The sequence below is a fragment of the Mercurialis annua genome, linkage group LG8 (genome assembly GCF_937616625.2).
Source record: "Mercurialis annua linkage group LG8, ddMerAnnu1.2, whole genome shotgun sequence".
Classification (NCBI taxonomy): domain Eukaryota; kingdom Viridiplantae; phylum Streptophyta; class Magnoliopsida; order Malpighiales; family Euphorbiaceae; genus Mercurialis; species Mercurialis annua.
In genome coordinates this window covers 2,847,395-2,991,573 of record NC_065577.1, presented here as the reverse complement: position 1 = coordinate 2,991,573, position 144,179 = coordinate 2,847,395, and the positions used below count along the sequence as shown (strand labels likewise).

The following is a 144,179-nucleotide window of genomic DNA, read 5'->3' as shown; positions in this document are numbered from 1 at the left end:
CTACAATCGGTTTGTCTATAGTATTAATTAATTTAATTAAATCTAAATAAATTTAATGTATACACAATTAATTTTTAAATAAAAAACATCAAACACATCATGGCGTTTAAACGCTTCCGACCACCCAACAATCACCCAACTTCGACCTCAAAATCGGCCCCAAACCCGACCCGAAACCATAGTTTGTCTTCCATGGAGAATACATGTCAGGTTTCAGATGTGGGGTCAAAATTGGGCGGTTGCGGGGAGGTTGGAAGCGTTTAAATATCGGGATGAGTTTGACGTTTCTTTAATTAAATAATTAATTTTGTATGTATTAAATTTATTTAGATTTAGTTAACTTAATTAAAAGATTATTAGTTTTATTTAGATTATTGTTTTTTCTGAATGAAAAAGAGTATTATTTTATTCTTATACTTAGTTAATTGAAAGGTTACAGACTTGAAGTTAAAAAAATAGAAAAATTGGAGTTCAATTTACGAATTAGAATAAAATAAACTGATTTTTAACGTCATGGCAGGATTAAAAAATGGCTAAAAATAGAGGGTTTGAGACATTAGGCCTTTAAATTATACTCTCTCCATCCCAATATAGTCGTCCATTTTGCCTTTATCACACAGTTTAGGAAAAGCAATTATTGTTTATAAGTTTTATAAAAAAATTCTTATTTTTCTTGTCATACCCCTATTTAATAAAGGTCCACTTGCAATTTACTTTCAAATTACTCTTAGTGGATTTTAAATAGGGGTAGTATAGAAAAATTGGGTGTAAAAGTTAGCTACTTTTTGAAGGTGGACAAGAGTTTTGGAACAAAAAAATTTCTCAAAGTGGACACTCTATTGGAACGGAGGGAGTAATATTTTGTACAAATATACTCACTTTTAAAACTAGTCTAATATTTTTAAATAAATTTTAATGTTCGAATAGTAATTATTCTAAAAAATATTACATGCTCTATATAGGCGCAACAGAGTTTTATGATATGTTTATGTTTGTCTTTTTTCTGGTAAAAACAAGCCTGCAGACTGTATCAGAGAAAAAGCCAACATTGCAGAAGATAAGGGCAAAAAGACTAACGAGGTAGAGAGTCAACCTTTTTCATGAAAAGAGACCAGGTTTCATTCTTTTGCCTTTAAACTATGAAAAGTTGGAAAATTTACCCAAAAATACCATTTTTCTTCAAATATTTTTTTACCTTATTTTTTCTAAAACTTTCTTTTATACCAGATTGGTGAACTTTTATTTACATTTCTACCAATTTTTTTAAAATTTATTATACATCGCCTATTTTTTAATTAGTATTTGTCCATTTTATAAGTTAAAAATACCAGTTTGACCCCTAAACTTACATTGGGTGAAATTTAAAAATTTTCTGTTTTTTGAAAATCTAATTAATGATTATAGTGTTTTTGTTGTAATCAAATGTTTGATTTCCATAGATAGTGAAAATCAACTGAATTTTATCAATTTAAAAAAGATCTAATTACTTAAAAACCACTCACCTTGTAATTTTTTTTCATTTATACCACGACCTAGGAAAATTTTCATTTGTACCCTATTTTTGATTTTTATGTTTCGTTTGTACCCCAAGAGTTTTTTGATAATTTAATTAATTTAAAGATGAAAATATTTAAAACAAGATATATTAATGATTAACATTAACGTTTTATTAGAATATAGGTTAAAAATGAAGGACTAATTTAAACTTTTTTTCAAAATAAAATAGGTCAATTCAACTCATTAGGGTAGAGATGAAACATAAAAATCAAAAATAGGGTACAATTTAAAATTTTCCTAGGTCATGGTATAAATGAAAAAAAATTACAAGGTGGGTGGTTTTTAAGTAATTAAGCCATTTAAAAAATGAGATTTATTATTTTAAATTAAAATTTTATATAAATTAGAATCAATTCAAATTTGGAATACAACAATTCACAGTTAATTGTTACGGCTTATAAATGGTCAATGCATGGTCTTCAAAAATTAGAAAATTATTAATCTGTAATCTGTAATTTAAAATAAATGGACGTATTTTTTAACGTTTTTAATAAATTAACATTGTTATAATTGATAATCAATCTATTTGAATCTGGTGTAAATGCAAATTTTTGTCGTTTAAAATATACTTTATGAGACTAGTACAATTATATAAATCATCCTGGTTTAACATACTTTAAATTTATAAATAAGAAATATTATAAATGTTCCTCAAAAAAATTACATCAATGGAAAATTAACAGAAATATACATAAAAAATAAACCGGAAAGAAACATTAAATTAGAACATTATTAAATTAGAACATTTTTTAATATGAATATCGTTGCTATATATTTCATCTGTTCCTTTTCAATTTAATGACAATTTTAAAAGCATTTCACTTTGCATCTCATTATTTTCAAATTTTTCATCCTATAATATGATTCGTGTCTTATGTGTTACTTTTCATAAATTTGGTGCCATTCTTGACGTGTGAATGGCAAAAACAATATCGTACAAAATGCTTGCCACAAAATGAAAGATTGTGATATATTGTCATATTTTTTAAACATTGTTATAAATAGAAGAAAAAAAAACGAAAAAAGGTGAATATATTTAGTAATAATAGTCCTAGGCATAACAATTTGTTGTTGATTTTTTAAAACTAATAATTGATGTTTATTGAACTGGTCGTTATTTGGGGATCATTTCTTGAATAAACATCAATTATAATCCGGTGCCAAACTATTAGGGGGTCATTTCTTGAATAAACATCAATTATAAATAACGACCAGTTCAATAAACATATTAATAGCAGCAAGCCAAAAATTAATTAAATTTGATTCAATCATTATAATCAAATTGCCGACAAGAAACTTAAGAAAAGGGAGAACATACGAGTGTTAGCCATGGAGATTTCATTGCCTTCATTGGGATCGAGCCACACTTTCCCTTTGCCGCACTTCAGAACGCTGGCGGCGAGCCGTTTTTGGAGCTTCAGTAACACCATTTCTTCTTCTTCGTCGTCGTCTGGTTCGCGGCTGATTGGATAAAGGGTGGCTTATATACCATAGGTTTATCACCAGGGTTTGTGAAAAGGGTTCTGTTTGTTGGGGAAGATTTGGTTAGTGAGAAGATTGAGAAAATTGCGGTGAGAATCTTTAAAAGTTCAACAAGAAATAGTAACATGTAAGGAGATCGTGGTTGCCACAGAATAATGGCTTTATATTTTGACAATTAAATATTCGTATTTGTGCAAAGGAATAATTGTAAATTCAAAATGAATTTTTCGAAACAGTAATATGCTAAATGGATATTTGACACCATGAAATTCATATTAAAAAGGCCTAAGCCCGTATGTAAGCTAATTTTCTCTAAAATAAAATCAGGTGGGCCCAACTCGAACCCAGCCCACGAACAAGACTTGTGTAATAAGTCTTTACTACTCCACTCTTTATTAGGGTCGTGTAAAAACCGAACCGAAATGAAATTTTAAAGATTATTGGGCTTCTTACATAAACTCTTGATTTGGATAAGGACTTTTCAAAAACACTCTAGCACTAAAAAGTTAGCAAATATACCTCCTTTTTAATTGTATGTTTCCAAACTTACTTTCTCTTCTCTACTAACAGAATTAACACCATTAATACAGAGCTTACCATTCCAAACTAACTTTACTTATCTTCTTCTCAATTTCTTTTTCAAAAAGATTAAAATTAGAACAGGTTTATAGAATCAAATAGCATTGAAAAAGATTAATAATGCGAATTTTATCATATATTTGGTAGAAAAAGACTTGATTAGAGGAAGAAAAAAACGATTTCAATTGTCTAATAGAATTGCTTCTGAAGAATTCAGTGTACAACAAAGTTTAGGTGTTTATAATCTTATTTTTTTGTTTATATGGTTTTGTTGAATATTTGATATTAGATCTAATCTTTTTTAATATTCTGGATATTTTTTCAAATTTTTCAAATTTTTTTGATTCGGCTCTAAAATGCTTGATTAATTTGTAGTTTAAGTGAAGAATTAGAAATTACAAAGGCATTAGCTCTAATGACTAATACTCCTTATTGTCAAATAACCCAAACAGTTTATAAAAGCATATTTGATTAAACTGCTACTGTTGTGGACCCGTGACAATTTTATTTAGTGTTGGCTTTTACATAAATATCAGTACATTATATATTAAGATAAAGGTGAGCGTAAATTATGACTTTTTCATAAACATTATATAGCTATTTATTTCATGTAATTTTAATTTGATTCGAATATAGTGAAGTAGCGATCAGTTGGTCAATCAAATGAATTTATAATGTTAGTTGGTAATAAAAATCAATAACAATACAAAAAATTATATTTCATACAAAGAGTAATCAAAGAGCAACCAACAAACAAGCAACAAGCAACCAATAAGCAATAAAACAACAACAACAAGCAGCTAAAGAGCAATAAAAAAACAACCAACCGGCAATAAAAAAATCAATCAACGAGTAACCAAAATTAAAATTGAATCAAATTTTATGCAGACACGTCTCTCTTTTCTCCCTCTTTTTTTTTTAATTTACATCCCGTAAATTATTGCTTTTAAAAAATATTTTAATTTTTATTCTTTGGGTTATTAAAATTTATTTATTTATATAATTGATACGGTAAAAAGTATTAAATGAATATATAGATAATAAATTAAAAAATATAAAGTATAATTGTCTTGCATGATAAATGTGTATATATATAAATGATAAATTATAAAATAGGTATAAAAACTTTTCCAACTATAAATAACACAATAAGGCTTTTTTTTAAACAAAAATTAAATTAACAATTATTTTATAATAAAAAGACAAATGTCAAAAACTGAATGACAATACAAAATAGTGTTTATCTTAAAAAATAAATGTGTAAAGATAAATAATAAATAAATGGTTAAAGTAAAAATTGTTGTTTTGAAAGAAACAGAAAAATTGCCACATGGCTTTCTTCCTCTTACAATTACTATTATATACTTATATCCAATTGAATTAAGAAAAAACTATAAGAAAATAATAAGTTGGATTTATTTGTGCTGATGTAATCTATATTTGTCCAAGGAAATCATTATTCACGTCTTTTTGCAAAATGAAAAGTAAAAGAGAGCACGTTTACTAATGTTTAATTTTAAACAGTATCTTTGAAAAAATATAAAAATAAAGCGTATAATATGTCATTTCCTCAAGATTATTTTGGTTAATATGGTTCGGTTTCTATAAATACAAAAATTTGATATTTGGTTTTTAATTAAGATTTATCTTTTAAAAACCGATTTAACCGAAAAATCGAATAAAAAATTTAAAAAATAATTTTATTGATATATATATATATATATTAATTATACTTAAGATATAGGTTAATAAATTTTTTATAAATGACAAAAAATACTAATAAGCATAAGTAAAATATAATAAGTCTACAAATTTTTGAATTTTAAAATTTTAAAATATAAAAGTTTTGGTTATTAACCGAATTGAACCAATCGAAACTAAAAAATTTCCATTCGGTTTTGTTATTCTTTAAACCTAAAATTTGATTTTGGTATTTCACCAAATTTTGGTTTTCAGTTCGGTTTAAAAAATCAACCGAACCGATTAATTGCACAGCCCTACTCCTTAGTAGCCTTTTCAATCTCTATAGAACCACAGAGTATGAAGGATAAATTCCAATACGTAAAACTAGACAATTGAGCAGACTGTTAACTAAGAATACATATCTACTCAATCCTATAAAAAAAGGGAACTTTCCTAGTGTTTGAGTAAGTGTTCAATGGAATAATTATTAGCTTTCCGGGGATTAATCATGGATTAAAATTCACAAACAATAGTTCTAAACAGTTAAATATCCCAGCTAAATCATTCAAAAACACACATACTTCTAATTAAGCTCTAACAGAAAGCCATGTACTCCATTTCTAAACAAATTTGTCACTCTAGCAAAGACTGAACTTCCCACAACAACAATTTTAAAATCATAATAGCAAATGCAACAGTTTATAAAATAAAATAACTCTTCAAAAAACCCATAATCTTCTAAATCTTCAACTAGCAGTGGATAGACTAAGGCCTCATGCGAACTATCTGAAAAAAATAAACAAAAATAATTATGAAAATAAACAATAAAACAATAAAATAAATGTTTACTAAATAAATAAAAACTAGTTACCTCGGGACACCAAACTTGAGTAAAGAGTGACGGTTGTCCGGGCCTTCGATGCACGAGTCCATAGCCCTTATCTGCCCAGTTCGTACCCGCAGAATTTCTCACTGACCAAAAGTGAGTTACTTCCCCATTGTCTTCAGTTTTTGAACCAATGTCGGTTATCACCACAGCATGATCAGCTCCTAAATGTTTATCTCCTCTTTTTGGACCTGTCCAAATTTCCTGTAAATAACGTCAAAAGTCATAATATTTAATCATGTCAAGTTAAACTCACTACACAAAAATGGCTTATAGTGACACTGATACAGGCCAAATGGGTATGAATTTTTTATGTTAGGTATGAGTTTATATCTGAAGAGAAGCAGCTCATAAATCAATATATATGGTTGTGTAAATGGATTAAACTTGGTTGACAACTTGTATAAGGTTGTTCTAGAGTAGGTTATACTACTAATTAAGCAGCCTACTGATGAAACAATGGTTCAAATGCTTGGATCATCATCACATATACTTGTAAAGTCCAAATTAACTTGACCTTGCTGGCATGGTCAATTACCAAATTCGGGTAAAAAGAAAGAACACATTTAAGCTCATTATACTATTATAAATTTGCCAATGATTTGAAGCATGAGCTTATGCCTTTTGTCATTTATCATTGTATTAGTGTTTTGTTTCTTTTTTATGTTTAAAGATCCAAGACCAACTGATTCCTACTTAAGAGAACTTCTCAAGTGGTTAGTTTACAGTATGTAATATTGCTCATTCATCTAATGCTAAGAGACCCTATGCAATATTGCTCACTCATCTAATGACTGGCAGTACATGGCTATAAATTATGGTTGCTTCAAGATCCAAGTACATGCCACAAAGTAAATCACATTTACACTACTGTTTTTATCTACTTTGGTAATGATGAGGCTTGATTTCTCATGTTTTGACTGTAAGTAAATCTATTTCAGTATCACTAGCCAGTGAGTAAATTTACTAAAGAGTTGAATAAGTGTATTGATGAGAGGGTTTCTAAATCTAAAATGTTTAAAGGAAAGCTAAAATGCCAAAGTTGTTGCTTAAAATATCTGATGCAGAATCAAGAGGTCAGTTCTCCTTTTTCACTGTGCTAATTAATGATCTACACTCTCAACTAAATTCAATGAAGTTAGGATCAAGTAATTTGATCTTTAATTATTCGTCTTCTTTTTTATCTCTTTAGTGCTTCGGGTATTGTCATTACGTGAAATTATATGAATATTTCAACATGTTAATTATGTATTCGGATTATTGAATCAATAAATTATTCTTTTTTATTCATGTACTTATTATTGTTTAGTTTTGTATTTTAAAATGATATTTTTTTTAGAATTAAATTAAAATAATATATGTATTAAATAATGAAATAAATTCTCGGTGACATTTTATAAATTTTATAAAAAAATACTAGTTCTTTCAATATTAATTAGTAGTTATTGTAACATTTTGTAAATATTAAACTTACCCCTTCCTGTAGAGCACCAAAACTCTGATAAGCGGCAAAGATGCCGAGCACGGGTCCTTGACTGAAAAGTCCTTCAATATAATCATCAGAAATTTTGCCTTCTTTTTCAATCGGATCGGCGTCGATGATGAAAAACGGAGGTTGCGGTTGACACTAGTAATTATATGAAAAAGTAAGTTATTATGTTAAAATTTCTATAAAAAATTAAGTAAAGAAACCTTACTTGCTGATAATCATTCGGCAAAATACCCAAGTACTTGCAATGCTCCTCGGTGCATATACCAGTAGTTTGTAGAAATTCATTGACCGGTTTGAACTTTCTCATGGCGAGATCTCCTGGACCGCACAATTTGTTGACGAGGAATTGCGGAGACAACTCCTCCCAATCGTCATCACTGATACAGCTTCTATTGTATTTTGCCTCAAGAAGAGCCGAACCTCCTATTGCCCAGCAAATGTCTAATACCAAAAACAATTAAGAAAAATGTAAATAAAAGTTCACCAAGGCTGACTCTATACAAAACTTCACGGCCAAGTTTTGAATCTTCACCAAGGCTAAATCTACACATTTTCTCACACCAATAGTTAAGGACAAAAATATTACGTTATAAGCTATAAATAATATTTTATAATTTTAATTGCAATACGGTTCTTGTTTATATGAAAACTTTTGAAAAAGTTTCGCTGTTTGTTTTAGGGCAACCATTCAAAACCCTAAATGTCTAGATTTCTAAGTCTTCATTTCTTCAGCTTTCAAAACTGGGATTCATCAGAAAATATGCACAGCTATAATGACTAAGAATTGTAGGGTTTCCATTTCAAAAAAAATAAAAATATAGTAGGGTTTCAGAGTAAAAAATATGCACAACTATAATGACAAAGATTTATAAGGTTTCTACAGAGTAAAAAAGCAACAGCAACATCAATCCATTAGTAGATGTATACATACAATCACATTTCTTCCAAAGTTTTTAAAAATTATTTTTAATTTCTATAAATCTTTTAAACAGTGTTGCTTTGAAATGATGTTGAAGTTAAAAAAAACTCACAAGTTTTCTGATGCCTAATCTTGCTCTGGAAGTATTTTCTCCACGTTCTTGTCACCTTGAACTTCCTTCTTTGTTCCTCCGTTAGTTTAATTTTGATAGGTTCATCTTTCTTCTTGATCTTTTTAGGCGCCATTGTTACTGGTAAGCAGGGGCGGAACTACGTTCAGGCTGCCGTCGGAAGTTCGAAGATTAGAGGAGTGAGCGATGAATGCCGGCTTGAAGTTACAGTAGTTTAGCCATGGCTGCCGAGTGAATAAAGGGCCTCTGAAGAGTGAAAAAGAAAAAGATCTATTTGTAGTCTAAAAGGGCACATTCGGCCCTTCTCTTTTTACTTGTATATTTTTAGCCCCTAACTATTAATGTTAGGAGAGATCAAACGGTTAGAATAGAAAGTCTCAAAATAAAGCAACAAAATCTGTGGCTGAGAATTAATATTAATATTGATGGGTCTTACACAAAACTGAAAAACGCATTGTCTGACCTCTCTTTCTTGTTTTTGGTTATATATTTCTTTCTCTTAATAAAAATAATAACTTTATTGTCTTTGTTATTTCATACTTTTAACTTAAGAATAAAATGGAATTAGTCCAAAATAAAATGTATTCCACTCAATAAAAAATACTTATGAATCACATTCCCTCTTTAAAAATTATCTAACAATTATATTATTGTTTATTAAAATTTAATTACTATTTTTTATAAAAAAAAAAATCTTATAAAGGCACAACATAGCCCTACAAAAAACAAATGTTCTAAAATTGAAAATATAAAATCGAAATATGTGGCAAATTCAAACCATCATTTAGTTGTGAAGTTTGCCACATCATTTAGTATTACCAAAGAGTTGGTGAAAGAAAGTTTCAGTAATAGCTTCTGATTTGGCGTATAAAATTAATTAAGGCTCACTTTGAAAATAATTTTGAATTTGACATTTCAGCTTATTTTAATATTAAAATGTTCACAACATTTTATCATCTCGACTCTAATTTATAAATAAAAAATGTCTCATTTGAGAGAGCATAAATAAACGAAAAGACAAATCATACAAAGATATACCAATTTACACTCGAAAATATGTGCTATTTGTATATAATCTAATTAATCGAATGACTCATAGTGGAATTTTATTGATTTTGGTTGCTTCGGTTTGATTATAACTAACAATTTTTTGAAAAAAAAAAATATGAATTCATCTTAGTGTGAAATTTAGTGTGAAATTTTTGAATTAATCAAAAACGTCTGAATTAATTGAATTATATATACTATTTTTTATAAATTTATAGGACTTAAACATCAATTTGCCTTCTTAATATGTATATAATTAAAAATTAACACCAAAACTAATTTATTTTATTTTTATTTCTTATGAATTAACATCATTAAAACTTAATTAATTAAAATAATCGATCGAAACGAATAATTGTTTTTGTTCAATTGCAATCTAGTTATATACGATTTATTTATGGTTTCCAAAAATTGGAGAAATAATATTGATTTCTATAGTTATTTAATTTAAAACAATTGAACTGAAACTTCATTTTTTTCCCTAAAAATTCGTATCATATTGATCTCTGGCTCGCGGTCAAATCGGTCTGAACTGTGGATTCAGTTTGATTCTCAAAAAAAATAATGATTATGGCTAGAGGTGTAAAGTTGGATAAGTTCATCAGTTTTATCACAAATATAAAACAAATCAATTTTTTGTTTTTTAAAAAATTTAACCTTAACAACTAAATTTTTAATAAAAAAATTTAAAACTATAAAATAAAATCCAAGGTAATTTGTTTAATATTATATATTTTAGCAGATATTGGTTTTAAATTTTCTAAAAGAACTTAAAAAATTCAATTGAAATGAATTATTTAAAAAGTCTAATTATTTTATTATTCAAACACAAAAATCAAACTTTTTAATTTTTAAAATTATATTTTAAATTGAAAAACTTATTAAAATTATGTCCATTTAAAAAAAACTAAAATTTAATTACATTGCAAGTCACATATAATATTTTGTTTTAACTAATTTTAATTTTCATGACCCCTAAGAAGGAACGTTCAGCCACAAAAAGGGCAATACGGGTTGATGAGAAAACTAGGCGTAGGAAAAAATTGTAGTACAACTGATCAGGCACAAGAGGCACTCGAGACTGGAGCCATGCATATATTTGTACCTTGTTAATAAGGACAAAAATTACCCATATATGTGGGTACATATTTATTAGACCCTCAATATATACCATTTCTATAATTTTCATCAATATTACTCATTAATCTTTTTTAATTTTTTTAAATTAGATTGTACAAAAATAAAATTACTAATCAAACCATTTATGATTCATCTTTTAAATAATTTAATACATATCTTGCTAATTGAGACAAAAATAACAAAAATAAATATTTTAAATTCTTAAAAGTCTCATACTTATACGAAAGTACACATGAACCTGTAAATATTTTTGGATATAAAAAATTATCATTATTTTAATACTGAATAATTATACCCTTCTGTCCATCAACGTTATTGATGGAATCTGTCTTCTCAGTGGCCCAAAATTGAAAAACAATGGTTAGACTGCTGAATACGGTGGTTGTCCGATGAGCACTCCAGGACTTAAGTTAGTATTGATTCTGAGAGAATATTAATTGTAATTATGTATTCGTATCTATGTATAGAAATATTTTAAGTCTTTTTATAGTGAACATGGAGCAATATCTTTATTAAGTTCAAATAGTAAAAAGATTTTTACTTACTATGAGCCCAAATAGGAAAAAAATTATATTTAGCATGTGAGTCTATTTATGAGTAAGTCTCTTAAATAAAATTATACTTCTCGAATAGAAATATGATTCCGAATATGTATTATAGTTGAATTATATTCAAATTTTAAATCTTTAAATATCTGTATTGGATTTAATTACTGAATCTTGTGGCATTGAATCTCTTGTTGTTTAGGCGAATTCATATGTATTCTACTCTAAATGGATAAGTCTCATAGTATTCTTTCTTCTTGAACTCGGACTTGGTTCTCTAACTTACCATTCTTCGTCAAGTCCTAAGTTCGCACCAGTGATTGAATCCCACTGGATTCAATTGATGATGCTGCTACTATTATATGGAGTTGGATTTCAATCAATTATAAATTAATTGCTGATGTGGCTATAGAATAAATATTTAAAAATAACCTCAACATTTAAAATATTTACCAATTTTTAATTTATGATTTTTAATACTTTTTTACTCCATTTTTTAATTAACTCTAATTAGTTAAAATTCTTACTAAAATCAATTAAAACTTAATTAAACTAGTATAAATCCAACTAAACTAATCAAAACCCAGTTAAATTAATTAAAATTTAATAAATCTAATTTCACAGCATTCATCATACCACAAGAACACCTTGGAATATATAAACAAGAAGACAATGACCTCAGACTCATTAACTCATCCCACAAAGTTTTCAAATGAGTGTAATACTCAATAATTGTAAGTGAATTTTGTTGAAAAGTGAAAATTTCTTCCTACAAATCTCATATTCTGTAATTGTCACTCTGAGAGATTCTATCTCCCAGTTCATTCCAGATCTCTAGAGCAGTATCCAAACATGAGATACTCTCTGCAATAGTAGGTGTAACAGCACGATGCAACTAGAACATCACCATGGTGTTACACCTTTCCCACATTTTATATGAATCATCATCAGGAGATGGAATCTAAGTTGATCCATCCACAAACTTAAACTTATTCTTTGATAACAAGACATTCTCATTAATCTACACCACTTATGGTAATTTCCACCATTTAACAAAACAGAAACTAATACCGGTGAAGGATTCTCACCTGGATGTAAAAAAAAGACTAGAAAGTGTTTCTTCCTACCTATGAGCCATGATTATTTTTTTGAATCAACAACAAATACAGCAACAATGATTGAAGAAAAGATACAGAGATCTTATAATCAGAAACTTTCAGAGAAAATCAACATCTGATTAACAGATGATATACTGTTTGGCAACTAAGAAAGAGTGAGAAAATCACAAAGAAAAACAGAGCAAAATAACCGCTCTGATACCATGATAAGAAACGAAGTAAAATTTTATTGATTTCAAAAATGAGGTTACAAGCATTCACTTTATATTTATAGTGAATGTAAATTCAGTAGTAAAAGAAAACTACCTAACAACCTCTAAAACTAATAACTGCTATTCTGATAACTAACTCAGCAAAAATAATGCAGTCCTCATGTTGCCAGCTCATGAACTCAGCAGTCATACACAACTCATGTTGCCAGCTAAGCAAGAAGCCACAATCTGCTACATGCTCCTCTTGATTATATCAGCTGCTTCTGTGATCGATGGCTTGAGTTGCAAGATATCTTGTGAAGAGGAGATAACCACATTAAAATTCGTTCCTTTTTAATTATCTTAGATTTATGTACAGTTATTTATGTTGAAAAATAATACATAAGACCATGACTTGCAGCTTCCAAATAAGATATTTGATCATGTAACAGTGAAAATGTTGAGTTAATAGACTAGATTATTAACATATTTCCCAATCTAATAAAAAAACATCCGGATAAAAAAAACTATTAACAAAATCCTACCGAGTCTAGTTGAGTTGAAATAATGTCAAACACGAAACGTTCGAAACATGATTTGAATTCGACCGGATTTAATATTGTGGTTCTTCTCATGTAAATAGACTAGATTATTTCACTTCCAATTAATTTTTTGACTGTGCTTACTTTCTATATTGTTGCAAAATTAGTTCCTTTTAATTATCTTAGATTTATATACAATTATTTATGTTGAAAAATAATACATAAGACCATGACTTGCAGCTTCCAAATAAGGTATTTGATCATGTAACAGTGAAAATGTTGAGTTAAACGTATTAATGCACATATTCTTGAAAATGAAAAATATTATTCTTTACTATATATTAATGTGTGTAACATAGTATAAAAAGTTGAGTTAGAGGCATTTCAATTTTCAAAACACACACACACAAGATTTAGTTATTTAATAAATAGATATTCAAACTTTGTCAATGTTTAAGTTTTGGTGATTTAAGGGTATAAATCCGCAAAATTATATGTAGCGTAGAAAATGACACATTATAATAAATATATGTGAAGTTAAAGTTTTATAAGTTTATTTTTTATTTAGCAATTATAAATATTATTCATCAGTTAGGTAATATCATATTTAGAATTTGATTCATAATTTTATATTTAGATTTTAAATTTTTCGAAGTGATGTGAAAGTTTTATAATAGTTTTAAATTATATTTGGACTGACGTTCATTATCTTTAAGGTACAAACATCGAATCAAATCAAAATTACATAAAAATAGGTCTGCATCACATTTGTTTTTAACATGCCAACTCAACCTATAAAGATATATGAACTTGACCAATTTTATTTGTTTTGATTGAATGACCCAATTTTCTGGATTTCGTCCATGTAGTCGAAGTTGAACTTGATTAGAATTTAAAAACAAACTGTTTTTATTTATTTTGATGAATAAATTATTAAATTGGAGAAATTGCAGCTATTATTAAAAGGTAGAAATATAAGATAGGTAAAATTGATTTTTTTAAAAGGTTTGAAGGCTTAATTTTTAAATATATAAAAGAAAACGTCTCAATATAGGGTAAAAATTATGTTTTTCTTTTAACCAAATAGCAATTGTAGAAAAGATTTTTAACTTTTTATTAATTAAAATTTCAATTAATCATGATTAATTAAATTTTTAATTAAAATTGATTGTGATTAATTAAGGTTAATTAGGTCAAGTTAGTTGTTCTGCTCTCCTTTTCTGTCAAAATGGTGTAGTCTGATTTTTTTATGATTGAAAAAAGCGCTCTTAGTTCAGTTCGGTAAAACGTGGATCTGGAGTGAATTGATCATTTGTTCATACTTTAATAATTGCCCTTTCAGTAGCATTTTTAAAAATAAAAGATCAAACATGACATTTTATTAGACAACAAAGAGAAATATACTAAAAACATTACCTAGAAGGGTATGAATCCATCATTGTAAATAAAGTACTTGATGTAATATTGATGTACATAGACAAAAGGAGAATATGTCATGGTATTCTTGAAATTAAATTGAAAAACATAACCTTTTAAATTAGAAAGAACGGAATTTTACTAAAAGCGACAAAAACAATTTAGACATATCAATGTAACATATATAAAGATGTAATAACTAAAATAACAATAATTTGGAGAGAAAAAAAAACACTAATTTTACATAATTGTTTTAACAAAGAAAACCTATATTTTATAACAAATAAAAAAACTGATTTATTATTTTATTGCAGACATATGAATTTTTTACATCGTACTTTCTATTTTTAATATTAAATTGTTAATTTTGATTTTTTGAATCTTTATTATCTTGATATTTTTCTCATTACCATTTTATTATAATCATAATTTTGTTGTTGTATGAGTCTGAAGTTTATTGTTTTGTTTAATAATTTTTTTTCTAGAATAATAATAAGAACAACTTCATATCATTGTAGCATTTTACCTTTTAGAATTGACACAGACACCCACTTTTTTATAATGATTTAGTCATCTTTAATTATTTTATATCATTTTGTATCACATATGAACTATATTTATTATATTGAATATTCAAAATTTTATGAATTATGTATTATTATCATTAGTACTTCAATTTATCTAGTCAATGTAGTATAAGAACTGTTATTAATTAATAATTAATGAGTTTTATTTCTAAAAAATAATAATTAATGAGTTTTATAATGTAATAAATAAAATAAATAAATTTTATAATCAGTATATATAAATATAATTTTATGAATAAACTTGGAGGGCCAATAACATGACAAGAGAAAGGCATGGTAGGGATAAGTTGGTCATTTTCTCGAAAACGTTAAGAGTGCTATCATAAACAGATGCAGTGCAGAAATTGACAGATACCACAATGCTTAAAATAGCTAAACATATGCGGCGGGCGGTACCATCTCTGATTCTTTTGAAATTATTTTTTTTATTCTGTGTACTATTTTTCTTGTAATTATATTCTTTGTAATTATCTCATCTCTAATGTGCATTTTTAAATATATAATATTTTTTCACAACTTTTATCATATAGCTATGGCAAATGGTTTCCTTAACCATTGAAAAAAAATTAAACTTTTTAATGTATTCAATTATAATTGGTCTAATTACTTTAAAAACTCCCACCTTATAATATTTATTCGTTTATACTCTTACCTGTATCCTTTTTTTTTATTTTTCATTTTCGTCTCTACCCTAAAGAGCTAATTTGACCTCTTTTTATTTGGAAAAATATTTAAAATAATCTTTTATATTTAGATTATATTCTAATTAAACAGTAATATTATTAATTATTTATAATATTTTCATTCTTTAATTAATTTAATTGTCAAAAATTTAAATATTAGGGTAGAGATGAAAACGAAAAATCAAAAAAAAGATACAAATGAACTTTTTCCTACGTGAGGGTATAAACGAAAAAAATTTACAAAGTGGTTTTTTTTTAAGTAATTAAGCCATTATAATTACAGCACAACTAACATAATTAACTTAATCTAGGATTTCTAGGTTATTGATGCATTCAGCCACTTAATTAATAAAAAAATTTAAATTAACCCTCGTTTAATAAAAACTCTAATTTTATGGCTTTTAACTCGCAGAACTGCTCCACGAGTTAGAGTAACTCGCAGAATAGTTCTCCAAGCTGCCTTCATGGCTCCACCTAGCTGGCAGGTGGAGCCACGTTACGATGTGACTCACAGAATTGTTGTGCGAGTCACATTGTCCATGGAATCACCTGATTCCATTTTGCATGGAGTAAGGTGATTCCATGCACAATTTTTTTTTATTAAAAAAATTTCTTTCATGCTTATTGTAATTTATATACGTATAAAATACACATATATTTTTTACGTGTGATTGTTACGTATATTTTTTACGTGTAGTTTTTACGGGCATCTTTTACATATATATATTTTTTATATGTATATTTTACGTGTACTTTTTGCGTGTACTTTTAACATGCACTTTTTACTTGTAGTTTTTACGTGTATTTTTTACGCGGAAAAATAGCTCGACGCCAGGATGATAAAAAAGTTAACACCCCTCAGTACTTTTTATGTGTATTTTTTACGTGCATAATTTACGTGCACTTTTTACGCATATTTTTTACGTATAGTTAGTACAAGTAAAAAGTGCACGTAAAAAGTACACGTAAAAAGTACACGTAGAAATACACATAAAAAGTATACATAAAAAGTATACATAAAAAATATACGTAAAAGGTGCACGTAAAAAATAGACGTAAAAGGTATACGTAAGAGACGCACGTGAAAAATATACATAAAAATATAAACAAAAAATATATGTAAAAAATATTTATAAAGAGTACACGTAAAAATTATATATATATTACCTATATAAATTTAAATAAGCATAAAAAAATGATGCACATGGAATCACCTAATTCCATAAAATGGAAATGTGACTCGCAAAACAGTTATGCGGGTCACATTTGTGACGTGGCTCCACCTGGCAGTTAGGTGGAGCCACATAGGTAACTCGCAGAACAGTCCTGCGTGTTGCTCTACTCGCAGAACAGTCCTGCGAGTTGAAAGGCACAAATCATATTTTTTTGATATATTGATTAAAAAGAGAAATAATTAATTATAAGTTGAAGTCAAATATGTCATTAACCCGGATTCTAAAGCTAAATATTTTTGTAATTCTTTATTTTTGAATGCCAACATAAATAAACGATTTTTTAACAAATTGAGTAAATTATTCGATAGTAAATAATGAGACTTATATAAAAAAGGTCATCGAATAGGGCTATACCAACCATCAAAGGTCACACAAATACCAATTTAAATACATGTACATACAAATTTAAAGGATTATAACAAAAATCTTAGGTCTATAATAATCGAAAATCTATAGTAAGTTGCAAGCATTTAAAATTTGTGAAAATACTCTTTTAATATGTTGGAATATGCCGGAGATGCCGAGAAGCAGGGGCGGATGCATGTACACGATGGTGGGGTCCATGGACCCCGCCCTTTTCAAAATAATTTCTTTTAACTACGTATAAGAGAAATGAGAAAAATAAAATCCTGTCTTAACCAATTGTCAATTGCCCTTAAATTAAAATATGAAGTTAAGCACATGTTAACCAAAAATACAAATTCAACATCTATAATTAATGATAACAGCAATAAACTACAAACTTCAAGTTAAAAGTTAGTAAAATCATTTTTCAAAGTGATATATTGGAATAATTTAAGAAAAAGAGTTCATTAAAATATACTGTACATATTTTATATACTAATCTTTATTAAATTTTAAAACTATATGCATTATACATTTAATTATTTATAATTATTTTTTATAAATATAGTAAATCATGCTGAGATAAAAAAATTTGCTTTTAAATCTAATAATTTGACAATTTCTCACTTATCAAGAAAAAGAGTTCATTAAAATATATATATAAAAAAAACTTTTTCAACAAAATAATAAGAAGTTGACGACTTGAATGTTTTTCCAACTTATTCTAATAATGATAAAAAAAATTAAAACTATATTAAAAAGATTATTTAATAACATACTTTGAAATATATGTATTAAATAGTGCGAATAGCGATGTAATTGTTTAATAATTTCAAAATATAAAAACTCATCAAAAAAATTATAAAAATTTACTTTATTATTATAATTTTATTTTAGTACATATTTGGACCCCACCATACAAAATTTCTGGATCCGCCACTGCCGAGAAGGATACCGAATATGTTAGGACAGTCGCCTGAGACACCAAAAAATGCCGGAAAACGCTAGACACGTCGGAAAACCAAATGAAGAATGATTAGGAACCATAATTATACAGTTATCTTTCAATATATAATTTGTGTTCATGCATTTTGTGAAATTATACAGTTATCCATTTTTAAGCCCTTTGATACGTTATTTATTTCATTATCTTGATGATAATATCTTGATGATAAAGTAGGTTCTGAGAACCAATGGGGGTTGGTTCAAGTGGTAAGCGGTTTGGTATCGTTTAAGTAAGGTCTCGGGTTCGAGTCCTTGTGAATGCAAAAAATTCTCACTGGTAGACTCACCCATCATACCAGATGTGTGACGCGGGTCGGATCCGGATTAGTCAGGACGAAACTTTAGAAATCGGATGGACTTAAAAAAAAAAAGTAGGTTCTGAATGTTTACAAAAATAAACTGATCCTTTTAGGTTGCGAAATTAACTTTTTGACTAAAATAAAAAAACTTTACATATTTGTCTCTCAAAAACACTTTACATATTTGGTCTTTCCTGCTGCATATGTATGATATCTGATTATTTATGAATACATTTGTTTTGTATTTATCAATGTTGCCAAATCCAACTCGGCCTAGCCGGTTTAACCAGAAAACTCAAAAATTCGTATTTCAAATGAAGCAGAATACATATAATTTTTTTTATATATATATTTTTTTTGGTCTGGTTTTTAAAGTTTCGCTCTGACTAATTCAGATCCGACCCGCGTCTCGCACCTGGCATGGTGGGTAAGTCTGCCAGTGGGAATTTTCTGCATTCACAAGGATTCGAATCTGAAACCTTGTTTAAGCGATACCAACACGCTCATTATGATAGACATATATTTTTTCTCAAGAGCGGTCCAAAATAACAAATAAACTCTACAAACCTAATCTGTCAAATTGTATGGGTAATTCATTATATTAGGTCGTAATCCTAAATTGGTGCATGATTTTTTCAATCAACGTTTCAGATGATAGTTATGAAATATATTGATCTAATTACATTGATTCTTCTCCAACACGTTTTTTTTTTATAAAAGTGATGCATATCTAGAAGATTTCCTATAAATAAAATATAACAAAACATATCAATACTAAAATGAGCTATATAAAATTAAGAATATTAAGATGATATAAAAATAATTAAATTTAAGAAGTATATGAATGTTTGATTATTGATATCTTTATTATAAAATTAAACGAGAATTATTAAAAGAAATAATAAATTTAATAGGAATGGCTAATTTTGACATCAGACTTAGAAAAATTAAACGTTTACACACACATATATATATACACTTGGGAGAAAGTCACATTTAAACTTTTAGTATATTTCAGTTTTTTTTCTTTATTTTAATTTAATATAGTTAATCTCAATTTTTTGAAAATGAGTGATTAAGTATAACTTCAGAGAAATAAATGTTTTGAATAGATGTGCATAATCATACTTTTTCATTCACCATAATTTTATAAAATTAAAAATAATCAAATCTTTTAAGAATGTATAATTAACTCAAGAGCAAAATAAGCAAAAGGGGTGAATTCTTATTTTTAAATTACATGTAAATTGACGATGAGACAACGTGATAAACGAAATTGCAAAAATGAAAAAATATACATTATAATAAATCATATTTTATCAATCCTCATATTAAAAATTAGAAAATATGTAATAAAATGGATGTTGCATGTTAAAAGTGTGAGTTCTAGAAATGACTATGCAAAATCGAGATAAACTAAAGAACTACCATATACTTAACTAATAATACATATTTTATCAGATTTCAGGGGGCCTAGTGCCCCCTCTTGGCTCCCTCACGGCTCGCTCCGGGTGCCGTTGACCCGTACAATTTGGTCAACTAGAATAAATTGGATTTTTAAAAAAAAAATTATTTGATTTAGCTTAAGTTTTCATTTCGAGCACAACTGATTACTCATTGCAAACAGTACGACTGAACTAAGTTGATCGCATAAATTATTTCCTATATAATTACATATATAATTACATATATAATTATCACGTATATTAATTTTAAAAAAATCAATATCTGGTTCAATCTCGTCTCTACTATGGTTCAATCTCTAATTTTTCACTCTCTATTACTTGTTCAAAGACTGGTCGGAAACAACATTGGTATTTCATATTTATCATGCATTTTTCATATTTTTATTTTGCAGTCAAAAGATATTGTTTTCTTCTTCTTTTTGAGACAAATGATATTGTTGTCATGCAATAAAAAATTGTCAGATAATGGACAAAAGTATTATTTTTCTCTAAATAGAATGACAGACAATTTTGGGTGTGCACTCGCCAAAATAACCAAATATACGGTGGTCTGATTTCTGCATCACATTTGTTTTTTAACATGAAAAACGCAACCTATAAAAATATATAAGCCTGCTAACTTTAAAATAATGAACCAAAAGGTGTTTAAAATGGATAACTGTATAATTTCACAAATAGTATAAATTAATTTATACACGTTTGACATGTAATTAAATATAAAATTTGGGTTTATGCATCCGGTAAATTTATACACATCTTACGCATAATTATTCATTTTTAAATAATAATAATTAAATATTTTATTTAATTGGACCGGATTAGATTAGTTTTCAAAAATTATAATCCAATGGTAAACTGCATAAAAGAAATGTGAGTAATGATAGAAATGCAGTTTGGTCAGCAATAGATCATCAAGTTAAGGCCACCTGATATTCCTTTTTTTGCAACAGTAAAACTGTCAGATGCCGCAGCTTCCCCAAAATAACCAAATGTACGATTTCTTTGTTTTTTTCTTAATTTTTGTAGTTATCCGACTTCTATCAAAATATTATGTATTTTTTAATTCAAAAAAAAATATTATGCGTTTTTAAAAATATTTGTTGTGTTTTTTTTTTTACAAATTTATCTTATATCTATTGCAAATGTTTTTTTATAGTATAAAAATTTAAAAACAAAAATTATTACTCTTTTATGTATTTAATTATAATTACGACATTATCAAAAAAAATTACGACACAACTAATATTACACACTTAATTTTGATGGTGCATTAAGGTAGACGATGGTATTGGTGATATTTGAAGATGACAAAAAATAAAAGATAGAAATATCTTATATTTTGACACAACTCATTTTTAGTTTCTATATTATTGTATTTTTCTAATTGGGCCTCTCTGTTACAATTTGTATACATTAATTTTTTCCGTCAAAATAAATATTAACATTCTCAAGTTAAACTGAAAAAAAAAAACAATTTAGAGACTTATTTTTGAAATAAAAGTGCAACAGCTTCAACTCTGGATTTCAAGTATTATTTTCAGCAGCTGCTCCAGAAACAGAGATGAAGTTTCTGCAAATCTGGCAATAGAGATTACACTGCGAGCTTCTTTGATAAACTTCAGCAGATCCATTCTACTACGAGTAAATTGTTTACTCTCATTTGGCAATTTATTTTGCCTCCTCGAGTTAAAATCTTTCTATGGACAGCTCTTCATGGTCGGATAACGTCTCTTTTTCTTTTTGCTTTTCGAAATATTAACACTAATGGAATTACTTGTTGTGATTTATAGGGTGTTTTGGAGTATCAGGATCATAATTCTTCATTGCTCTTATGCATTATTGGACTATGCCAAGGACTTTCGACAATTGTTTACTGCAATGATATTATTTGGTTTATCCAGCGCGATATTTTAAGTTATAGTGCTCGATTTGGGATTCGGTAATTTAGGAACTTTGAAAGGTTTGCAATAGAAGAATTTTGCAAAACAAGACTACGGAGAAGGGGAGCGTTGGAAGAGTGGGGAAAGATGTCCAATCCTAATTTTAAAAGAGATATTGCGAGAAAAAGAAAGGAGTTAGCTCGGCTTCAAGCTAGTCAAGAAGGGATGGGTTCTGTTCGTTACTTTTCTGTCCAGGAGGAATTTCACAAGTTGCTTTGGGAGGAAGAATTGTACTGGAAGCAACGTTCGAAAGTTTTTTGGCTTCATAGTGGTGATGCGAATACGAAATTTTTTCACTCTTATGCGTCTGCTAGGAGGAGTTAGAATGAATCTCGAAGTTGAAAGATAGTAATGGGTGTTAGCGTTATAGGAGGGATTGGGAACCACAGGGAGGCAATAGGAGGGACTGGGAAATTATCACCTAAATCTAGACGAACAAAATGAGCGTATCTACCCAAAAGTAGTATCACTATCTCTCTCAGTGGCCGTGAGTCGACATCAGATGAATGTAAAGGCAGAGCTGTACACGTACCATAACCCGGCTGTGAGCTCGTCGCACCATTTATGAAAATGACAGCTATATTGAAGAGAGTGGCAATGGGGAACAAGTCATCCACAACCTGCATCCAGTGTTCGCGCATACATGACTCCCCTTCCAACCTAATACGTGAAATTGCTGCTTGGATCCCATCATTGCAAAGACCGTCATATAGGCCAGGGTTGCCGGCTAGTTCATTTGCAATGCTTCTTCTTATCAAACCCCACTTGTTTTGGTCACCGTATATGTAATCTGCGACTACGCGAAACCCACAGTTTCCGTCGCCATCCACGTCCACATATTTCGTAACGAATGACAAGATGATTCCAGGAAGAAGCTCTGAATTCGGGATAAAATATGCATAAAACATATATTAGCATTATATATTGTTATACAAAATATATTAACTTTATTGCATTATTGTTATAAAAAATATATTTACCCGATGTAGGAGCACTGTAGCCCCGACCTTGTGATGACCTGGCACGGCCACGACCAAGACTGTACTCTCAAACACTCGGGTCCCGCTTGGTGGATGCGCTCCCCTTCGGTCTACCTCTCACCGTGGTTTTTACTTCTGGTTCAAAATAAGCAGATTCTTTGGGATGAAGTCGCTCGTTGATAATATGAGATATGTCGCGCACAATACAAGGATCCTGAGACATCACCTCCTCCACAATCCCGCAAAAGTACCGATGATCCTCTAACTGAAAAACGACATAATCGGCTTGTTCTGATGTTTCAACCCCGTCACCGATAACAAGCGTCTTCCAAAATGAATGAATACTGTCCAGACTAATCGGAACACCTGAAAATATAATATATGACACTTATATTAGCTTTCAATAAGAACATTAATATCAAAATAAAAAGTATTGCATTGTACTTGCATCAATCACTGGTTTCAGCTCACATGCACACAGAATCTGATGTGTTGTTCTCAGCACACAATCACAACGAACGAGAACATCGCACTCAACTCTCTCATACGCCTTAGTTCCTTCGCCACTAAATCAAGACAGTAGTGGGACACTTTGTAGGAGACGTGGTCGTATGGATAACCTCGTCGATGGACGCCTATAGTCTGTCTGGAGCCCTCGAGTGTTTTCCTGCCAATATAGACAACACCCTAAATTAATGATAATGGCAACGTTATTTTTATTAAGAAAATATTAATCATTACAGAAACATACATAATATTAGTTAACTGGGACTTTATAACGCAGTCCACCTTCGTCCAAACTGTGTCTAGAGCACCGGTACTAGAGTTGAGCCACTGCTTTAGCTGAGCATGTGCACTCTCCACTCTACACGTAGTGGTGTTTCCAAAATGTAGGACTTTCTTTTTTCAACATGATACAAACTTCTCTTTGTGCCCCAACCAAGTCTGGTTAAGATATTGTATCACTGTTGGGAACGCTCTAGTTCGCATTTTCACGGTGGTCAAAGCTGCCTCGTATTGTTCCTCTGTTTGAGCCTTAATAAGTTTCTTCCACGGCCCATTCATGAAAGTATCAGATATTGCGGTGTCTCTCCCACACAGTTTGAACACTTTGTCTTCTACATCCTTATTTATGTGCCACGTACAAAGCAGATGAGAAGTATGTGGAAATATCTCTTTCACTGGTTTAAGCAGCCCTAACTCTCGATCAGTAAAAATACAGGTCGGCTGTAGGTGGTCACCAATCAAAAACCGCAACCTCTCCAACACCCATCTGTAACTTCCCTCAGTCTCATCCTTCATAATTGCATATGCAATTAAGAAGTTCTTGTTAGAAGGAGTCATACCGATAATCTCAAAGAAAGGCATGTGGTATTTGTTGGTCTTATACAGGAGTCCATACCGATCACACAGGGGTAAGTTCCGACTAACCGCACGGAGTCAGGATGCAACATGAAAAGGTGGGTCAACACACTTGTGCTCTCCTCGGAAAGCGTCCAGTGTAAATAGTTGTGTGTCAGAGTCAAATGAAAAAACTGACATACCACATCTCTATCCTCAAAGCTCGACTTTCTCAAAGTATCTCTGTAGTTATAAACTTGCCTTTTTGTAGGGTTGTCAGATGGAAATTTTTCTTGAACAGCCGCCAAAATAGCACACGGCTTAACTTGTGCCACACTGATATCCCGCACAATCATTTTGGCCTCAGCACTCAGTCCGCTCATCTGACGGTGTCCCTCAGGATACACAGCTAATGCATGATTGTGCATACATGAAATCCCAGACTTCGCAAGAACAGTCCATGTCCCTTTAATCAATTTCACCACAATCCTGAAAGGCATTGGCAGTCCTTCGTCTTCGTATTCTTCCGTGCAAAAGAATCTGAATCTGTGTGCGACCCTCTGTATCTCTCACCCCGACAACATCTCAAAAGTTTTACTAATCCCCCGCTCTTGTGAGACGAAATAACCAGCTCAAACCCAATCCGTATAGCAATTCCATTTGCCCAATTTATTGCTTCGGTATCACTTTCAAACCCGTTTTCATAAAAAAAACTGTCCACTGTAATCGATACCGTCACTGCCAAAATTTTCTATATGAACCTGCACAACGTAAGTAACTGATATAAATAATTGTAACAATTTTCAGGAAAATAAATTAAATTACACTAGTTAAATAAAATTACAATAAAATAAAATTAAACACATAAATACAAAAATTCGCTAAATACTTAAATTGAATCGAAATTCTAATTAAAAACACTAGCAAATAAAATTTAATTAACTAAACAATTAATCAATTTAATTTAGTCGAATAAAATTATAAATAATAAAATTTATAACAAAACGCATATCCTAAACTTATATTAGAACTAATAGAATTTAATTTAATTAATCTCTAACTAATAAAATTAATTAATTGAAAGATATTTAATTAATTAAATTTATTTATTTATTTAAATTAAATAAAAAAAATTTAAAAAATATTGTCCCTCAGAGACGGAATCGTCCCCGAGGGACAATTGTCCCAGTGGGCCATCGCCCAACAATGTCGATGGCCCATATGGTCCATCGCCATCGTTGGGCGATGGCCCATATGGTCCATCGCCACACGATGGCGCCATCGTTGGTTTGGGCGATGGCCCATTTAAAATTATTAAAAAAAATTAAAAATGAGCGTAAAATAGAAAAATTATCTCGGCAAATCCGGATACGCTAGTTTCAGATGGTGGATATTTGTTTCCCGACGAATCATGAGCGTTATTCGTCATTTTAATCGGGTTATTAAACCTATTTGAAAGAATGTATTTTTTTTATTAAGAATTTTTTTTTTACAATAAGGGTAAAATGATAGTTTTCAGGGAGGTGGGTAGTAATTTTGGACGGCGAATAGTAAACCCCTTTATTTATCACGAGCAGCATTGAGCATCGGTTTACTTCGGTCGGTTTGATTTGGAATTGTTTAAACCGACCAATCGAAATTTGGCAAATTTTCAAATCAAACCGAACTAATAGTTTAGTTTGGAGATAGAAAAACCGAATCGCATCGAACTGAAAATTTTAGTACGGTACGATTAAAATCAAATTTAATTATTTTTTCATTTTTTATATTAAAATTAGTTTAAATATTAAATAATTAGAATCTGATATATTTTCATATATGTTGTATAAAAATTATTAATACGTCAATATATGTATTTTATTTTTAAAATATTTTCTTTTATAGTTCGGTTCATTCAGTGTTTTTGATATTTCGGTTTTTAAATAGCCAAATCAAACTGAACACTGAACAATAAACTTTTCCTAAAATAAAAATCAAACTAACTAATTTTCACCGAATAACTAAACCAAATATCAAAATTTGGTTTGATTCGATTTTTCGGTCTAATTTTGTTCTTGCTCAGCCCTAATCACGGCTGTGGCGGACGGTGACATACAAACAATTACCAAGAGCTGGTGAAAGAAAGTTTAAATAACAGGTCTATTTTGTCCACTCTATTTGGCGGATACAATTAATGAAGGCTAAGCTAACTTTAAAAAAATAAAATCAAATGGCTTATTTTACCTTTTAACTTAAAATTGCCCAATAATATTTTATCATCTCTGCTCGAATTTATAAATAAAACTCTAATCACTTAACGTTTCATTTGAGGGAGTATAAATAAAAAGAGGCAAATCATATGAACAGGAACCAACATACATTTGGAGATAATTCAATGTGGACTTTTATTTCATTTGATTTTTGCTAATTTGGATCGTTATAGCTAATAAATTTTTTAAAAATAAATTCAATTTAGTATCGCTTTCAATGTGAAATTCTTGAATTAATCGAAAACGGCTGAACTAACTGAATTATATGTACATGGTGCAAATCTTGTAATACTTTATGGTACTTCTTGTAAATTTTGCAAGACTTAAACATCAGGTTACCTTCTAGATTTGTATATAATTTAAAACTAATACCAAAATTAATTTATTTTATTTTAATTTTTTAATATCATTAAAATTTAATTAATTAAAACAATCGATCAAACTAAATAATTATTTTCTGTTAACAGAGAATTGTAAACATATTGAAGAAAAAAAGAATTTGATAAAATGAATTGATATCTTATTCATTAGTCAGGTTTCGGTATTTTAAAATGAGCTTAAACTTGAAGGTGGCCATGGGCCGGGTTGAATCGTAAACCGGTCCGGAACCGTGACTAAACCGGCCTGAAATCGGGAGAAGGACGGGTTTGGGCCGCTTCAACATTTCTTGAAACCGGAACCGTCAGCTTCGGTTTCAAACCATCGTTTCCGATTCCGGACCGTATATTTTTTTTAGGTATATGTAATCATTCAAATTAAGTTAAATTTCAAGTATTAACTTGATTTAAAATATTTAAATTTACTTTTTATAAAAAAAAATTAAAATTCTTTGGAACCATCATAACTGTAAGACTTAAAGCTAGGCTTGTGGCTAAGGGTTCCGAACTAGAATCGCCGATTTATGAACCGTGGCCACCTCTACGTAAACTAGCTATCATACAAATAAAGGGTATAAGTTACTCTAACTGACTAATAACTAACTTAATGAATACATAACTACTCTTTATAGTTTCTATTTTTAAAATGGATATAATAAATAATAAATTTTTTAATTTAGACTATAATTTTAAAACAAATTAATTCTGGTGTTTGATTATAAAGTAATTAGGTTTTTTTTTTTTTGAGAATAATGAAAATTTCATTAATAGGGAAATAAAAATACAACTTGATCAAATATTGAACAAATCAATACATTCAAGAAGTACAATAATAGAACATCAGTAAAATAACAGAAAATCATATCTAATTTCTTCAATCGCATTGACGGAGCTCTTTGAATATGCAACTCGGCGATCCGCCCGCTCCACTCGAAGGTTATTTTAAACCAGAAATCGACTCTTTGGTCTTTGAATGAGTCCGATTGAGAGAATATTAGAAATAAGATTTCTACTGATAGTACTTCAGATCTACGCTCCGTAGATAATTCCATCAAGGAAATAGCAGAACTCATAAAGGGTAAGAGGCAGAACTCCACAAAGGAAGACAAAACATCCATAAAGGAAGAAATAAAAATACCAACAGATCTCAGATCTGTGATTATTAACGCAAAATAAACTAAATACGAGATTTGAACAAAAAACGAGAAGGTAGGGAGGTGATTTTGAACCAAAAAATGGCCAAAATCACCTCCCTCTTGTTGCGGCTAGGGTTTCTGAAAAGAAAAAGAGAGTTTAGAGAGATAGAGAGAAAAATGAGTTTTTTTGGTTGTCTATTTTTTTTGGATTGGGATTCCCTCAAGTTCATTTTCAACTTGAGGGGGTCATGTTCAGATCTACACCGTTCATTATAAAATTAACGGTGTAGATCAAAAAGATACAATTTTAATTAAATTAATCTACGCCGTTAATTTTATAATGAACGGTATAGATCTGAACATGACCCCCTCAAGTTGAAAATGAACTTGAGGGAATCCCAATCCATTTTTTTTATATTGTAATTAGGTTTTTTATATAGTTAGTTAAATATATGATAAAATAAATTGTACAATAAAAATAACTTTGATTTTTTAATTTCTTATATCTTTTTAACTTTTTTATATAAAATTCAATTGTTAACATTAAATTTTTGAAAGAAAAAAAAAATTACTACTTTTTTATTTTTGCTAAAACTGAACTTATCCATCTTCACACTCTTAATTATGTTCAGCTTCATATTTGAAATTTTCACTAGCTAATCAACTCATTTTACCATTTTCACACCCCTAGCCATAATCATTATTTCTGTTCTTGAGAATCAAAATGAGCCAGAGATATATCGTACGATTTGATTCGTCCGTGATACTTGATGAGTAAGGTATCTGTCTAGCAGAAGATTCATGGGAACACACAACACTTGATTAACATTCTTTTTTGGGACAACTAATACTTAATTATTTAACGTTTCATGTCAACAAATTTTATCCATTTGATCCTACATTTTTTGGTCTACCTTTTTTTATATTTAATTTTATAAATTTTGCTTTTTTAACTTTTGAAGATTGTTATTTTTATAATATTTTAAATCCTTCTTATCTAGTTGAAACAAACATTTAATTTCAATAAGAAAAAATGCGTGAACAAATCTAATTTTCGGATTAGGATGTTATATATATAGAGCGAGATATTTGGGAGTATAGGTGGCCATGGTTCATAATCTGGCGGTTTAAGAAAAAGTGGAACCGGTCCGAACCGCCTAAGAGATGGTTCTATGACGGTTCCGGTTTAGAACGGTTTAGAAAAAATATTGAAAATAAAATTAAAATTTAATTACTAAAAATATAATTTAACAATAAAATAACTCACAGAGATAGTATTATAAGAAAATAAAGAATTTTTTTAAAGATAAAATATTAACCAAAAGTTTAACTAAAGCAATTATAACATATATTTTATTGCAAATATATATATATATATATATATATATATATATTATATGATAAAGATATAATATATTATATATAATATATATATTTTTATCAATGGGTTCGACTTTTTAATCGCCGGTTCCGACCCGGAATCGCCGGTTCACGGTTCAACAAATTTAAAACCGGGCCGAAACCACCATTTCTACTGTTCCGAGCCGGTTTTAGTCTGGTTCTGAGTTTGACTGGTTTCGGGCCGGAATTGACCGTGCCGGTTGCGGACCGGTTTACGGGCTGACCCGGCCCATGGCCAGCTCTATTTGGGAGTATAATTGTTAGAAAAATAAACATAATGATTAATATTTATTTTTTAGGCTTAATATCTTAAAAAAAAACCCGACCTTTCGTCCCCTTTTCAATCCTACCCTGACGTTGAAAATTTGTCAATTTTATCCTAATTTGCATTTTTTTATTTCAATTGTACCCTAAAGTATATAATTGCCTTTTTTTTATTTAACAAAAGTTCAAAAAAATTCTTTAAAAATGATCAATTTAATATAACAAGTTAATCAAATGCAAAAAAAAGGTCAATTTAGAGAATTTTTTTGAACTTTTGTTAAATAAAAAAAGTTCAATTTTATGCTCCATTATACAATTGAAATGAATAAATGCAAAATAGGGTAAAATTGATTGATTTGCAACGTCAGGGTAGGAGTGAAAAGGGGATAAAAGGTTGGGGTTTTTTAAGACATTAGGCCTATTTTTAAAAAGGACAATGTTTGTATTTTTCACAAAGCATAAAAATTTTGTTAAACCTTTTGCCTTTAACCATAACGCTCTATTTAGCTTAATCTTGGTATATTTGTACCAATAAAGTTAAGCAGGGGCACAACTAGAAAATTTAAAATTGGAGGACAGAAAAAAAAATATCCTAAAAATATAACTAATCATGATAAAAATAAAAATATACATAGAAAAATAGTAATATATATATCAAATTATAATGCATATATGTGCTCAACTAAGTTGTTAATTAAAATATTGGTAAAAAGTTTAATAACTACATTTAAAAAAAGATGAAATACTAATTTTAACTTTTTTAAAAAAATTGTAGGGACGGTCGCCACTTCACCCCAAAGGGCCGGTTCCGCCCTTGAAGCTAAGTACATGTGTTCATATTTTTTTTTTTATGTGATGATATTTATACAGAAACAAAAAGTATGATAGCTTTTTGTACTTTTTTCCAAATTAAAACATAAATTATCTGAAATTTGAAAGAAAAAAAGACAAATCTTCCTAATGAAACTAGTTTAACTTATATAATACACAGATGATAAATATACTATTTTCTTGTTGATTAAGTTATTTATTTGTATTATTAAAATATTTTTCTCCTATAAAATATTGTTGATATGTAGAGAATAAAAGCATGCATAATATCATGTAATTTCTAAATCTAAAAAGTATTATGTAGTACTATAAATTATTAATAAAAGTATATTTGGTTGATATTATTATAAAATCGGTTGTGTAATATTTTGGATTAAAAAAAATAAGTATACATACTAAAATAAAAAAGTAATTACGTAATTTTGCTATTATTTTAGCAAAATTAAATATTTCTCAAAAGCGCCCAAATTAAAAAATACTTTCCAAAAAGAAGCTCAAGTATTTAATAGGTAAAATGTATAAAAAAATCTTTACAGCTTTCATAGAAGTACAAATCAACCCCCTAATTTTTTTGGGGTATAATTAAATCCTCTTTGTTTTCAAATAGAACAAATATCCCCTTTCATCCAACATCATTAAAAATATTCGTTAATGGCTGACATGTCTCTCATAATCATATATGAAAAAAGTTCAAAAATAATTTTAATATTTAAAATACTTACCAAAAATTTATGGGGGTAAGTGTCCCAAAAGTAAATTAAAAGAGTTTATTTGTTTGATTTTAAAATAATAAGGGTTTAATTGTTTAATTTTAAAAATACGGAGATTTAATTGTACCCAGATAAAATAAAAAGGCTGATCTGTATTCTTAAAAAAAATTCGAGAGCTTTTTTATATCTTCTGCCTATTTAATACTATGTTCTATTTCTATCCACCATTCAAATCATTGCAATTGCTGTTAACAATTATAAGCCCAACAAAGTAATACTCAAGATTCCAGAGAAAATTAGGGAATACACTCCAATTTTGAAAATATTTATATAGATTACCTCCCTTATTAAAAGATATAAAAAATACTTCCTCTTTTATTGTTATTTGTGTATTTACTCCCACGTGTCATTTTTAATTATATTTGCGCTGTTTCATTATTATTTTACGCCGTTTTATTTAAAAGTTTTCTTTTATACTCTTAGGGCAGTTATTGCTCATTATTTCCTGTTTCCCTCTTTTCTCTTCTCTTCTATTCTCTCTCGTTCTCGTTCTATTTCACTCTTCGTGTTTTCTGATTATTTGCTCTTCACTGTATCGTTTTTTGATTGTTGTATCTTCCATTGTTACTGCTCTATCATCTGCATTGTTCATCGGTGAGTGATTTCTCTAATTTTTTTTTATTTTTAACGGTTATGCTTTTGTTATATCTTAATTTTTGTTGTGTTAGATGTAGGATTGTGTTTTTTTTATGATTTTATTAGTTTTTTTTATCTTACAATATGAATTGCAAATGATTTTGTATTAAAAATTTGTGAATCTGTTAATGCATGTACAATTATTTGATATTTTGTTAGTTATTATCACTGATTTTGTTTTTTTATACTTTTTATCTCCAGTTTTTATTATACATTATGTCTGATACTGATTTTGATCAAACATTATCGGAATTCTTGATTCAATTGAAGAATCCTGACATTGCTCCTAAAGAAATGGAGGAAGCTTCTGATTCTCCGGTCCGTATGAGTTTGAGGAAAAAGACTATTGGTAGTAAACCTGTTGCTCCTAAAATAGAGAAGAAAGCAATAAAGAAATCAAAATCTGTGCAGAAGTCTGTTGCTGGAAAAAGGAAAGCAAATTTTGTGGTACCTAAAAGAGATATTAAGAGGAAAAGGCTTGGTACTGATAATTTGGATAAGAATGATTCATTTCAGGTATTTTTTTGATTAATTGTACTGATAATCGAATGATAATATGATTATAACATGATGACAAGTTGATGATAACATGATGATAGCGTTATGTTAGTATAAATGTGTATACTGATAATATTATGATAATATGCTTTTTGTGATAATATTGTGCAACTTGTATGTGTTCAGTTGTTTGGTAATATGATGATAATATAAAATATTTGTTTCTGTTGATACTCTTATGATAATAGTATGTCATTTTGAGAGTGTTGTTTTTTTCTGGTAGTTGTATGTGTTCAGTTATTTGATAATATGATGATAATATAAAATATTGCTTTTATGTTGATACTCTTATGATGTTTTTAATAGTTTTTGTATAACTGATGACAATTTTATGACAGTATGATACCATGATGGTAAGTGTACTGATAATCGAATGATAATATGATTATAACATGATGATAAGTTGATGATAACATGATGATAAGTTGATGATAACATGATGATAGCGTTATATTAGTATAAATGTGTATACTGATAATATTATGATAATATGTCATTTTTTGTGATAATGTTGTGCAACTTGTATGTGTTCAGTTGTTTGATAATATGATGATAATATAAAATATTTGTTTTCTGTTGATACTCTTATGATGTTTTTAAATACTCTTTGTATAACTGATGACAATTTTATGACAGTATGATACCATGATGATAATGATGTTTTTTTTATAATAATATTTTTGTATAACTGATAACATGATGAAGATGCTGTAAAGTTTGCAAAGCTTTACATGGTTCAGTGTTTTTTATTGGGTCATCTTGGAACTACTTTGGTTGACGATCGGTTCATTCACTTGCTTGACTGCCCTGATTATGATGATTTTCCATGGGGAAAATATTCATTCCAGTTATTTGTTCAGTCTACTAAGAACAAGCTGTGGACTAAACATAATGCATCAAGTCAATCTGCTTTCTATCGTTTGTATGGTTTTCCGCATGCTATTCAGTTTTGGTTTTATGAAACATTGGTTTCTGTGCCTGAGTATTTGTGTACTTTGAGCAATGCTGCTGTTTATCCTCGATTACTGCGTTGGAGTCCGAAGGATATTAAGAAAATGCAGAACTTTGATTTTCAGGTTTTTGATGATGGAACTGAAAAGGTATTATGATTCTTATTTAACTTTTTTTCTTTTATTGATTTGTGTGTTATTTGTGAGCTAATTATTTTTTTATTTTTTATAGGTCTCAGTGCTTTCAAATATTGTAGCAAATGAGTTTGAGTCAAGTCAACTTATTGTTACTGGACTAAATTATCAAGGTCAAGTTGTGAAGCGAGCAAGAACTTCTGCTTCTGATTCTGAAGATAAAATATTGAAAGTGGCAAGGTCTGCTTGTATTAAATTTGTCCATGAATTGAAAGCACTAATTTTTGATAACAAGGCTGATTATTCTGATGTGGAGTGTGACGTTCGAAAGCGCATTTGTGCTTCTGTGGTTAGTTTTGAAGAAAATCAATTGAGTGATATTTTTGATGACAAATCTGGAAAGGTATGTGTTTTTATAATAACATTACGATAATAGTATATTATGATAACTGTATGATAATGTGAAAATACTGATACTTATATGATATTTTGATGCTCATCTGATAATGTGATGATAATCTGATAATATGATAATTGTATGATAATTGAATGATAATTGTATGATAACATTTTTGCATAAAACTGTTACTGTTTTAATATTACATATTTATTGTTAGCATTGCAATGATACCTCTATGATAATACTTAATTGTACTGTTATTTTTATGCTTTTTCATGAGTTGTGTTTTGCTGTTTTGTTAATGGCTTATATGTTCATGATAATGTTTTTAATTAATGAGAATATGATGATACTTTTATGATAATCTTTTTTATTTATAATGATATAATCATTGTTTAATATAGGCTGATACTGTAGAAGAACTGATATATTCTTCTGACGGTGATTCTGAGGTAAATATTTTTATATATATTTTAATAATATGCATTATTCTAATTATTAATTTGATTAATTTTCATTTTTGCAGACTGTTAATGAGAATAACAGTGGCTCATCGGAGGAAACTGTGAGTGATGATGATGTGAGTCATAAGGTTTTTAAGGAGAGTGCTGCGATTTTAAATAATGAAAATGTTGTACCTGTTTCTGAATCAGTTGGAGGAAAGGTATTTTTTTTATTGTTGTTGATTTCTTTATAATTAACTGTACATTTTACTAATTAATCTTTTTCTGCTATTAGTTTGATGCTGAGGTAAATGTTGAGGAAGTGAAATCCTTGTCCAATGATAATCCTGAAATTGATGATTGTGGTGTAGAAGATGTGGCTGAAGATGTGGGAGAAGCTGTGGCAGAAGTTGATTCTATTGCTGATGATTCAGAGAGGAATTTTGATGTGGATGCTTTTTTTGATAGCAATCCTAGTCAGTGTACTGATAAATTTGATGTAGTTAAGGAGGCTGAGTTACCTGACATAACAGAAGAAATTGAGGATGCTGATTTAGTTCAAAAAAGGGATGTAATTGGGGATGCTGAGAATGTAAATGTAGCTGATGATATTAATCAGGCTGAGAATTTTAATTCTGTTGAGCCGTTGGAGCAGGTCGACAATGTCAATTTCGTTGAGCCGTTGGAGCAGGCTGAGAATGTTACTGCTGTTGAGCTGATGGTGCAGGATAAGAATATTAACGAAGCTCTGGATTCCGTTGCAACTGAGCAGTCTATTAGTACTGATGGTGTTCCAGACAAGGAACAATTGAGTTTAAAAGAAAAGGAATCTGACTTGGAGGTATAAGCATACAAGTTTGTTAATTTTTTGCTCTCTTCCTTTTTTATGATATTGTAATGATACTGTTCTTTTTTTTATTTTTTGAGTTGTATGGCTACTTGTAAGTTAATTACATGATACTGTAATGATAATGTATTATCTTTATACTGTTATGATAATGTAATTTTATTATTTTTTAATTGATACTGTATTGATAATATGGTGTTTATATGAGCTGATTTTTTACATTTATGTGATACTGTTATGATAATGATAATTACATGATAATGTCTTATTTTTTACATTTATATGATACTGTTATGATAATGATAATTATATGATAATATGTTTTGATACTGTTATGATAATGTAATTTTTTTATGCATTGAGTGTGTCATGATAATTATATGATACTATATGATACTATTATGATAATATGAAATATTTTTGATTATTTTTTATGTAACAGAATGTTTGTAGTGCTGCTGGTGAAAAAACTGATATGCACAAACAAATTGAAGTTGAATTTGAGATGCTTGGTGAAGTCTGTAGTGATGAGTTTATGACACCTCCTGTTGAGCAATCAGATTTAGATGTTGCAAAGACAACTTTAGAGAAGAAAGTGGATGATAATTCTGATACTGAGATGGATGGTCTTGCTGCTTGTGAGCTACAAGTATCTTCTATTGTGGCATCTTTGTCTACCTGGATTTCGAATGAGGTATTTATTAAATTTAGGTTTTGTTTATTTTTCAATTATTTATGCAAGATAAGTTAACTGAACCTTCTGTTTTATGAAATAAGGTTCCTAAAAAAACAGTTATAAAAGAAGAGAATGTCATTGCTGAACAAGATATACAAGTTAAAACAGTTACTGCTCCTCCAAGAAGGAGATTGAAAGTAATGTTTTTAAATTTATTTTATTTTTAATTAGATGTAATATTTTTTGATATTGTAATGATAATGCAATGTTTTGTTTTCGTATTGTAACAGCTTCCCACAAGGAAAGCTAGTGAAAATTTGAAAAAGGAGACAACGTTGACAAATGTAAAAAGTTGGGCAATTCCATCTTTTGCTTTACTGGAAAAAGTTCGAAACTTAGACAAACCTGAAAAGGTTAAATCAGTTGGTTTGGTGTTTGTAAATCGCAATCCGTTGCTCCTAGAAAGTGTGTCTGATATGTGTAATCAAGCATGGCTTTCTGAATTTAATGATTGGATTTGTGTTGGCACATACAAGAGGAAAACAGAACAGTAAGCTTTCTGTCATTTTCTTATTTTAATATGTATATTTTTTTTATCTTGTTGTGTATTTAACACAATTTTTTTGAATTTTTGTAGCCATGAAATTTATTATCCAAACTATAAAATTTTAAAACCAGTTATAAGGCTTGGCGGAGAGGAAATTCGTGTGAAAGATTTCTTTTTCAAGCTTCATACACCTGGAGCTTATTTGGATTCAAGTGTAAGTGTATCATTATTTGGATAACAATATGATAATATAGATTGATAACATTATGATAATCACTGGTGATGAAAACAGTGGATAAAATAATGAGATAATGTTTTCTGATAACATTATGATAATCTAATTATAACATTATGATAATATGTGTTTTTATGATCATAAATGTTTTTATGATACTTCTATTATTAATTGGTTTGTTTTATTATTTTATTTTCAGCATATTGACTGCCTGTTTGCATATTTGAGGAAGAAGTGTTTGTTTCTGAACAATGGTTACAGTACATGTGCAAATTTCTTTGACCAGTATGTGCAGAATGGGTATTTAATCTATAAGGAGGTTGGCAGTGTGACTGAAATACCGCAGTTCTCTGAATTGTATAATATCATTGTTGGTGAAGATGGTGTTTATAAGAGGGCTTGGGGAGATGTGAAGAATGTACTGTTCCCAGTTCATCTTAAAGTTGATGGTGAAAATCAGGATCATTGGATTCTTGCTAAGCTCAGTTTTGAATATAGGACTTTTTTTATCTACAACTCTCGCAGGAGTGAGCTCTATGACAAGCATACTTCTATTGCTATGAATGCATATGCAACATTGATCCCATTTCTATTGGATACTGTTGGATTTTATGATCGAAGGGACATCGACTTCAAATCTGTTTATTATATGGGCAAGAAAAAAACTGATCCATTCGTTGTAGCTTATGTTAACAACCTTCCTGTTCAAGAGGATGCGTAAGTCTCTATCTTTTGGTCTTTTTTATATTTTTTTGAAATAGTGATTTAATGAGATAGTTTCATAATTATTATACCACAATGCAGAGATTGTGGCGTTTACGTTGCAGCTTTTGCTGAATACTTGATAGAAGGGAAGGCTATTCCGAGACAAATCAGTTGTAGTGTTGTTCGTGAGCGATATGCAGCAAATCTGTACATTTATGGAAGGTGGAAGATCAAGAGTGGATATATATCAAATGAATGTTAATGTTTTAGTTTTTGGTTTAGGCGTTTCATTTTGTTATTCTGTAAAAAAAAATGGTTGTGTAGATTTTTTTTACTGTTAATGACTTTTATTATGATGTAATGACAATTGTTTGATCAGTTTTATGATAATGAGATGATAAGTTTGTGATACATAAATGATGATAAACTGTTTGTTCATTATCAAATGTTTGGTTTACTGTGACTCATATGATAATTGTATGTTTAATATTTAGATGATTTTTATATATTTTAATGATTAACATATGATAATATTTTATAATATTTGTATATGGTTGATAATAAGATGATAATGTAATGATAATATTATGATAATAACATTCATAAATGATAATAAACTGTTGTCCATTTATCAGATGTTTGGTTTATTGTGACTCATATGATAATTATACGTTACTGTTATCAAATTTATGATTATCTGATTTTATATATTTTAATACTTAGATGATAAACATATGATAATATTTTATCATAATGATATATGGTTGATAATAAGATGATAATGTAATGATAATATTATGATAATAACATTATATTACTCCATCAGATATTGAATGATATTTTTTTATTTATTGAAAAATAGTACTATTGAAAATCTCAAATCACAGTTTTCTATCTGTTTTTTGGAATATTTTTACAAGTTTTACGATTATGTCCATAATATCCACATCTGCTGCACTTGTTTTGATTCTTTTGTTCTTCTGCTCCTTTTATTCTTCTCTTTTTTGGTCTTCCTGGCTTAGTTCTCCCTATAGGAGGTAAGACAATGATATCCTCAACCTCTGCAGTGACTTCCCATGTTTCTTCTTTAGGAACTGGGTATACAGTTTGTGCATATGTAGCAAGCATTGCTTCATTTGTGAAGTACTTTGAGCAATATTCAGTTGGGTCTTGATGTTTGTAGTTTAATACAGCAGCAGCATGTTTACATGGGATCATTTCTTCTTGATATCTGTTGCATGTACAAGATTTTTCCTTGATGTTAACAGTAGAGGTATCACCATTTTCAGTAACAGTGTATATGTCATCATTAGATGGCTCTACCTGATATACATGTGATAATGTCAAAAATATTAAAAGATAATAGCATATGATAATAGAATGATAATAGCATATGATAATAGAATGATAATAAACTGATAATAGCATGATAAGATGAAAATATTTCTAACTGTGATAAGAATGAATCCGTACCTCTATTTTGAGTGAATCTAAATAGTTTTGCCTTAGGACAGCATCATATTTTGAAGACAATTTTGTAAAGGTTCCTTTAGCAATATTTCTGTTCTTGTAGCTCCACCTTTGAACCAAATTTCTCAAGTATTCCATAAGCATCGTAACTGGTAATTCTCGTGCTCTATTTACTGCTGCATTAAATGACTCAGCAGTATTTGAAGTCATTATGTTGTATCTTTTGTTCACAGAATGTGAAACTGCCCACCTTTCAAAACCTGCATCTTTGAGATAAGCTGTAACTCCTGGATTTACGTTGCTCATTTCTGCCATATGAGTATTGAATTCTTCCTTTGTATAAGCTCTTGCTGCTGCTTTGAACAGGTCTTTAATTGTCTTCTGATCCTTTTTAAATCTGCTTTTCACGTTACTTAGTAAATGATATAAGCAAATATCATGTTGAACTTCTCCAGCAAAAACACTTTCTATTGCATTTTTAATACTCATATGTCTGTCTGAAATTATACACATTCCTTCCCTTACACCAAAAACAGTTTTGATTTGTCTAAAAAACCAATTCCAAGATGCATCATTTTCTGAATCTGTTATTGAAAAGGCAAGAGGGAAGATTTTTCCTGTAAAATAAGAAGCAAAATAAAATAATGATATTACGATGATACTGTAATGATATTATAATGATACTGTAATGATAATATGATGATATCGTGATGATAATGATATTAATCATACCTGCTGCATCAAGAGTTGAAGCTGAAAACAGAGAACCTCCAAATGGTCCTTTCAAAAATGTAGCATCAACAACCATAATAGGCATACAGTGACTCCATCCACTTATTGATGCATTAAGTGACATGAATGCATAAAGAAAAGTATGATCCACATTTCTTTGTAAGCTTACAACTGATCCTGGATTTGTTTGCTTCACCATGTGAAGATATCTCGGTAGTAGACCAAATGAATTTTCTGGTTTCCCTCTTAAAAGCTCTAGTGCAATTTCTCGACATTTCCAAGCTTTCCAGTAATCCAATTTAATGCTATAATCATTTCTCATGTCTCTGATTATGTCATTAGGTGTGTAAATTGTCTTGATATCCAACAAGTTTGACTTTATTATTTTTGCTATGGTTTTTGAGCTGACAAACCTCAGGTCTCCCATTCTCATCTCCAAAGAACATGTATGATAATTGTTGAACTTACGTACCCGAAACATTTTTGTATGACCAATTTTCGAGGCATAAAATTTCCAATCACAATGGTCATCTATGCATTTTAATCGGTACTGTCTTGCGCATGATTTTTGGACCTGTAATTATTAATAATATACAGTATCAGTTTTTTGTGAAACTGTTATGATAATAAAATGTCAAAATCAGAATATTTGAAATGTACCTTGAACTGAAAGTGTTCTTTTAGTCCATATAGGCTCATCTCTGATATTAATGTTTCTTTATCTGTGAATATACCTCCTTCTTCTATTTTCTGATTTGCTTGATTGGTTGCAACATGATCTTCATCAAAATCTGTTTCTGGAAGATTTTCTTGAAGTGTGCAGAGAAGATTTGCATATTCAATCATATCCAAATTTGAATAAGACATTTCTGTTTCTTTAGAGTTTTGTTCATCCAGTTGCGTTATATTGTCTTCATGAACAAGAAGTGAATTGTTTGCAGCTTCTGATGATGATGTTTCCAAAAAAGAAGCAGATTTATTCAATATGATGCAGATTGGATATCTTGTGAAGTTAAGTTCACTCTTCTTTAACTGTATATAGAATCTGAGACTTCTTTCATCTGCTATTTTGACTGGAGGATAATCATCACTGATTAGATATTGAATATCTAATTCAGTTTCAGTATCTTGAACTTGCAAACTTTGATATACTAATTCGATAAAACTATTGAATGTGCAGTTCATTTCCAATAAAATTCCTATCATTTTAAAGTCAGTATACTTTCCATCTTCAGTCCATTGCCCATCATGTTGCATTAGTACTTGGATAAATTCCATCCTGAAAATGATAAACAGATGATTATCAGTTGAAATATTATCATATGTGTATCACAATAACATATGATAATCTGATGATACTGTATCATCTGATAATCAGACTGTCAGATACTCATATGATAATCAGACTGTCAGATAGTCATATGATAATCAGACTGTCAGATACTCATATGATAATCAGACTGTCAGATACTCATATGATAATCAGACTGTCAGATTATCATATGATAATCATATGACATTATCATATGACACTCACAGCTTCAATATGACTATCTGATTATCATATGACTATCTGACAGTCTGATTATCATAACAGTATCTGACAGTCTGATAGATAGTCAGATACTCATATGATAACTGTCAGATAATCATATGATAATCATATGACACTCTCAGCTTCAATATGACTATCTGATTATCATATGACTATCTGATAGTCTGATTATCATAACAGTATCTGACAGTCTGATAGATAGTCAGATACTCATATGATAATCAGTTTTTGTCAGATACTCATATGATAATCAGACTGTCAGATAGTCATATGATAATCAGTTTTGTCAGATACTCATATGATAATCAGACTGTCAGATACTCATATGATAATTAGTTTTTTCAAATAGTCATATGATAATCAGACTGTCAGATACTCATATGATAATCAGTTTTTCAGATAGTCATATGATAATCAGTTTTTCAGATAGTCATATGATAATCAGACTGTCAGATACTCATATGATAATCAGACTGTCAGATACTCATATGATAATCAGACTGTCAGATAGTCATATGATAATCAGTTTTGTCAGATACTCTTATGATAATCAGTTTTTGTCAGATAGTCATATGATAATCAGTTTTTGTCAGATAGTCATATGATAATCAGACTGTCAGATACTCATATGATAATCAGACTGTCAGATACTCATATGATAATCAGACTGTCAGATAGTCATATGATAATCATATGACACTCACAGCTTCAATATGACTATCTGATTATCATATGACACTCATAGTATCAATGACTATCACATTATCATATGAGTATCAGATTATATGCATCACAATATCATATAAGTATTTTTTTTTCACATTATCATATGAGTATGAGTATATCAAATTATCACAAGAGTATCATTTGAAAATCACATTGTGTCATAATCAGACTGTCAGATACTCATATGATAATCATATGACATTACATTATCAGACAACATCAATATGAGTATCAGATTATCAGATGAGGATCACATTATCAGATTTGCATCACAATATCATATAAGTATCAGATTGATTTTTCTTATAGGTTAAAATTCAAATATCATCATATTTTTATAATCGTATAATCAAAAGAAGATAATATAAAAAGCAATTTTATTCACGAATATAGTCAATTACCTTCAAGAATCTCCGTTTTTTCAAGAGCGAGCTGTTTTTCGAGCAGATTATGAGGAACGAACTATTTTTCGAGATCTGGAAGTTGTTACAGAGATCTGGATTTAAGAATTTGCAGAATCGGAGAAGATTTTTCCAAAACAGAGAGCTTGAAAACGAGCTGTGAGAAAATAGAGAGAGAAAATAGAGAGAGAAATTTGAGAGAGAAAAGGAAGGAACCTCGTTGTTAGTGAAATTAATGAGCTTATATAGTGGAAGTAAATTTATAATTATAAAAGTGAGGAGAGTAAAAAAATAAAAGGTTTAAATTCGTGATGTATTTTTTGTAAGATTTCCGCGCTGATGTATATTAACATATTATTTTTGTATTTTAGGTAAATATGTATTTTTCTCAAGATTCCAAGAATAAGCCCAATCTAAAACCGAAACAACTTAAACCAGCTACCACACTAAATTTAAACTTGTAACCAAACACTTAGAGACCAAGATCGGTTGGTCCCATCAGTTTTGATGGTCGAACCGAAAAACCAAAAACTAAAAATTGATAAAAATGCAGAACCAAACTCAAACCGAAGATAGTTAAAATGACATTCCAAAAAATAGAAAATTTCATTTTAATTCGATTCGGTTGAAAACCGTTTTTCTAAATATTTATATTATATTTAAATTTATATAATTAAAATAATATTGACTTATATTGTTTATATATGTTATTAGTACATTTTAAATATTATAAAAAAATTATTAGCTTATGTTATCAATTTGGTTGGTTTACTGTTTTTTTATTGTGATATTCTACTTTAAACTAACTTGATTTCTTAATTTTAGTTCTTTGATATTCATTTTGTATTTTATTAGAGAATAATTAATTGTTTAAATGTTTTTCATTAATCTGCATTTGTTATTTTTTAATAATTGTTTGCTTGGTATATGATTCAAAACTAAATATCATCTATATATGGATTTATACTGATTATATATAATAGTTTAAATCAAAAATAAAGGTGGTTAACTTTCCTCTTTTATTTCCATGATACCGGTGGGGCATTCATTCGGTTTGGTCGAAATCAAACTGATAACTTCTTAACTCTTCGATCGAATATTCAATATTGAACCGATTGAATAAAAAGTTTTAATTAAAAGCTGATTCGATCAAATAGAAAAAAAAATCTAAAACCGAACCAACTGAATAGGCTGGTAATTCGGTCAGTTCGATTAAAACCGGAAAATTATGAGATGTAAATCAAAAAAAGTATACATCTGTTGATGATATTGAAAAGTGCCATTTAGAATGTTTAGTTTATATTTTTCTTGGTAAATGATAATTATGAGTCAGATTTAATAGATTTTGACAAAATTATATATATATGTTTTTTTTTTGGTTGTAAATTCATCCAAAACAAATTAATGAAAGAAAATGGATTTTCTTATCAGAAAATTAATTTAAATTCATCTTTCTAACTTTTTGAAATATTCTATCAGAATATAGATGATATTATGGTGACAATAAAATATATTTATTTTATTAAGACCAATTTTGTTGAGATGTCCAAAAATTTAATTTTCTACCTATAAATATATATATATATATATATATATATATATAAAAAGAAGAAAAATATTATTTAATCCATCTATTTTAACCTATCTTATTATAACACGTCAATTTTTCCTTTGCTTAATTTCTATTCAAAGTTTATACTTCAATTTTCATTTGCTCAATTTCTACTCAAAATGTATGTTTCAATTGTTCTTTTTTTAAAATATATTCACTCGTATATGTGAGTTAATTAGTATTAACCATAAGAAAATATTGTACGTATGATTGCAATTAGATTAAAATTCCAATCCTAACTCCTCCAAATCAATTTGCTACCAACTAAGCATAGATTCTGAATTTTAATTTGCAAACGAAACAGAATATTGAAGCAACCAAATCACTTTAATTCTATTTTGATTAACTAATGGAAATGAATATTTACGATCTTCAAACCAAAACGAACTTCAGTCATATATAATTATCTTTTGAATTTTTAAAATAATTTGTACATAAAAAACTTAAACTATTATTTTATTATCTTTTGATAACTAAATTTTATTTCATTTTAATTTGATCATTACACTTTCTTTTTATTTTGACGGAAGTCTACGCTTATGTGGCAAACAGATTTTGCCACATGACAATCATTTTCTAGCCTATTTTTTCTTGAAATCCTACCGCTCATGATAATCATTTTCATTAGAATTGTTTGAGCTACAAAATTATATTGTAAATTTTTTCACAAAATTACGTATAAATGTAATTAGTTTAGGTAAAAATAAATTACTGCAAAAAAAAATCATCTCATATATTTACAGTTACTTTGAAACATAAAATAGAAGCTTCTCCTAAAGGTTCAAAAATTTAGGGTAATCTACACAAATCCCCTAAAATTGACCATGTCTAATGTTTTTACCTCAGGTTTTTCATTTTTGCAGTAATCTCTCAATAAAATCAAAAACATTTCACAAATCCCTCATAATCCAAAATGAACCAAAATCAAAAGAAAATAAGACAATTATAACCTTCAACCAAATCAACATCTGTAACAATTTAACATTACTCAATGGATAACTCAGTTTCATTTTATCGATGTAGCATTCCGGCGAAGCTACAACGGTGGTCCGGTAGAGGGATGGCAGTTCGATGGCGGTCCGGCGGGGTATGGACGATCACTTGTCGTCTTTTTATTCTTGGATCTAAAACCATTCTACCTATTACAACTAGATCTGTATCCACCATCGACTGCTACCGGACTTCGCCGGCTATTCATAGATCACGCAAACGTTCTTCGACCGTTACATCTGTTTTATGGTCTCCGATTACACAATTTCACCAAATATGTAAAGCATCAATCAGTAGGATATTGAAAAAACTTAAGCAATCAAAGATGAGTAAAGGAGGCACGGCGGCCGGAGCAACTGAGGGAAAGAAGAAAGGAGCATCTTTCACAGTGGAAGCTGAAGAATGCTGAGACTTGAGTAAAGGAATTACTGAGAGAAGAGTTTGAAATGGCGGACACAAGACTTGAAGCGGTGGAAGAAAAAAATAGTTACAGTGAAGAGAGGGCTTAAAACGGCAAAGCAAGAGATTGAAACGGCAGAGACAAAGATACAAGAGGTGGTTAAATTTGGAGGATTACCACAAGCTGGTGTTGTGGTTGTAGTGGAAATTGTTGGTATATTGGTTCATATTTCCATTGTTAATTGAATTTAAATACCTGAAGTCAAACATCTTAATTATTTTTTCAATTTGTTTTGCTTTATTTATATTATATATATTATATCTTATTTGGTAATTTGAATTGGTGTTTTATTTATGTAATCAGTCACTATATGCAAATTTCATAAAGTTAATATCACTTTTAAGTTCTAATTATTTATAAATTGTAAGTTTTCTCTTATTGTTTATGATTTTATCTGCCAATTATATTTCACTTAAAAATAGTTATTCAATTCTTACAATAGACTATATCTTTAAAATTCTTCATATATAAAATATCATATGAGATTGTAAAGAGAAGTAAGACATTTTTTTATAAAAAAAATGAATTAAGGTAGTTCAATTAATATAGGTTCATATCAGGTTCACATCAGGTTGATTTTTAGTTCAGTTGATATAGGTTCATATCAGGTTCACATCATGTTGATATAGGTTCATATCAGGTTCACATCGGGTTGATTTTTAGTTCAGTTGATATAGGTTCATATCAGGTTCACATCATGTTGATTTTTAGTTTAATAGACTATCAAATACATTTCACTTTTAAGAGATATTTAATTTGTATATTACACTAAATCTCAAAATTTTATTTATATAAAATATCAGTTAAGATTGTAAAGAGCAGTAAGACAAATTTTTTTAAAAAATTAAATTAAAGTAGTTCATTTGATATAGGTTCACATCAGGTTAACATCAGGTTGCTTTTCGGTTTTATAAACTATCAAATTAAGTACAGTTAAAAGAGATTTTTAATATATATATTACACTAAATGAAATTCTCTCTATATAATATGTCATTTAAGATTATAAAGAGCAGTAAGATAAATTTTATTAAAAATTGAATTAAGGAAGTTCAGTTGATATAGGTTCACATTAGGTTGATTTTTGGTTATATAGACTATCAAGTACATTTCACTTCCAAAAAATATTCAATTTGTATATTAAACTAAATCTCAAAATTCGCTCAATATAAAATGTCAGTTAAGTAAAGAGCACCAAAACAAATTTTATTAAAAAGTGAATTAAGATAGTTCATTTGATATAGGTTCACATCAGGTTCACATAAGGTTGATTTGCGGTTTTATAAACTATCGAATACATTTCACTTAAGGAGATATTCAATTTGTATAATATACTAAATCTCAAAATATCTCAGTATAAAAATGTCAGTTAAGATTGTAGAGAGCAGTAAGACGACAAATTTTATTAAAAATTGAATTAAGATAATTCAGTTGATATAGGTTTACATCAGGTTCACATCAAGTTGATTTTTGATTATATATACACTGTCAAATACTATACTAATTTCATTTTAAATTTACTTTTGATTTAATTTTTACAAAAACTTAAATAGTTTACTTTTAAAAAACCATTAGTTTATTTGTCATTTTATAAATTTATTTTTAATAGTATAAATTATCAATAGATTTATTTTAAAACTATAATCAGCTTATTAAGAATTTACTTTAGTTGGTAAGGTTTTGAATAAACACACAAGTTGAAGTAAAAAAATATGGACAGTAGTCAATAGAAAAGATGACTGAATTTCGACCACAAACTCTAACCAAAATAATATCATTCTAGGCAAAAAGAACCCAAACTGATAAGTTTGTGCTAATTGTAGTTGATTAGCAAAAGGGGGTAAACTAACTTTTAATTAATCCAAAAAAAATTGCTTATGTAAATAGTTCCTTAAAACTTCATATGTTTCTGTATTGATGGCTATAAACACGCAACCGCAAGTACTTTCATCAAGCTTAACTCATATAATCAAATGAATTGTTAAGCTGCTAACTTATCCATTATTAAATTATATAAAATGACAATTAAAAACACATATTAGCAATGAAGTAAATGGATTCTTATAATTTTTCAACGAAGATAACAATAACAGATGCAGAAATTAATCAATTTCATAGAGTGACATCAAAATTCACTATCAACAGCAACACCTTATTTGCTTCCATTTTAATAAAAAAATTTATTTATAATTATCAATTCTACTATCATTTATTAAAACAAGAGAATGAGCAGCACATTGTAGCAAATAGAGAGCAGGTGTGGACAAATCCATAAAGAATGAAAACATAATAGAAATTTAAAACAACAAGGACACGGTTTACATAGCAATTCAGGTCCGGCCACCGACCGTCGGAGCTTTGGAAAGAAGAGATTATCCACCAATTTCTATGATTTTCATAAACTTCAAATCTCTCTACACCAATAAATAAAAAACTTCAATTCAATTAATAATCAACATTAACAAATCAATTACAAATTGAAATCAATTTCAATCTATTATCAATTTCAATTGGAATTTTGAAATCAACCACTTTGTACCGATCTAGATAATATTAACCTGTAATGTTGAAATCGACCACCAGATGCACCACCTCGATCATCGGCAGTCCGATCATTGCCGCTCGAACCCAGTGGCCCAACCACCAACCAACCACACATATACACCAACCCAAACTCTAATCATTAAGCATAGATTATATAAGGACTAGAAACATGAGAAAAGGAACAACCAAACAATAATAGAATCACAACAGCTCGCCGACCAACTATCGCCGACCATGAATGGATGTACAGTGTCGTCCATAGTAGGCTTTCAGAGGAGAAAAAAAGGAATTGATTGTGCGTATTACACAAACAATGGTAATATACAAGTGAGGGATAAAATAGGGATAAAAATATATAAAGGTAGGCATGAAAAGAATATTTTAAAATTGAGGAATTTTTGCAAGAAACAAAAAGTTGAGTCACTAACGTAAACTTTTGAGATTTTGAGGGATATGGTGTAATTTTCTCAAAAATTTACTATGTTATATCCTACACTTATAAAACATTACAATTGTTGTTAAAAAATTTAAGCCCAATAAATTAAGACTCAAGAATAAGCCCAATCTAAAACCCAAACTTATACCTGTAACTAAACACACAGTGCAAAAAAAATACTATAAAGCCAGAAATTCAACATAAACGCTAAAAACGGCCGCCACCGCCGTACGCCATCGGAAGATCAATGTCAGCCAGAAGAGGTATACAGTAGCATCAGCGGGACACAAAGTTGAATCAGTACCGGAATTGCCCCTTGTTACCTCTGATTCTGTAATGATTCATGCCCATGATTTTATATTTTTTAATTTCCTCAAATATTTCATGTTTAAATAATAAATTAAAATTAAAATATTTCAAAGAGAAAATTTATTCCGCTATAATATGTACATTTATAATACTCAAACATGCCAAAGATATAATATTTTTTAATATCCTTAGATATTTCATGTCTAAATAATAAATTAAAATTAAAATATTTTAAAGAGGAAATATTTCATGTTTAAATAATGAATTAAAATATTTTAAAGAGAAAATATTTCATGTTTAAATAATAAATTCAATTAAAATATTTTAAAGAAAAAAATTATTCCTCTCATGACGACAAAATTGTACAAATTACATGATCCAAAATGTAAATTAATATGGATTCATGCAATTATAGTGAAAAATGGTTGACTAAACCAAATTATCAATCTCAATTAAATTTGATTAAATTTCATTAAATTTTCTGATGAATTTGGTAAATTCAGTTTAGTCAATAAAACATACCAATTTGATTTCTGATAAGAGCTCTAACATTTTCGGTTAATTCATTAACAATTTTTTTTATAGCTTTTGGTATTATTTTATATTTTTATCCATTTATCCAAACTAACTAGTAATTTTGTATGTTTAGATTTTTACTTTCAATTAATTCAGTCAAATTTACTTCAGTTAAGAGGAAAGTCTAGTAGGGCCAGTTAAAAATATAATCCATTTTCAGTTAAATTGATCGACTTTTTAACTTAATAAACCGGTTATCCTAATACACCGACTGTAACAATTTAGATAGCAATTCAAAGTGTTCATACTGGACCTATATGTCTAAATTTAACCTCCTTCGATCGATATCTTATTATCCAATGGCAATAAGTTCCGCTGTTATGATTGTCTAAATATTCCGGAAAATGGTATTTTTTTCTCACTTGCTTTATTTTTACCATTTTACTTTCCGAGAAGTAAAGAGGTTGACTTTCCTTTAACTAGGAAAATGACTTCCCTAGCAAAATCTAGATAAGTTCATCTTCCCTAGTTAAATTATTTAAAATACTATTATATTCCTACATTTAATTAGCCAATTTAGTTATTAAGGATAATATTGTCTTTAAATTTTAATTAATTAACAATTAAATTTAACTTACCAGAAAGTTATTAAGTAGACCAAGCAATGCAAATATTAACTTCCTCCATATTAACTTTCCCAGTAATTAACTTCCCGAAAAGCATATTTCCCGAAAATTATATATTTTTGAACCAAGTGAAGCCTTAATTCCTTGCTTTGTAATCTAATCATCGAAAATAATATTAGACCTATATGAAACATTTCAAATAATTTTATTTCACACTAAGCAAACTCATAATAATACTATTAATATTAAGATTTAATTACTTAAAACTCATTTTAAAGCTTTTATTTATTTATATCCCGATATAAGAAAAACCAATTGTATTCTTATTTGGGTTTTTGTATTTCCACTCTACTTTAAAGCGTTAAATTAACTTTTTTTATTTGGAAAGAGTTTAAGATAAAGTTTTTTTTTAATCTATGTTCTAATTAGACGCTAATATTATTAATATAGAAAAAAGCTTTCTTCCTCGCAAATTTCAACAAATTAGAATAATATTATATTTAATTTAAATTAACTATCAATAACTTTTTAAAATTACAAACCACATAACCACACTCTTTCAAAAACAAAATGGATTTAATTTTTTTTAAAAGAACAATTTTCATTTCAGATTTGGAGGAGGAGTTGCTCGCCTCCTTCCATGAAAGGAGAACCTGCTTGCCTCCTTCCATGGATAGAGAACGAAGGCACGCTCGACAACGACGGGTTCGCAAGTCAGAGGAGTACGGTAGACAGTGGTGGATCGGAAATATTTTCTAATTCATTTAATTTGTTTAATAAAAATTTTAAAACCTAATTTATTATTAGGATTTTTTTTGAATGTTTTTAAAGATGAAGAATTTTTTACAGTGTTACAGACCGGACTGGCCGATCGGATCGATTGAACCACGAACCGGTCAGTGGCCCGGTCTGAAAAGGTAAAAAAACCATATTTTTGATTAGACCGGGTTGAACCGGAATGAACAGGTTTCAATTTTTTAAGTTTATTAAACCGATTGTACCGATCATTGAACAGGTTCAACCAATTGAACTGAAAACCGGTGGCCTCACCGATTCGGTTTTTAATACACTGTTTTTCTATATGTTTTTAAATAGATTACAATATGATATTACCATTTTATTTAGTTGCTTTTAATGTTTTCATTAAATTAATTAAATCGTCAATTGTTTTTAATTTGGGATAGAGTCGAAACACAAAAAACCAAATAAGAGTACTTTTGTTTTCCTACGTTAAGATATAAATGAAAAAAAGTTCCTATGTTTAAGCCTAATATCAAGACGAAACATGAACTATTAATCAAAAACCAGAGTTACTCAAGTAATTTAATATTCTTTAGGATTCACATATTGCTTGTTATATTTATGCTTTATCCCAAAAGAACTTAGAGTGGTGCGAAATCAACTAAGGCATCAATTATTTTCCGCTGTATTTCGTTATCATCAATCCATAAGAAACTTTGCCAACACAAAAGATTACGGTCTCCATCTTTTTCTCCTTCATTATCCTCTCTTCCATCCTCCAACTTTCAAGCTTTTGTGCTCTTTTCTTTTAACTGTATTAGAAACGTAACCATTTTAAAAAAGTATGCGGTAGAAAAAGGTCAAAAATATGGATAGAGTGGTAAATAAAATTAAAAATAAAGTACTCTGGAAAGTTTCCTCATAGTAATAAACCAAAAATAAATAATATTATTGAAAAATAAAGTAGGTACTAATAAACCAAAAATAAGTAATAATATTTGAACCTAAAAGTAGCAATCAGCAACTACACGTCCATTTCTATTGGATCACATGTTGTATGCAGCCGTTTAAAATTTAGGGTCAGAGCTTTGCCTCCGCAAGGGACCTACCCGGCTCGAGCGGGGATTAGTCTGAATGTGGAAGGTTTAAAGGTGCCATCTCATAGTTGAGTCCGTTCAGGACACCTCATGTACCCTGTACCAAAAAAAGTATATGTTCGCCGAACCAAATTTTCCACCCCATTCGGTTCGATATTTTAAGAGGAAAAACCAATCGGTTTTCGTTGCAAGGATAACCGTTCAAGAACCTTAAAAACTATAAAAGCAACGCATAATCACAAAATTTTAAGAGGAAATTACACCCTATATCTCATTTTTATAAAAATATACATTAGCGACTCAAAAAAATAAATTATGCAGAAGTCTCTCAATTAGCTTTTAAACTTTTCATTTATACCTCATCATAACTTCAATACCATTTTACCCTTCATTAATGAGCTGTCACACATTATGCATGCCTTTTTCTTCTCTTATACTTAACTTGGGACCCACCAACAACACACCATTTATCAAGCTCTGCCAGTGATGACAAACACACCGGCAATAACTATACCACCGACGCCGGAACTGACAAAGGTCATACCAACAAAGAGTTTTATACATTTCGGAACCCGACCGAGGCTTGACCCGGCTCATTTTGTCATAAGAAGTGGATATCTAACCGGCACGGTGAGCTAAACTAGATCGGATTTGGAAGAGAGATTGAGCTGAAAATGAAGAAAGAAATCATGGATCTAGTTACTGCTAATAGTAGAAGAACAATGAATGAGTTGATAAGAAAAGGTCGGGTCAGATCAAATGTAGTTGGATAAAAAAGTAGTGGTATTACTGCAGTGAAGCAAACTGAGTTCACTACGTTGGGGAGGAATGTCTACAATGAGCTAAACGATGAGGCTCGCGTTGTGAGTTAACTGGCATATTTTGAATTGTGAGTGGGAATATGAGTGTTTGTGGTGATGATAGTGAAAACTCAAGCAATAACCTTCACCTCTAAGGCTCTAATCCAATTGACCAACACAATAGTGACAAAAACAATTATACCTGCAAATATATATTACATTACAAATTGTCTTTTTTAATTTAAAATTTTATTATCAACTTTAAATCAAATTTAAACCAACTCTTAATTATTTAATATTTATAGTTAATTAACAATTTTTTTATCTATTTTTATTTTTATATCATTTTATTATAGTTTAAATAAAAATATTGTAAACTACTTTTAAAAATTAACTTTATATTATATTGAGTTTTTTTTTATTTCTTTACCATGTATGTAAATAACCAGAAATCAACTTTCTATTTCAAATATACATTTATTATTTTATCCAGTATTTAAGTAACCATAAATTAATTTATTGTCAACTTTAAATTCATGCGTGTAAGTAACCATAAATATAACTCATTGTCCACTTTATATTCTAGATTTTAAATTTATTAATTTATTATGTGTTTAAGTAACCATCAATTAAATTATGTCAACTTTAAATTTAAAATTTATATTAATTAGTTTATCATGTTTTTATATAAATAATAATCAACTTATTGTCAACTCTTAACTAAATATTTATTATTCAAAAAAAAACTAAATATTTATTAGTTTATAATCGGTTTATGTAACCATGAATCAACTTTCATTGTCAACTTTCGATTTTAAATATACATATATTAGTTTATTATATGTTTTTATATTCATGAATCAACTTAATGTCAACTCTAGATTTCATACAACTTTAACGTTTTTATTGTCTCTTATTTATATTTCAAATATACAGTTATTATTATCTTATCAATATTTAAATAATCACAAATTAACCTATTGCCAACTTTATTCATGTGTATAAGTAATCATAAATTAACTCATTATCCACTTTATATTCTAGATATACATTTATCAATTTATTATGTGTTTAAGTATTCATAAATCAACTCATTGTCAACTTTAAATTTTAATTTTATATTAATTAGTTTATAATGTTTTTATATAAACATGAATCAACTCATTGTCAACTCTAAACTAAACATTTATTAGTTTATAATCGGTTTATCTAGCCATGAATCAATTCTCATTGTTAATTTTCAATTTTAAAAATATATTTATTAATTTATTATGTGTGTTTATAACCATGAATCAACTTAATGTCAACTATAAACTAAACATTTATTAGTTTATAATCAGTTTATCTAGCCATGAATCAATTTTCATTGTTAATTTTCAATTTTAAAAATATATTTATTAATTTATTATGTGTGTTTATAACCATGAATCAATTTAATGTCAACTCTAGATTTCATACAATTTTAATATTTTTATTGTCTCTTATTTACATTTCAAATATACATTTATTATTTTATCCAGTATTTAAGTAATATTGTCAAATTTAGATTCATGTGTATAAATAACCATAAATCAACTCATGGTCCACTTTATATTCTAGATATACATTTATTAATTTATTATGTGTTTAAATAACCATAAATCAACTCACTAAAATTTATTTTGGTAACTAGGCTTATTTGCATATATCAGATCAATCAATTATCAACTTAAATCACCCAAAGATCAACCTAAAATCAACCAAATATCAACCTAAAATAAACATAAGATCAACCCGAAATTAACCTGAGATCAACTATACATCAAATTTAATTTTATTCTGTCTCAATTTAATTTTAGTTTTATTTCACGTACAATATTGTTTTGTTTTCTATTGTTAAAGTAACCATGAATCAATTCTCATTGTCAATTTTCAATTTTAAAAATACATTTATTAGTTTATTATGTGTTTTTATAACTATGAATCAACTTAATGTCAACTCTAAGTTTCATACAACTTTCTCGTTTTTATTGTCTCTTATGTAGCTGCTATTTAAAACATATAATTGACAATGAGTTAATTTACGGTTACGAAAACACGTAATAAAGTAGTAAATATATATTGTAAGATACAATATTTTGTTGTTCCTTTAAATTATATATATATATATATATATATATATATATATATATATATATATATATATATATATATATATATATATATATATATATATATATATATATATATATATCACGTTTAAATATATTTATCTATACATAAATATAGTTCTTTTGCAAAAAAAAAATCATATTTTTATAGTTTACATAAGATTGACGTTGCGTTCACACTAAATTTATATAAATTTAAATATTACTATAAATAATAAAGAATTTATTTGTATAGTTTGATTTTAGATGTCACTGAACTGAATCCACCTTCTACTTTTAAAAACACTATATATAATCTTAATCAAACAGTACATAATAAAAATAGAATTCAATATCTTAAGTATTTGTATCAATACAAGCATATTGAAGAAGATGTTCAACTTTCTCCATTAAAAGCACTTGAAATACTAATTTCAAGAAACCACAAAAGAATAAGGATAGCATGTTTTTCTAAAAAAATTGAAACCCACATTTGAGGAAGTCAAATCAGTTCCTTTTGGATCACCTGTGTTTAGATAACTGCATTATTGGAAAAAACAATTAGCACAAGTTATTTGCTAAAGTGTCAAATGTGGAACATTATATTTTATGACCACCTAAAGCTTGGCTTGAAGCAAAAAGCTTAAAACAGACAACACATTTATGTCTGCAAATTTTACACTGAAATTGGCTCTCTCTCTTAAAATCATTCAATTCTGAACCATATTTATGATGTCAACACCGCAAGTATCAAAATCAGCATCATTGCTTGGATTATTATCAAGATCCAATCCAATTTTTTTCCTGTAATTTTGGCTTGGATCTAATTTAGTATCCACTCCACTAAAATTAAAATCATCAATTCCCTTGTTTATCTCTATATCACAGAACACAAATCCACATTCAACATCCCCTTAAGTCTCGTGGAATCAACTTCCGGTAAAAACTCTCAGCGGAAAGTTCTAATTAAATCTTCTTTTTCTCAATTCTCATACTATAATCACAATCTGTACAAGAATTAAACATCTCAGCTCTTAGTTTTTTCTTAGCTTATCATCATCGTATTACTCCCAATTCTCATGAAACTCTTATGCCATAGAACAAAAAATTTGAAGAAAGAGCAAATTTGAAGCAACAATTAAACGACGACGACATCAGTTGGCAACGGTCAACGCCGGAAAGTTAACAGCAGTTGTGGACATGGAAACGGCGACGACAATTGTTAGAGACGAAGGCAAGGATAACAACGCCACATGCTTTTGATCTGTTGTTTTCCATTCTTAAAGAAGGGGGGCATAAGGGTCTTAGTTTAATAACAAATTGGTGTATATTGGGTTTTGAGGTATTTATGAAAAAATTTATTTTGCCGTGAGAGATTTTTGCATATTAATATTTTGTGGGGCTAAGTACACAAATCCCCTTAAATCATATTAGGTTTTCATTAGTGCCTCACAAAATACTTTTATGCGAAAATCTCTCAGAAAAAAGTACAACTTTTCATGAATACCCCAAAACTTAAAATGAGCTGGTTTACTAAAAAAATAGGACATGTATACCCCTTTCTTCTCCAACTCACTAGAAAATAAGAAACTGAGAGGAACTGTCGTTATTATCCTTTCAGTCATAGATGACGCTGCCAACGATGCTTCCATGTCCACCGGCGCCGTCAACTTCCCGACGTCGGCGATTGTTGGTGCTATTTAAACCGATGTCGTTACAACACTGTTGCTTCAAATCTCTTTTTTCTTTCAAATCTGGAAAAGTCGACCATGTCTGATGATATGGCTATGGTGGATTTTAATTTAACTGTTAATACTTATTTGCTCTTATTCAGGAACTAATTGCTTCTTGGGAAACTATCACCATCAATCCTCCTTCCTTGGTAAGTTTTACATCACAATTTTACTACGAAAAAAGTGCAAGTCTTATAGATGAAATTGCTATGGTTTTCTTCATCGTTTATTCTTAGAAATTATTCACAATCATTTTTACTGAAGAGCCTATCTTTCAATTTGTACTGTGTGCTTTATTCATTTTGTGTTTCTTTGAATGTCACACTTGTTTCAATTTCATATCAAATGTTAAATTACATATAGAAATCAAAATTTCTTATTGTTTTGTCTTGTTTAATTTTTATTGTACAGATGAAATATTTGAAGATAACGTAGTGCACAAGGTGAAAGGAACGTTCAAAGACAAATTTTAATTTATTTAAATTCAATTAATATTCATTGAGAAATTAGATGCCGGTGATACATTTTGATTTGTCCAAAATTACATGAAGGAAATGAACTTGAAATGAACTTGATGTAAACCATCCTAAAAATAAAATAATTTTAAAATTTATAGTGAGTATTTTTTTTCTCTATTTTACTACACGGTTGACATATTATAGAAAGCGTCATTTTTTAATATGTTTAAACCAAAAAATAAAATTGAAGTACATTTGCTGCAAGTTAAAAATCAACCCGATGTAAACTGAAATTGATAAGATTCAGTTGTTAATTATCAAAAAAAAAGATTCAGTTGTTAGTTTAATTAGTAATTAATTATATTTTTTTTGATATTTTTTAGCATTTCTATATGTATTATTATAATTTTTTATTTTATTTTTAGATCTAACAAGTGGATGTTGTTTCTATTAGTCTTGTAGGTAGATAAGAACACAAATCAACACTGTTGACATGAGAAAGCCAGCATTGGTTTTTTATTTATTTATTATAATCAATGTCAACTAATTCTCTTGAGAATAAAAATAAAGTAGCAGGGGATACCTTCTAAGATTGTAGATGAGATTAAAAGGAAACTATTGCATTCCAAATTTGCCTAAATATAACACTTCAGTGACAAACTTGATCATGGACATGCTTCAAGCTTCTCCATATGACAGACTAGACATCACGCAAGCAAGAGCATTGCTTGATTGGCAATTCATCTGCATGAACTTAGCTTAGTTTTAGATTATTTTGATATTTGATTAATATTAGGTTGATGTTTGGTTGATCTTATAAATATTCAATTCTCACTATTAATTTCTTCTTAAAATATTAAAAAAAATCCAAGTTGAAACATATTCATGTACCCACTCCGTGTCAGTGAGAAACATTTGGCATTCGGTTGATATTCAGTTGGCATTCAGTTTATTTCGGTTGACATTCGGTTGACCTTTAGTTGACATTTGGTTAATTTTCTATTGACATTTGGATGATTTTTAAAATTTAATCAAATTAAAAAACAAGAGTTTCAGCAAATTAAAGCAAACTCGTCAAAACAGTCAAAATCAACGTTTGTCAATATTAAGTAGGGAACATATGGTAATAATAGTTTTTAAATGTGTCGTTGAAGGAAAATGAAAAATCATTTGGTTGATATTTGGTTGATTTTCAGTTTATTTCAGTTGACATTCGGTTGACCTTTAAATGACATTTGGATGTCTTTAAAATTTAGTAAAATTATAAAAGAAGAGTTTCAGGAAATTAAAGCAAACTCGCCAAAACAATCAAAATCAACATTTGTCAATATTAAGGAGGGAAAACATGGTAATAATAGTTTTTAAATGTGTTGTTGAAGAAAAATAAAAAATCATTTGGTTGATATTTGGTTGACATTTGGTTGATATCCGGTTGATTTTTAATTTATTTCAGTTGACATTTAGTTGACATTTGGTTAATTTTCGATTGACATTTGAATGATCTTTATAATTTAGTAAATTATAAAATAAGAGTTTCAACAAATTAAATGAAACTCGCCAAAACAGTCGAAATCAACGTTTGTCAATATTAAGGAGGGAAAACATGGTAATAATAATTTTTAAATGTGTCGTTGAAGAAAAATGAAAAATCATTTGGTTGACAATTGGTTGATATCTGATTGATTTTCAGTTGATTTTCGGTTGATTTTTTGGCTAACGAATAAGTCACTCAATTACCTGAATGTCTAGCAACACATAATAAATTAATAAATGAATATTTGAAATTAAAAGTTGACAACGAGTTTATTTATAATTACAAAAATATATAATAAATTAATAAATGTACATTTAAAAAATTTAAAGTTGACAACGAGTTGATTCATTATCACATACACAATATCAATGTCTATTCTAGAGTTGACAATGAGTTGGTTCATGGTTATAAAAACACATAATAAATTAATAAATGTATATTAAAAATTTAAAATTAATAAAGAGTCGATTTATAATTATATAAACACACCACAAACTAATAAATATATATTTAAAATGTAAAATTTATATTTATATAAATAAACCTATTTAATATTTGATTAGAATAGACAACGGAATATGATTCGAAAAATAAATCATCCTTATACAAATAAAGCATCCAACTTCTTTCAAAAAAATAAATAATAATAAATAAATAAAGCATCCAACTACTAAAATTATCATGACAGCTAGTACAATAATTAACCTTTAATTATCAAAAATCAAATTAATCCGACTTGTCTTCCATAGAAAATGAAGTACCCATCTCAAAAGCACCTACAGGAAACCCAAATCAAATTTATTAGAGTTAAACAAAGACCTTCTGGCATATGGATTTCAGAGACACCACAAAACAAAATCAAAAAGTGACGATGAGGTTGCTTCTTCGATTTGTAGTTCCAAAACTCGAACCAACTTCACCACCATACATCTTCTCACAAATTCTTCCATTTTTATAAAATTAAATACCTTCTTAACCATAAGTTCAGACTTGCTTAATGATTTTTTGCTTCTAATACTGCAAATCTCAGTTTCCAGTCTACTACTTCCTTTGAGACACTACATAATCATTTTTCATTTTTCTATTCCGGCTTACATCTGTAACATCTCCGCTTATGTTTACGTTTGCCGGTTTCCTCCGTCTATTTTTATTATTTTCTCCAACAGTAGAAATTACGTGCTCTGCCTTAAAAATCTTGAAAGTAGATGGACGAAAGGTCGAGCTATTGAAGCATAAACGTTGTCAGAGCATAAATGTCGATCGTCGGAGCATAGGCCGTGGATGGAAACAATTGTCTTCTTCCCCCGGTGGCGGCGCCTCCGTTCTCCTCCGGCGTTGTATACCGTTGCTTACAGAGATCTTGAGATTCAAAGAAAATATCATTCATTTAATAGCCACAGGGTAAAATAGGAATAAATATGTTTTGAGGTATAGATGAAAAGATAAAAAGCCAATTGAGAGATTTTTGTACTATTTTTTCTTTTGAGTTACTGATAGGAGTAAAATTACTCCTATATTTCGAGTCGTTTCTACGCATCTTTAATCGCTTTTATCGTATTATTCATACATTATTTAGTATTTTTATGCTTTATGGTGTGTGTTAGTGTTTCAAGGATTATTTAGTGATTATGGAGCATTTTGAGCAATAAAGAGTATAAATCGTGGATTAGATTGAGGTCGTGAAGCTTGGGAATGAAGAAAGCACATTTGCACACATGAAAATCTGACCCCGGCGCATTCATTGGCAATTTTGGAGCAGATAATGACTTCAAATGACTTTATGTTCTTCATAAGAAATAAAGTAGACATCCTAAGCTTTCCAGCGGTTCAAGAACCGACTCATTTGGAGTTTTCTACATCGAGTTATGAAGTTTTGAAGTTTGTAGTTTCGCAGCTGAAATTGTGTCCCGAACGGAAAAGCCTTGTCCCGTTCGGGACTCAAGAAGGAATCTGATATCAAAGCTTTCGGTCTACAGTTTTTTCGAACGTGAATGGTTTGTTCCGTTCGGGAAAGAAGAAAATTGGGCATGTCACGAACGGAACTACAGTTTTCCCGAACGGGACAAGAGTAAAATACGCATGCTTCAGGATTTGATTTGGAGTGAAATTCTTCCTCAACTCACAATTACAACTCCTATTACAAATTGATTTGCAATACGAATTAGAAGACTCCGGAACTTCTCCTACTATATAAAGACCTTGTACTAGACTCAATTTAAGATGTAGAATAATGTAGAATAATTTAGAATACATTAGTTTTAATTATTTTCTCTTAGAATAGCTTTTAGTTTAGTTTTTTCCAGCAGTTTATAAGTAGTTTATAATTAGTTTCTGCAAGACGATTGTTGAAGATTTCAAGTTTAATCAAGACGATTCTTTCCGAAATTGACAACTCCGGTATTTATTGTTTAATTATGCTTTCTTCTTCATCATCCTTCTTGTTTTGTTTCAGTTTTATTATGAGTAACTAAAACCCTTGTTCAAAGGTTGATATGAACTTATAAATTGGTAATTACTTGGATTGGATGGATTAGTATTAATTCGTGTCTTAATTATTAATCTTATTGCTTGGATTAAATTAGCTACTTAGTTCATGAGTTTGTGTTTAGTTAACTAATTGAGAGATTGTTAATTAAATAGACATAGATAATTAAGAACTTAGAGAAAAACGCCGTGAGAGCGGGTTGGAATTTAGGTAGTCATTGAGTTTGCTTCATAATTATAATTTGATTATTTAATTCAGTTTTAATATCGTGAGAGCGAGTTAATAATTGGTTAGTTAATTAGGTTGTGATTTTATTCGGATCTTTGAGGCTTGAGAGGGCGGGATTCGGTGCTTTAGAATAGCTCGATTCGCGATAAAATCACTAAGAAATCCTATTCCATAATTTTGCTTATTTATTTGGGATTATCAATCCTTGAACTTTTTAATCTTATTGTTTTAAACCCTATTTTATTATTTGTTTTCAGTTTATATTAGTTTAATTAAATTACAAAACCCGATTGATTTTTCTAGCTAGCCGATTAAAGAATATTTGAAATTAGTGATTAAGTCCATTGTCTCTGTGGGATCGATACTTGGTCTTCCAAGTTATATTACTTGCGCGATATCGTACACTTGCGATTATTTGCCAACAAGTTTTTGGCGCCGTTGCCGGGGACAATTGCGTACTTAATAAATTAAGAGTATTATATTCTTGATTGTGTTAGCTTTTATTTTCTGTTTTTTATTTTTATTTTTTTTGTGTTTATTGGATTTTACGTGGGGTGTTCTTGTTTTTGGGTGTGCAGGAAATTTGATATTTGTTGGTTTATCCTCAATTTGTTTTTGGTGTACCTATTTTGGAAAGAGTAATGGCATGGAATCAAAATTATATGCAGTACCAAAATTTTCAGTATAACTGTGAAATTTGTGGGGATTTTGGTCATACTCGAGCTGACTGTCATGTACTCTATCCAGATTGGAATGGACATGCCAACTATATGGGTGATCAATGGCAAGATAGTGAAACTTATGGTTGGAACGATACTTGGGAGAACTTCAATGAAAATTTGAACTTTAATTCAAGTTATCACCCACATCAAAACGAATGGGATTTCAATTCCAACTTTGATAATGAACCACAACAATCACCGGATTTTCAGCAAAATTGGAATGTGGATGAAGGAAGCAAGATTGACGAATTCATTGAGGAGATGAGAACCGGTTTCCAAAATCAAGCCGCGGTCAACCACCGTCTTGAGACGCAAATTTCTCAATTGGCTATTTTGATTCAAAATATAGCTCAAGATGGTCTACCATCTACAACAGAATCAAATCTAAAAGAGCAAGTAAAAGTAATTGAGCTTCGAAGCGGAAAATCACTTGACAGTCCATATGTTACGAAGGTGGTTCAAGTTGACGATGTGCCGATCAATAGTGAGGATGAGATGGCTGAAATTCTATATGTCAATGCTTTAGTTGGACATCATCAAACAAAAGTACATGTAGAGGTCGAAAAAGAACAATGTGAGGATGGTGAACTTGAAATTCCGATTTTCCGCCCAATTACAACATCCATGAGCTTAAATGATAAAAATGGAGAAAAATTTGGTATTACGGTACTCTACGAGGAATTTAATAAAACCTTTGATTTCAAAGATCCATTCTTAGAAGGATTTGATTCCGAGTATGATGGAAATAATACTAAATATATTAATATGCTTCATACTCTTCATGTTCCCTACAATAGAGTACAAGCATATTTTATATATTATGAGCTTTATTTGAAGGAACCAACAAGGAAAAAGAGGGAGAAGATGCTACCACGAAGGCTTCCTCATGTTAGGTTGTATTTTTAGCAACCTTACGCGAAGAGTCAAGCTTTAGACTCTAACTAAAGCGCACTTGGGAGGCAATCCCAAGAGGTATTATTTTTCTTTCATCTTACACTCATGTTTTTCAATTTTTTTTATTTCATTACACTGAGGACATTGCATGAAATAGTGTGAGGATGGGGGAAAAACATATCGTTTAGTTAGGATTTTTATTTATTTATTATTGTTTGTTTATTTATGTTTTCTTAGGTTTAGTTTGTTTTTTTTTTAGTTTGTTTTTCTTGTGTTTTAGTTGTCCTTAGTAGATTGTATTAGGGTGTTTTAGGATAGTCGTAGTTTTTTACAATGCCTTGTATCGCTTTAAATCTTTGTCTTTTAATTATGAAAAAAAGTGTTAGTTGATTTGGTGTTATCATTAAAATTTGTCAATTTTAGATTTTTCTAAATCAATGAATGTATGAACACGATTTCTTAATTCGACAATTGATAAGCGATGCTTGCTTAATGACTTAATAATTCGTTGACATAATCCGATGAAATAAGGGTGAATTCAAAATTTAGACTTGTTCAAATCGTTGAAACATAATTGAATAACTTGATGCGGATTCATGACATGTCGATTGTTCATTTTTATAGTCGTTTTCAACTTTTGGCATAAGTAGCATAATTTTTGTAGGAATTGAGTTTATGGCATAACACTACACACTTTTGAGAGTTTTGAGCTTAATTTTCTTGTTGTGAGTGTTGATTTCATGTTTTATTCCTAGAACTTGCTCGGTGTCCGTTTAAAGTTACACGATTGAGTTTTCAACAATTAGATGATTATGGCAATTAGGTATAACCTTTCTTTTAGACCACTAAATAGACTACCCTTTATCCCCTAGATTACACCAATTTGAGCCTTAAACCTTTTTTATTGTTTTTACCGTATTTTACCCTTTACCGTTCTATGCTTTACCTCTTTTGTTTACCTTATCGACTTATATATTATTTGTTATGACTATGATGAATATAGGTAACTCGAGATTAATGAAAAGAGAAAAGTAAACTACATTGTGCTTAAAAGATTAAGATTACGCCTTGAAAAAGATTGAAAAAAAAAAAGAAAGATAAAAATTTGCAAGCAAAAGCTTCAAAAGAAAAAAAAATTTCTGAGATTGCAAAAAGCAATGAGGAGAGCGTAATTCAAAAAGAAAAGAAAGTTATAAGTTCATATAAACGCAAAAGCGGAGTTAGATCGACCTAGAAGTTAATAGTAGTAATAAATAGTGTATTAAGTTGATAATTAGCCTTTGTTTAACCTTTTGACCTACCCTTTACCTTAGCCACGTTATAACCCCATAAAAGACCATATGATTTTTGTTGATTACCGAATCAAGTAGCGGAGTTCGGGACTATGAGCAAGCTTATGGTGAGTATTCATGTTTTCAATTGTGAGCTTTCTTTGTTATATACCCTACTTGTTGAAATATTGATGCCATTAGCTTAGTTTTTACTAAATTGTGCTATGATTTGCCTAAGTGAGAAATCGATTATTTTCCATGTCCCGCAAGTGATAGTAAAGCTTGAAGTGTGATTCAATTTGACCTTGTACTAATGAGTTAGTAACCGTTGTTATATTGAATTATGTCATAAAATTATTATTATTATTTGATTGCATCATTATTTAGTTGTCGGGTTTAGAAGTTTGTTTTTCATATTGTTCATAGGTTTGGGGATTTCTATTATTGATATATTTTCAAGATTGTGCTAAGTTTTCTAACATGTTTTGTAGAGTAAGATTTATTTCTTGCTTGAGGACAAGCAAAGGGTAAGTGTGAGGATGTTTGATAGGAGTAAAATTACTCCTATATTTCGAGTCGTTTCTACGCATCTTTAATCGCTTTTATCGTATTATTCATACATTATTTAGTATTTTTATGCTTTATGGTGTGTGTTAGTGTTTCAAGGATTATTTAGTGATTATGGAGCATTTTGAGCAATAAAGAGTATAAATCGTGGATTAGATTGAGGTCGTGAAGCTTGGGAATGAAGAAAGCACATTTGCACACATGAAAATCTGACCCCGGCGCATTCATTGGCAATTTTGGAGCAGATAATGACTTCAAATGACTTTATGTTCTTCATAAGAAATAAAGTAGACATCCTAAGCTTTCCAGCGGTTCAAGAACCGACTCATTTGGAGTTTTCTACATCGAGTTATGAAGTTTTGAAGTTTGTAGTTTCGCAGCTGAAATTGTGTCCCGAACGGAAAAGCCTTGTCCCGTTCGGGACTCAAGAAGGAATCTGATATCAAAGCTTTCGGTCTACAGTTTTTTCGAACGTGAATGGTTTGTTCCGTTCGGGAAAGAAGAAAATTGGGCATGTCACGAACGGAACTACAGTTTTCCCGAACGGGACAAGAGTAAAATACGCATGCTTCAGGATTTGATTTGGAGTGAAATTCTTCCTCAACTCACAATTACAACTCCTATTACAAATTGATTTGCAATACGAATTAGAAGACTCCGGAACTTCTCCTACTATATAAAGACCTTGTACTAGACTCAATTTAAGATGTAGAATAATGTAGAATAATTTAGAATACATTAGTTTTAATTATTTTCTCTTAGAATAGCTTTTAGTTTAGTTTTTTCCAGCAGTTTATAAGTAGTTTATAATTAGTTTCTGCAAGACGATTGTTGAAGATTTCAAGTTTAATCAAGACGATTCTTTCCGAAATTGACAACTCCGGTATTTATTGTTTAATTATGCTTTCTTCTTCATCATCCTTCTTGTTTTGTTTCAGTTTTATTATGAGTAACTAAAACCCTTGTTCAAAGGTTGATATGAACTTATAAATTGGTAATTACTTGGATTGGATGGATTAGTATTAATTCGTGTCTTAATTATTAATCTTATTGCTTGGATTAAATTAGCTACTTAGTTCATGAGTTTGTGTTTAGTTAACTAATTGAGAGATTGTTAATTAAATAGACATAGATAATTAAGAACTTAGAGAAAAACGCCGTGAGAGCGGGTTGGAATTTAGGTAGTCATTGAGTTTGCTTCATAATTATAATTTGATTATTTAATTCAGTTTTAATATCGTGAGAGCGAGTTAATAATTGGTTAGTTAATTAGGTTGTGATTTTATTCGGATCTTTGAGGCTTGAGAGGGCGGGATTCGGTGCTTTAGAATAGCTCGATTCGCGATAAAATCACTAAGAAATCCTATTCCATAATTTTGCTTATTTATTTGGGATTATCAATCCTTGAACTTTTTAATCTTATTGTTTTAAACCCTATTTTATTATTTGTTTTCAGTTTATATTAGTTTAATTAAATTACAAAACCCGATTGATTTTTCTAGCTAGCCGATTAAAGAATATTTGAAATTAGTGATTAAGTCCATTGTCTCTGTGGGATCGATACTTGGTCTTCCAAGTTATATTACTTGCGCGATATCGTACACTTGCGATTATTTGCCAACAGTTACTAACGTATATTTTTATAAAAATTGAGACATAGAGTGTAATTTCCTCTATTTTGTGAGGTACAAATGTTAATAAATTGTAATTTTGAGATATTTGTGTACTTAGCCCAAATTTTAATACTCCTTAATGAAGCCCATAAGTTTAGCAAAATAAAATACTTTTTAAGAAAGCCCAAGTAGATAAGGGACTTTCCAAAATGAAGCCCAAAAGTTTACTATGTTCCATCTGCCACTTATAGATCATTACAATTGCCCTTAACAAATATAAGCCCAACAGAATAATACTCAAATATAAGCCGAAAAGCAAACCCAAAACCGAAGTTTAGTTAAAATGACATCCCAAAAAAATAGAAAATTTCAGTTTAATTTGATTCGTTTAAAAAGCATTTTTTCTAAATATTTTTATTATACTTTATTTTAAATAATTAAAATATTTTTGACCTATAGCTACTTTATACATATTATTAGTACATTTTAAATATTATACTATTTCTATTAGCGTATGTATTAAGTATAATTTAAGAATAAAGACTTAAAATGTAAAAACTATACATTAATATTATTATTGTTGAATAATTTTTTTCAATTGGTTATTTTGTTTTTTTTTGGTTGGTTCGGTTTTTAAAAAACTAAAACCGAATTAAAAATCAGATATCAAATCCCTATATTGAATGAAACCAAACCAAACTGTTTTTTTAAAAAACGGAACCAATATTAGAATTTTAATTTGGTTTTCACACATCCCTACACAAAGGACTAGACATATTCATAAATATGTTTGACTTCTTTAAAGGCAAGTTCGGACTCGGTTCAAACATCAACATGTATCCCAAGCCCGGCTCTAATAAATTGTTTTTACAGGTGTGGACGGAATTTGGACAAATCTACATTTAAATTTTTATAATCTTAAAAAGCCTGTACTCGTCTATAAAATTTCAGACTCTTTACAAAATTATATGCATATCGGATTCAAATAAAAAAATATCATTCAAGCCCGGTCCAGACATACGGCCCAATCCATAACCGAAATCGCTTAAGAATAAGCCCAATTCATAACCGAAATAGCTTAAGAATAAGCCCAATTCATAACCGAAATAGCTTAAGAATAAGCCCAATCCATAACCGAAATAGCGTAAACCAGCTACCACACTAAACTTAAACCTGTAACCAAACACTCCGAAAACAAGAACCCTAAATATTACTATATAAACGTCTTATAACATTTCCTCCTTCTCTTAACCAAAACCCTAATCTCTCACACTCAAAATACTCACCGCCGGAGTTTCAATGGCCGCCGCCGCCGTCCGCCCTTTAGTCTCCGTCCAATCACTTCCATCACAAAATGATATGGCCACCGATGCCGCCACCACCGTGCCACTCCCCGACGCAATGAAGGCGTCGATCCGACCCGACATCGTGAGCTTTGTCCACTCACAGATGTCAAACAATAGCCGCCAGCCGTACGCCGTTTCTAAAAAGGCCGGTCACCAGACATCAGCAGAATCATGGGGTACTGGACGCGCCGTCTCGCGTATTCCACGTGTTCCTGGTGGCGGTACTCACCGTGCCGGTCAGGGAGCTTTTGGAAACATGTGTCGCGGAGGTCGCATGTTTGCCCCGACCAAGATCTGGCGCCGCTGGCACCGGAAGATCAACGTCAACCAGAAACGTTACGCCGTGGCGTCTGCTCTCGCCGCCTCCGCTGTGCCGTCCTTGGTTATGGCTAGGGGACATAAAGTGGAGTCAGTTCCCGAACTGCCACTGGTTATCTCAGACTCCGTTGAGGGGATTGAGAAGACATCTGCTGCTATTAAGGTTTTGAAGGAGATCGGTGCTTATCCCGATGTTGAGAAGGCGAAGGACAGCCATTCGATCCGCCCTGGGAAGGGTAAGATGAGAAACAGGCGATATATTTCACGCAAGGGTCCTTTGATTGTCTACGGAAATGAAGGTGCGAAGCTCGTGAAGGCTTTTAGGAACGTTCCTGGTGTTGAAATTGCAAACGTGGAGAGGCTCAATCTGCTGAAACTTGCCCCCGGAGGTCATTTGGGCCGATTTGTGATTTGGACCAAATCGGCTTTTGAGAAGCTGGATTCGATCTATGGGTCTTTTGAGAAGAGTTCGGAAAAGAAAAAGGGGTATCTGTTGCCGAGGTCTAAAATGGTGAACGCTGACTTGGCTAGGATTATCAATTCAGATGAGGTGCAGTCTGTGGTGAAGCCGATTAACAGAGATGTTAAGCGGGCTACATTGAAGAAGAATCCTCTGAAGAATCTGAATGTGATGCTCAAGTTGAACCCATACGCGAAGGCAGCAAGGAGAATGTCGCTTTTGGCTGAGGCTCAGCGTATTAAGTCCAAGAAGGAGAAATTGGACCAGAAAAGAGTGCCGGTTTCCAAGGTATATAAAATTTTATTATCTTTATTTACTTTGACTGTTAATTTATATTTGGAAATGTGAATGATTATGTTTTTTTTTATGTATATATATGTTTCATTTTATTGATCTGTTTCATTAGTGCATCTGTATGCAATGTGGACTATTAAAATTAGGATAATGTTTGTAATTTGTTATTAGACTGTAATTTAGTTAGTAATCTGGAATTGAATGCAATGTTTTGGTTAAGTGTGAAAATTTAGGTACTTTATATCCTTGGTTTTGGTGGTTGTTTAAATGCAGACCCTCTATGTTTCATATTAGCAAATGTTTTGTGGTGGTTGTCTTAACATGATTTAGAGTTGAGTTAATATGGTTTGTTTTCCAATTGCGAATTGTTATTTCGATTGAAGTATATTTACAAGCACATGAAGCATGATTGAAATTAGACTTGGCTTTTAATCTGTCCTAACATTCTTTAGTGTCATCTCATTTAATGGTTCTCAATAATGCTCGGGATCTCTCAGTACGTCTTTCTCTTCTAAAAAGCGAAGCAAAGCGCCATTTGACAATTATCTTACTTGAGTTATAGAGTGACAGTAAATATGTTTGTTTTAATTGAGACTTGTCATTTTGCTTTATTAAGAATAACCCTCGAGGCATGAAATTAAGTAGACCGAGCTTCTAATCTGTTATAACCTCTTTAATCTATCACATTTTATGGTTTTTATTCTGTTTGGAAATTATCTTTTACATGAATTCTTGGCTGTAATATTCATTAGTATTATTGTCCCTAATTCTGCTTTGGTTGTGTAGTGATATGGTTCTGAATAAGATATTAATGCGATCAGATTATTTGGTTTAGTCAATTTGTTTTGTAATATGCTGCTTCTATGGTTTGGTTTATAACATTTTCTTGACTAAATTTGTTGTATCAGGAGGAGGCTACTGCGATCAAGGCCGCTGGAAAGGCGTGGTATAAAACTATGATCTCCGATAGTGATTACACCGAGTTTGAGAACTTCTCAAAGTGGCTTAATGTTAGCCAGTAATTTAGTTTTCTGCAATTTTAGTTTTGGACCAGATTTTGTTTCTCTGTTTTGTTTTGATAGTTACTACTTATTGGTTGTTTTTATATTGAACATGGATGAGAATCGGCCTGAAGGAAAAGAGGAGACTGATTGTGTTTTGAATGTTTTAATTTCCTTCCTGCTCTTTTATCTTGTTTGTTTAGGTAAAACATTTTATCATAAGATGAGTACTCAAGTTAAGTATTTTATTATTATCTTTGGATTACTGTTTTAATAGCTAGTTTAATCTAAACTAATTTCAAAATCGAGTTGGCTAATTTGTTTTTTCAACTGTAATTTAGTAGTCGGATCAGTAACCTAACTGAATCTTATGATCCTAAAACTATGCCTTTTTTGGTTCTTGAAGAAAATACCATGAAACTGCTTCTGCGTGTGATTTATATATTGAGGGTAGTTTAATGAGAAAATTTGCAAAATACCTAAAAAAAAATTAGCATTTGTTAATTTAGTTTTTCTATTTTTATTTGTCTACTTTTGAGTTTTTTATGTTTGCTTTTTTACTCTTCTCTTTTATTTCTATACTCCATATTTACTCTATATAGTTTTTGTTTTTTTTTTCATCAGCATTTTCATCTTTTTTTCTTCATTTTTTTAGTTTATTCTCAAAATAAATTAACAAATCAACAAACTTATTTTAATTTTCAGCTAATAACATTTTAAGAAATAAATTCAGCGATTTTATTATTATGTTTTAAACTTTTATTGCTAGTTTCAAATCTATTTTCGAATTCGCTCGAATTTTTAGTTCGTAATCAAATCGTTTTGAATTCCACTTGGAATTTAAATCCATCGATCATAACTTACTCCAACAATAAAGAAAACTGTAAATTTTTAATTTATATGTTCTCATTAAAAATATATTAAAAACAATTTCAAATAGTTTCAAACACAGTTTTAAATGCAGTTTCAAATGGTTTCAAACAATTTTTAAAAGACATGTATTATCATTTTAAAAAAATTATACAATGGCTTCAAACAGTTTACAAGCGTTTCAAACAATTTTTTAAAAAAAACACCTTAAACAGTGTACACAAGTTTCAAACAGTTTACAAATATTTCAAACAATTTTATAAAACACAATTTGCAATCTTTATCTAAAAACAATTTCAAACAAATTAAAAATATTTCAAACAGTTTACAAAGGTTTAAACAGTTTAAACGGTTTCTAAAAGCACTTTCAAACAGTTTCAAATAAACAGTTTCAAACCGTTTACAAATGTCTCAAATAGTCTAAAACAATTTCTAAAAAACACTTTCAAACGGTCTAAAAAATAACAGTTTCAAACAGTTAAAAAAAACAGTTTCAAACCGTTTATAAGGGTTTCGAATAGTATATAATAGTTTCGAAAAAACAATTTCAAACAATTTCTAAAATTAATTAAAAACGTTTGAAAATCACGTCAAAACATCATTAATGAAGAATATGACGATTGTTTCAAAAAAAAAATTAAAATAAAATTCCAGAAAACGATACTACAATAATTTAAACCAATATAAAAAGAAAAAAGAAGAAGAAGTTTCTCATCTATCACTCATCACATTATCTTTTAAATTCTTCCTCAATTAAAAAATTTCTCATCTAAATGAAACTTTTTTATTGATTTTTTATTCAAATTTTTTTGTGTTGGAGTTCATTTATATAATATGGAAAGAAAAAAAAAGATGAAGAAAAGTGTTGCAGAGAAAAAAAAAACAGGATGAAAAAAAAAAAGAAGGAGAAAAAGGAGGAAAAAGAAAAAAATTACAGAAAAAATAAAAGAAAAACACGAAGAATAGGAAGAAGAAAGAGGAGGAAGAAGAAAGAGAAAAAGGAAAGATTATTTTCTTTTTTGATTTTGCATGTTGCGTCGGGGTTCCATAAAATAAACTAGTGTGTATCTTTAATAATTATTATAGTTTTCACGAAGCAACTGATTTTACTTCCATAACCGATATTATTCAGCTGAATATACTTATAATTAGTTATAGTACACACAATACTAATTAAGATTCAACAATTATAATTAATGGCAGACTGTCATTAGGACTAATGGGGGCCAGTCGCCCCCCCCCTCTCAATATACTACAACGATAAATAGAGCCAACCATGCTTTCAAAAAGTCACAAATCTCCTATTGCTTAAATCAGTGATGTCTAATCTAAGTTGCGTAATGTCCAATTGTCTTTTAATGTGATGTGAAAATTTGACATGAAACAAACATTTGTTTGCAAAATAAATTATTTTAATATCTGTGTTAAATAACATATAATAAATATTTAAAATAATATATAGTAGGTAAAATTTGTCATTTCAATTTGTGAAGTTAAAGTACTCCTTGTGAGGTTAAAGTACTCCTTGTGAGGTTAAAGTACTCCTTGTGAGATTTCATACTCCTTGTGAGGATATTGTACTCCTTGTGAGGTTAAAGTATGTTGATGAAGGCCTCTACCGTCTGCAATGTTCAAGATAAGTTCTGATTCAGCTATAATATAGTATCAGTCGTTAGTATGATTTGTATGAAAATTTTGAGTTTTATCACTTATTCTAGTCCTCATTGTCTTTCAGGGATTATGTCACTCGAAGTTGCGAAGACACTGGAATAAGTCGAGAATGATATTTCATCAATAATAGAAGTCATAATTTTATACCGTTCGCTTACTTTGCATATGTTAAGCGAATGTGTACTTGGATGGCCCATGAAGTGGCTAAAAAGTCCTTAAAGCCTCCTTTTTAGGAGTTATTATTGTAATCTCTGTTATTTAGTTCTCTCAAAAATTATGTACTTCTATTTACCGAAATTAATACAATTGCTACTTTGCCAAAAAAAAAAATCTAAGTTGCGTAATGCCACAATGTTTTACGCCAATTTACTCACGGCAGACGCAATTTCTTGGTGTGTGTTTGATATTATACGCCTAAAGAAACAAGACACGACTTCTTCTTCGCATATATTTATCAAGATTCTATTTCAGGAATTTTCAGAGAACAACATATGGAAATTGAATGAGAAACTTGAAGATCCGACTATGCAAAATTCTTTCGAGTTTCTGTTTCTGAAAGACGATACTAATAACACAAAGTTTTCTATCAACTTTTTCACTTCCATTGGACTTGGCGGTGATAACGATAATTTGCGCAAGTACTAGAGGACTTTGCAACAAAAGAAACCCGAGTCGAAAAAACATTTTGATTCTTCCGATGAATTGAAGAATCTTGTGATGAAAATGGCAAGTTATCAGATTATCATAAGCATGGGAGGCAAGAAACGGAACTAAAAGTGCCTGAGAGATGGAAGACATTGTAAAAAGCAGTATAGGAGAGACTGGTTTAAGAAAAATGTAATATTTGTTTTACTTTCTAAATTGAATCGGATCCCTCTTAAAAAAATTGAATCGGATTGAAAAAACAAAATCTTTTTACTATTTCAAGTCTGCTACATTGAATTATATGGTTCTATTATCGTTCCATTATTCGGTTTTATCATATTATCAATGTTTGTAAGTTATGAAATATGATTTTTTAGAATTTAATTTTAATTAATTGAAATATTTTTTATCGTTAAATTTGAAAATTTAACTATATCATTAATCATTGTAAGTAATGAAATATAAGTTTTTAAAAATTAATAAAATTTAATTTATAAATGTATAAAGATTATGAAATTTGAAGAAATATTATAGTTTATATATTGTGAAATTTGAAGAATTTTGTTATAAACTATTAAATATTTTAAGAAAAAATGAGATTTTTTTTTCTCAGAAAAATTGAGTTGATACTTTTTTTTTGTGAAAATATGAGTTAATACTTGTTAAGGAAGGATGAAACTTGTGAATTTTTAAAGTTCCACTTTACAATATGTAGCTCAATATTTCTAACGGTTTAATTTTATTATATAGTATGATTATTCAATATTTTATGAAATAGTGAGTGGGTGTTTGGTTCAATTTTTTGGTGGAGCTTTTAGCTTTTGCTTCTCAAAAAGCTCCACTAAAGTGTTTGGTGAGAATTTTTTAAAAATATTTTGGAGCTTTTTAAACCTCCAACAACTGCTTTTTAAAAAGTTCCATTTTGAAGTTTTTTGCCAACAGCTGATAGCTTTTTCAATATTTTTAATTACTTAGACAAAACTACCCCTATTAGGATATATTGTTTTTTTAATATATATAGTCATTGAAATTATTTTTAAATATTTTAATCATTTTTAAATTATTTAATATTATTTATTTATATTAACGAAACTGTAACTTAATTATTTTTTAAAATAAATTATAAATTTATCAAAAAATATCTAAATAAGTTTAAACTAAACGTTCCTTCTTATAAAAAAATAATTTTTAATATTTTTATTGAATATTATATAATATATTTATAATTAATAAATAATAATAAAAATTATGTCTTTTACGGTTATTTTATATACAAACAACAACAGCTAATCAAATCTCACCAAACACGTATGATCTATCAGATATCAGCCAAAAGCCAACAGCTAACAGCTATCAGCAATAGCTAACAACTATCAGTTATAAAAAACAGCTGAATCAAACAGGCCCTGAGTTAATAAAAAAAAGCTGCTACTTGGTGAAATTTGAAGTGCTACTGTGCAATATTTAGTTCATTTTTTATAATGACTCAGCTTTATAGTATAGTATGATGATATGATTACGCTTGGCTCTTCAATAGCTAGTCTAAGTTTTTTTTTTCGTTAAATAAAAAATTTATTATGAGTTAAACTCAATAGAAATATTAACAAAATTACATTAAACTCAATAGAAATAACATCGGCAATTTTTAGTGGCGTTTTTTATTAACATGGTAGGACACGTGTCAGATCTATCAGATATCCAAGTGAGCGAAAATTTATCTAAAAATATGTTTATGTTGTTTTTTTAAAAAAATAAAATGTGATGTCTTGAATTGACACGTTATTATTTATGGAAATCGTATAAAGATAGCAATTTTTTTCTTCTTCAGTTGAAGTTCCATAGGGAAACAAATTAATGAAAGAAAATGCATTATCTAATCAATCAGAAAATTAAGTTAAAAATAAAAAGACTAGATGAAACTAAAGGTTGACAATAAAATTTATTTGTTTTATTAGACAAATTTCCTAGAATGTCCAAGTTAAAAATATATATACAAGAAATTAGACATTGGCTTTTAAGGCCAACTAAGCATAATTCTGAATTTTGAGCTGTAAAGTAATAGATATTGAAGTTATTAAATCACTTGATTCTATTTTCATTACAGAATCGAAGTGAATGTTTAAGATCTTCCAATACATTTCAATCGTATAGAATTGTCAATTGAATTTTTGGAATAATCTAGAGGGTATTTAAACTATCATTTTATTGTATTTCAGTGATCAGATTTTATTTTATTTTAATTATTAAAATTTTATTTGACGTCTGAAGTTAAATAGTTAAATTAATAAAATTACAATTCGTTAATTTCTTTTTTTTTTTCTGGCAAGCCGGTAAGAAGCTCCTCAACCAAAATGTGTATGTGTCAGCCGGATTTTGCCTTGTGACAGCTCGAACTTTTTAAAAAATTTATCAATTATATATAATTTTAGTTCAATGGGGAGTTTTTTTATACCAAATTATGTATACCTTACAAGTTTTCTGGCAAAAAGGTAAAATCCAGCTTCCATGTATGCTTTTTGCCAGAAAATATTTTGCTGAAAAAAAATTATAATTCAATAACCAAATGAAAAATAATTAAAAGTTTGACAATTAATTTAGAATAAATTAAAATTTGGCCACCGAAGTGTACAAAATGCAACAGTTTGAATACTCCTTGAATTAATTATCCGATTTTTTTCTATTATCTAAAATGACGATGATAATTAAAATAAGTAGATTATAATTCTCTGAAGTTCATTTCAACTTGAAGAGTTATGTTGACGAATTTACACCATTCATTACAAAATGAACGATGTAAATCAATTCAACTAAAATTGAACTTTTACTATCTAAGTCATTTATTTTATAATTAATGGTGTAAATGCAGATATGACCCTCTAATTAAAGTAAATTTGATAAAATTCTAATTCAATTCAAATTATTTAATAAAATATTTTATGGTTGTTCCGAAAAAATTGTGAAATTTATTTTAATAATATAATTAAATAATAAAACATTATTTTTCTCACCTTTATTATATTATATTATTTTCCCTTGAAAGAAAAAAATTCCAATTAATTTCAATTAAGCTAACAAAAATCAAACAACGTCGTTTACAACCTCACCGTCGCAGCTCATGCAAAGCAATCACCATATCGCTGGCTCAACCATTAATTTATAATGCAGGTTCAGTTTTGCTCTTAATATTTTTAAATAATTTTCGATTGACTTTGATTTATTATTACATTATAAATTAATCTCAATTTTTTTATTTCATAATTATGTTAATTTTACCGAGACTAACCATAAAATATTTTGTTTTGTTTGCAATAATAACTAAACAAAATTATGTTTCCTAATTCAAATTGGAAAAAGGAATGTAAATTAATTATGATCTAAACCAAATAGGAAAAGAATTTAGAAATTAACAACAATCCAGATTAGTATAGGAGAAGGATTAACCAGAACTCAGCCACTATAAATAGAGCCTAACCATTAGTTCATAGACTCAAAATTTATTGATTACTTTAATGAAATCAATGGCTAATCTAAAATTTCTGATTACCAAAGGCAGAAAACGTTTAAATTCAAACCGATTTAACAATCTTCCTTCGGAATTATTAACAGAAATTCTTGCAAAAGTAGCCTCTACGTCGGCTATTGATCTATTCCAAGCGAAAACGAGCTGTAAAGACTTTCGTCTAGCAGCGTCGGATGATTACGTCTTTCAAAACATCGAGATTGATTCGTTTGTTGACAAATCATGGAAAATAAGGCAGAATGGTGCGTCCAATTTTTTGGAAAGATGCAATAAATGTGGAAATCCAGAGTCGTTGTTCCGACAAGGTATGATCGATTATTTTAGTAACTTAAAAATTGATTCCGGATTCGAATGCTTAAAAAAGGCGGCTAATAAAGGACATGTAGTTGCTACTTACGTGTACGGTATAATTCTTGTGTGTTATGGCGGCGAGTTACGAAAAAAGGGTTTGAAGTTACTTTTCGAGTTAAAACGAAGATCGAACTCGAGGTTGATTGTGAAAGAATGTAGAGAAAAGGTGAGGAAGATTTTCTATGAAATGTGGCCGAATATTAATTATATAATTGGATACGGACCGGCCGAAGAAGATGAATTTAAGAGGAAATTAAAAAACTGTAAATGTAAAGCGAAGTTATGTTCTTGGACCGCCGTGCCTCGCAAGGAATCGTCAGTTTGGAAACCGCCGCGGGACGAAGAATTTGAAGATGATAAATTTTCTTGTCAAGCTTGTTTATGGGATCTTGAAGCATTTAGGTTTCTTAATTTTTTAAGGACAAAATGTTTTAAAGTTCCTTTTTTGTTGTAATTTTTCTTGATTGTGGCTAATTAGTCTTTTAGAGTTTGATTTGCAGTAACATATTTAGATAATTCGTTAGAAGCAGAAGCACTAATTTTGTAATTCAACCCAGTCAAACAAGTGTTTAAAATAATTCGTTTAGTTAAAGCATTTTTTTAGTTAATTTGCATGAATTTAATACTATCATTCAATTAAAGTTCATTGAGCAGGAAATTCCAGCAATTTCTTATGCAGCACTTCTGTCTCATTGTTTTTATTGGTTAATTAACCAGAATTTAATTATTACATTGTTTATTTTATAATTTTATTTATTTATGTATTTATTAAATTTAATATAAATATTTAAATATTATACAAAATAAAAAAAAATGACTACGTCTCCAACACTTTTTGATAGTGTGATTTTTCTAAATAATTTGCTTGTGCGTAGCTCATGTTATGGTCTTTCTTTATTTGATTTTTCTATTCCATTTGATGTAAAATCAATATAGTTCATTACTTGCAAATTATGATTTCTATTTATTATTGAATGTTTTTAATTTTAATTTATGGCCTTTTGAGTTTTAAATAGACTAAAAAAATTATTGGTAAATAAACGTTCTACTATAAATTTAATTCGGAAGGAAATAAAAATTTCGGCTTTTAATTTTTTACGGTATATATAAAATTTTGTCTAAAATTAATAGAACAGCATAATAAATAATTTTTAAAAAACATGATGACTAAATTAGCTAATTAACCAATTAATGAGTTAGCAAAGGAAACATACGTGTGGCATCCTAATCAGAAACGCATCCCTGCTGCTAAGACAATATGAATATTTATTATTATTATTTTATTTATAAGTTATAAGGAGACAAAACAAAGATATAAATGAATTAAAAGATTTATAAAATTCAAAATTTGACTTGGATAAAATTTGATTTATAACTAAATGAATTTAATGAAAATCAAGTTTAAACGTAGTCAAATTTAATTTTAAATATTTGACTTGATTAAATTTACATAGTCAATTAAAAAATTATTTCAAATTTATTAAAAAAAAGTAGTATACTTAGATTAGATGTTATTTGATTAATTAGAACTATTTTTAATGTATCCGTATACCATATAGTCAACTTTTAGCTTACTTTAAGTTGAATTTCTATATTCACACTTGTACTATGAATGTATCTATGACACAAGTTTGAATTTCTATTACTTATTTTTTGATAAATAAGTCAAATTCCAGTTTGTTAAACGTAATAGCAAATGATTTTTAAACCAAGTTTTAATTTATTTAATCTAAATTAAATTAAGTTTTGACTTCATTAAAGATTTCATCAATATCAAATTTAGTTTAAGTATTCAATTCTATTTCATTTAATCGTAAAACTATAAATCATGATAAGACATTCATTATGTTAACATGGTAGATTTGGATAGATTTGGTATAAAAGGAGTAAATGATAATTTCAATATGAATAAAATAAAATTATAAATAAGAATATTTTTGTTAAAAATATAAATAAAAGCATTTAAAGTATAATTAAAAATGTAGCTTTTTATATTATAAGACAATTCAAAATATAAAATAAATTTTATAAATATATCACAAAGGGAGTAATAAATCATATTATACTAAAATTATAATTTTAAGATGAATAAATAGAATCAAGGTCCTCCCATGCTTACATTTTTTTTGAGAAAATTAAAATAGATTAATTAGAAATATTCGAGCACAAATGCAAAGATAAAAAGTCCGGAACATCTGACCACTAAATTGAAACATCAGACATAAAAATTGACGTCCGAATAAGAATATGAGTAACTATATACGTTGATCTTCTGACATAATTCAATAAACTATTGACGTGGTCTTTAAAAAGATGCTTGCACTCGTTGACAATTAAACCAACAGATGATCGATCCTCAACTAAGAATAAAAATGGTTGCGTTTCTATGCAAATTTTGACCATATTGCCCACCTCATTAATATCCAACCTAAATATTTGACTTACACAAAATGTATACATAAAGTCTTAAAAGAAATTATAAGTCCATGTACCATAGTGAAATTTTGACTTTATTGATCACTTCATTAGTGCTGCGCAAAACAAATCAATTCCAAAAAATAAACCACTTTAAATTAAATGCAATTTAATTTCTTTAATATATTTTCATTTCAAAAACTACTAAGATAACTTAAATTAAATTAATTCATTATATATAATCTTATGTTTATAATATAGTACTAAATGATTAATTTAATATATAGTTTTTTCTTTATAATTAAATATTTTATAATATCTATAAAAATTTTGGTGATGAGGTAAATACCACCTTAAACATGCACACATCCACCATCACATAATTAGTCCAACAGAAACTCCTCAAGAATCGAAGAATAAAAATAAAGAATCAGAATAATACCAATCATCATCTTCATCATAAATCTAAACAAAGATACGAATTTGACACCAAATCAAACTCCAACACACAAATAAATAACTAATCTCAAAACCAATTAAAAAAATCTCAAATCTTTTTTTCTTTTTCACCAACATTTGACAACAACAATAGAACAATTATAAGACAAAAAAAAATTGTTTCTTTTTGAAACTGCCATTCAAAAGCCAAGTCACAGCAGTTGTTTTAAAGTATAAATTTAGATTCTTTCTAATAATATCATTTTCATGGCGCAACAACAAGTAAAGCCATTGTCTTCTGATGAAACAAATCCATCTAAGGATTCAGAAATGGCTAAAGTTCCAGTTTCATCCTCTGCTCCTCAGCCTTCTTGGTTCACTCCAAAAAGGTCTTTTCTTTTTACCTTTTTACTGTGTTATTTATTTCTTGATTAGTTACTTTGAATTCTGTTTCTGGGTCACTGTGAATTTTAATGATTTTGCAATAAAGATTGGATCTTTATAGTGTTGTATATTTCTTTGAGTTGATTTGTTTGATGGGTTAATGTAGTTTTTTGATTGGTGGTGGTGGTTTTTTGTTTTGGATTGCTAATTGAGTGAGTAAAGCTAAGAAAGAAAAAAGATTTTAAATTTTAAAGTTTGAAACTTTATAGTAGTTAAATGAGAGAAAATTTTGAGGAATGTGAATTTGTAATTTGTGTTTGTTTCATTTATGTTTGAGTTTGATGGTATTGGTTATAGTTAAACCCTAATGAAACTAATGACATGCTTTAATCAATAGTTAAAGTTTAGTTTTAATGCAATTTGGCATATTTGTCTATCTATGATAAAATAGAGCGGTTTTAGTGTTGATTTGAATGATATGCTTCGAAAATGTTGAATGATAAGGGATTTTGTTTGCAGGTTGTTAGTTATCTTTTGTATCATCAACTTGATAAATTATGTTGATAGAGGAGCAATAGCGAGTAACGGTGTTAATGGAAGTCGTAGATCTTGCAAAGGTGGTACATGCACGTCTGGTAGCGGAATACAGTAAGTCTTGCTTTTCTCTTTTGCTTGGATATCTAAGATTCTTCGTGCTGTCATTTACTTTAGCCTGGTGCTCATAGATATCTACTTTTCTTATTCACCACTTGATTGACACTTGTGAAATTCTTTTCTTTCCATGATCCCGCCCAGATTGAAGGGTTGTAATGGTGATTCTAACTTGTATTTAATGTACAAGGTCGATTCAGCTTAGTTATTTAAACATTAATATTGCCCTAAATATAGTGAAGACTCGAGAACCTGGTTGTCAATCAGTCCCATGTGCCAGTGTTTATTAAATGACCTTGCAACTTGGAGAATTCAATTACTGTGCTTTATTTGTAAAATATTCAGAAATTTTGCTTTCTTCATGTTTCGTGTTTTTAAGCTTTATTTATTCCTTGGTGATGTGGATTTGAGTTTTCCTCGTACTACTTCCATCCCCAACATCTGCACTGATGCTTATTATTAATTTCGGTTCCTTATTTGTGTGTAGAGGGGACTTTAAATTAAATAATTTTGAAGATGGAGTTTTATCGTCTGCTTTCATGGTTGGACTTCTTGTGGCTTCTCCAATTTTTGCCTCACTAGCAAAGAGGTAATGATATTAAAGTGCTTCTTGGTCGCTCTATATAGTTCATAACTTCACAAGAAAGTTAGAGGTTTGGGTATTTGTGTGTTCTTGCACTGATGTGCTAATTGCATTTTTATGACAGATTTGATATTTTTGTTGAAATTAAAGGAATTTCCTGAAAATAATGCATAAAATGTAAAGTTTAGTTCAACTTGAAAAGTAGTATCTCTTTGATATATGTGCAAGTGCATAAAAAATTCAAACGTCTCTGTATTAAACTTCATATAGTGCCAAATATCCAACAGTTCTCTTTGTGCCTTGATATGGCAATAATATTTTTTGTTTGTCTCAATGCAATATTGTTGCAGTCTTGACCAGAAGGTATAAAGAAAAAAGAAATGTGAATTTTCCTTCAATTCTGCTAATTTGACAAAACTTATGCTCGGAGCTTTAAGTTTAACGAACCCTTACACAAAAAATTGAAATTTTGCAGTTTCAATCCATTTCGGCTTATTGGAGTTGGATTATCGGTTTGGACACTTGCAGTGGTTGGTTGTGGGTTTTCATTTAATTTCTGGTCCATTACAGTATGTCGCATGTAAGTAGTTAATTTCTTCTCTTCATTCATATATTCACAACAAAAACAAAGTAGCTCACTGTTTATTTGTTCTTTCTAGGTTTGTCGGTGTTGGTGAGGCTTCATTTATAAGTCTTGCAGCCCCATTTATCGATGATAATGCCCCTGTAGCTAAGGTTACAGTTTCTTCCTTTTTACTATTAATGAAGTGGCTCACTCTTTATACGTTGAATTAGATTCGGCATTCTTGTTGCAACTGACTTCATGTGTTTTAATCTTGTGCCTCATACCTACTATTTTTTTTATCAGAAAACGTCATGGCTTTCTATATTTTACATGTGCATACCAACTGGATATGCCGTCGGCTATGTTTATGGGGGATTGGTGAGTCCAATTTTTCCATTCATCAATCTTGTTTATTGTTGAGGTTTCTTTATATGATTTTTTTTTGTCGGTGTACATTAATTTTGATTGCAAATACCAGTTACGCTTCTATTATTTATAGGTCGGAAGCCACGCTAGTTGGCGTTGGGCGTTTTGGGGAGAGGCAATTGTAATGCTTCCTTTTGCTATTTTGGGTTTTGTTATGAAGCCTTTACAGTTGAAAGGTGAATATGCATTTTATCTATTATTTTTTCAAATTCTCCGAAGACTTTTTACGCTGGTCCCTAAACAATTTGTAATACAGGTTTTTCTCCAGCTGAATCAAAAAAAGCATTGACGTCGGTAGAGACAGCTGTATCAGAAGTTCAAGGTTCTACAATTATTTGTGACAATGTTGCCTTACATTATTCAACATATTCCATGTATTCTTTGCCCGTTGAAAAAGTGATTAGTAAATAGATCCATAACAGTCATAATTTTTGGTATTATACTAGAACTTCTCAAGTGGTTTAACATCATTTAATCATATAGCTAGACGTGTTTCTTTAGAGTTTTACCATTGTATATATAAATATCATTAAAGTCAGATGTCAATTAGCTTGTTAAAAGTTGGACCTTTTGCTGATTAACTATGATTTTTCCTGTATGTAATGGATTTGGATGTATTATTTCCGAACACCCCGATACTGCAGCCAGATTCTTTTGCTTCTGTATGCATTTGAAATTAAACGACGTTGCATTATTTCATACTCAAAAGTTTTTAGTTACGATTCTTTTTTTACATGCTACTTGAGCATTTTCAGTTTATTATGTTAAGTGCACCAGTGAAACTATGTGTTAATTTGTATATAGATGAAGAGCCTTTTTTTCTATTTTAATACATTAATCTAATCCGAATGCTGTTGCTGATACAGAGGTTTCGACCAATAAAGGTGATACCTTGACTGTTAAGGTAGAGTCGGCTGATGAAAGCTCAAAACAACCTTTCACGTGAGTTCATTTATCTCGTATCAAGCATTATTATATAGCTCATTGCTTTTAATTTTGCCAGAACTGTTATTGTTCATAAACATTTAAAGCCATTGGTTCTTTATGTAATCTGATTTATAGAGTGCCTGCCATGTTAATTTAACTTTGTTTGTTGATTTGATATAGCTATGGACAAAACGGTTGTTATATATTTTGGATTTTGCTTATCTTTTTCAGGTCAAGAAATGCAGCGAGCAATTCGAATCAATTCTCAAGATTTTTGAAAGACATGAAAGCTCTTTTGGTGGAGAAGGTTTTTGTTGTAAATGTTCTAGGTATATTTTCACTCTTATGATTTTTTCAGTTGTGTTTTGTTCTATGTTACACGCAGATTTTTCCTGGCTTACATTTTTATGTTTCATTTCCCTTTCCGGGAACGCTTCCAGAATTCTATATTTACACATTATTTTAATAAAAGATGTCATTTTTCTGTTTCTTATTTTGGCGTTCCCATTTTGGCATTTTCGTTTCCGCGCTATATAGATTTTGTCAGTTATGCTCGCAGCTTGTTTCAAGATTCACTATTTTTGACTGTTTTACATGACACGCAGCATGTTTGAATCGATAAAATAGTATCATTTATTCGTGTTGCTTTCGACAAATGTCGACGTAGGCGCGTACCAATTTTCTGAATGAATTTGGACTTTCTTGTTGTAGGTTACATAGCGTACAATTTCGTCATTGGTGCGTATTCTTATTGGGGTCCCAAGGCTGGTTATAATATCTATAACATGGTAAGCTTAACTTTGAATTTGGTATTTGATGCAATGACGATATTTATTGATACATGAATGTTTCATTTTCATATGTTTAATCTCGTATGGTCCGTAGGTAATTAAATGAACTTGAAGTGGTGCAAAAATAGATTAAGACAAAAAAAAGGCTTCATGAAGATATGATATGATATTTACTGTGTTGCTCAGAAACTTTTCTAAACTTACGTTTTGCGTTGCATTTTTTTCCCCTGATGAAACTCTAAAAATGGACCAAAACTATGTACTTATAACCTATATTTGTAAATAATTTTTTTTTTCTGTTTCGGCGTTTTCTGTTTCGGGTTTCTAGTTTCCGTGTTACATTGTCTTTTTATATGGCAGACCAATGCAGATATGATATTCGGAGGGATTACAATCATTTGTGGAATATTGGGTACAATTGGAGGAGGTCTCATTCTGGATTTCATGACTGCTACAATACCTAATGCTTTTAAGGTATATCGTGCTCTCGTAATAAGACGAAATCATTCCAATTTGTTTGCACATATTCTTTGGCCTCTGCTGTTAATGCTTTAATTTTTGATGAGAAACATCATTATTTATTGGAGTAGACTCAAACGTTACTTTCTTTCTGATGAACTGAAGTTTTGTCGCTTTCCCTTGCTTACGTACATTATGTTGGAACCCAATCAATTTTCTTTTTCAAAATCAAATCGAACTGAATTTGTAAGGATGTAATGTTTTTCAAACTGAACTGGACCAGTCAATTCTGTTGATTTTCAGTTCGGTTCGATTTGCATAACTAAGAATATATTTTTGTCCTGAACCAAATCAAACCAGATTTTTTTATATATACTAGTTTCGCATTATGTGCCATGCACGTGGCACGTAATGTGACTCGTCAGTTTATCTATTAATTAATTTTATTATTAATATCAATTTTTTAATTTGTAATTAATTTTAAATTAGTTAGAATTTTTATTATAAATAAAAATAATATTTCAATTTATTAATTTTTAAAATTAATCGACGTTAATAATACTCATTTATAATTTATTATAATTTTTCCAATGTATTTTATATTTAATTAACAATAAATTAGTTAGAGTTTTTGTTTGGTTATGAAATATGTTTATAAGTTGGATTAAAACTATTAACTATATGAATAGAAAATATTTTATGAAACCATATACTACAAAATAGCTATTAAGGAAATCATATTCGATAAGAACTGTTAACTAAATTAAATTGTTGACATATTACATATGCATAAGCGAATGTGGTAACTTGCAGTTTCATCGTCGTCAATGCTAGCGTAATTTTTATCTTAATCTAAGCTAGTCGTGAATCATTTTTTGTTCACCGATAATTGATGAGATATAGAATATGATAACCTTTTGTCAGTTCTCTAAAACTTTCTTCAAATTTTACAGCTTCTTTCAGTCGCTACATTTCTTGGTGCAATATTTTGCTTCGCTGCCTTCTGCTTTAAGAGCATGTATGTTTTCCTCGCTCTTTTCGCAATTGGCGAACTACTCGTTTTTGCAACTCAGGTAATTCGATTATTTAAAGAGCAATGACCCATTTTTAATTGCTTTCTCCATTTAATTACCCTGTACGAGCTGTTTTACGGCTTACACTTAACTCTAATCACTTGTTACATTTCTCACACTTGAAGAAATTATTGTGATTGTGCAGGGTCCGGTAAATTACATTTGTCTCCACTGTGTTAAACCAAGCCTGAGACCAATGTCTATGGCGATGTCCACTGTCTCGATTCACATCTTTGGAGATGTACCGTCTTCACCCCTTGTCGGAGTCCTCCAGGTTTGCTTTTATTGTTTTAATGGCCTTGTCTCGCAGTATAATACAAAGTCATAAATAGATCATAATAAAAAGCATGAACCTTCAATAATTTACTAAGCCTCGAAAAATCTCAACTCCATCGATCTTCTCACTTTTCGAGCTTTTAAACTTAGTATTCGTTGGCTAATAAGCTAGTATGGGCCAAAAAAAATAGACCAAAAATGCATTGTTGATGGAAATTTAAGATTTTTTTAACAATATGGCCTTTTTAAATTCATTTTTTTTATTATCATGCTTGTGTAGTAGCCCCTTAACGTTGGTGTTAATATTGTAGGACAAGATCAACAACTGGAGAGCGACTACTCTTATCTTGACATCCATTTTGTTTCCTGCAGCTCTGATCTGGTTTATTGGTAATTTCCTTGATACCTCTTTCCGTTTAGTTTTACAAAAAGAGCAATTTCGTCACATTTTTGGGAATTGAGTCATAGATTAGGGGCTTAATATTTAATATTTTGCCAATGTACTAACTGTATGATCATATAGAAGACGATGAGTTTGTCGCTTACGAATGGTTCGTCATTTTACTATACTATAATAGCTATAAAAAGTGAATGATTGTGAGTAAGCATAAGATCCCGTCAATGCTACCCTCTAAGAACACATGATAATTGATTAGAGATCAATAGGGAATTGAACCCTAGTACCGATTCATTCCAATCTGATTAAGCGAGATGGTTATGCCTAGTGGTTAATCTTGAGAATTTCCAATAGGAGATCTCAAGTTTGAACCACTATTTACTCGAACTTGGTGATTTTTGGAATAGTGGGGGATCAACAAATTTAATTAGTCGAGGATGCAATTAACCTATTCTTGGAAAATGTCTACTTCATTTAGGATTAATTGCAGAACGTACTGATGTAAACGTAATCTATTTTGTGCTCGGCAGGAATATTTCTGAAGAGCGTTGATAGATTTGACGAAGAGAGCGAGCATCAAGCGGCGACTGTGGCCGAGAGGTCAAATACGACGCCTTTACTTGAAGGCAAGACAGCGGAAACAACAGCAACATCTGCTGAACCATGAACAAATCACAAGTCATAAGTACAAAGATTCAATCACATATCACAAGAAATGTAAATCCTCATTTATAAGTTTCGATTTTATTACTATGCATTCTTTGTTGCTTGTGTTAGTTCTCAACTTTTAGGTTATTAGATTAGGTGTTACTTTCTTTTTTGTAAATAATCTTAGTAGTTATTTCTAGTTTAATTTTGAAATTGTAGACCTGAAGTAGTCAATTCGAAAAGAAATGATTTAGGCATTTTTTTGACTGTTATTTTGCTTTTGAAAGAATTATAATTACTTTCTAAAAAGCAAACTAACTAACAATTGACTCGAAAATATTTAAAATCGAGTTGAGCTCAAGTTCGAGCCATCGAGTTAATTGTCTAGTTGATTGAATATCAAAATATTTAGCTCGATAAGCTCATGAGCCTAGAGCTTTAGTTAATTTACCTTTAAACCCATTATAATTTTAAATATACTTATAATAATACTTAGATTTTAAAGTCGAGCCAAACTTGACAGTGTTTTGACACCAATGATTTATATACTAATAACAGATCAGATATATCTAAACTGTAAACTAAAATAAAACAATAACAAAATAAATTTTCAAACAAAATAAGATGAGAATAGTATGACACTCCAGGAACGAAATATCTGACCCGAAATGGATAGCTTTTCTCACTTGCTTCCTTAGCAAAGAAGTCATTCGGTTTCCACTAACCATTTGATATGTTTCTGGAATTTCTAATATTTGATTTTCCACATGACCGAGGAATGTGAACTTTGAACTGCATACTGAAGCTGAGAAGATACATTCCTATTAATTGTATGGGCTAACAGCTTCGACTTCAACAAAGGCAGCAACTCTTGATGCCGGGATTGCTTCCGATTCAACACTTTGACGAAAGCATTTAATCCGAGCCACTCAACTTCTCCGGCCTCCAATTTCAGAATCGGACGGAATTGAGAGCCGGTACGCATAGGACGCATCGATTTCTTAATAAGTGCATACATATATCTGTAATCAGTGAACAATCAGCACAAATGAGTGTAACACGGAATTTTAATTTTAATAATTTGATAAACAGATTTTTGTTGTTTTCCAATTCGAATCACCCATGAAAATTCATTTTTATAATTCAAAATACAAACTTTCATTTTCTTTTGCAATTAGAATCACCGATTAAAACTCCAATCAGTCGGTGCTGAAATGGAATGCCAAGATCTACAAATAAACGGTATGGTAACAGCATACACATTAGGATGAGCATTCCGTTGGTTCAGTTAAAACGTACCAAATTAGTTTAGTTCTTTTAACCAAATTGATCGAATGAACCAAATTAATTGAAACAGAGCAAAAAATCACCAAAATTTTAAAAAATAAAACTGAACCGACCGAAATAGTCGGGTTAAACTAATAAAAATATAAAAAATTGGTGAAAATTGAAAAGAACTAAATTTAAAAGGAAATACAAGAATAAAAACAAAAGACTTAAATACAAATAAATCATAAACTCTGACACGTTTTGCAATTTTAATACGAATTCTCATTTTTGCAATTCGAAACACAGACTTCCATTTTCTACCATTCAAATTACCAATTAAAAATTCAATCAATCAGTATTAATATGGAATGCTGAAATCCATAAATGAAAGACATGATAATTTTGGTTCTGACATCCATTTCAGCACTGATTAATCGAACTTCTAATTTATGATTCAAACCGTAAGAAAAAGTTTCACACGTCAAATTGCTTAAACTTATTTTTTTTGTTGAAATTGTAATACAGTTCATGATTTTATTTGCATTTAATTCGAAACAAAACTAGTTCAAGTTTCACATAGAAACTCCCAAGAAGAAAATATGTTGTGCAGAAAAGAATGTGAGGTAAGGTAAGTTAAACACACCTGAAGGACTTGTCGATGATTTCTAAATGAAACCTTGGGTGCAGCTTGAAGCTGTATATCTCAGAAACATAACAGTGAAACTTCATTGCACATAACAGAAATGATTGATAGATATTTAATCTAACCACATTTCCTGAGTTGATATTTGAATCAAAGAATATGGGATAACACTTCGGTCTCATGAAGGCGCACAGCTTTTCCTTCAGTCGCCGACCAGGTTTGTCTTCCCAGGAGACAGTAAGAGATGACCTCAAATGACTGTTCAGATACCTGTACAGTGAATTGGAAACAATTTCTGATTTGAACATGCTGAGCAATAAGCAGAGGAATTGATCAAAGAAATAAAGCTGATAGTATGGTGGTAAAAAAGATGGTAATTTGGGTTAAAGACTAGCTGATTTAACCAAATTTCTTTAATCAAACTAACCGAATTAATCCGAATTAACAGAATTCTTAAAAATATAAAACTGAAATTACTTAATTAGTCGGTTAATTCAGTTAAACTGGTTAATATTTTTTTAAAACTCTTAATCATAACCGAATCAAAAAAATATTAACCGAACTGACCGAACTAATCAAATGAAACTAAATAGCCGAAATAGATTGATTAATTCAGTTTAACTGAATTTTTACTAACTCTAGCATTTGACAGGTAGATTATTCAGCCAGTCCCCAATGAAATTAATAAACCAAAAACACCGCCATAGAGATTTCAACAGCTTATTATTGCACAAAAACTTATTGAGATTTATATTTAAGCCTTTCAAATGCTTTTGAAATTCCTAAAGTTAATATTTTATAACTTAGTGTAAAAAATATTATTTTCCTGTTTCTGTTTTGATGTTTTTCATTTCTACATCTGTTTTTGTGCAATGTAGTAATAACAGATAGTATGGAATGCTTAAGAAATAACCTTGTGTAATCCGCCTGAACTTCTAAAGTGGAAGGATTAAGAAGCAAGCCACTCCATCGAAGAAACGAAATGCCATCCTCACCGACATAAACTCTGTTCAACAGAAGCTGTGGCTCGTTCTCAGGTCGAAAACTAAGACAAAACTTTTTCTCATTCATATAGCAGTTGTAACCCTGAAATCCGATCTTTAGCCTGTTGTAATAGCTATTAGCCTGCTGTTCTGAGGTTGATATAAAGCACATGTCATCAATCAGCCTCATAAGGATATGAGAAGGAGATGAAACAACGCTATCCTCACAGCTATTTCTTGCAGCCGAAGCATCACAAGAGTTGCATCTTCTAGATAAATCATCAACAGTAGCTCCACAAGTTTTCTGAATAAATGGGAAAAGCTCATGCCTCTCAAGGTGACCATAATATATTGAGCACAACAAAGTAGACAAAATACTTCCTTGAGGTATACCTATGCCTTGCAAGTAAAATATTTTATCCAACAGCAACACATTTTGCTTCACATGCTGTTTAAGATTGAATAGAATGTCCTTCTTCTTCATATACCGATTATACCCCTACAAAATCACAAGCAATCAACAGCAGTTAGTCTCCGACGGAAAATATATAAATTTGTATGTATGTGCTTGTGAGTGTATTAAGTATAATGACATGACAAGAAAAGAAAGTTTACTAAGAAAAATATACAACAATGTGAAGATAAGGCGTCATCCTATGCTAATTATTATGATAGAATTTAATATTACAACTTATTAAATTGTACACTACATATATGTTTTTTCTAATCAAAACATGAATATTTTTAAGGGAAAAGTGTTTTCCTAAGCTTCTAACCCGATAGAGATGTAGGCAATACTGCACAGTTAAAATTTTCACAGATGCCTCTATCTCTGTGTCTATGGGCAAACATGAAATTGTTCAGCATACACTATGGTTGAGTAGCCTCAAACTTAATACTACGTCAATAATTTTGTACAGCAGTTGAGTTCATGAAGCCCCATTAATGAGGATTGAGGAGTGATAAAATCAATACAGAATTTCAGTTCAGTTACCTGATTAATTAGCACATTATGCAGCGAACCAAAACGAGCAGAAGAACTCATTGTTGTTAGACTAGTAACGCTATCTGTATCTTTTAAAGTAAGATTCTCATGAACCCAGAAAGACTTCTTGGTGCAGACGACTTGAGAAGACTGTTGCAGATGATAAACATCCTCATGGAAAACTTCTTTCATTACTCTAAGCAGCTGATTCTGATCAATGGAATCAAATGCCTTTGATACATCCGAAATAACAATGTAAACATTAGGAATAGTATTTGATCCATTCTTCAGGCCAATAATAAACAAGCATAGCTTTCTGTAGATATCATTGTAGTCAAATACCGATGACCCTAGCTTCTCTGGTTCTTTCGACAGTGTACCTTTTAGAACAGCATATGTATCCCGAAGAACATAATTTACGGGTTTGAAATTCTTGCACTTAACCAGTTTAGACCATGATTGAGCTTTTCTTGGTACGCCAGTAGAAGAGAATTCTTCAACATGCATTCTAGATGGCGCTTTGAGATTTGCAAGCATCCTTACTCCATTCTCTTTCGGGCGAAGTCTAAGCTTTGAGAACCCAAATAATCTATGGCCTATAATTCTTCTAACATCACTACGATCTAAGTGCTGGTAGTTCTGGTCTTTCAAGCCAGCAATTGTTATATTTTTCAACTCCTCCCAAATTGACTTCCGATAATAAAAGACATCTTGTTTATCATGCCCAGTTTCAGTGACATAAAAGTTGGCTTGAAGCAGTGGCACAACCAAACATGAAAAAAACCAGAATATCCATTTCTCTAAAAGCAGCTGTTTCAGATTACTTGCGGCATCATTCAATTGACCCAGTCCCTGCCGTGCTTCTGAATTCTGTCTTCGTACATTGCTAAGCACCCCAGCATCTAGACAGCATAAGGAATGCTTATCTGACAGAAATGGGAACTCTGATATCTTTAATTTATGCATACATTGTTTAATTGAAATTTTTTCAAATCTTCTTAGCTGAATGAGCTTGGAAATATTTCGTCTTAAGATTCTCCAATTGGAAGGAGTACCTAACAAATCTTGAGGAACAATTTTTCTACAGATAGCCCATATAAATGAAACCACCTGACTTTTCGTGCAGTGTGACTTAACTAACTCAGTCTGAGGATTCCCAGAACTTAAAGTTCGTTCGCCATGTTCAGTACTAACACTGCGAGATTTCTTGGATATTCCCTTCTCTGGTACATTCTCCTGAAATTTTTTTATTAGCCAAGCATTTCAGTTTTTGTTGAAAAACATAATAGTACATAAACTACAAATCAATGCTTTAACCCTGCGTATGATTCCCACATTGATCACTAACCTCATACACTGCGCTCAAATTTTGATTGCTAAGGTTAGTCGTTGATGAAACAGTGCAATGCTTATCCAACAATTGCAATTTCTTGTAGTAACGAGTATGACGTATAAGAATCTTGAGGCACTTAATAAGTGAATGATACCTAGAAATTAAAGCAAAAAAGAGAGGGACATTTGAAATTAATAAAAGAAACAAAATTTAAGTTCATAAAATTCCAAGTATTGCATGTGAAACCACAGCTTACAGGCATGCAGAGCCAACGAGACAGAAGCCGCTACGGTGGCAGCATTGCTCTGATGGAGCATTTGTATTCACAGTGGATAAGCCAAATATACTCCCAACAAGAATCTTCGAACCAGCAAAATTTGGCCTCACGCGATTTAATTCATCTGAATAATGTGAAGATTGCACACAGCTTTTGTCTTTTTAATAACCAATAAAACAGGCACTGGGAGTATAAACTTTTAAAACAGCACAATTTTAGTGTTATACTGTGTTTATGGACAACTAAAATACTTCCAAATAAAAAATTGAGATTGATACTGCAAAATTTTACTTGAAATAAACTTCTTTCTGCTAATTGAAGAACCAAAAGAGTAAGCAATGACACCATGAAAGTAAGTATTAAAAGAATGACGCGCACACGATTTGCGCACTACAATCGGAGAGCATGCTAAAGGATACGCTCTCTTGGGAGAGCTGATGAAGACTGCTCCAGATTATAAAACATGTGTTGCCTATTAACCTGTGCACCTTTGTTGACTAAAGAGGCATCTTGAAATATAAGACAACAAGTGCACCGTTGAGGCATCTGCACTTCAAAAACAGAATATTGAAAAAATCCATGGAGAAAAATGATAACAAAATTAAAGTTATCATCTCATAGTTCTGTTTAGAAACGACCTTATCATGGGAATGACTTCTAATTTTCTTAAGCTCACACTGAAGTCTCCTAGGTATTCTTTCATTGTCAGTGCCGCCCATTAAGTAAGAGGAGTCTTCACTGGCTTCTTCAACATCTAAATGCTTGCGCTTTTTACAGCACTGTCCCCAAAATAATCTTGACAATCCTTTAGGCTTTGCCTTTGTCATCACTTGATTTAGACCTTGAGGCTTTTTAACTGAGAACCCTTCATAGTTCACCGTACAAGCTCCAGAGAATGCTGAACCTGCTTCAACAGCACTCATCCCACTCCATCTATCAGCAGGATCCGTGTCGATAGGCATACTAATGCTTTCACTAAAATCTGAATACTTGTGCTTCTTACAGCGCCGCCACCTAAAAGGCCTTGAACGCTTTCGCAATTTCACTAATCCTTCTTTTGGATGTGCTTCATACTCGGTAGAATCAACTCCAGTTGTTGACGCAGCTGCTTCATTGACACCTTTCTCGCCATTTTTGTTTCCAGCATGCCTGCTTAAAGGCTTTATATAACTAACATTACAACTAGCACAGCCTACACAATCCGTAACGCAAAGAAGATTGTTTTGCTGCATGTCAGAAGTTAGACTAGCATTATAGGCCCTCTTTCTCTTTTTCTTGTGTCCTAGTAACACACAAAAAAAGTTTGACATCAATTACGATATTCAGCTATGAAGGTACGAATAAATTAAATCAACCTTAATAGTACCAGATGGAATTCCAAAAGCACGAAAAACATGAATGAATTGTTTTTTTCTAACAGAAAACAAGAAACTACACCTATATGTTCATTCTAACTTTCTTTAAAACTATGTATGTATCAACTGCACTAGAAAATCAAAAGATATAGTATCCCGATACTGAATTACCTAAATGGATGCCAGGCGGATCCTGGCATCGTGCGTCAGCTGCATTCTTGAGCAAGTTAAGGGCCAAAACATTGACAGGTGGACCTGCCACTTGACAATGTCTGTTGTGAGGAAGTGGTATAAATATGGAAGCATGCTTTAGAAGATAAACCATGAGGTCATATCCCACCTGAAATTTTGCAACAGAAAGACCGGACCTTGTCAATTTTAATTTGATAGTGATCACAATGAGTAAAAAAGAAGGAACCTACACCATACCCTTTTCAACAAGAGATTCCATGCTAAAGATGTCAAAAGCTCTACAAAAGGACTTGAATGAGCAAGCTGTAACAAATGTACAAAACACCCTTCAGTAACTAAAATAAATAAGGAAACAGAATCATATCATTTTCCTCCTTTTCCTTTTGGATGATTTGAAAATGCATTGTATTTTTTTTTTTACATTGTGTGAAACAAACAAACAAAAGTGCAAGACATCAATTCAATCTTTGTATTCTTGCAAAATCATGTCATTTGCATGACAGAATACTCACTTGATTTCTTTTAAAACGAAAGAATAGAACTCTATGATATATAGACTTTCCGCTTAAGTAACAATTCACACCCTCAACTTGCAACGATGCTCAATTAGCACATATTTTAACTTTATGGTCAATTTAGTCATAAATTTATTTTTTTTAAATCAATTTGTCTAATTTTAGCATAATAATTATTATCGGAGATGCACAACACGTCCCGAATTACGTGTAAAAATAAGGTAAACTAATATAAAAAAATATATCCAAATGGACTAAATTGACCATAAAATTAAAAATCAGTACTAATTGAACTTTTCTTGCAAGATGAAGTACTAAATTGACCATAAAATTAAAAATCAATACCAATTGGAAGTTAAGTTAAAATCAATTTGTCCCATTTTAGCATGATATTATTATCGGAGCTGCACTAGGTGTAAAAATAGGATAAATTGATAAAAAAAAAACAAGTTTAGGACTAAACTGATCATAAAGTTAAAAATTGTACTAATCAACCATTTCTTGCAAGTTGAGAGGCAAATTGGCACTTAATCAAAAAATTAAATTTTATACAGTCTTAGACTATCTAAATGCACAACTTCATACCAAAATAAACACATTATTCTACTAGTTCAACATATTTACACATTTCAAGAAAACCGTAATAGAAAATAAATAAATCAAACGACCTTACCTTATCATAAGCACTGCATAATACATTATTACTAGAAGTTAATCTCTCGGTAATCATCATTTCAATAATACTAACCACAATCTGAAAAACAAAACAACAACACAATTAAAGCCAATATAACCGTACAGTACAGAGCACAAATAAAACGGCACCGTGTTAAGTAAGTAAAAGTCAGTGACTGTCACCTCATGTTGTGACCGATTATCAAGCAGGCGACGTTTAACGGCGACAAACGGAGGCGCGTTGCGATCTAGAACGACGAAGCAGTGATGAAGAAGCTTAATGTAGTTAATAGGATCATCACGTGAATGGAGTAGAAATGACGTGGCGTCTTCTGTGCCGTGTGATTGTGGAGTTAACGATGTGATTGTGGATGATAGAGTGCGGGCACGGTCACCGAAGAGTCTCCAGAGGACTACTGGAACTATTTTTCGTTTCTTCGCCATTTTTGAAGAGTGAAGGAGAATGTTGAGCTGGTGAGTAGAAATGGAGGGAAAAGATTGTTGAAGAAGCCAAGGATATATTGGTAAAGTTGTTAGTTGAGCTGGATTATTGGGTTGTTGGATTATATATTGGGCTTTCTTGAATCTGATATAATGTGGGCCCTTGTCTTAAACAGACAATTTATAGGCCCAATGGCCACCCTTTCCAAATATTTTGATTTTTCCTTTTTGAAAAATGCCCTTTTAGGACACAATGTTTACAAAATGTTCCTTTTCTTTTTTAAAATGAAAAAATGTTTTTAAATTTTTTCATTAACAAATTACACTCTTTAATGGATTTGTAGTAGTTTATTAGTTGCTTTTACTATGTTTTTATTAGCTTTCTGGTAGCTTTTTAGTTTCATATTTTGACACAATTTTTGTAACATTTTTATAATAAAACATTTTTGTAAAAATATTAAAAGGAATATTTTTAATTAAAAAAATCAATATTTTGATATTCGATTAGTTGTTAATAAGTTAAATGATATAATATATTTATTTTTTAAATATTTATTATATTTAAAGCGTAAATAAATTGGGTCATGTTAGATATATAAAATAATTTTCATTATCTTTGTTTAAGAAAAATGATTTAATTTTTTTTAGAAAATAAACATTATTTTATATAAATCTTAAAATAAAAAAGATTAACTAATTGATTAAAGTATAGCTACTATAATATAATAATTCTGAATTTTATATAATTTTATATAATTTGGGTTAAATTCTTTTAGTCTCAAGTACGAATAAAAAAAGGTGACCCGAAATCCGATCAAACCGGTTGAACCAGCTCCGGTTCTTAAAACACTGATGAAATGTGGTATTGTAGGAGTAAAATGTCTGGACCCATAGTTTAGTTGGTAGTAGTTCTCTATTACCAACAACAAAAACAATTGACTGAACCCACAGAATTTCTTCACCAGTTTATATCCAAACTTACCAATACACTATAAATTTGCTCATATTTCTATTAATAGTAGTATTATCATATTAGAATAACATTCATCAATGGCTCCTACAGCAGCAATGCTACTTCTGTCAACTCACTTCAAAACTGCTTCACCAAATCTTTCTCCTTCAGCAGCAAAAACAACTGTTTATCCATCTTTATTTGGGAAATGGATCCAACAAGACAATGCCATCTTCAAAAGAACACATCAGATTCAGAAGGGAGAATCATTACCGTCCGTTGTTGATCCTTCTTCGGCTGCTGAAGATTCTGCTTCGGGAAAAAGGTTCGAAGACACCCTCGAACTTAGCTGCTGGGGCTAGCTAGATTTTCTCCTAGTAAATGTTGTTCTGTAATGATAGGCTGAAGGATAATGTGTAAATAGTCTAAATTATCAATTTATCTCCTTAACTTTCCGGCATTGTACAATTGATATGAAGATTAACTTTTTTTATCCATTAGATCTATCAACTTGTTAGATTTTATCAATTAGCTTCAAACAATTGTTTTCAAAGTTAATACAATTATCATACCAGTAAAACTATTGTTGGAGTAGCACCTTACAGCGTGACCATTTTGGATGTGTTGATTATTTGACATGATATGAGATATAACCCCAAGGATGATGCCTAAATCAAAGGATCTGCTCAGTCCAAAGCATTACGTACACAAGCATTGCGCCTTTCGGCATGACCACAGGTAGCGACGGGATATATTTGTACTGAGCAGATAACAACCAAAGAGATAACAAATTCGTAAACCATAAAAGAAGCAAATCATAGGACCATCAAAAACGCATAACTCATATGCAATGTCAAAGCGACAATTACAGTTACCGAAAATCTACAAGTTCTTACTCTATATCTAATCCCACGAACATGGCTCCAAGAAAAGCACAGAAAATATCTAAACTCACGTAAAGTTGAAGTCCCAATTAATTGGAGAGCACCTTGGACATCTCTCTGATCCCAATAGTTTCTCCCGTGTTCAACAAAGTCATCTCCTTTCCCCATCCCCGGGTTCTGCAAGTCATCAACAGAAAGCAAAAACAAAAAAATTCCATCACAATTCAAAGGAAAAAAACCAGCACCATAAAATTCTAGACTTTCATAGGCATTAGCAATCAGAACTAGTTACATAGCAGGTCGAGAAACTAAAAAAAACTAAGGCTTAATAGCTTAAAAAATCACGACGTTGTGTAAATTTAACAAAGAACTTTCAATTTTGACAAATTCGGACACTAACAATTTTAGACAACCAGGAATTTTCCGTCAGAAAAATGCCAATATGAATGCCGGAACAATATTTATTTCAGTGTCATTTTTATGACAGAAATTTGCTAGGTGTCTAAAATTGTTAAAAATAATAGTTCGTGTATTAGTATATCAAAATTGAAAACTCGTGTTAAATTTGCAAAACACGCTAAAGTTCATGATCTTTTAAGCTATTAAGCTAAAAAAAATAAGAAAACATTTAACACAATTTTCTTTGAGGCAATTCATCAAACATATAGAAGACATAACAAAAACGATCGACAAACCACACCACCATCATTCAATTGTAATAATTATCACACCACCAGATAGAGAGCACAAAAGGGTACCCAAAAAACAAAGTGGGTACCTGGCGATTATAAAGTTTGACGAAATTGGACACAAGATTTGCAGAGCTAGTAATAGGAGCATCTGCAATGCCGATGAATTTACAAAACTGAGAAGAAACAGGAGGCTTCTCGTTGGATTTGAGTCTGGTGTTGACAACGCCGGACCACGGTGCATGGCAAGGGAGGAGGTGGTGGTGGTGGCGGCGGATATCGGAGTGACCGATAACTGTTTGTTTAATTGCCGCTGAGAGAGGTTTGCGTTCTTCTTCTAATGCTTTTTGTCTCAGTTCTTGTAGCTTCAATGATTTCTTGGCTTTTATTGCTTCTCTGGCTGCTTTGTTCCTCATTTTTTTTTCTGGGTTTGTATTCGTTTCTTCTGTGTAAAATGACGATGAAATGGGAGTGGATCAGCAGCATATGCTAAGTTTAAGTCTTCAAGTGCTAAAAAGAAAATTTGGGTTAATTGTAAAAAGGTCCTTCAGGTTAGGTATTAAATATAGTTTAGTCTCTGATCCTTTAAAATTATCTAGTTTAGTACCTGAACAATTATCTCGTAATTTGGAGATTAGTGTTATGCTGCTTTATTTTAAGCTAATTGAAAATGTGAGCCAGGTTTACCCTGTCTGACTAAGTCACCAAATTCTTTACTTTCAATTAATTTTTATTTAACTTTGTCATGTGTAATTTCATTCAAATGGGACAAATTGATATCTTAATTAATGGATAATTATACAACACAACCGTTAGCGTCATGTCATTCGTACAATAAATTAATTGCGCGTTAGTCATGTGGAAAATTAAATGATAAATAAATACGTAATAAATAAAATATTTTCTATCGCAAATGCTCATTGTCTTGATGTAAAAATGACGTGGCGCCATGACACTCTTAATTAACATATAAAATTCATACCCTGTCAAAAAAATAAGGATTAATTGCAAAGAAATATTATGAACTTTATCGTGTTAATACAACTTTAAAATTTTACAAAATCAGTTATCAACTTTTAGTTTTTTAACGTATATTTTGTTCTCTGATGTGGCTACAAAACATAGTATATCATTATGCTCACATCGGCGTTTTTCACGGAAAAATAGTTTAGTGTTCTGATTTAACAAAACATAAAAAGTGATAGACAAATTTAACTAGGTGGCGTGACCTAGTGGTGGGAGCTCTATCCCATAGAGTCCCACTGATAATATGATGGCATTATAGATCTAACTTCTGACACTCGACACTTAACAGTCAATTATCATTTTTAACAAAAAAAAAATTAATCTGCCAAATTTTAAAATTGCGTTGTAATTACAAGCTGCACTAAAATCCATGATTTAATTTGCACTATATGAAGCTTAGGTCACGCTGAGTATAAATTGTAAAGCCAAATTTAAAGGAATTCATTTTGTAATTGACCACAAAATACTAATATGTCCTGCTTGCAGCTTATTAGCAAAAATTAAAAATGAATCATCAAATTACAGAAACATAAAATAAAAGTACTGAAAATGCAGTAGAATCAACCTCTAAATGAAAATAACATCTTTATTTCATGAAAGGTTACAATCAAACTCCATCAATGGGATCATTCAAATCGAATGATGCTAAGGAAAAAAAAGTTTAAATATCAACATACAAGAGTACAAGAACTGGCTTGCTAAAAGGCAAAACTCTAACAAGTAGCAACCCTGCAATACTACTTCAACTTCGATGATCAAACCGTCGTGGTTGTGTTTATAGAAGAGAGAGCTCTCCAGCGGGAACTGATCTCTTGACTAGTTTAGCCCAAGATTCATTAGTCTCAGTAATGACCTTCAAAGCATAATCCTGTTCATATATAGAAAGTTTGAGTGAAAGAAGAAAGATATTTTTTATGCGATTATAAGAAAAAACGTCTCTCAGATAATCGGATTCCAGTGTATGATTATAAGTTGTTGAAAATATTATCAGACTACATAACTCGCATCATCATACATTAACAGCTAGGGCTGTGCAAAAACCAAACCAAACCAAACTGAATAACCGAACAAAAATCGACAAATTTGGTTTGGTTCAGTTTGCAATTATCAAACACTTCAGTTTCGGTTTAGTTCGTTTTTGAAGTACAAAGATTTCAGTTTATTTTTGGTACAAATCGAACAAAAATACCGAAACAAATCAACTGAAGCGGAGACCTACCTTTTCCTAGTAAGAGAACAATGTTTGTTGAATAAAAATTGGAAGTAATATAAACATCTCAGAAAGATTAACAGCAGAAAACTATTGATAAAAAAGTACCTTGTTTGCTGCCTTGTTTCCAAGACCAAACTTGTTAGCAGGTTTTCCGTCAGGGATCTTGTAGTCCCTAAACCAGTCCCTAATTGCAGTTAGAGTACCCTGAAAGAAAAAACCAGCAAATTCTTATCATGATTCTGTTGTAACAAATTCTTATCATAATTCTGCTGTAATAAATTTCTCATGCGTTAAATGAGATATACATAGGTGAATTCAAAAATCAGTTGGTATCCTCGGACCTCTTTCCATTCAGGATGGTAATAGTTATTTGTTAATTCAAAGTCTTATAAACACATACCGATACAAAGTAAACTCAGCACATATAGGCTTCGATAAAAGCTAACAACATCCTAGAGAAAAAACTTACTGGGAAATGTTTCTCGACATCATCAACATCATTTACGAGGGAAGCTCGTGGATCGTCCAATGAGATTGCAACAATTTTCCAGTCAAGTTCGCCCTCATCAATCATGGCTAAAGCACCCAAGGGCTTGACCTTCATAACTTCACCAATCTTGGCGCGTCTTTCACCAATTTCAACAACATCAACTAGGAATCAAGAACATGATTATATTAAATTCAACTGTTATTTTGCAAGAAAGACGGATACTGAATTACGTTATGGTGATATACCTGGATCATTATCCCCAAAAGCTCCTTCAACTTCATGGTTTGCAAGAGTTGGGTCTTCCCATGTTTGTGGAAGCAATCCATAGTTCCAGTTTATGTTATAGCTGAAACAAAGGAATTCAGAGCATTACATGAGTAAGTTCGAGAATAATGAAAGACATAGAACGACAGTAGTTGAAATACAGCAAACTTACGTGCAAATACAATCCTGTTACGAAAAAAACAACAAATGGAAAAAAAAAATCCAACATGCTGACACAAACAGGATGTGAATATCGAGATCATGCTAGTCACGCAAGGATGTTGTTAACTGATGACTGCAATAAGCTAAGAAAAAGGAGGAAAACCTACAAATAATGGATTGAGAAAGCACTGAAAGTTCAAATTTCAATAGGGAAATAGGGTGAACTGAGAAGAATTGCATTTAATATGCAACTTAAAGGGGAAACAGTATAGTGAGGGAGATTAATGTTAAGCCTGCGCTACATTCATTAGTAAAGCTTTCAAACTTTCTATGTTGTTGAGTTGCAGAAAATTTTCTTGTTGTCCAAGGATTCCTATGTTACACGGAAATAGAAATGCTGAAATGAAAACATAAAAACTACATTTTTTATAAATATAGGTTATAAATATAAACTTTCCGAGTTTCAGAAGTGTTTTTTAAAAAGGAAACGAAATGTTGAAACAAGTTTTGGTACACCAATGATTACATCCTCACTCCACATTAATAGTAGCTATGTAACAGATATTGAATTCTAGATACAAGTTGTCAAATCATATCTCGATTACAGAGCAATACAGCAATAATCATACACTTCATCTGATTTCAAAAAGTAACGCATGCATTCATTCACCATCCAGTGGCTAACAAAAACAAAGTCAAGAAATTTTCAAGTCATATCTAGCACACAGAGCAAACAGCATACTTGTAAGTTGTACCCATACAAACTACCATAACTATTTTAACCATTTATACACTCTGACAAATTCTTGAATCGACTTTGTCCACCGTGTCATCCGTGGACAGAATCAATAAAATTATACCACACCACTAAATAATATCAATAATGTAATGTTATTCATCAGAATTTTCACTCATTTTCTGAAGTCTTATAATTTTATTGGCTCTATCCACGTCATATGGAAACAGTTTACATGACTATTTCCCTATACACTCCAGCCAACAGCAAAAGTCACAGTTCTTTCCATGAATTCGAATTATCAACCAAAGATTTCAAAGGCTCCTCCCTTTTTTATGGTGGAACTAAGTAGATGAACTACTAAGAAAGGAGTAGTGTATCTTACGGATAATATCTAAGTTTCCCCTTCTTTGTATCCTGCTTGATGGGAGTGAACTGCTCATCTGTAGCAACCTCCATCTTTGCACTTGATTCCTTAGGAATTTCAGCAATAAAGTTGAACACGCCATCACCCAAGTGCAGAGGTATATCATGCCATGGAGAAACCTGAAACGGCAGGAAACATAGAAAAAAATTCAGCTAATAAAATTTGTCAAGCGATTGTTACATTAAATGAAAAACAGCTTTCAAACACAGAATGCCAATAAGATAACACACTAAAAGAATTACCAAGACAATTACATTCGACACCATAAACTGATAGCATCCACAAGTTGAAAACCTCCAAACCACAGACAACTCTCTCCAATAAGCTATGCTGCACGAAAACTTATCGAGTCCTATATTTGACAGTTTTATTCTATTTCGGGAAATACTTCTAGAGCTCCAAAACTTTACACTAATTTATTTATCTATTCATCATTTTTCATGTCAGCAATTTCCATTTCCGTTTCAGTGCAACAAACCCGATAAGAGAATCACTTAATAATACTCAATATTATCTCAAAGTTAAACTATTACACATGATATTGCTTTCTTTTTCATATTAACTTCAAACAAGCCAGAAGGTAATAATTATGAAAAAAATAGAACTTTTGAGATACAAAATTATGTTTCATATTATTTTCTCAGGAAACAAACAGAAAGTAAAATCACAAACATCAAACTAGCACAACAATAAACAAAATTTCAAACAATACCCAAATAACCCACTCCAATTTCATTCACAACCCACATTTTTCATTCAAAAAACAAACACAAATGAAATAAAATGACAAAAGAAAAAAATAAAAGACGAGACCTTTTTGCCAGTGGCGTCAAGAAAAAACACACGGTAATCAAGGGTTTCCGGCTGGCCTTCATCTTTAACCTTGACATCAGGATTATAAATAGCCCGACAACTCAAAATCGAAGATCTTCTAACACAAGTAGAAGAAAACAATGACACTTGTCGTTTGCCATTGAAACAGATTTTACTGAACTGAGTGGAACTGAATGGTTTTTTCAGTAATAAACACGACGTTGCTGTCGTCGTTGTTGTTGTCGTAGCCGCCGCCATCACTCTAACGGCTGCCATTTTCAGGGAGAAATGTGATTATGAGTTATTGAATTGTTCTGAGCCACACACAGTAGAACTAAACTGTACTTCAAGTGGTGGCTTTGGTCTTGATAGGCTGCGTCGTTTTTTATTTTTTAATTTTATTTTCTATTGTGGAGGAATATAGTATGATTTTTTGTAAATCGTTGGATGGATCTGACCGGAATCTTTGGCAAAATCAACTAGTTGATTTGATTATAGTAATTTTTATAAGTTTGTTTTTGGAAGTAGTATTAGCAAAATATTTCATTTTTTAGCGATTTAAATCTAACGTTTAAAACAAACTCTATCTTTTTCAATTTTTATATATTATAGCCCAAATTATTTTCCAAACATTATGTGCATATGTGACAGTCACATTATTGGCATATTAAATTTCAACGTTTTAAAATTTTATAATTAAAATTTCAACTTTTCGCATTTTTACACTATGTAGTTTAAAGAAGATGACAAAATGGCTGGAATTCAAGATGAGACTACAAAATGCAAAAATTGAAAAGGTTAAATTTATTTCGTAATATTTTAAATGTTAAATTTAAATCGCTAAAAAAATGGAACGTTGAAATTTGTTTTGCCAATATCTTTTTACGGAACTAGTTTGTATTGATGTTTAAGTAATTATTTTATTTATCATATATTAAAATTTAATTTTTTAAGTAGGTTTGAAATTATTTTGATTATAATTAATAATTATTATAATACTTTTATAAATAAAAAATAATCTTATATACAAATTGGTGAAATTTTTATTCTGAAATATATTAAAATTAATCAATTGATGATTAATACATACTCCCTCCGTCCCACTTAAAAAGGGATATATTTTTTTACACATATATTAAAAAAATTATAATTATTCTTGATTTTTTTTATTTTACCTCAATTAATTCATAAACATAAAATTGTCTATTTTTAGAAAACAAAATTCAACACAGAGCTGCTAGTTGATATTATCAAATAAAATTTAATCAAATAGTCTTTAAATCACATAGTATACATAAATTATCAGACTTGTTTATTTATTAAAACGTCTAACAATTTACAAGTCTGTTATATAATTTCATAAAAATAAACATAAAACATATGAAAAAAGACAATAAAACGAAATACATTAAATATTTATAATTCATCCGAATTTATTTCCATTAGAGTTTGCAATTGCATCCTGCAAAAATATTTAATTATAAATATAATTAATGTAATAAAAATAATAAAATAATTTAATTTTTAAATTATCAATATATTATCTGATAAAGTTGAATATATGAGAAATTATTTTGTTCAATCATCTCTTCAGAAGCAATAAACTCTTGAGATAAACATCTTTCACTTGATTCTTTCAAATAAATTATAGTGTATATAAAAAAATACTTAGAAAACTCATCTTAAAATAATTTTATAATTATATACTTTATTAAAGTATACAAAAAAAATTCAAATGCATATCCGCGTCATATTTTTCAACCCTTGCAACTCAATATCCAAATCTTCTATGCGTTTGGTATCTTCAACCTTAACAATTGTAAATTTAATAATAAAATTATAGGTACAAAAAATATTATATAAACAAATTAGTATAAAAATCATATAAAGTAAATGAATAAAGAACATATATATAACATGAGGTATGTATTGCTTTTTAACTGTTTTTCTTCTCTCTAAAGCACCTTTTATTATCTTACTTGGACGTTCAACAGTCGCTTTTGAACTTCACATAAAAAAAGTATGTGAGGTGGCAGCCTCTCAAGTTGCCACCTTATTTATTAATTTAGTTACTAAATAAAATTTTGGCAAAAAGATAAAAAAGTTTAGGTTTTATAAATTAGGATTAATCACCAAAAACCCCCGACCTTTTAACCCTTTTTCACTTGCACCATGACGTTGCAATTTTGTCTATATCACCGTAATTCACACCTTTCGTTTTCAATTACACCCTAAAAACTGAATTGACCCTTTTTCACTATAAAAAAATCAATTTGATCCTTCATTTTTTATATAAAATGATAATTTGATCCTTCACTTTTAGTATATTAAATACTTTTCAGAAAATAAATTAAAAATAAAGGACCAAATCGATATTTTTTTTCTAGTGAAAATAGTTTAATTTAGTTTTTTAGGGTGTAATTGGAAAAGAAAGGTGCAAATTAGGGTGATATAGACAAAATTACAACGTCATGATGCAAGTGATAAGGGGTTAAAAGGTCGGAGTTTTTTTGGTGATTAATTAAACCTATAAATTATTATAATTTTTTTTAATTTAAGTTAAAAGTATAATACATGAATGACATTTACATGACATGTTATATATAGTAATATCGCTTTACGTGCTATGCACGTGACTCGTCAATTTATGTTTTTATTATTTTACAATTGTATTTAATGATTTAAAACTTGTAATTTAACGTGACTCGTAACGTGACTCGTCAATTTATCTAACACGCCCGCATTTAATCATTTATTGTTCGTTTGGCATGAAAAAATCAACAATTACTCCCATATAGTTTGCGTATTTGTAATTTCTTGTTAGATCAACTATATAATTGATGTTTGGATCAATTTGTTTTTTTAACAAAGTTGCTACAAAAAGAATAATAAAGAATTGTAATTATATTGTTCAAAAATTAGATATCTTATTTCATATAAATTACAGTAAAAGAATTGTAGTGTAAAATAGATAAAAGTTTAGGGGCTATAGTGAAAATAACCCCTTATTTACCAAAGAACTGATAACTAGAAATTAGTTGAAACATCAGCGCCAATTACAAAGAAGAACATTCATCATTTTTCAATTTTAGATTCCATAAACCCTAAAACCCCCAATTAAAAAATTCCAAACCCTAAACTTCAATTATGAACTAAGCTTCCCTTCGCACTGTTTAATTCATAGATGGCATCTTCAGAGATCGAAGTAGTAGTATCATCGCCATCATCGGACTCCAAAACGCCGCATCAGCAACAACCGCCGGTCGTCGATGTCTTCTCCGCTTCTGCTTACGGAGATTTCGAGAAATTGCGGAAGTTTGTTGAAGAAGACGGTACTTCTCTCTCTACACCTGACGGTAACGGCTACTATGCTCTTCAGTGGGCTGCTCTCAACAATTTTGCTGATATTGCTCAATATATTATCGAGGTATTGTTTGCATTATGTGTAGAGATTAAATTTTAGTGTTCTTTTGAATTATTAGTTTGTCAAGGTTGTTAGATTTGATTGACTGCGACTTAAATTATTCGAAATGAGAGTTGAAGATATTTGTTTCGTTAGATTTTTGATATTTTTAATGGAGTTGACCGGGATAAGTGTTGAATGTGTGTTGTGGTGTTGAAGCATGGAGGTGATGTAAATGCAGCTGACAATATGCAGCAGACAGCCTTGCATTGGGCTGCAGTTAGGGGTTCAATTGCAGCAGCTGAAGTGTTATTGCAGAATGGAGCTCGAGTTGAGGCGGCTGATATAAATGGATATCGGGTAATTTCTCTTCAATTGATGTCAATTTGGGGCTCTTATTTTTTAGGATGTGGTGCTCTTATAGCGTGTATTTGTATCTTTGAAATCTCAATTTGTCTGCTGCAGGCAGTTCATGTGGCGGCTCAGTACGGGCAAACGTCTGTCTTGAATCACATTGTTGCAAAGTATCATGGTGAATTTGATGTACCAGACAATGAAGGGAGGAGCCCTCTTCATTGGTATGTCAAAACACTATGGTTGAAGGAATTTATAGATATTTACTTTGCGCTTACCTTTAGTGTCAACATTTAAATACTTCTCTCTTTTAGTCATGCCTTTTCAGTTGTTTATAAAAAAAAATTCATCCTAGAAGGATTGTTTGAATTTAAATGTAAAATGAAAGTAATTTTTAGTCAAGTCATGCAGAATATGGCATAGCTATGGTAATCTTTGTGGTAAAATGACGGTTGTAGAACCCCGCGCTCGTTGAATCAGTAAATGTGGAGAGTCGTAGATTAGAGGTTAAATCAGGGATGAACCGTATTTAAAAAGTAATATAATTTATTAATTAAAAATCTATAAATTGTAAAATACATATTAAAATGTAATAAAACTGTGCCTTATTAAACATTTAAATCATCATAATTTAGATTATTTTATGTATCAAAATTTAAAAGAATATCAAAATTCTTAAGATTTAAGAAAATGTGAAGTTGGAAATTTAAAATAATTAGTTCAATTTATTTATGCTCTATATGATTATGATTATATATTATTCTCATCAACAAATGGAGGAAAAAAACTATGTGAAAATTGAGCCAGAAAGGGTTAAGAGTATTGAAATAGGTTTCTAAAATTTTAGTTTAAAACTTTGGATTAAAAAAGCAATTGTAGGCTTATTGAGATTCATATGTTTGAATCAATCTACATTAAAATATTTTGAACTTATTATGGTTGTTTCCTTATGCCATTAAAAATTTCATTTGTCTGTGTTATTACAATATGTTATGAAGTGATTTTATTACAATATTTTGCACCCTAGATTTATTTCTATTAAAATTATGTCAATTCTTGGGGTGAGAAAAACTTATTCTTGCAATCTACCAGGGCTGCATACAAGGGTTATCCTGACACAGTTAGATTACTTCTATTTCGAGATGCAAGCCAAGGAAGACAGGACAGAGAAGGTGCCGTTTCTTTTATCTAATTTATTTTGCTATAGTTAATTCTTATCTCCCTCTCAAAGAGTTTGAAAACTTTGGATTAATGGAGTCATCATCACTATTTTATTTTGACATGTTATTACCCCTCTTTATAAATTCCTTTTATTAAAAATGGGTTTTTGACGTAGCTCTAAAATTAACCTTTTCGTTTATTAGTTAATTGTAGCACTAATATAACATTTATAGTGGCATGGACACTTTATTCAATCAATGTTTCCCATTTTGGAAACTTTGGAAACGTGTCGAAAATTTCGCACTGTGGTCATGAAACTTCATTCTAACATAGGAAACCTTATAAAATAACACTATTTCTCTGTGTGCATGTCCAAGTATCCCGTTTCCGCACTATGTTTCTTAATTGACAAAATTCTTAGTGTGACATTATGTACTTGAGATAAAGAAAAATCTTTCACCAACCGAGAAGGGCAGAAATTGGGTGTGTGCTTCTTTTCAAAGGAAAGAAATTTATGAATGTGGACTTTCTATAGGTCAATAGCTATTTATCTATATGTCTTCTTTAGAGAAAAGGTAGTTAAGAAGACTGAAAGAAGAAGAAAGAGCTGGGCTTCTAGTAGCATGTATGTCTAATCAATTATTTTCAGCATTCATGTGAACAAACAATGCCTCTCGTCTTTACTGGGACATTTAAAACTAAAAAGGATTGAATGAATACTGCAGTCAGTTGGAAAATTTAAATGTAAAAGGCGAATCCTGTGACAAAAATAAAATAAAATTATATGCATCTTCGAATTACTCTTGCAGAATTGAGTATTTTCTGATAGTTATTCTATTATGAAAGAGAACTTTTGGTTGTTGGTAGAGGCACTTCTCTCATCCATTGATTAGACTCCATAAAAGATCAACTTCCATTTGATATCCTTTCAGCATCTCTAGATTAGATGAAATAACTGACTCAGCAGAAAAGTTGCTACTGACGGGATGTTTGAAAATAACCTGCACTATCTCTCTTCCACACCAATGTTTCTGGATGGATATAATTGAATCCATCATCATGAGCGACTACATGCATTTGATGTTTTGGAGAATAATTTCCAGTTTAACCTTTACTACATATAGAATTGATGTTATAAGATATAGATCGACACTACAAAATCAAAACAAAATTAAGATACCTGCTTTAGACATCACACTTTTAATGGGGACGCTGGTTTTAAGCATTCTAATATATCTTTGTTTGAAAAGATAGAAAGACTGTTCTTTTATACATCTAAGTAACAACTATGTTATGTTGAACATTAATTTCATCAGGTTGCACCCCTTTGCACTGGGCTGCATTAAAAGGAAACGTTGAAGCTTGCACCGTGCTTGTACATGCTGGCACAAAGCAGGAACTGGCAGTGAAAGATAAAAATGGATTTACTCCTGCTCAGCTTGCATCTGATAAAGGTCATCTGCAAGTCGCCCTTTTCCTTGTACGTAACTTTGTGTTGATAGTATTAGCCCTATAAACAAACATTGAAGTGAGTTTTCAATGTGAATACCGTGTAAGTTTAGGCGACAGAGTTTACAAGTTTTTATGGATGTTTTGCTCCCCAGTTTTTCATGCTTGAAATTTGTGATTTTTTTCCCTAGGAAGTTCAGTCTGCTGTATTTCTGTAATCTGGGTCTATCCCTTTCAGAGTATGCATGTAACTGATCAATGTATTTGAGTAGTTTGTTATACATTGAGCTCTGATGCTGCTGGAGAAGTATTCTAAAGCCACGCTTGACAGCTGCATGGTACAGCTGCAAAATTTTGGTTTTGGTATTCATATTGTCTATTTACCTTATTGTGCAGTCTAATGCACAAAGGGCACAAAGAAAACATTGGAGCGACAAACTTTTTAATGGGAAGTTGCGGCAAATTGGTTATGCTCCTATCTTGGCATCTACTATAATCATTCTCATGTTCATCTTTGCCAACTCAATTATTGCTGGTAAGATTTGTATTTTCAAGTTTCACTTTCTGGAAAATAAAAATGTGTTGTTCTTTTTATGATAAAATCTCCACTGCCATTGCAGCTCCGAATCTTCCAAAGGTAACAGCTGTTGTTGGACTTTGGGGGTGGGCAGCTCTTTCTCTTGCTGTTGCTTCATTGGTCATGTTTTACAGATGTAGTGGGTAATTTCTTTTGCTGCTATTGATGTCAAGTTGGTTTTTGTGGGCATACTGCTTCGAGTCCTATCTGCAAGATGTTATTTGTTGATATAAGTTATAACTGCTTATTTTCAGAATTGAACTCATATGATTGGTTTTGCATTCTGCATTAATTAAGTTATTTTAGATAACTCAAATGTTTGTACATTTGCACCACGTGCAATTAAGCTAAAGTTTGCTTGACGACCTATTGGATTTTCTTATTTAAAGTGAGTTCTGCAGCTTCTGCTATCTATACTAGGATACGCTTGTTTAAGATTTGTTATTTTGCTTAAAGAATATCTCTTTCTTATGTCTGCCAAAATGTTGTCTTAGTACTTACATCATGCTCTTTCTCAATCACCTGATGTAGAGATCCAGGTTTTATCAAAAGATCTGACAATTTGGATAAAGATGCAGATGCAGAGGTATATAGCTTACATTGTTATGAATTTAAGGGTGTTTGCTTGCCTGTATCTCCTTTCCTTGCCTTTATATAGTTGATGCTGTTATCATTTTAAATTTTCAGGGTGTTTGGTAGTTTTCATTTGTGCTTTCTGGGTAAATTGGTGTCTACTATTGATCATCAAAAGTCCAATCTACGTTATTATGTTCACCCCTAATATTTGGATACCGATGGACCGCTACCTAGCTATAGCCAGGAGCTTATCCATTTGAGATGGAACAAAATTTTATTCCGACTGGCAATAAGGACTCTGATTCTTATATCATCTAGATTCATGTCTATGCTTACTTGAAACATTTTTCTTCTGCTATTTCAGTTGCTGACAGTTATTTGATGACGAGCAGGATCCTTTGTTAAACATTGATCTGAACAACTCGTCTGTATGGGTGGGGAATTGGTCTCAACTTTGTCCTACCTGCAAGGTGGGTTTTTTATTTTTTGGTGTGGACATTTATATATGTCTATTTTATTTTATTGCTATAACTCTTAAACTGTTTAAATTTTTTCACAGATAATTAGACCTGTTCGCTCCAAGCATTGCCCCATATGTAAGCGTTGTGTAGAGCAGTTTGACCATCACTGCCCATGGATATCTAATTGTGTGGGGAAGGTGAGGATTTAGTTTTTCTATCGCAAGTTCCGTAATCACAACATAAAGGATTGATTGATTAAAGGCTTGTTTATGGAACTCTATTTTTTCCCTTAAATGGAATTATTCTTCTAAATGTTGCTCGAGAGGATGTTCATCTATGCCAGTTCTTTCTTATGGATGTACATGCTTCTCTGCAATTGGTTTAAACCAATCAAATGGTGTCCTTGTATTTCTTACTTTTGTCCTTTAAATATACAACATTGCTATCCAATTTTAATCATTTTCCAGTCTTCTCAGTCAGTCTTTTGTTTTCATCATTTGTGTATCTTTTAGAGGAACAAAAGGGACTTCTTCATTTTTGTATGCTTGGGAACTTCGACATCATTCGTTTCAGGTGCCGTTACTATTCAACGTAAGTAGCTTGCTGAAAAGTGTGCCATTCTCTTCTTTAGCTATAATCAATTAATCATCGCTACTATTATTGCTTTTCTACATACCAGTTCATCTTGTAGTGTTATTTTTCATGGCAGGGTTTTGGACAGCTATACATCTATTGCATATAGAGGAAAGTTGGATCCGTTATGTGGTAGTTCAACATCCCGGTGCTGTTGTCTTTTTGGTTTTCGACATGATTATTTTTATTGTTGCCGTAGTTTTAACTGTAGCTCAAGCATCACAGGTAATTGACTAGAAAAACCATGTCATTTCTTTGATTTGAAGTAAAATTGATTGTCTCGTGTACTTATTTTTTACTACCATGAGCCAAATTGACGGAAAAATATGGCTTAAGTTGTACATATTGTCTGTCTGGCATGTAGTAGGCCGCGGTCTTTTGTAAAGCACCATAGGTTACTACATTTTAAGCCAGCCTAGACAAATAATGAATGTTAAGTTTTAAGGATAATTGCAAAATAAATCATGAACTTTAGCATATTTTTCAATTTTAATATCTTGACAATGTCAGACACAAACTATTAACTTTTTGCAATTCAGGACACCAAGCAATATTCCGATAAAAATGCTGATATGGATGTTGGAACAGTATATACTGGTCGTCACATCAACATTTTTTCATTGGAAAATTACCCGGTATTCCAAATTGCCAACATTGATAATTTGCATCTGACATTGCTAAGATTTGAAGTCTGTTGTAATTGCGAAATACGCTAAAGTTCATGATGTAATTTGCATTTAACCCAAAATTTATGCATTTTATTTTCTGGATTTGACAAGGCTTCTCTTTTTCATTTCCCTGCGACTTAAATATCAATTTCTTCCTTGAACTTGAATGTATTGATCAATGATCAATTAGTACAAACATTAATTTTTTTAATATCGAATTAGTGAAAAGCTTATCAATCTTCTCTAAATCTCATTGGTGGCCCTCTCTTAGATTAGACATATCTGTCGAAATAGAAAATAATATACAAGATTCTCATCAATTTGATAATAAAATCAAATATGTGCCAGTTGACTAGAGCGTACAAGTTGATTAGGGAAATTTATATTTACGGTTTTGTAACACTAATTAGTGGTCAAGGCTGACTGTTAATATATTTTCTTATTTGAATATACAGATAGCCAGGAATATAACCACCAATGAACTTGCAAATGCTGTTCGTTATGGTTATCTCCGTGGTCCTGATGGACAGTTTAGGAATCCCTATAACCATGGATGCCGGAAGAATTGTGCAGATTTCCTCATTCAGGGCTACACCGACGATGATGAAATTGCTTGGCCACCGTTACAGCAGGTTGGCAGCTAGAACTAACGCAATAGTTTGTTGCCGACGTAAACGTTTACTTTTTCAAATGCCAGATTCCTATTTGTTGTGCAGCTTTCATGTTTTACCATACGGGTTTCATTCAATTATCATTGTATGTACATTTAAAACCCTGAAATAGAAATAGATATTATTTGATTCAAATTCTCCCTTGTTTTTGGTTGTCATCAAGTAATTACAATTAAACAGATAACAGATTGAGAACAAAGAACTGTACATTCAAGAATAACATGTATAAATTTACTTACATATGAATTTGTGTCATTCATTCTCAGTTATTTCACACATGACTATTTTAATCAATTAATGACAATATTTTTTATTTTCAATTTTATCCTTAGTTGAAATAGAAAAAGATTGTCCTTAATTAATTTAAAAATAAATAATATTGTCCTTAATTGATTAAAGGTTCTAAGTGCCAGTTAATTGACGCTAATTCAAGGACTACGATGACTGCTCGTTCTATATATTAAACTGACAAGGAACATAACATCATGCGTAACAAAGGCAAACCAAAAAATGTCTTGCACGAACTGAATGAATCATGAAAATTGTGATTCAAATGCACTTTGATAACGGAAAAATAATTGAAAATCTCGAGTCAATTGATACCTCATGAGAAGATTGCCCAAATTATACAATTTATTAATCTTAGATCCTTCTGCACAAATTATACAATTCAAATCTTGAATGGTACATGTCGAATATGATCACGGAAGTCGGAACACAATCATGGAGACGGCAGAAAAATCAACTCTGTTGAGTTCCACTGGGCCAAGTTTGGTTCTTCACAGGGCTCAGAATTGCTTCAATCTCAGCTAATGTTTCTGGATCCTTCCCAAATGTTGCTACTTCAGCTGCAGCAGCAACATTTTCCTTAACCTGATCATCAAAAAAATTTGTGGCATCACTAACAGGCCAAACTACAAGCTCTAAGAAAACATAAATCAGAAAATCTATATGTGAATAAATCGGATTGAGGCTATCGCGATATCATTCGCTGAATCAAAATATCCGCAATTGTATTGAGAAGAATCTAAACTTCAACGTCTAGACCAGATAATCTAAGATACAGGTTTAATTTTGTAATCACACTGCAACACATCCATTTTCACAATATCTATATGAAAAGGCCGCTGCATGTCATAAATAACAACAGCAGGCAAGAACATGTACCACAGAAACAGAAACACCGAATTAAAAAAACATCAAAACAAAAATGGCAAGCCGTGTGTTTTACAATAATAGGTAATGAACATGGAGTATCGAAGTTTCTGAAGCGTTTCCAAAAATGGAAACAAAATGCCAAAATGTAGGATTCGAGAAACTTTCGTGCAACATAGCAATAGGATACTAGTATAAGTGAATGTTTATGACTATGGTGTACAGCTCAATTATGTGAATATTGGCATAGCATATCAGCGGTAGGAAAAAATGTACCGAGAAGGAAATGAATATAATAATTATTGTCATGTGGAAGAAAATGTGTACAAGGCAAAGCATGAAAAGTAACCTGGCTAACAGAGTTCATTCCGACCAGCACCGAAGCAATATCCTTGTTTGACAAACTGTATTGCATTGCCAACTTGGAGATATTCTTTCCCTTGTTTTTACAATGGGAAGCGGCAGCTTGGCATGCAGACTGGGGGAGAAAAAGACATGATTATGATTAATTCGATGATCAAAATGAAAGACCAAAATATAGGACTCGACAAGTTTCTATACAGCATTGATCCAAAATGTATCGAGACAAACAAACCAAATGGAATAATATCAGTCTTTGACACTTGGTAGATCAGTAAGCAGTCGTTTCTTTATCCAATAAAATGATTCAATACAAGATGCATGTGTCAAACTCTAGATTCTGAAAGTTCATGTAGCTGGTACGGAACTTTGTTATGGAGAAAATTATGCACGATGTCGAAATTCAATTGTTATGGAACTTTGCCGCAGATAGACAGACTTATACTTTAATGAAACAATTACTGACCGGAACTTTTGCTAGCTGTATTTGCAATCTTTGTGATATATGGAAAAATTGAAATTAAGAAAATGGCATGGAAGGAAAACATCAAACATCATTTCAGGGAATGAGATACACCTTTAGTTCCGGAGATGCTGGGTGCCATTCCGGAGGGCCATTTTCGGTAAGGAGCCCCATCGCAAGTGGTGAAGCACTAATTATACCTACGCCCTTGCTCTTCAAGTAAGGCAGCAAATCCTCCAGAGTTGTATCATTAATACTGAAATGGCAGTATGATAGAATCACATCGACTGCTCCAGGTGGCACCCGATCAAGCACATAAGTAAAAATCTCCAATGGGAGTCCAGTTATACCAATAAAACGAATCTTCCCAGTTTTTTTTAGTTTCTGGAGCGCCGGAATTGTCTCATTAACAATCTGTCAGTTGGAACCCATATTAGAGAGACATGGGATTCTTTTATATGCACTAAATTAATATTAACATAAGCTATATTGCATGGAGATTTATCGAGTTATACAGTTCGGCATTTCGTTTCTGTTCATGGAAGCACTTCTAGAACTCAAAATCTTTATATTTAAAACCTATTTTTATAATTTTTTCTTTTATCATTTTACCGTTTTTCGTTTCAGTATTTCCATTTCTGTGTAACATAAAACATAAGTAAGCAATCCGTATGTAACAATTACAAAAAGAAATACTAGAAATTTTAATTAATGACCTGGTCTTCTAGAACTCAAAATCTTTATATTTAAACCTATTTTTATAATTTTTTCTTTTATCATTTTACCGATTTTCATTTCAGTATTTCCATTTCTGTGTAACATAAAACATAAGTAAGCAACCCGTATGTAAGAATTACAAAAAGAAATACTAGAAATTTTAATTAATGACCTGGTCAAGAGACCCAAACTCGATGTCATGGCATTGCAGTATATCAACATAGTCCAACTGCAACCTTTCCAAACTCTCATCAATGCTCCTAGTTACTCTTTCAGCACTAAAATCGAAGCCCTCTACATACCTTCCACATTTTGTTGAAACTATGTATTGGTCTCTAGGAACTCCTAAGGCTTTAAGTCCCTTACCAAGCATCTTCTCTGATAATGTTCCTCCATAAAAGCTATAGAATTGGAACAATAAGTTATTACAAGAAAACAGAAAAATATATTTCCAGTAACGACAATTCATAACAAAATTACATGTTGATAACCCGTTAAGTGAGGTTAAGCAGCAAGAAATCACGGATTTAAGATAAAAAAACAAACTTTAAGTTACAAAAACAACTGTTCATCCCGGTTTTCTGTCAATATTTCTGTTGCGGAGTTCAATGAAATGAAGACTAAAAATTGCACAACTTTTGGATCAATGTAGTAGAAACTCATCATTATATCTAACACAAGCCATATAGTTGGCAGACAGAAATATAAATGACAATTATTGTTTATCCTAATCCAAGTATAAAATTGAATTCGATATCTTTCAAGCATTCGTATAGGCATTTTATCTGGTCTCTCACTTGTAATCAAGCATTTCTCTTTCATTGCTCATTATATTGAAAAATAATAATCTATGTCAAGTAAAATTGAGTAATTCAAAGTTCGAAGCTTCAGTCTCATTTGTTTCAGTCATTCAAATTAGAGGCTTACAATTTAGTCACTAACTATGTTGCACGAAAATAGAAATGTTGATATGAAAAATGCTGAAACGAGAAACGACTAATTCATATTTTTTTACAAGAATATGCTATTATAAAAATAAATTTTAGAATTTAAAAAGGGTTTTCCAAAACGGAGATGAAACGTCCAAACATATGACTCGATAAATTTTCGAGTTTCCATGCAACATAGATCACCAATAAGAAACAAATCAATTCAAAAGCATTTAAATGTCAGTTTCTCACTAATGCATATACATTCCAACAAAATAAAGACACAAACTTTCCAATTTTTCTTCTATAAAATAATACTCCTAATCATAAAAAAAAAAAAAACATATTCTATCAATACCCAATTCAATTAAACATTCAAATCACACAAACATCACAATTTCTCTAATCCAAAATTCAAACTAATTTCTATCAAAATCAATGAGAATAAACAAATTCAAAAATAATATACATACGGAGAGGTGTCGAAAAAATTGATTCCCAGACGAAACGCCTCACGAACGGAGGCGATTGCGTCATCTTCAGAAACCGGGCCAAAAACTCTACCGAGAGGAGAAGCTCCGAACCCCACGGAGCTCAGCTTTAGCCCAGTGTTACCCAGTGGTCTGAGCTCCATGTTTGCAAGTGGATATGCCATTAGATATTTGAATTTGGATTTTTATTTAGTTGCAGAATGAGTGTTTAAGTGTGTGTTTGGACTGTGAGAAAGTTCAGAGAAGGTTCCTTTTCCCGGGAAAAAGTTGAAGGAGGAAACAGCAGTAGAAGAGAAGGAAGTGGACGGTCGATGGTACTTATTCTTTTTGTTAATGGATTTGTAGGTCCCTCAACTTCAAAATTGAACATAATCTTTTTAGAAAAATAAGAGAGAATATTTGCATTAGTGTTTTTTTTAGATAAAAATTAATTTTTCTCTAAGATAATTAAAAATGTAAGAATTTAAAAGAATATAACTACTTTTAGTAACCTAACATAAATAATATGCAAAATTTTATCTGTAGATCGATCTATCTATATTATTAAAATTAAAATTACATAGCTGCTCTATTATAATAAAAATTTAATTTTTTGTTTTCTATAATATCATTTGAGAAAATTTTAACAGAAAATCATTCGTTTTCCGTCAATTTTCTCTTCTAATCAACTTGCATATTGCTTCACCAAAACTTTATCTCCTTCCGTCTTTCGTTGAGTCATTTACAAATTTGACGAAAGGCTAAAAACTCAAAAGTACCAGAATCCCGAACAGCTCTAAATGCAGCTGAAAATTGAGCTATAACATTACCCAAATGATCCCTAGACACAGCTGCTATAATTCCGAATATGTTTTTTTTTTTTGAGAATAATGAAAATTTCATTAATAGAGAAATAAAAATACAACTTGATCAAATATTGAATATATCAATATATTCAAGAGGTACAATAATAGAATATCAGTAAAATAACAAAAAATCATATCTAATTTCTTCAATCGCATTGACGGAGCTCTTTGAATGTGCAACTCGGCGATCCGTCCGTTCCACTCGAAGGTTATTTTAAACCACAAATCGACTCTTTGGTCTTTGAATGAGTCCGATTGAGAGAATATTAGAAATAAAATTTCCACTGATAGCACTTCAGATCTACGTTCCGTAGATAATTCCATCAAGGAAATAGCAAAACCCATAAAGGGTAAGAGCCAGAACTCCACTAAGGAAGACAAAACATCCACAAAGGAAGAAAGAAAAAACCAACAGATCTCAGATCTGTGATTATTGACGTAAAATAAACTAAATACGAGATTTAAAGAGAAAACGAGAAGGTAGGGAGGTGATTTTGAACCAAACAATGGCCAAAATCACCTCCCTCTTGTTGCGGCTAGGGTTTCTGAAAAGAAAGAGAGAGTTTAGAGAGATGAGAGAGAGACTTTTCGGTTATTATATTCCGAATATGTTTTAACAATTAGTTATTGCATTTAAAAATATCTAAGTATCATTATATCACCCTCTAGAGGCATACAGATATTTAATAATAGCTCAATCTACCATAAAATTCCTATACTATTAGTTTTTAATTCACTTAGTCCTTAATAAACGTTTTATGTTTATATGATCCTTTAACTATTTAGTTTATACACTTATGGTCTTTTCGCGGATGAAACTATAAAAAACGTCGTTGTCTTAAGTGCATGAGACGACGTTTTATGCGTAAAAAGACCTCATGCATATAAAACTAAATAGTTAAAAGATCACTTAAATATAAAATGTTTATGAAGGACCAAGTGACATAAAAAATAATAGAACAAGAAATTCGCAATGCGTTTACCCTTTATAATATTTCATTTATAGTATGTTTATTTTCTTATTTTTTAAATAAAGTAACATCCATATTTAATGTTATAATAGTTGATTATGAAATTCAAAATTATAAATACGTTAATAACCAAATATGAAAAATTATTAGATAATACAATTTTAATATGTAATATAATTTTTGAATAAAAAAAGTTAAAAATTGACCAAAACCAATCCAACCCAAAAATATTGGTTTGATTTGATGTGACAAATCTATAGTTTGGTTAATTTTGAAATTTTAACTATTTTTGGTTGGTAGTTTTCGGCCGTTGGACTAATAGAAATTTTATTAACTAATAGGTGGAAGTATGTGATTGTAAATGAGTTAGAATGTATTTAGATTCAACCATCATCTAATAACTACTATTAGTTAATAAGTGGTTGAATCCTCATACTTATAAACTCTTCATTTTTGCATTGTTTTAGTAATATAAGATTATCTTAACACTACAACTCCCCAATGTAACCGGAATTGACATCCGGTTGTCACTTTAAATTAAAAATTCTCTGAAACTGAAATTTATATTTTACGCTGTGATAACACTTGACCGAGCTGCTGGAAATGAACATCCAGACATATAGAGTTGGCCATGAGCGAATCGGCCCGATAAAATCCAGCCCGGAACTGGTCAAATCCAAAACTGGAGCAAAACCGGCTGGGAACCGTTGAAGACCCGGTTTAGGGCCTATTCCAAATCGATTCGAGTTGAAGTTGTTATTTTAAATCAAATTGAACTAATTTTATAACAAACTATAAAAAACACAATAAATGATTTAGTTTTGTTGTTTTTTAATTACTAAAAGAAAGAGTGCTTATAAAAAAAAAAATTAAATTCGGGACTTTGACAAAATGCTGCTCAAAACTTGTACATTTTGGACTTTAATCAAAATCTACTCAATTTGATTTTTTTTTTTAATTTGATTAGCATAAAAATTTAATTAATGTTTTTACTATTAAAATCAAACTAAATCAAAAAAAAATTATTTTTGGCTTAATGGCACCAAAAATCATAAACTTTAGTGTGTTTGGCATATTTAATACAAATTTTCAATTTTTGCAATTTCAGACAGAAACTTTCAATTTTTGCAATCCGAGCTACCGATTGAAATTCCAATCTCAGACTGCCTATGTGGACGTCGGAGCTGCCACATTGTATCATTTCTCTTCACGTATTAAACTCACCGTTTTGTGGAAAATGCTTCAAAAAGAAAAAAAACGACACCGTTTTATGCTTACCAAATTAACCCTAACTTTATTTTTACCATCTTCTTTCTCTCGTTCTGAGCCCTAGCCGTTTCTTGTTTCTCCACTAAATAGAAAATTAGGTCTTCTCTTCTCCTTAATTAGGTCAAATTGATTTCAAAAATTAGTTCTTCGTTCTCGATTTTTTTTTCTTCTAACTGAAAGATCATTTCCTTTCCTTTCTTTAATGTCGGACCGTAAACGATTGTTTTGCACATCTAGCGATTTTCACGTAGGATCTATTGTAAGAGGCACGAATGAAATATTCTCGTCCGCCTCTTCTACAAGCTCAATTCATGTTAAGGAATGTCAACATGAAACAAGAGCTATGTAGTACGATTCATATACTGATAAGGACCCCGACATGAGATTTTGGAAATGCCCATACAGACGGGTAAGTAAAAATTTATTAACTCTTTTGTAGTAAAATATTTTATGATTGCGAGTTTGTGAAATATTTGTTTGCTTAAAAATGAATTGGGTTTTACTTCTGGTAGTTTGATGATTACGACTTTATGGAATGGGTTGATCCAGAAACTCCAAAGTATTTGGAAAAGCTACTTGTGAAGTTTTCGAAGAAAAAAGAGATGTTAGAAGGGGAACTGACATTGTCAAAGCAAAACGAAAGGAATTTGGTGAACAAAGCTGAAGTTGGTTCAGCGATAGCCAGAGCCTCTAGAGATATTGTGAGCACCATGTCAATTCAAATTAGGGAAGTTGAAAAGACGGCAGTTGATTTGCAGAGAAAAAAAGTGGAGCTTGTGGAAATGAATACATTGTTTGATAAGAAGGTGGATAATTTGAATGAAGTGAAAGTCAAATTAGTTCGGGAAAGGAAGAAATTGAATGCCAAAGTGAAGAAACTGAGAATGACTTGTTGCTTTTTTTCCATCATGTTGGCTGCGTTCATGATTATCACAGCGAGAATGACATTTTAACATCTTTATTTATTGTTAATGGCTTAATTAATTAGTTTGAACATCTGTTAGTTTGTGATGTTGGTTGAACTTATTTTGGCTTTGTAATGTTGTTTAGTTTTGGCTACCTTGTAATTTAGTTTGAAGATTGTTATATTATTTGGTTTGTGATTCAATCACCTGTCTCATTGTATGTTATGTTTATAAACTTCAACATTTTAGTTGTGTTAAAATTCACCTTCTATTAGATTCTTACAGATAAGCTTCAGCCCTGACTTGTAATTCACAGCACCAAACAATTACTTATGATGAATAATGATCTCACATAAAACAATATGCTTGAACAATACTTGTAATTCACAGCAATAACCTAATGGAAATTACTGCAGGTTGGAGCTTAGACTGTAAACTAAAATGCAGGTTGGAGCTTAATGTATTAAACCTAGAATGATAAACTGAAGAGAACCAAATACATGTAACAAGGGGACGCTGCTATTAACAAGCATTGATTAATTACATGGATTTTCATTTGAATCTCTATGACAATTCAACAACTAAAAACAACAGCCTGGTCATATAAAACAGTTTTGTATTAACAAGCTGTTCATCTCCAACTATAAACTACTTACTTATGTATTAACAAAATGTTCATCTACAGCTATAAGTTAATAACATTCAAAACCAAGTTGCTGCATTACGAAGATGTTCATCTACAGCTACAAAATTACAGCATATCAAAATATACTTCAAAAGCAAAAATGAGTCTTCTTTTGTCCTTTAATGGACATTAGTATAACATGCTTTGCCAGCTTGCCCCTTTTCTTTTCCTGTACTGCTCTGGCTCTTTTCTTTTTAGGCCTACCAGGCATCTTTTTATAAGTATGGGGTTTAATTGGGTACCCCTCAGCTGAAGGCCACATTGTTTTCCATTTAATGGCTCAATTGCAAACTAATAGGCTTCAATATATCGTTGGACCGAGTAGTATGAGTCCACAAACTGACTTGGATCTTTATTTGACCAATGGAAGTATAAACAGTAAATAATAAACATCAAAGTACAAAAAGCAAGTGAAACTAAGTATACATAAACAGTAAACAATAGATGTTACAATTCAGTTAAAAATTTACCTTTTATTGATCGCTCATAAAACTCCATCTGTAACCTTCTTTAATCCCTAGTTCTTCGCGCATGAGTTGCAAAAATCATGTCCAATAATATCCGTTCTCACTCTCTACTACTGCCCAACAAATAGGAATCATTTGATTATTTCCGTCCTTAGCAACGGCAGTCAACAGAGCCCCACCCAAAAAAGTCTTCGAGAAGCAACTATCGAATCCGATAATTGGTCAACGTCCACTGAGAAATCCTTTCTTTAACGCACTAAAATCGACAAAAAACCCTTTAAAAACAGAATCATCACCAAGTAGAATGTTAAATCTCCCTTCTCGGTCAACCCTCATCAACTCGTCTTTGTAAGACCGTAACATGGCATAATGCTCAAATATTGTCCCTTTAAGAAGCTCTAGGGCCTTCCATTTAGATCGATAGCATTTCCATTTTCTTACTTTCAAGCAATACTTCTCAAGAAAGTCATTCTATAAATCCTTTGTTGTCCAGTTTGGATCTATTCTAAGTCGGTTAATATAGTCCTTCGCAATCCGGACATAAGTTGCTTGGCGATTTTTGATATTTCGAGCACATAAGTGCTTGCTTTCCAGTCTTCTGACAGAAAAATTTGCTTCATTCTTAATCATACTGCCAAAGAAATTCCAGGGGCAGCCACTTTCACATCTCATTTCAAGTTGGAAACTATTAGTTCTCAACGTTTGTATATTACAGCCATTAATTATAGCCCATCTTTTCATAACCTCTTTGCATTGATATGCACTTTCAAATCTCATGCCAAGCTTCAAGTTGAACTTTTTAGGATCGCATAGGATCATATACAACCTTTCTTTTCTTCTTTTTAGTTTTTAGCTCACCAAGCTCATCATCGCTGCTATTTGAGTCCACATCACCATCAGAATCCTCAAAATCACTTTTATATGCACTTTGTAGATCAACACAATCCATAGCATCATGGCTCTCATTTGGCGGACTATTGAGCCGTGTCGACCTTTCATTCCCTCTTACACTATTTGCTTCAAACACAACAACTTTTACCCTCTTGTATTTAGTTGTTTCTACCCTAGCTTGAATATATTCCTCACCATTAGAAAGCTCATTGTCCTCAAGACCGTCACCAGTATCACTTTCACCAACTGGAACATAGTTAGAATCTATTTCACTATCATAATTTGTGGACCTCAATGTTAACATTAACATCATTTTCATCTCTCACATTCTCAACATTTTCATCTCTCACATCTCTCACATTCTCAAGCACATTCTTTTCCCCATAAGTAACTACAGACCCTTCTCGTTCATCACACAGAGCCCCTTCCCTTTCAGCAAGCCCAGTCCTTTCCCCTTCAACATATAATTAGAAAAATCATAACTATCCTTCTTTCCCTATGAACTGCAACATTTCCATTAGATCACACTCTTTTTGTAATTCTCTAAACACAGACGATAGTTTCGCACCAGGGACTTAATAGTATAATTTGAACTTACTATATCCTAACTTCCTAATGTCATCTTCAAAATTCAGCAACTTAACCTTATCAATATCAAACCCATCATTATACTTAACATGACCCTTAAAGTACACTGGTTGACCACCAATTTTCACAAAGTATCCATTGAAATTGTAATACACACCAAAATTAAAAATCTCTGTTACCTGTGCCATATTATATGTCTCTGTTATCTGTGGAAAATTAGAAAGTCTCCATTTCGAACTCCCAATGGCAGCGGAGTACTAAAAAAGCGAACCAACATAAGTATTGTAGTTTCTGTTTTCAATTTCTGATTTTCCCTAATTGTAGAAGAGAAAAGAACACTAATTTCTAGTTTATCCTAATCGTAGAAGAGAAGAACATGTATGATCAAATTCTGCTTTATGGTTTCATAATCATGGAGAAGAGAAGAAACAGTTAGCGCTCAGAACGAGAGAAAGAAGATGGTAAAAATGAAGTTAGGGTTAATTTGATAAGCATAAAACTGTGTCTTTTTTAGAAGCATATTCCACAAAACAGTGAGTTTAATACGTGGAGAGAAATGATGCAACGTGGCAGCTCCGATGTCCACATAGACAATCTCAGTTCGGAATTTCAATCGGTAGCTCAGTTTGCAAAAAATTTGAAAGTTTATGTCTGAAATTGCCAAAATTAAAAGTATGTGTTAAATATGCCAAACAACTAAAACTTATGATTTTTGGTGTCATTAAGCCTTTATTTTTTTGATAAATCTGACTATTAATTTATAATTTCAAATCGTATCTAAATTTTTCGGTTCAATTTTTTTATCAATTTCAATTCAATTTTACACATGTAATATCTTGAATGTTCGCAAAGTTGCCTATGAAAGTTGTAAGTTAATTTACATGAACCCTAAGATCTTTGAACAACATGATAATCACAAATAGACTAATATAAAGGAGAGGTAGAAGAATACCTCCTTCCATAGCGATTACGAATGCGGAATAATAAAATAAACACTATAATGAAGAGTTTCGGTTTCTCTCCTCTTGCCTATATATCTTTTAGTTATGTGTTTGTTGGTGTGTTTTTGTGATGGTCCAAAAGCACTATATATAGGAGAAGAGAGGACCGAAATTCCAATTAGGGTTTCCCCTAAAACTTAATCTCAACCGTCCATCAAGGTAGAGTCATAATTGGAAAAGATCTCCTATTTAATAACCAAATCAATTAGGTATATCTTACTTCCTATAGAAAATAAGATTCCTAATTAGACCACATTACGGGAAAGGAAATAGGCTTGAGGGTCAAGTAAGGACTTTTAAGGTATTTTCTTACAGTCTCCCACTTGGTCTTTAGGAATATTCATTAATATTTTCATTAGAAATCATAAGGAGCGCATAAAAAGATAAACCTGTCTTTAGTCGGTTGTCATAAGTGCCTTGATTAATCTAGTAGTTAATGTGAGTCATGGCGGTTACATCATTTTGCAACATGCTTCCTTCCATGTACCACGTCATTAACAACTATCATAATTAGGCCATTATCAGGAGTTTTCATAATGGTCCCATAATGTCTTAAAAGACGAATTCTGTTATCGTTAGTCCAAAAAATAATATGTGTACACAATGGAAAACAGAATGAAAAAGATGTAGAATTCTATTAAGAGCTCAATAATAAATGTCAAATACAGACATAATAAATGGTCAGAAAAGTAATAACTAGGAGCTATCTTCAAGGCCCATACTTTCAGTGTGTTTCTGAAAAGGCTTTGGAGGTAGTCCTTTCGTAAATATGTCTGCAACCATATCATTCGTGCCTAAGTGATGAATGACAAACTTTCCTCTTCTAACATCTTGTTTCAGTGATAGATATTTAAGGTCCATGTGTTTGGCTCCCTTAGATATCCGATCATGCTTGGAGAATTGGATTGCAGCATTATTGTCACAGTAAATAGTCAAAGGCTTAGAGATAAAGCTCAAAGCCCCGAACTGAGAGACAAAATTTCGCAACCATGCTCCTTGATTTGCAGCCTCAAAACATGCCACATATTCAGCTTCCATAGTAGATGTATAGAGCAACTCAGATTTCTGGCTTTTCCATGATATTGCACCTCCAGATAAGAGGTACACATAGCCAAGAGTGCAGTGTCTAGAATCTAAACATCCACCAAAATCTGAATCAGAAAATCCAACCATCTGTAGATGTGTTGATTTTCTATATGTGAGCATGTAATTTCTTGTTCCTTTTAAATATCTCAACACTTTCTTTGCAGCTTTCCAATGAGCGAGTCCTGGGTTACTCTGAAATCTGCCTAACATGCCAACTGCATGGCTAATGTCAGGTCTCGTGCAAACTTGTGCATACATCAAACTCCCAACAAGTGAAGCATAAGGATAACTTTCCATTTCTTTACGTTCCAATTCATTCTGCGGACATTGATCAAGATCAAGTTTGTCTCCTTTATGCAATGGAACAACACTAGAAGAACATGTCATCATGCCAAATCTTTCAAGAACTTTATCAATATAGGCTTTCTGAGACAGTCCCAAAATTCCAAGTGATCTATCACGGAATATCTCTATTCCAATCACATAGGATGCCTCGCCCATATCTTTCATTTCAAAGTTCTCAAATAAGTAACGCTTAGTCTCATGTAAAAGACCAAGATCACTACTGGCCAATAAGATACATACAGTACCAAAAATATGAACTTACTCCCACTGATCTTGAGGTATATACATGGATCAACAATGTTTTCCTTAAAACCAAAAACAGTAATGGTTTCGTCAAACTTTAGATACCATTGCCTCGAAGCTTGTTTCAGTCCATATATTGATTTCTTAAGTTTGCAGACCATGTCTTCCTGACCTTCGATAATGAAGCCTTCAGGTTGACGCATGTAGACTTCTTCTTGCAAGTCTCCATTAAGAAAGGCGGTTTTCACATCCATTTGATGTAACTCGAGATCATAATGAGCTACTAATGCCAAGATAATTCTAAGAGAGTCTTTCCTGGACACTGGGGAAAAAGTCTCAGTATAATCAATGCCTTCTTTCTGATTAAAACCTTTGGCTACAAGTCTAGCTTTATGTCGTTCAATATTGCCATTGCAGTCGCATTTGGTCTTGAAGACCCATTTACACCCGACTGGCTTATGTCCTGTAGGCAATTGAACAACGTCCCAGACTTCATTTTCAGCCATAGATTTTAATTCATCTTTCATGGCATCAATCCATTTATTAGAATTAACATCTTTAAGGGCTTGTTTGTATGAAATCGGATCTTTAATAATCCCAATATCAGATTCTACTTGGTAAAGCAAGTAATCATCAGAAATAGCTGATCTTCTCTCACGAGTAGATCTTCTTAATGCTGGTTCCTCTGGTGCTTCAGCCATATGATCATTATTGGCAATAATCTCATTATGGAGTTGTGGATCATTGTTTGGGTATTCCTCATTGTCAATTTGTTCGACAATTCGGAGATTTCCAACACCTTTCGGAATTAAGGGTAAAGGGATAGGTACCCTTATTTCCTGAATGATCACATCTTGTACTTTATCACTCCCACTGATTTTGCTATTTTCATAGAATCTAGCATTTCCGGTTTCAACAATTCTTGTACTATGGTTGGGACAATAAAACCTATATCCTTTGGACTTCTCAGGGTAACCAATAAAGTAACCACTGATCGTTCTGAAGTCCAATTTCTTTTCATGTGGGTTATAAATTCGAGCCTCAGCTGGGCATCCCCAAATTTGGAGATGTTTTAAACTAGGTTTCCAGCCTTTCCACAGTTCAAAAGGGGTCTTTATAACTGCTTTGCTAGGAACCCGATTTAAAATGTAAACAGTTGTTCGTAAAGCATCCATCCACAAAGATATTGGTAAATTGGCATGACTCATCATGGATCTAACCATTACCATATAAGTACGATTTCGCCTTTCAGCTACACCATTCTGCCATGGAGAACTAGGCGTTGTGTATTGGGCAACAATTCCAAGTTTTTGGAGAAGTTTTGCAAAAGGTCCAGGATGTTGTCCTGTTTCATCATACCTTCCATAAAATTCACCACCTCTATCTGATCTTATGATTTTCACTTTTCTATCTAATTGCCTTTCAACTTCAGTTATGAACACTTGTACAGCGTCCACAGACTGAGATTTTTCATGCAATAAATAGAGATAACAATAACGTGAGAAATCGTCGATAAAAGTAATGAAATACTTCTCACCTCCAAACGTTGGAACGTCGAAGGGTCCACAAATATCTGTATGTATGATTTCAAGAAGCTGTGTACTTCTTGTGGCTCCTTTCTTTGTATGTTTAGTTTGCTTTCCTTTAATGCAATCTACACATGCTTTATGATTGGTAAAATCAAAACTTGGAAGAATTTCATCTTTTACCAATCGCTTTATTCTTTCACTGGAAATGTGTCCCAGCCTTTTATGCCACAAGAAATAAGAGTCGTTTTTAGACGACTTATGTTTTGTTTCAACATTAGTATGCAGGGTGAGATGGGTTTCAGAAATTTGACTAGCAAGATTAAATCTATAAAGTCCATCAATTAGAATTCCAGAACCAATACGGCTAGAATTTAAAAATAAATTAAAACAACCATCTCCATGATTAACTTTAAAACCAGCACTATCAAGTTTACTTACTGAAACTAAATTACGAGAAATAGATGGAACATAAAGAGTTTGAAATAAATCTAACTGAAATCCACTATCCAAAATAAGACGATAAGTGCCAATAGCTTCAACTGGCGCTTTGTCTCGGTTTTCCATAAATAAAAAGTTTTCACTTGGGCTTATGGTTTGGGTCGTAAGAAATCCCTGCATGGAATTTGAAACATGAACATTAGCACCAGAATCAATCCACCAAGCATGAGAGGTAACATAAGAAAAGTTTGATTCAAAAAAGCTTACGAAACCCATGGGGTTACCTTTCTTTTCGAACCATTCCTTTCGTTTTTGGCAATCTTTCTGAAAGTGTCCAGGTTTATTGCAAAAATTGCACCTGCCATCTTTCTTTGCCTTCTTCTCTTTTGATTGATTAGAATCATTCATTTTGGGTGGTGCTCTTTTATGGCTTGAGTTATGCCTTTTCCCAACTTTAGATCCAGCTCCTTGGACAAGATGTGCAACCTTAATACCTTGTTGGTTTAGCCTGCCCTCTTCTTGAACCAATTTATTAGCCAACTCATTCACCGTCCATTTATCCTTAATGGCGTTGTAATGAATTTGGAAAGGTCCATACTGAGAAGGCAAAGAATTTAGGATAAACTGAACGAGAAAAGAATCGTCCACCATCATTCCTAAATTCTTTAGTTTTGCCGCAAGGTTCGTCATCTCAATGACATGATCATGCATTGAGAGTGTGCCATCAAACTTTATGGTTGTAAGATCTGTCATAAGTTTCCCCGCAAGGGATTTGTCTGCAGTCTTAAACCGATCTTCTATTACTTGTAAATAATCCTTAGCATTTACCGATTTAGGTAGGGAAGTTTTGATGTTGCTAGCAATTGTCATACGTAAAAACATAAGGCTCAATCTGTTAGACTTCTCCCAAGCTTTATGGAGAGCTTTTTGTTCATCATTACTTGTTTCTGTAAGAGGAGTTGGCTCTTCAATTTGAAGAGCCAAATCCAGATCAAGTACTCCCAAGGTGAATTCAACTTTTTCTTTCCATTCTGATAAGTTGATTCCCGTGAGAAGTGGGACAGATGAGACAGATGATGACAAATGCGCAGGAAAAGATGCTCCAATTTGTAGAGATAAAATAAATTTTAAGGCACTCAAAACATAAACAACACATAAAATTCGAATATATATGACAAGAAAATATAGTGCTCCTGTGGGACGTCACTATAAATTCTACAAATAATACCATTAAGAGTCATTATATATATTCATCGTGCATAATTAAGTAATATATTTACTCTAATTAGACATAAAAAAAATCTGTGGATTTTCTTAGTCTATATATACATTACTTCTTTATTATTAATCAAAATATAATTTTTAATTATCTGTGGATAATTAATTAATTCATATATTGACTAATAAATCATAATAATGGTAATATAATAAAATTATAATTTATAGTCTGTAATTGAAGTTTACAGCATAATTTAACACATTAAGTTTCTTTAATATGAACCTCAGTGAATACAGTTCATCAGTTATAATGTATACAACAATAAATTTAAAATTGACAATACCACGTACACAATTCAATTAGAAAGTAAATTAATGTTTAAGTTCTATTTTGAATTTGCAATTTGATTCATATGCATGCAGAGTCATAAAAAATATGACTATATATATATAAAGTTTAATAAACAGTTGTTTATATTTTGTTTTACTTTCATCATTAAAACCATTAATGTTACCAACAACTATATTATACACAGCTACCATAAATTAAAATCAAGGCCAATTAAACAATAAGATAAACAAAAAATGGTAAAGCACAACATTACAATTGTTTGCACTTGATTATTCATTAGCAGTTGCCGAAAAATAATAATAATAATAATTATAAAACAAAAAACAGTGATGTCATAATGTTCCGTCTGTCATTTAGATTAAGTGCAAATACCTTAGATAATTTATAAATTCTTGCACTAATAAGGCGATCATTAAAACAGAAATTTTACAATTGATTGTATAAAATTGATTATGACAATTTAAGTCTATTTTATTTTATGGACAATCATGTGTTCGATAACCTAAGCTCTGATACCACATGTAAGTTAATTTACATGAATCCTAAGATCTTTGAACAACATGATAATCACAAATAGACTAATATAAAGGAGAGGTAGAAGAATACCTCCTTCCATAGCGATTACGAATGCGGAATAATAAAATAAACACTATAATGAAGAGTTTCGGTTTCTCTCCTCTTGCCTATATATCTTTTAGTTATGTGTTTGTTGGTGTGTTTTTGTGATGGTCCAAAAGCACTATATATAGGAGAAGAGAGGACCGAAATTCCAATTAGGGTTTCCCCTAAAACTTAATCTCAACCGTCCATCAAGGTAGAGTCATAATTGGAAAAGATCTCCTATTTAATAACCAAATCAATTAGGTATATCTTACTTCCTATAGAAAATAAGATTCCTAATTAGACCACATTACGGGAAAGGAAATAGGCTTGAGGGTCAAGTAAGGACTTTTAAGGTATTTTCTTACAAAAGTGACTTAGCACCGACTGGGATTAAAATTTATAAATATACACAACTATTTTAGTAAACTATTTTAGCAAGCAAACATGGGTTATTGCATTCCAACTATGACTTGGGTTTGTCATTGTTGTAATCCTCAACAGAGTATTAGTGAAAAACAACGTACTTATTCCTGCAAGCAATTAGAATGTCCTTCCTATTAACACGGAGTTATCAAAATACATTTTAAAAGTAAACATTATATTACAAATACATTTTAAAAAATACAAATTAGATAATTTGTTAAATAATATAAGTTCATATTTCTATTTTCAATTGCATTTGAAACCACAAATTAATATATAATTGGATCTTGAAATCCGTCAAATTGTGAAAACTTTAAATCTAACTTTTTTTATTAATAATAATAATTAAATCTTCGCTCCATCAATATATTAATAGAAAAAATAACAATATTACGAGAAAAGAAATTAGATTTCAAAACTATTTTTATTAGATTCTTAATTTTAGGTATTCTAGTTCGATTTTAAAGGTTGACAATGATCTTAGTTTAATGCTAAAGATTGCCCGACTGACATGTGATAATTTTTATTAAAGTTATAATTTTTGAAATTATACGCATACAACTATGCAAATAAAATAGAAATTTAGAAAGATGGATGTTTATTTTTTTAATTTATCACTAAAAATACTAAAATATATGTAAATTGAATCATTAACGAAATTGAATTACAATTTCTATAAATTGTAATAGCATCGACCAAAATAAAAAATAGTAATTGATTTAATAAGAAGGCCAAAAAAATTGTTGAATAACAAGCTATTTTAAATTAAGAGTGACTATATAAAAATAATTTTTTTTTTTAACAAAGGCTTATCTTCATTAATAGAATTGTCAGAATTACAAAAATATGTGACTCCTCAACAAGCTGAGTGAGCCAGTCTAGAGAAAATGATGATACTGCAAAAACAGTCATCCACAAGGGCTTATTAATCACCAATGGGTCACCCAATTATAGTAGCAACGCATTAAGAAAAACTATCACCCAAATAAATCTATCATCATTAAAAGAAGAACTTCTGATGTCATGAAATGATGATAGTCTCTGAATAACAGCTCCTCTATCAACGTTTGAAATCTCAATGCTTCGGCCACAATTAAAAAAGCCAAACTCCTGCCAAGATAAAATTATTCTGCCAACTTGCCAATGCATCTTCTATAGTTACTTTATTAATTTCTAACAAATTAAAGGTTACTTTATCCATTTTTCACTGTTAGATGAAATCATTTTCATATAACAGTAAAATAGATAAAATAAACAAAAATAAAGTAACTATAGAAAAGCCATTAAATATATACAAAATAATTGTTGCCATAAAGTTTTATTTTATTTTAATACTTATTGATTATTTAATAAACTATCAAATAATTATATATAAGTAATAGGTGTTTTTTTTCTCATAAGTAACTATAAAATAACCATAAAATATTGATTCATCATCCTTTTAGTTCTAAATATTGAGATGATATAATTTTAAATCAATGCGTTCCATATAATTGTAGAAAAAAATTATCATTGTTGTTAATGTTTCATAAAAAAATATAGTATATAATTGCTAAAAATGGTAATTTCATTATGTAAAAGAATAGTGTCAAAATTATGATATAATATTTAACTATATAAAAATATTTTATTTATCAAAAATTGATTTAAAAAGAAGGCCAAAAACAATTGTTGAATAACAAGCTATTTCAAATTAAGAGTGACTATACAAAAATATTTCATTCATCAAAAAATTGTTAATTAAATGGCTTCGCCCGGGTTCGAACCGGAGACCTTCAGTGTGTTAGACTGACGTGATAACCAACTACACCACGAAACCTTGTTGTGACCAAGTGAAATTATCTTGTTTAGATAGGTAAAGTAAAGTAAAAATATTTATACAACTAATATATTTATGAGTATACAAAATTATACTCCGTAAAATAGTGCTTTTCAGCTTTCACAAAAATTATAAAATTCATTAATTATGTTTATTTTATATAGTTTGATAATTTTATTTTAAATTAACAATAAATATTATTTTTTTATTTTTATGTAACAAAAAGTGGCTATTTTTTATTTATGAGACAAAAAAAGCATAAAATTATTATTTAATTTTAAAATATACTTTTAAGTCCAAAAACTTATCTGTTTTCTTGTCAACCGTACATAACTTATAGTACTACTTTCTCTAGCAATGGAATATAAGTGTACACATCATGTTTAATTTTCAACCCATATCTATATTAAATCATGAACCGACCACTTTATGGGTCGGCTTTCCGGGTTGCACCGACTCTAACACATAAAACTTCCAAGTGTGTACCAACATAGCTCAGCTGTAATTATACTATTGGCTAAAAAAAACCCCAAAAGTCAATAGAAACTTCTATAAAATTAAACCAACTAACTAATGATTATTATCACTAATATGATTTTCAATGAAATCATGCTGTGAAATATAGCAAATTCACATGGGATCAAATTTATTTAATCACTAATTGGCTAATTAAGTCTTGCTTGAAAAATAATTGGGTTTTATGGAATGCAGCAAGATATTAATAAAAAGGATTTGATTGAGATATGAAAGGTGGAGACAATTTTTTTTCTTTCTCATTAGCTAAAACTATGAAATGAGAATTTCAACTCTAAGTTGGTAATGTTTCTCATTAAAGTCCACAAGACAACAAAAAATGGCTTGTATTAATTTGTCAGCAAACTAGGAATGTGTAAGTCGAATTAAACCGGACCAAATTCATTCGGTTCAAAATTATAATTTTTAAAGTGTTTTGATTCGATTTATTTTTTTTTTTTAAAAAATTTACAATCTAATTCATTAATTTTATAAATTAAAACAATCATATTAAGAATATGTATTGGTTTGACATAAATTGCTTCCATGGATTTTTTTAATTAGTTCAGTTAGGAAAGACGGATTCCATAATTTTAATTGAATTAAAGTTTTGATATAATTATTTTAACTCGTCAAAATTAACAGATCAGTCTGTTAATATTTTTAAAATTATATTTGTCAAAATGGTTAAAATATGAATAAAAGAAATTATTTTCCAAGTTCAAAATTTTCATATCCTTATAACAAAATTCTATTTCAATTTTAAAAATAAATTTTTTAGTTTGATTCGGTTCGAGTTGATTTGAAGTGAATCACAACCCTGAGCAAAACCTACATTAAAATACTCCTAGCCTTATTGATGACAAAGAAACACATAGGGGTGAACACTGAGCATTCGGTCGGTTTTATCGAAATTGAACCGACATTCCTTAACCGAATTAACCGTTCGACTGAATAGTAACAGAACCAACTAAATAAGATTCTTTAACCAAAAATCGAACCGACCAAAATAAGATAGGAAAAAAATTACAAAAACAAACCGACCGAATAGGTCGGTTAATTCAGTCCATTCGGTTAAAACCGACAAATTATGAGAATTTTTTAAAAAATTTAAAAAAAATTATAAAATTAGGTTAATTCGATAGGTTCGATTAATTTGAATAATTTAAAATTCAAATCGAACCGATAACTGAATAACCAAATATTTTTATCTAAAAACCGAATTAACCATTTAAGTAAATTTGAACCGACCAAAATTCACCAGTTCGGTCAGTTAGGTCGAATGATTTTTTTCCTCACCCCTAGAAACACATAGCCTGTTCACATCATTGTGAGAATGAGAAAGTGAGATGTTGGACTTATTATATAGGTTGGAAAATACTTTATAGTAGAAGAAAGACTCTCCTAATTTAGTGGAGATTTGATTAAGAGAGCTATCTTTAATTAGTTGGGTATTATTCAAAAAGGTAATTAGAGTTCTCCATTTTATTAATTTCAATCATAAACAAAGCTTTCTCCAATGGAGATTTCTTCCATTAGTGGGTTAACAGAAATGGTAAGCAACTTCAATTATTTTTTTTCTTTAAATATAGAGACATAATTATATTTATATATTAGGTATTAATTTTCTCATGAATTTCTATAGGAAATGGAGGAGCCAAGATTTATTGACCAATGGCAAATGAACTCACTTGATGAATTAGGGTTACTACCACTAGTAGCTCATGCATTTGGAGATACCATGCAACCAAATTTCAATCTCAAAAATTCTTCTATGGACACATTTTCTCATCTTTCAAGACCCACAAAACAACTTAAACCAAATGATAATCTAAATGCTAATTTGCCCCCTAACTTTCTTTCTTTTTCCAATTCTGCCCCTACAAATCATCAAATTAAGCCTAAAGAAGAAGCACATGCAATTTTATCCAATCATATGATGTTTTCTCAAGGTAATTCTTTTGAGAACCAAAATTATGTATTGAAGGCTTGCCAAGGAGCTAAGAGGATCAACAATGGTAGAATTTCTCAAAGCCAAGATCATATTATGGCGGAAAGGAGAAGAAGAGAGAAGCTTAGTCAAAGATTCATTGCTTTATCTGCTATAGTTCCTGGCTTAAAGAAGGTAATTTTTAAGCTTAAATATTTTTGAGGGTACTGATCTATACATTTTTTTTTACAAAAATCGAACTTCCAGTTTTTCAACAACAAAAGGTTACTCAATTAATTCCGACCAATAATTGCTAGTGTGACTGACGGATTACCTACATGGTAAAGTTGGATATCTAACAATCCGTCAGCCACATAGACAATTATTGGCCAGAAATTGATTAATGCAACCTTTCGTTATTAGGAACATGAAAATTCGATTATCAAAATGTTATAAATAAAATTTGGATAATCATTTTTCCAAAAGTATATAGTTTAGTAACTGCAAAAATATTTAACCCTAATATTTTACTCTATCTTTGAATCTTGATTTTTTTGACTAAGAGTTACTTCTTGATTACATGATAGTCTCCTAAAATTTTAGTCACTAATAATTTACAAATAGTTGCAATGTGAAAATAATATTTACTTTTTCAGATGGATAAGGCTTCAGTTCTTGGAGATGCAATAAAATACTTGAAACAATTGCAAGAAAAAGTTCAGAAACTAGAGGAGCAAACACAGAAGAAAACAATGGAGTCAGTAATAATTGTGAAAAAATCTCAACTGGTTTTTGGTGAAGAAGACAATAATTCTTCCTCAGATGAAAGTTTTTCTTTTGAAGAACCATTACCAGAAATTGAAGTAAGAATTTGTGACAAACATGTCCTTATAAGAATTCATTGTGAGAACAAGAAGGGAATTTTGGAGAAAACTATTTCTGAAATTGAGAAATTTCAGCTTTCTGTTATTAATACTAGTGTTCTCACATTTGGAAGCTGTGCTCTTGATGTTACCATCATTGCTCAGGTAATTACATTCTATTTTATACGGAAACTTATCGAGTTTTATATTTTGGTGTTTTCATTTATGTTTATGGAAACACTACTGAGTTATATGCTTTTTAAAGTTCGGTTACCGTTTCATTTTTTTAGATTTTGATGACCTAATCCAACTTTAGTTTTTCTCAAAATGCGAGGTTACAATTGTAATTTTAGTCAATAATTGCTTGTGGCGACCAAAAAATTAAGTGCCATATAATTTTCTATCGATCATATATAAGTGATAAAATGAAAGTTGGATTACAAAATTAAAAAAAATGAAATGATAACTGAATTATAAAAAATTATAGTTCAATAACCGCAATTTTTTTAACCTCATTGCGAAATTCCATAATCTATTATGAGAAAAGAAATTCAAATTGTTTTTCAGTATTTTTCTTTCCGTGCAATATAGACTAAAATTGTCTTTCAAGAAACTTTATGTGGATATGTTTTAAGCTATATAAAACATAATAATTAACTTTAGAAAGAATTTGCAGATGGATGTTGAATTTAACATGCCAGTGAAGGATCTTGTCAAGAATCTACATTCAGCTCTCAAGTTGTTCATGTGAAGAAGACCCAATCAAGAACTCAAGAAAATAACTTAATTTCTTGAAATTCAAGAATCATTTTCTTGATATCAAGAAACCCTAATTTCTTGAATTCTTGAATTCAAGAATCACTATTAGAATAAAATTTTCTCATCTATAATTAAATTAAGTTTTACAAGGCCTGAAAAGCTCCACCACCATGGATCATTTCTAGTAATTAAGCTATGTTTGCTGTGTGATTAATTAATTTTGCAGGAATGTTTTTATTTTTTTTGCATGGCTAACTAATAATAAATTAGTGACCATGTTTAATACATTCCTGTTTTAAAAGGGTGATTTCACACGGCTTGTTTGGGCTTTTTTTTAATGGGGGGTTGATGATTCAACTGAACATGTTATTTTTCTTGTTCTATACCTAAAAAGTTGTTGAACAAGTTATTTTTAGGTGTGTAGACAAACAGGCCTTTATTTGTAGTGTGTTAATTTCTTGGTCAATGTTGTTTTAGAGGGATCTATATGTTGTTTGAGCCTCTTTTTTCTTTGTAATTTGTAATAATTTGGTTGGTCTTAAATCTTAATGGAATGATTATGACTTGCTAAAATTTCCCTGTTCCAATTATGGCTGTGTTCCAAATTAATTAGTTTATATTGATTTATGTAAATGAAAAGAATTTCATTTTTTTGATTATCTATAATACCTTAAGTGATTTAAATTCAACATTCTATCCTTTTTTATTAAATAAATGGCTAGAAATAACTATAGAGATGCATGTAAAATTATATTTTTATATTAAAATTATCAAAAGAGTTGATAGTCCACATGTTATTTAAATATTATCTTCCTTATATGTTACCAATCCATCAAATTTATTATGATTATTATCCAATTAGACTACTTAGGTACTATTAAATTGAACCAAGTATAATATATAGTAGTTGTTTGTCTATTTATTATCTAACCTAATTAATCAAATGCAAACTCGCATTTCACATGAAAGTGTAATATTTTTACTTGTATGTATTGCATGTATACTAAAGTTGATTGTTTTATTAATGGCAGTTATAAAAAAATCCTCGATTTTAAAAAAAAATTACAAATCAGTTTTTTTATTTTTTTGGGCACAATTAAATTCTTGTGTTTTTAAAATTGAATAATTAAATTTTTGTTGTTTTAAAATCGAACAAATACACCCTTTTAATTTACTTTTGGCACACTTACCCCCTCAAATTTTTGATAAATATTTTAAACATTAAAATTATTTTTGAACTTTTTTCCTATATGATTATGAGAGACATGTCAGCTATATATAGTGTTTCTAATGGTGTAGGACGAAAGGGGTTATTTGTTATATTTTAAAACAAAAATGACTTAATTATATCCTAAAAAATCAAAGGGCTGATATGTATTTTTATGAAAACTACGAGGGTTTTTTGTATTTTTGACCTTCATTGATTAATAAATTATTATATTACCTAATTGATAGTGTATTCCTTTATTAATTATTTGAATTGATATGATAGGCTTAATGGATTACCTAGAAGATAGACATGACAAACAAAATACATCTCTTTCAAATTAATTGAACATAAATGAGAAGTGATTATTAAAATATTAAACAAATTAATTAATCTAGATGTATAATGCTATCAATATGAAATGATATAGAAGTAATATATTAAAGTGATTAATTTTCTACTATTTTTAATTCCATGTCTGCATAGTGCATACTTATAAATTTATAATATATGGAGACAATAATATAGATATTTGGATTTTATCTACTAATGACTTTTATGTTCCTAATCTTAATATATTACTTATATATGATACATGTTCTGTGATCATTCATAATCCGTATTACTCAATCCAAAAAATAATAAGAATGGGCAGATCGATATTGCTGACTTTTGGGTGCTGATCTACTCTAGTTTCAAAAGGTTACCGTACATTACTTTTTTTAGGTCAAATCCATTCATAATGATTAACGTACAAAATAAAAGAAATTATATTATAAAAATTAAACATATCATCTTTCAAATTTAAAAATAAATAAAAAACAATCAAAATACAAATAAAAAAAAGAAAAAAAAAATTAAGAACATGAATCTCATTAAAAGTGTCTTTTATTCGTCAAGATGAACAAAACTTCAACGGAGCGAGGATCTTGACTTACCACGGTCCGATTTTACCGACGATTCACTTGATCCGTTGATTCCTAACATTTTTAATCATTTTCAATGAACTTGCAAAGAGGTAGATGATATAATCACATCAAAAATTCTTGGATCCTTCCCTAATTATATACATTGTTTCTAATTATTTATCAATAAGGTTTCGTGGTGTAGTTGGTTATCACGTCAGTCTAACACACTGAAGGTCTCCGGTTCGAACCCGGGCGAAGCCATATATTTTAATTTTGGCGAACGACGCCGTATCTTTTGCGACTTCCATCAGTTAAAACGGCGTCGTACAATTACAAAAACAGAAATAACTAACAGCATCTGAAAAAATAAAAACAACACTGAGAAACCGTTAAAATCTGCGAAAATTTATGACACCCATAAAAATTTCTTCCACGTCATCGCAACGCAAATCCTTAAACATAAACCAATCAAATTTCTCTTGCACATCACTTTCTCTCCTCCCATTGGCTCCTTCACTCCACGTCATCACCACCTAGATCTTCCTCCACTCCTCCAGAATCTTCTCTATATATTTATAAACCAAAAAATAAAAATAAAAAATTTAAAGATCAATTCAATTCAATCCAATTTGTTTCTCTTCTCCTCCTCTCTATTCATAACAATGGCTTCTTCCACTGCTAATTATCTATCAGCCTTAATTTTCATCTTATTTACAACTCTGCCATTCTCCTCTGCTCTTCTCTCCTCTCCTAACATCAACTCTCCTCCTAAAGCTATTTCTGTAAGTTTTTCTGATTTTCTTGTTTTTTCTATTTAGCGAAATCGACATTTAAATCGCAACGTATAATGTTTGTGGTGATCTAATCTCATATTACATATAAAATCCTAAATTTCCGCGCTTTTCCGAGCAATTTTGATGATATTAAAACCCCCAAGTTAATTTAATCATGTTGATTTTTTTGGGAATTTCAGGATTTGAAGGAGGCAATTGTAAAAGGATTAGGGTTTCAAGCGGATGATTTTAAGATATCAGGGTTTGATATAAGAGATGCATTGGTAGGACATGCAGTGGCATATGAATTTGACATTGAAGTAGATAATCAGGTGCTTCCGTTTAAGTTATTGGAGGATGTAAATAGATGGGAATTTGTTGATTTGCCAATTTTTAGGGTTCAAGAAGATGAAGGAGCTGTTGGCATTGGTGATGATGGACACGGGTTAGTGGAGCGGAAACGGAATCCGGATAACGGGTTGCCGGTTTTGGCTCCGTTTCAGCTTGCTGGACCTATGGAGATCTGGATTCAGGATGCTAAGGATATGCGCATTTCGTTGCCGGTATGTTTTTTTAATCCTCTCTTTCAAATTATTAGTTGATTTAATTGAGTTTAATTCATGTGTGTGAACTTTGTTTGATTTTGAATGGGAAAGTTTATGGCTTTTGGTGGATGATTTGATGATTAGAGAGTTGATTATGGATTATTTTGATGATTTATTGTTAAGATATTAGGATTGGCAAAAATTTAAGATTGTTTTGATTATCATATAACTATGGGAGATCAAAATCCGAACCAAATCGATAAATTTGGTTTACTTTTACTTGATGGTATCAAAAAAATCGGGTTTATTTTTCCGGTTTTGGAAGTTATGTTTTTCGATCAAGTTTTGTTACAAATTAAATTGAAATATAAACCACATTGACTAGTTTTGTTTGGTTGAAATCTTTTAAATCCTTTGTAAATTTAATTCGGCTGGATGCATTTTATGGTTTGTTTCGAACTGAATGCAGACCCTTGATTGCATACGCATTCAAAATATCATATGAATTTTTGATTTGCATATATGATATGTGCAACCAGAACACTATCCCGATGGCCTCTGATATTGGAATTAGTATTATGGATTAAGGGCATTATGCAGTGTAATGATAGTAAATAATAGTTCATTATCAAGTCGATTAAGCCATAGCATTTTCCGATTTAATGGTGAGGATTTTAATTGCATAGTGAGGTTCATTGATTTTTATTTGCTTTTGTAAATCTGTTTCTTGTACTTAATTGATATGTTGTTCATTGTAGCTTTATAGACTGAATTGAGGTTAGTTAATTTCTCATTTAATGTGATATTTATTTGTATTAATTATATATATGTCGGTTTGCCATTGCAGCATGATGTGGATGCGGGTGTCCTGAAGAAAGTAATATTAGCAGATGGCGCTGTCGTTACAGTCGCGGGTGCTAGATCAGTTAGCCTACGCCACCCGATTGATCTCCCGTTACCCCTTAATCGAACTCAAAACGGTTTTGCCTCTGGTCTTCTAGCACTTGCGGAGCACCTCCGCCGTGCTTCTCACACAGAAGAAGCTCCACCCTTATCCCTCCGCATTGTTGGTCCCACCTCCCTCACTTCTCCGTCGTCATCATCATCATCATCTTCCAGAAATAGGCTCAAGCTAAGACGCCTCGCGCCAGGTCTCGTAGAGTTATCCTCACCAGCAAAATCTCAACCAGCCGATGCTCTTGCGCCTGTTGATTTCGGAGAAGGAGCAACTATACTCACTCCGAAACATTTCACCACAATGTGGCCTTTCGCTTCTCTAAACGGCTCCAATGCAAATTTGGTCGGTTTCGAAAAACTGCTCGCTTCCGTCTTGGGTCCGAAGGCAAACAAGAAAGGCTCATTTAAATTAGTAAAAGCCGATGTGTCGACACAGACATTCGTGAAGATCGGATTTGAAGCTGAAAAGAAGTTGAAAGAAGGAGACGGTTTTGATTCTCCGAGTTTTCCGGAATGGAGAACGAAACCCGAGTCTGTCAGGATGCATTTCGAGGTCCTGGCTAAGGTTGATGGTGAGAAGATCGTACCGGAGAAGGTGATGCAGGTGAACCCTGTGATTATTGAAGATACTGTGGCGCCTAATGTGCTTTTGGGGAATGTGTCTATGTCTAGGGTCCCTATTGTTCATCCACCATCAAATCCCTTCACCTTGTAAGTTGATAGAGAGGGGTATGGTTTTGTCCAACTTTTTGGAAGATGCAAAAAAAATTTCTTTTGTTTTTTTCTAGTTAAATGATGAGGAATGTAAATTGTAAAGAAGAAACTGTGCATATAAGTTATATAAATATAAATAATTTTATTGAAAATCAGTTTCTAGCTTTATATTAATCAATAGGATTTATGAGATATAAGTGTCCAAATCAGCTAAAATGTTTTGGAAAGATTCAGAAAAGGATTATTTATAAATCAATTTAGCTCCTATACGAATTCTTAATTGTGGTCTATACAATTTTGTTCACGACAATTAAACGTACTCATATATAGTTAGAAAACGTTAACTAGTTGATCACGGTTATATTCATGTTCGTTCGAGTTTGGTTTGTTTAAACTATTAACACAAACTGAATTTTTATGAACCGAATATCGAACTGCTCGTGAGCAACTTGGTTTTTTACCGTCCTAAATATAAAATGTAATTTTATATATGTAATAGAGGATAGATGTAAATGTTCAAATAGAATAGAAAAATTGAATCCTTCGCAACCTGAATTGCACTTCAACAGTAAGTAAGAAAGGTACGATACTTATGATAAGCCTACCAGCAACTGTCCAGCCCATCTTATGTATAATTTGGAATTCAAATTCAGGAATAATTTTAAAATATTAAACTTTTGCAATTTTTATTAATTTTAAGTAAAATTATAACCCATCAACTTTAATTTAATTTGAATTTTTAATTTTTAAGTAATGAGACGAAACATGTGTTGCTTGGTTTTATAACTTTCTTGTAATTTACATTTTACAATTAGATTACCATTAATATGATTATTTAAATCTGACTAAAATAAATAAAATCAATTTATTTAATAGAATTGATAAGAAAAAATTACAAACATTTAGATCAAAGCAAAAATTAAATTTTAATACACACACACACACACATATACTGACGAAGGCAGACTAGAATTTCAGATAGGGCACAATTTAATTAAGGTTTAATGTTTTAAAAAATCTCGATCTTTAATCCCTTTTTCATTTTATCCCAACGTTCTGAAATCGCCAATTATACCAAAATTCACAGTTTTAGGTTTCAAATTGTATTCAATTTTTTAAAGGGAAAAGGGTCCAATAAACCCCTAACGTTTGGGGTATATATCAAGTAGCCCCGTAACGTTCGGAAAGGTGCAACGAGGATCCTAACGTATTCAAAACGTATCATCGAAACCCTCCTTACAAAAACCGTTCCAAAATAACAACGCAGTCTATTTTTGCGAACGTGACTCATTCGTTGCTGACATGTAAATAATAAGGAAAAAAGTCTATAATTAACCCCCATTTCCAGTTTTCCCACTTGATTGCTAAAAAGTTAAAGGATTTCTTATTACTTTTTTCCATTCAATCTCTGCCACAATTACACATCAACACCTTCCATCAACAAAAACACCATGAAAATCCAAATAAACAAAAAAAAGGTAATCTTCTTCAGACTTCAATTATTTTCTCAGACTGCATTCTTATTACCAATTAGCCACAGGCCCGCAGCCATTCAAGAACAACACCAGAAAATATGCCTTCTAAAAGGGACACCCTAAACAAATTACCCAAAGCATTTTCAAAATTGAATTGAGTATAATCATCCGTCCTTCATCGGTGTATTTTACAATGAAGTAAAATGCAGGAACAAACGTTAAGTTGATTATGTGGCTCGCATCGGAATCACCACTCCTTCCACCAGCACGACCACCACCTCTATCAGTCTCCTAGGTAGTACATTCTTTTAACCAAACTAGTTTCGCATTACGTGCTATGCACGTGACTCGTAATGTAACTCGTTAATTAACATATTAGTAAATTATTATAATTATATCAATTTTTTATTTATAATTAATATTAAATTAGTTAAGAATTTTTGTAAAAGTAAATATAATATATTCGGTTATTAAATTTTTTTCTATACTGAATTTATTATTCTTTTGGTTTTATAATAACCATATACTTTTTATAATAACC

The 144,179-nt window shown here is 30.5% G+C and overlaps 13 protein-coding genes, 1 long non-coding RNA gene and 2 other non-coding genes across 16 annotated transcripts; 9 read left to right on the top strand and 7 right to left on the bottom strand.

Moving 5' to 3' along the window:
• Positions 1–5,803: 5,803 nt before the first annotated feature.
• Positions 5,804–8,984, bottom strand: LOC126660161 (uncharacterized). Its single transcript, XM_050353513.2, has 5 exons — positions 8,711–8,984; positions 7,885–8,120; positions 7,662–7,814; positions 6,173–6,391; positions 5,804–6,087 (listed from the first exon to the last, which is right to left on the bottom strand). The coding sequence occupies exons 1-5, from the start codon at positions 8,841–8,843 to the stop codon at positions 6,067–6,069; spliced, it is 762 nt and encodes a 253-aa protein (XP_050209470.1). The 5' UTR covers positions 8,844–8,984; the 3' UTR covers positions 5,804–6,066.
• Positions 8,985–33,533: 24,549 nt separating this feature from the next.
• Positions 33,534–35,788, top strand: LOC126660586 (uncharacterized). Its single transcript, XM_050354150.2, has 5 exons — positions 33,534–33,930; positions 34,013–34,318; positions 34,720–34,767; positions 34,842–34,979; positions 35,054–35,788. The coding sequence occupies exons 1-5, from the start codon at positions 33,562–33,564 to the stop codon at positions 35,603–35,605; spliced, it is 1,413 nt and encodes a 470-aa protein (XP_050210107.1). The 5' UTR covers positions 33,534–33,561; the 3' UTR covers positions 35,606–35,788.
• Positions 35,789–38,659: 2,871 nt separating this feature from the next.
• On the bottom strand, positions 38,660–48,371 carry LOC126660582 (uncharacterized). The gene is made up of 7 exons (XM_050354147.1): positions 48,271–48,371; positions 42,653–42,809; positions 42,230–42,246; positions 40,631–41,249; positions 39,971–40,544; positions 39,242–39,855; positions 38,660–39,091 (listed from the first exon to the last, which is right to left on the bottom strand). Exons 1-7 carry the CDS (start codon positions 48,369–48,371, stop codon positions 38,660–38,662), a joined length of 2,514 nt encoding a protein of 837 aa, XP_050210104.1.
• A 7,486-nt stretch (positions 48,372–55,857) lies between these two features.
• LOC126661340 (uncharacterized) lies at positions 55,858–57,278 on the top strand. Its single transcript, XR_007635641.2, has 2 exons — positions 55,858–56,792; positions 57,055–57,278. It is a non-coding gene; the product is annotated as an uncharacterized LOC126661340 (long non-coding RNA).
• Positions 57,279–67,650: 10,372 nt separating this feature from the next.
• Positions 67,651–70,088, top strand: LOC126660329 (60S ribosomal protein L4). Its single transcript, XM_050353767.2, has 2 exons — positions 67,651–68,827; positions 69,742–70,088. Exons 1-2 carry the CDS (start codon positions 67,715–67,717, stop codon positions 69,853–69,855), a joined length of 1,227 nt encoding a protein of 408 aa, XP_050209724.1. The 5' UTR covers positions 67,651–67,714; the 3' UTR covers positions 69,856–70,088.
• Positions 70,089–76,530: 6,442 nt separating this feature from the next.
• Positions 76,531–77,476, top strand: LOC126661359 (putative F-box protein At1g67623). The gene has a single exon (XM_050355191.2). It carries the CDS (start codon positions 76,539–76,541, stop codon positions 77,343–77,345), a length of 807 nt encoding a protein of 268 aa, XP_050211148.1. The 5' UTR covers positions 76,531–76,538; the 3' UTR covers positions 77,346–77,476.
• A 2,231-nt stretch (positions 77,477–79,707) lies between these two features.
• Positions 79,708–87,181, top strand: LOC126660585 (probable sphingolipid transporter spinster homolog 2). Its single transcript, XM_050354149.2, has 16 exons — positions 79,708–80,133; positions 80,648–80,776; positions 81,267–81,368; positions 81,838–81,942; positions 82,022–82,097; positions 82,231–82,305; positions 82,427–82,529; positions 82,610–82,675; positions 83,220–83,295; positions 83,512–83,609; positions 83,992–84,068; positions 84,432–84,545; positions 85,484–85,603; positions 85,749–85,877; positions 86,191–86,269; positions 86,807–87,181. The coding sequence occupies exons 1-16, from the start codon at positions 80,012–80,014 to the stop codon at positions 86,941–86,943; spliced, it is 1,608 nt and encodes a 535-aa protein (XP_050210106.1). The 5' UTR covers positions 79,708–80,011; the 3' UTR covers positions 86,944–87,181.
• A 220-nt stretch (positions 87,182–87,401) lies between these two features.
• Positions 87,402–95,751, bottom strand: LOC126660584 (telomerase reverse transcriptase). The gene is made up of 12 exons (XM_050354148.2): positions 95,335–95,751; positions 95,150–95,230; positions 94,199–94,264; positions 93,941–94,109; positions 93,053–93,696; positions 92,834–92,960; positions 92,394–92,538; positions 92,153–92,291; positions 90,814–92,040; positions 89,750–90,318; positions 88,837–89,106; positions 87,402–87,946 (listed from the first exon to the last, which is right to left on the bottom strand). Exons 1-12 carry the CDS (start codon positions 95,593–95,595, stop codon positions 87,673–87,675), a joined length of 3,972 nt encoding a protein of 1,323 aa, XP_050210105.1. The 5' UTR covers positions 95,596–95,751; the 3' UTR covers positions 87,402–87,672.
• A 1,573-nt stretch (positions 95,752–97,324) lies between these two features.
• Positions 97,325–98,658, bottom strand: LOC130014889 (uncharacterized). Its single transcript, XM_056103885.1, has 2 exons — positions 98,207–98,658; positions 97,325–97,605 (listed from the first exon to the last, which is right to left on the bottom strand). Exons 1-2 carry the CDS (start codon positions 98,531–98,533, stop codon positions 97,360–97,362), a joined length of 573 nt encoding a protein of 190 aa, XP_055959860.1. The 5' UTR covers positions 98,534–98,658; the 3' UTR covers positions 97,325–97,359.
• Positions 98,659–99,711: 1,053 nt separating this feature from the next.
• On the bottom strand, positions 99,712–103,636 carry LOC126661247 (soluble inorganic pyrophosphatase 6, chloroplastic). The gene is made up of 6 exons (XM_050355074.2): positions 103,249–103,636; positions 102,394–102,554; positions 101,092–101,192; positions 100,826–101,007; positions 100,462–100,560; positions 99,712–100,011 (listed from the first exon to the last, which is right to left on the bottom strand). The coding sequence occupies exons 1-6, from the start codon at positions 103,522–103,524 to the stop codon at positions 99,919–99,921; spliced, it is 912 nt and encodes a 303-aa protein (XP_050211031.1). The 5' UTR covers positions 103,525–103,636; the 3' UTR covers positions 99,712–99,918.
• A 2,647-nt stretch (positions 103,637–106,283) lies between these two features.
• LOC126660778 (probable protein S-acyltransferase 23) lies at positions 106,284–113,336 on the top strand. Its single transcript, XM_050354444.2, has 13 exons — positions 106,284–106,675; positions 106,871–107,011; positions 107,117–107,229; positions 108,098–108,177; positions 109,483–109,646; positions 110,012–110,150; positions 110,236–110,335; positions 110,724–110,778; positions 111,161–111,238; positions 111,328–111,426; positions 111,742–111,820; positions 111,939–112,087; positions 112,986–113,336. Exons 1-13 carry the CDS (start codon positions 106,433–106,435, stop codon positions 113,172–113,174), a joined length of 1,629 nt encoding a protein of 542 aa, XP_050210401.1. The 5' UTR covers positions 106,284–106,432; the 3' UTR covers positions 113,175–113,336.
• Positions 113,337–113,743: 407 nt separating this feature from the next.
• On the bottom strand, positions 113,744–117,611 carry LOC126662160 (L-galactose dehydrogenase). Its single transcript, XM_050356051.2, has 5 exons — positions 117,299–117,611; positions 116,069–116,297; positions 115,294–115,593; positions 114,706–114,834; positions 113,744–114,074 (listed from the first exon to the last, which is right to left on the bottom strand). Exons 1-5 carry the CDS (start codon positions 117,478–117,480, stop codon positions 113,943–113,945), a joined length of 972 nt encoding a protein of 323 aa, XP_050212008.1. The 5' UTR covers positions 117,481–117,611; the 3' UTR covers positions 113,744–113,942.
• A 15,309-nt stretch (positions 117,612–132,920) lies between these two features.
• Positions 132,921–132,994, bottom strand: TRNAV-AAC (transfer RNA valine (anticodon AAC)). Its single transcript has one exon. It is a non-coding gene; the product is annotated as a tRNA-Val (tRNA).
• A 1,923-nt stretch (positions 132,995–134,917) lies between these two features.
• Positions 134,918–137,632, top strand: LOC126660911 (transcription factor bHLH18-like). Its single transcript, XM_050354628.2, has 4 exons — positions 134,918–135,062; positions 135,153–135,632; positions 136,094–136,465; positions 136,977–137,632. Exons 1-4 carry the CDS (start codon positions 135,027–135,029, stop codon positions 137,049–137,051), a joined length of 963 nt encoding a protein of 320 aa, XP_050210585.1. The 5' UTR covers positions 134,918–135,026; the 3' UTR covers positions 137,052–137,632.
• Positions 137,633–139,361: 1,729 nt separating this feature from the next.
• On the top strand, positions 139,362–139,435 carry TRNAV-AAC (transfer RNA valine (anticodon AAC)). Its single transcript has one exon. It is a non-coding gene; the product is annotated as a tRNA-Val (tRNA).
• A 330-nt stretch (positions 139,436–139,765) lies between these two features.
• Positions 139,766–142,315, top strand: LOC126661395 (protein TUNICAMYCIN INDUCED 1). The gene is made up of 3 exons (XM_050355240.2): positions 139,766–139,956; positions 140,148–140,510; positions 141,340–142,315. The coding sequence occupies exons 1-3, from the start codon at positions 139,837–139,839 to the stop codon at positions 142,162–142,164; spliced, it is 1,308 nt and encodes a 435-aa protein (XP_050211197.1). The 5' UTR covers positions 139,766–139,836; the 3' UTR covers positions 142,165–142,315.
• The last annotated feature ends 1,864 nt before the right edge of the window (positions 142,316–144,179 follow it).

Bases quoted from the DNA above. Each gene is read 5' to 3' on its own strand.
- LOC126660911 (XM_050354628.2), top strand. From the start codon at position 135,027: ATGGAGATTTCTTCCATTAGTGGGTTAACAGAAATG. The intron at 135,063-135,152 runs GTAAGCAACTTC...GAATTTCTATAG, and splicing joins TTAGTGGGTTAACAGAAATG to GAAATGGAGGAGCCAAGATT. The intron at 136,466-136,976 runs GTAATTACATTC...AAGAATTTGCAG, and splicing joins ATGTTACCATCATTGCTCAG to ATGGATGTTGAATTTAACAT.
- LOC126661359 (XM_050355191.2), top strand. From the start codon at position 76,539: ATGGCTAATCTAAAATTTCTGATTACCAAAGGCAGAAAACGTTTAAAT.
- LOC126661395 (XM_050355240.2), top strand. From the start codon at position 139,837: ATGGCTTCTTCCACTGCTAATTATCTATCAGCCTTAATTTTCATCTTA. The intron at 139,957-140,147 runs GTAAGTTTTTCT...TGGGAATTTCAG, and splicing joins CTCCTCCTAAAGCTATTTCT to GATTTGAAGGAGGCAATTGT. The intron at 140,511-141,339 runs GTATGTTTTTTT...TTGCCATTGCAG, and splicing joins ATATGCGCATTTCGTTGCCG to CATGATGTGGATGCGGGTGT.
- LOC126660585 (XM_050354149.2), top strand. From the start codon at position 80,012: ATGGCGCAACAACAAGTAAAGCCATTGTCTTCTGATGAAACAAATCCA. The intron at 80,777-81,266 runs GTAAGTCTTGCT...ATTTGTGTGTAG, and splicing joins ACGTCTGGTAGCGGAATACA to AGGGGACTTTAAATTAAATA. The intron at 82,530-82,609 runs GTGAATATGCAT...TTTGTAATACAG, and splicing joins GAAGCCTTTACAGTTGAAAG to GTTTTTCTCCAGCTGAATCA.
- LOC126662160 (XM_050356051.2), bottom strand. From the start codon at position 117,480: ATGGCATATCCACTTGCAAACATGGAGCTCAGACCACTGGGTAACACT. The intron at 116,298-117,298 runs GTATGTATATTA...CCAATTCTATAG, and splicing joins AATTTTTTCGACACCTCTCC to CTTTTATGGAGGAACATTAT. The intron at 114,075-114,705 runs GTTACTTTTCAT...TTTGATGATCAG, and splicing joins GAATGAACTCTGTTAGCCAG to GTTAAGGAAAATGTTGCTGC.
- LOC126660778 (XM_050354444.2), top strand. From the start codon at position 106,433: ATGGCATCTTCAGAGATCGAAGTAGTAGTATCATCGCCATCATCGGAC. The intron at 110,336-110,723 runs GTAATTTCTTTT...CACCTGATGTAG, and splicing joins ATGTTTTACAGATGTAGTGG to AGATCCAGGTTTTATCAAAA. The intron at 110,779-111,160 runs GTATATAGCTTA...GATGACGAGCAG, and splicing joins ATAAAGATGCAGATGCAGAG to GATCCTTTGTTAAACATTGA.
- LOC126660161 (XM_050353513.2), bottom strand. From the start codon at position 8,843: ATGGCGCCTAAAAAGATCAAGAAGAAAGATGAACCTATCAAAATTAAA. The intron at 8,121-8,710 runs GTGAGTTTTTTT...TTTTGGTATTAG, and splicing joins GATTAGGCATCAGAAAACTT to ACATTTGCTGGGCAATAGGA. The intron at 6,392-7,661 runs GTAAGTTTAATA...CGTTATTTACAG, and splicing joins TTGGTGCTCTACAGGAAGGG to GAAATTTGGACAGGTCCAAA.
- LOC126660329 (XM_050353767.2), top strand. From the start codon at position 67,715: ATGGCCGCCGCCGCCGTCCGCCCTTTAGTCTCCGTCCAATCACTTCCA. The intron at 68,828-69,741 runs GTATATAAAATT...TTGTTGTATCAG, and splicing joins AAAGAGTGCCGGTTTCCAAG to GAGGAGGCTACTGCGATCAA.
- LOC126661247 (XM_050355074.2), bottom strand. From the start codon at position 103,524: ATGGCAGCCGTTAGAGTGATGGCGGCGGCTACGACAACAACAACGACG. The intron at 102,555-103,248 runs GTCTCGTCTTTT...CTGCCGTTTCAG, and splicing joins TTGACGCCACTGGCAAAAAG to GTTTCTCCATGGCATGATAT. The intron at 101,193-102,393 runs GTAAGATACACT...CCTTTGTTTCAG, and splicing joins GGGAAACTTAGATATTATCC to CTATAACATAAACTGGAACT.
- LOC126660586 (XM_050354150.2), top strand. From the start codon at position 33,562: ATGGTTCAGTGTTTTTTATTGGGTCATCTTGGAACTACTTTGGTTGAC. The intron at 33,931-34,012 runs GTATTATGATTC...TATTTTTTATAG, and splicing joins TTGATGATGGAACTGAAAAG to GTCTCAGTGCTTTCAAATAT. The intron at 34,768-34,841 runs GTAAATATTTTT...TCATTTTTGCAG, and splicing joins CTTCTGACGGTGATTCTGAG to ACTGTTAATGAGAATAACAG.
- LOC126660582 (XM_050354147.1), bottom strand. From the start codon at position 48,371: ATGTGTGGTTGGTTGGTGGTTGGGCCACTGGGTTCGAGCGGCAATGAT. The intron at 40,545-40,630 runs GTACATTTCAAA...TAATAATTACAG, and splicing joins AAGAACACTTTCAGTTCAAG to GTCCAAAAATCATGCGCAAG. The intron at 39,092-39,241 runs GTACGGATTCAT...CATGTATATCAG, and splicing joins TAGATTCACTCAAAATAGAG to GTAGAGCCATCTAATGATGA.
- LOC126660584 (XM_050354148.2), bottom strand. From the start codon at position 95,595: ATGGCGAAGAAACGAAAAATAGTTCCAGTAGTCCTCTGGAGACTCTTC. The intron at 92,961-93,052 runs GTCGTTTCTAAA...TTTGAAGTGCAG, and splicing joins GAAGTCATTCCCATGATAAG to ATGCCTCAACGGTGCACTTG. The intron at 89,107-89,749 runs GTTATTTCTTAA...TTCACTGTACAG, and splicing joins GTTCAGGCGGATTACACAAG to GTATCTGAACAGTCATTTGA.
- LOC130014889 (XM_056103885.1), bottom strand. From the start codon at position 98,533: ATGAGGAACAAAGCAGCCAGAGAAGCAATAAAAGCCAAGAAATCATTG. The intron at 97,606-98,206 runs GTACCCACTTTG...GATGACTTGCAG, and splicing joins TCAAACTTTATAATCGCCAG to AACCCGGGGATGGGGAAAGG.